The 136,788-nt window shown below is 41.9% G+C and overlaps 1 protein-coding gene across 5 annotated transcripts; it reads left to right on the forward strand.

Annotated features, from left to right (window-relative positions):
- The first annotated feature begins 8,692 nt into the window (after positions 1–8,692).
- ARK2N (arkadia (RNF111) N-terminal like PKA signaling regulator 2N) lies at positions 8,693–85,325 on the forward strand. Of its 5 annotated transcripts, XM_005612875.4 has the most exons (6): positions 9,300–9,599; positions 40,810–41,594; positions 62,409–62,591; positions 73,783–73,909; positions 76,803–76,864; positions 81,352–85,325. In XM_005612875.4, the coding sequence occupies exons 2-5, from the start codon at positions 40,880–40,882 to the stop codon at positions 76,828–76,830; spliced, it is 1,053 nt and encodes a 350-aa protein (XP_005612932.1). In that variant the 5' UTR covers positions 9,300–9,599; positions 40,810–40,879; the 3' UTR covers positions 76,831–76,864; positions 81,352–85,325. The 5 variants fall into 5 exon arrangements, with proteins under 5 accessions (XP_070131737.1, XP_001498417.2, XP_005612931.1 ...); XM_005612874.4 differs by lacking the exons at positions 9,300–9,599; positions 76,803–76,864 and adding an exon at positions 8,852–8,988; XM_003365544.5 differs by lacking the exon at positions 76,803–76,864 and having other exon boundaries at positions 9,140–9,599.
- Positions 85,326–136,788: the final 51,463 nt, after the last annotated feature.

A 136,788-nucleotide genomic window follows, 5' to 3' on the forward strand; every position in this document is an offset into this window, starting at 1 on the left:
GTCCCTCTAGTTGTGGTATGTGGGATGCTGCCTCAGCGTGGTTTGATGAGCAGTGCCATGTCTGTGCCCAGGATTCGAACCAACGAAATGCTGGGCCGCCTGCAGCGGAGCGCATGAACTTAACCACTTGGCCACGGGGCCAGCCCTGCCCTCCTCTTTCTTGATGTGTAAATCAAAGCTCCTCAGGGCCAGTGTGGTGATGGAAGAGAGGACATGCCATCTGTCTCCCAGGTAGACTGGGGAGGGAATATGCATTGAGAGAAGAGCAGAGCAGCAAAGAGAAGAGGGGAAGCCCAGTGGGGACTTGGGGGAACAGGAGAGAGGGAGGGGCGCCGTGGATTTGGATCTCCGAAAGCAGAGTCAGAGACAAGAGCAGGCTTGCAGGTAGACGATTTTGGGAAGTTCTCCAGGAATAGGAGAGAGGGACCAGGATCAGCAGCTTGAGGAGGGAGAGCGAGCCATTTCCAGGGTGTGCTACCAAGTTGGCCTCTGTGGAGACCAACTGGGGCCTGGCCCTGCTGTTTGCCTCTGGGGAACCCAGGCTGCAGAAATGTTCACATGAGGAAAAGAAGATGGGACATTGATCCACCAGCTCCAGCCTCTGTTGGCCAAGGGTCACCCCTGGGATATTAATTCCTTCTCTCATCCAGGATCGTTCATGGCCTCTGAGTGTTCTAGGAGGAAGCCCTAAGGCAGGTGACATTGGCACACAGCTGGAGTGAAAATGTGGGCCAAGAAGACATGAGCCAGGGCACCATGCAAGACAGGAGGGTGAAGAAGAAGACGTAGCAAAAGAATGGAGGGAGGAAGGGAAAGACGGGGTGGTGATGGGGAGGGGAGGACAAGACAAACAGGAACAATCCCTGTTTCGGGAAGAGATGCAAGCAGGGCAGAGGCAGCCCTTTTGCAGCTGGGGATCCTCTGCAGAGCTCCTGGAACTGGCTGGGGTGAGCCCTCAGCGTAACAGTCTTTTCTGCCTTAGACTGTGGCAGGCCCGCTGGCAAGGACAGGGTAACCTTGGCAGTGACTGTACATCCCCACCCCCTTGTAGCCAGGGGCAATCTCTTTTGGGCGTCCTAGGAAGATAAGCTTTCTCCTTGATGGTCATAGCTCTTCCAGTTCAATATCGTCAACTTAGGGTTCCTGACTGAGAACACACCTCACCCAACGGGCAGGTTGAAGGCACATGATTTTACAGAATGATCATGTCTGCCAGAATGGAAGCAAGCTTCCTGCAGCCCTCGTGGCAATGGGAAATCCAGACTGGGTTATGGTTGCCACTCCCTCTCCAAGCCCTTAGTCTTGAGTAGACTTGAGGAGATAGGCTCTTGAAGCTTCCGAGGTTTAAAAAATCCTGGAACATTCCATATTTGTATTCTATCTACACTTTAGACCCAGTCTCATCCCACCATAGGGTGGGGCTCTTCCCACACAACACTGATCTCCTTCTCTGAATTATTATAGCACAATCAACAGCACAGCCTTAACGCTCAACTGTCTTCTTATCGTTTTTTCCCTTTGAGTTATTCTCATCTTCTTGGGCTGTAAATTCTAGAGCTTCTTGGTATTTCCCAGGTTCATGGTAGACTAGGACTGCAAAACAGTTGGGGTTGGTGCTCGGCAAGAATGCCCAGATAAATGTGTGTTAGACTGGCCCTCCCAGGCTGTCAGAATGTTGTGATTTGAGAATCCTGAAAAACCTGGCTAACCAAAAATATTTGCCTCTCCCTAGCTGACCGGACTTGCTGTCTGAAATTCCTACCTTGTATGTCACTCCTTGATGGCTTCTAACGAGTGTTTATTTCAGATGGACAAAGTATTCTGTCACCTGGGAGGGGTAATATATTAGTCAGCTATCACTCTAGTAAGAATTAGATTCCTTAATTAAATGTTGTTAAAATATGGAGACTAGAAACCTTAGAGATTGAGTCTGAGGCCAGGAAGGTTCAGTTGTCAGAAGAACAGGGAGAGAGGGAAACAGAGCTAAAGTCCTGGTGCCCTGAATGGTGAAAGGTGAAGGCAGTGACTGGGTCAAGGAGTGTCCTGGATATAGTGAGAAAAGACACACTAGAGACAAACTTCGATTTTACTATTTTGCCTTAGGTAAGGCCATGCCCATAGTGGAGTAACTCATTCAGGAGACAGTGTTCTGTATATTCCATTAACAAGGTCTTAGTTCTCTGAGGGCAAGAACTGGCTGGTATACAGGTGGCCCTCTGTGTCTGGGGGTTCCGCATCCGAAGATCCAACCCACCCGGGCTGGAAAGGCCTAGGTGGTTGTATCTGTAATGAACAAGAACAGACTTTGTTTCTTCTTCTCATTCCCTAAACAATACAGTATAACAACTATTTACACAGCATTTACATTGTATTAGGCATTATGAGTAATCTAGAGATTAAAGCATACAGGAAGATGTGCCAGATTATATGCAAATTTATTGCTAGTGCCATTGAGTCTATTCCGACTTCTAGTGACCCTGTGTGCAGTACAGCAAAACCCTGCTGGGTCTCTTTGCCTCTCCCTCTTACGTTCCAGCGCTATGTCAAAGGATGCTCCACTGCTATTCACAAGGTTTTCATGGCCAGTTTTTCTGGAAGTGGGTGACCAGGTCCTTCTTCCTAGTGTGTCTTGGTCTGGAAGCTCTGTGAAACCTGTCTACCATGGGGGACCCTACCAGTATTTGAAATACCGGTGGCATAGCTTTCAGCATCACACCAAGACGAAGCAGTCACAGTTATGATGACCAACAGATGGGTGCTGTGGGTCCCTGAGCAGCCACAGTGGTGACAGCACCGAATCTAAACCAATAGATCACCAGTATATGCAAATGATATGCCATTTTATTTTACTTTTATTTCTTTATTTTTATTCCCCTCCCCTCCACTATGCCATTTTGTATAAGGGAATTGAGCATCCATGGATTTGGGTACCTGCGAAGGAGGCAGGATCCTGGAACCCATACCCTGTGGCTATGGAGGGATGATTGTACGTCTCTTTCAGTCTGACCCACAGTGCATGGGTATGTGTTCTCTCGGGCGACGAGAATGGAGCCAGCTTTCCGCTCACCCTCCAGCTTCTCAGGCTTCCTGGACTTATGGTAGGCCTGGCTACACTCGTGAGGCCTCCCCATCACCCCAGGGAGGGATCTTGAGATGCATCCCTGCAGAGCTGGGCTTTTGCCCTTCTGGGGATTGCAAGGACTCAGGGCAGAAACCACAAGCAGAGTTAAGAAGCCAGAACAGCTTTACTAAGTGCTTTAAGGTCCACATTTCCCCCAAAAGGAAAATTATCATTTTTATCAAAAGTAAAAAAAAATCATTTTTCTGCAAAGTAAGAGGATAATCTCTGTGGTCCCCTTCTCAGGCTGGTGGTTACCAGTAAATGACAGTTACTCAAGAGGAGGGGAGGCCTTTGGAAGCCGGCTGGTGTCCTGTGGTCCTGGGGACTTGCCCCCTGTGCTGATGGGAGCCCTCCCAGCCTGCTGGCCCCACACAGGTTCTGTAAATCTCTGCTTGGTCTTTCTCCTAGGGGGCCCCATCCTGTTTCCCCACAGTCTGGTGCTTTTGCACTGACTCCTCAAGAGAGGAGTCACATGAGATACTCTGCTTCATTTAATTTTAGGTTATTGTTGCTGCTGTCAGTCTATTGAAGTACTTTAATGAATGCTTGTATTGTTTTCACGCTCAGAGCCTTTTTCAAATGATCAGCACATTATAAAACACAATAATGAGTCTAATTCTGCACCCTCAATACACACCCCCCCACACACAATGGCATTGCTAAGTCCCCCAGATATGCACCGGAGTGAAAAGAGTCTGGGATTTGGAGGCACAGAGCAAGGTTTGGTCCTGACTCTTCTATTTAGTGCTGGTGACCTTGGGCAAGTCAGGCATTCATTCTTTCAATAAGCACTTATTCAGAATCTCCTTGTTGTCAGTCATATCATCTCTGCAATATGGCAACAATTCCCGCCCTCACTACTTTTCAGGACTCTTTAGAGGAGCTAATGAAATCAAACTTATGAAGCGTTCAAGGGGCGTACTATGCAAGTGTACAGTGTTGTTATTAATCTGCGAAAAGATAAAAACCACACTTGGAAGGGTGGGGGGAGAGGGCCCAAACCACAGCTCTTGGAAGGTCGCTTGTAGGAGACACACTCCTCTTCTGGGCTGTCCGGCCGTGCCCCGCACTGTCCTGAGCCCGGTCTTTCCTCAAGCCCGACTTTGCTGGGGATTCCCTTCTCTTCGTCTCTGTCCTTGGAAGCCCTGCTCTTTCTCCAAGGCTCTTGTCAAAAGCTTCTGCTTCCACGAAGTCCTTCTTGCTCTTGGGAATTAATTTCTCCCTCCCACGGGCTCCTCCTCTGCTTCAGTGACGGCCGTGTTCCACTTGTGAACTACTGCAATTTGTTGCTAGATCAAGGCCTGTTACCAGACAGACAGTAGTGTTCTCGAGGGAGGTGGCCACGCTCTCTTCAAGGAATCCTGGCTCTGCCCCTTTAGTTCATATGACCTTGGTCAGGGGCACTGTCATCTCTGAACCTCGGTTTCCTCCTCTGTAAAACCTACCTACCCTTGTCGACTATTGTGAAGTTAATGAAATGTCACATGTCAATGGCCTAACAAAGCGCACCTTGTATTAGGGGACAGGCATTCTATGATGTCTTTTGAATAAAACTGAACGGCACGCATACTTTGTTGAGCTCCTAATAGACACAGAGAGGAGGTGGCCACTTAATATGTGCAAATGAGGAATGCTGGGACCATCCCCACCCAGTAATATTTTCCCCACCCAGGATTTGATACCTGAAGTCTCACCAGGAAATATTAATTCCTCCTCAGAGGCACTCCTTTATGTTTCAATACCATGGGGAGAGGTGAAGCATTCAACTGTTCCACCTTCGGGATTCCTGGGTGATGGTGGGCAGGGTCACAGGGGAGGGAAGTGGGGAGTCTGAAGAGTCTTGGCAGGACTGGTCTTGCTTAGTGCCACATGTTTATTTTAAACCAAATGTAACATATTTATTTAAAGTTGAAGTTTTAGGATCTTGTCTGTTTTTTTTCCGACACCCATCCTCCAACAACTGGGTGCCCAACAATTCAGTTCAATTCTGACACTAACTACCCAGTTAGCACAGACCCCACAGGGTTAGGGCTCAGTCTCACAAGTCTGCCGACTTCAGATGCCAGCCACAAGTGGCGTCCCCAGTTTACCCACACTTATGTTCTGGGGGTTCCCCTGACTCCCCCTTAAGTTCAATAATGTGCTGGAATGACTCACAGAACTCAGGAAAGCACTTTACTCAGTATTGCTGGCTTATTATAAAGGATACAACTTGGTAACAGCCCCATGGAAGAGAAACACGGTTGCGGGGAGCACAGAGCCTCCACGCCCTCTCTAAGCATGCTACCCTCCCAGCATCTCAATGAGTTCACTAACCTGGAAGCTCTCTAAACCCTAACATTTAGGGGTTTTCACTGAGATTTTATTATGTAGGCATGATTAATGAAATCATTGGCCAACAGTGATAGAACTCAAGCTCCAGCCCATCTCCCCATCCTGGAGTCGGGGGTGGGGCTGAAAGTTCCAACCCTCTCACCGTGAGGCTGTTTCCTCTGCCAAACCGGCCCCTATCCGGAAGCCACCTAGGGGCCCACCAAGAGCCATCTCATTAGCATATACTCAAGTGTGGCTGAAAGGGGTCTTTATGAATAACAAAAGACACTCCTATCTCTGGGGAAATTCCAAGAGTTTTGCGTGCTCTGTGCCAGGGACTGATGACAAAGACTAAATGTGTATTATTAATTATACCACAGAACCCCTGATGTTCTTACTTAAATACTGTCATTTTCAGAGCTGTAGAGGCAAAGGTGGGGGACTGGAGACATTCTTCCTAAAGCTAGTGTTTCAGTTGCTCTGAAGTCCTTTCTTCCAAATCAGTGCGTCTTTGGGACGTGTCCCATCCACCACCCACAAGGAAGGTCCTTCTTTCCTAATGCCTTCCTTTCTTTCTTCTCTTTCAGCAGTCCTCAGTTTTAGCCTCCCCCCTCCACAATCCTCCCCCAAACTCCACCTGCCCCTTGGCATGGTCAGCTCGGGGTCACACACTCTCCTTCCTCTCCAAGATGTCAGTGGGCCCGGGAGGATTTGCTTTCTGCTGGTCTTGACCATAACACTCAGTAGAAGTCCTGGTGAGGACGTCATACCCTGCTTCCCCCTTAGTGTTTAAAACATGAAGCCCAGACTCCTTACACTCACATTCAGCCCACAACCTCCCTCCCGCCTTTCTCTCTCCTCACTTCTCTGCTGTCCAGCCACAGGCAGCCTGGCCCTTGAGTTTTCATCCTTCAAACATCCCAGGGCTTTTCCATGTCTCGCCCCTTTCTCCCCAAAGGTCAGCTTCTCTACACACTTGCTCCTTTGCTCACAAACATTTATTGAATGTGTCCTATCTGCCAGGCCCTGTGCTGGACATCAAGGGGGCTATAAGGAAGGATGGCGTGGGCGCTGCCCTCAAGGAGCTGACTCTCTTTCTCCTTTTTAACAGCTGTCAGGCAGGCTCCAGGTCCTCCCTGAGGTGTTCCCCGATTACCCTCAACTGCACGTCTCCTGCCCTCCTCCTGGCCTCCTCCTAGCCTCTCATCCACTTGGCATCTGGCACCACTTCCTTGTTTGGACATCCTTTCAGGTTTCTCTGTCTCCCCAGCTAGATGCTGAGAAGGACTTCCTCCATGCACACCGTGTACTCAGACTGTCTGCCACCAAGCAGGACAACGCACTCTGGCCACTGCTCTACTCTCTGGAGCATCAGATGGATGAGAAAGAAGAATATGTACAAGTACACAGGAGGGCAAATGTTATGAAGGGAGCAAACAGGTGCTGAGATGGGCAGTGGGGTGCTGGTTTAGTTGTGTCAGAGGAGTCCCCACCTCTCCCACCCCGGAGGTCCCACAAGGCCTGGCGCTGTGCCACACGGAGCTGCTCTTTTCATCAAAAGAGAGACCAATACATACTGTTGAAAAATTTAAAACTGTCCTTTGCATTTATTTCCACTTTTTACTAGAAGTTACAGACTTTCCATACAGAATGGGTGTCAGAGGAATCACCTGATTGCAAAGAGGCAGTGGGAGCCCAAGACAGAGGAGCCCCAGTCATTCACCCACGGGGGCAAATGGCGGCAGTAACACTGTATGATTCAGCAGTAACACTGCAGATCACCCTAGGCGTGGACATGTTTGTAGGACAGCGTGACCAAAGGAGTCTTGGCAGACATTTCGGTAGAGGCAACAGGATGGAGGGGTAGTAAGGGTGGTGGTGATGTAGTTGGTGTCTGGGCTGGTTTTATGGAGATGGGATTTCAGGAACTTGGAGAGCTGAGTTCGTGATGCATAGGAGATTCTAGGAGACAATTCCAGGGCAGAAGCGGGATCAACGGCCCAGCCCTTCGTGCTCCTCCAGAAAGGGAACAAAGCACTTGCTCTACGTAGCAATCTGACTATGGTGGTAACAGGGATATTAGTAATTAGGATATCAAATGCCCCAGCCTCCAAAAATATGCACAGTCCATTCACTGTAGGGAACTGACGTGTTGGTATCAAACAGGAAAAGGAGCCCAAAGGGTACCTCAGTAGTCAGGGTCCTCCTCCAGGATCTCTACAGCATTGATGAGATAAGACTGTCAAGGAGTTATTTTAAAACGGAATGTATTAGTCCACATTCACTCATTCCAAGACTGACAGCTGTGATGTTAGTAGCTGCTTATTTTTTTTCCTCTTTTTCTCCTGAATGAGCCTGGGTTCTTGTGACGCCCCGCAATCTCTCAAATTCCTTGACGACTAAGGTAGCAGAGAAATAAATGAATAAATGAAAGAATGAACAGGCAAAATAACATACATAGATGAAACGGTTATCTGGCACACCACGATCTCAGGGAATCTCGAGGAGGCGGTTGGTGGTAGCGGTTGGAGAAGGCAGGCTCTGTCTGTGCTGGAGTCCAGTCTTGCCACTTACTGGTGTGTTACCATGGGCATGTCACTTTACCATTCTGTGTCTCAGTTTCCACCTTTGTCACCTGGGGCTAATAATACTACCAAACTCATAGGTTTGTTCTAAGGATTAAACGAATGAACCCATTTAAATGCATAGTACAGTGCCTGGCACATTGTAGGCATTAAAATAACAGCTAGCTATTATTATAAAATTATTTTACCAATTTACTCATTTAGTCAGGGATGGAAAACTCCCGGGCCCGTAGGGAGGCAGCATAAATGAGTAAACTGGAGGAGCTGAAGGGCCTGACCTAAAGGGGACACCGACATTAATGGAAGTGTGGGACCAGCCCTGTGATTTTCAGAATGTCCTCTTGAGGAGCATCACCCCAGGTCCCAACATGGCGTGAAAAGGTAAAGACCTTTTATATTTTCTCCTCAAGCCCTTATTTATTCATTTATTTCTCCAAGTCCTACTTTTAGGGAGCGCAGGCCTTTGGCTAGATATTGAGTTGGCAAGTTTGTTCTCAGCACCTCTTCTTTCTCAGCCCTGCACCCGCCAGGTGGCCTGCGCCCACCTCACCTTTCTTTGGGTCCCACATCCAGCAAGTTTCTCCCGATCCCAGACCTCAAGGAAGGGCCTCGAAAATTCATAGAGTGCGCCGGTGCGTCACCCTTCCCAGGGTGAACCGAAAGTCAGAGGAGTGACTCTGCAGAGGTGGAATTTGGGGCGTCTGCAACGCGCGCAGGGGCGGAGCGGGGTCTCCCTGGAGGCCCCTGTCTCACCAGCAGGTGGCGGTCTATCTGCGAGGCCTGCAAGATTCCCGTCCAGAAACTTGAACGGGATGGTGATGCCACCCCAGGAGAAGAGCACAGTCGAGTCTCCCCGAGCCGAGCTGTCGGCGTCCGTGAAAAAGTGGAGAGAGAAGCGAGCGGACAAGCTGCTGGAGTGACTCAAGGATTCAGACACCACGAGCTTCATTTGGAAAGGCTTCAGGAGGGGTGAGTAGTGAGCAGCGCACGGCGAAGGGAGCGCTGTCCTTTTCTTAGGGCATTGCCCTTGGCTTGCATTGACTGCCTTTCCCAGCCGCTGGGAAAGACATTTCTGGAAGGGAGCTGCGTGATCAGATGGAGGGAGCGCGAGAAAGAAGCCGCGAAGCCGGTGCCGGCGCGCCAGGCGCTCTGCAGCGGGAGGAGCGCGTGTTTCCTTCCGCCAGATGGCGCTGTCTGGCTTCCCTCGGCTTCCCGCTCCAGTCCCTGGAGGCCCTCGCCGCAGCGGCCGCTCTAGCCGACGGACACGGGCTCTGTGGTTCCGGGCGGAAGTGAGGCGCCGAGCGGAACGGCCTCTGGTGACATTTTCTCCGGGCGGCGCGGACGAGTGAAGGCACTTGGTGGTGGAGGCTGCGGAGGCGGCGCGATTAGCTTTTGCCCCGGCGGGGCTCTGACCGCGACCCTCTGCTCGCCGCCGGGGCTTGTGCTGAGGAGGAGAAGGCGGTGGTGGCCGTCGCGTCCCGAGTCACCGAGGCCGGGAGAGTCCCGGCCGGGAGGTCGGTGCGTGCCCCGACGGGGCGTGCGGAGCGGGCGAGGAGGCGCGGAGCCGCCGCGGAGCGCAGGTGAGGCGGGAAGGGGCGCAGGGCCCCGGCCCGGCTGCCGGTCGAACCGTGGGACCGGGCGGCGTCCGGGGGAGGGGTCGCAGTGAGTCGGAGCGGTGCGGGCCGCGGGGAGGGCTCTGCGGCGTCCGGGCGCGGGGGTCGTGACGGGGGGGGCTGCCGGGCGCCGGGCGTTCGCGCTCGGACGTGGCGGGACGCTCAGCCCCGGTGGGGCTAACGAGGGGGGCGGACAGCCCTGACCCCTTGCTGCCCGCCCGCTGCTGACCCTCGCGTTCTCCCGGCCGAGTTGGCGGGCCGAGCCCCCCCTTCCCTGGGCCGTTGGGGCCCGGGCAGGCGGGTCCCTTTTCCCGGGGGCCGAGAAGAGGCTGGAGGGGCCGCGCAGGGCAGCGGCTTTGCGGCCCTGGAGTTGTCTTCACGCAACTTTGCGGCGCCGGGGGCCGCCGGGGAAGCGGTGGCGGCAGTTCTGCCAACTCCGCCAGCCCCGCGAGCCGGGGTCTGACGCCGACACCTGCCCCTACTCCTGGGAGCCCGGGCGGCCGCCGGGGCCTAGGAGAAGGGAAGAGAGGCTTTCTCAGCTTGGCGCCGCCTGCCTCTCGGCGCTTCCACTGCCTTCGGTCGGCAGACGCCTCTAGTCAACGGGAGGGATGTGTCAGTCGCCAATATTGACCTCTTCTAGCGAGTTTGTCAACTTTATTTGGAAAACCAGGGAGGATGTAAACTGTTAAAGATCATCGTCTTCTCTGACTCTTCCCAGAGAGAAGTCTCTTCTCTTCCCCAGTAGCACTTCGTGCTCTACTTTATTTCTTGTAGCGCCCATCTCAGCAGTCCCCCCAACAGCCCCGCCCGTCATACATTCTCCCTTTTAAATCGTCCTCTCCGCTGTCACAGGATAGATGCTCACAGGTTAAAGGAATGAACGTCTGTACTCGTTCTCCCAGATTGAAGCGCTGGAGCACTTGATGCTTGGATGAGCTTCTGCTTTCTGAATCCTTCCGCCCATTAGGATGAAAAATCCCACTGATGATGCTTGGTCAAGGTTGGGCCTCTAAATTACAAATACATCTGGCAGTTTTGCTCAGGCTGTTATTGTGTAGTGTCGTTGGGCCCTTGCTAACAGTTAGAATCACTCCCTTTCTTCTAGGATATTTTAAGGATGGAGTCTATTAACTTCCTAATGTTTTGCTGATCCTGGCAATCTGGATTCCTCCAGTAAGAGCATTGCCTTTTGGTTTAACAAGCATTTTTAGAGGCCTGCAATTGATAGTTATTACGTGATGTCCTGAGGAGTCACAGTGTTAAGTAGGAAGTGTAATGTTTTGGTTGAGTAATCTGGCTGATACGATGCCTAGTTGAGTGCTTTATGCACCGTAGGTGCTCAGTAAATATAAAATAATGGATTAAATTTGAATTCAGGAAACTAAGATGGAATTTACTGCCTTGACCAGTGCTACTTTAAAAAGAACCTTAGTGAAGTTTCACGCGGTTCTATTAAATGCGAAATATATTTTTAGACATTTCTAAATCAGATTCAGAGTGCTTCTCAGTACCACTGTAATCTTAAAACTTCAAACCATGTCTTTTTCGTAATGTTAACATAGATGTAAACTTCAAAATAGGTGTATAAAATGTGAAAGGGAAAAACTTCAAGGGTGGTTATACTTAGTGCATCAGCTAAATATGATTCCTTAGTGGAAAATTTTTTCTTCTGACATCTTTTTGTGAAAAATGGCATGGACTGGATTTTGGAGCTGGAAACTTGCCCTATTGTTAGCTTCATAAATGTAGTTGTTATATTACTAGTTCAAGTTTATATTACCTTTAAATGCGTTTATGAAAGAGTGTCATAATAATACTCTATTTTATAGTCTTCATGATTAATCCACGACTTGTATGTTAAAGGTAAATTGAGCTTTAATTTAATGCAGTTCTGTTAGAACTGAGTCTTCAATGTATGTCCTTCAAACCTTTCTGTTTCATAAGTGACATTGGTACCTTAAGTCTGTTTTATTACATGACTAGTAACTTCTGGGAGCTTGTGTTGTCACTTATTATTCCAGGGGTTGTTTTGCTGGGATCTTCAGTCTTACGGTTTTATTCTGATGTATGCATGAATAGACTTGACTGATGGGCGGTTAGAATGTTTTTGTTTTTTGTTTTTAAAATTTGGAACTGGTATATACTAGAGACTCAAACCCTACATTTATAACTTTGATAAATCATCTTAGACGTTCCTAATTTTCCTGCACTTAACTAGAGATATGAATACAATGTATATTTATGTTTACTAAATTGACAGTACTTGAAAAAACCTGTAAAAGGTGAAAAATAATTGTACTGTTAATGTGTATTGTTTTGAACCATAATGATTTCAGCATTCTCTGTTATTTTAGGAAAGCGTTTGGGCTCAAATAAAGTTCCTTGCGTAGCTGTAATTATGTAGTAAAAATGAAACAAACGTATTAATAACTAAATAAAAAGTTATGAGACTATAGAAAGGGAGACAAGCTATTGAGAAAACACAGAGGACAAAACATTTGGGTGGAACCTTTTTATTCTCATAACATGAATTTGTTGATTGCTTACTGTGCATAATAGTGCTCTGCTTGCTAATGCTATAGTGGTGAGAAAGACTGACAAGGTCCAGATGGTAAAGGACTTAAACACATTTAAACCTGAGGTGTCAGATGGATTTCCAAGTGGGCATTCCAGGCTAGGGAACAGCCTAAGTGAAGTCATGAGTATCACTGAGCTTAAATGGTTAAGTGTGACCAGTGCCGTGAATTTCCAGAGGGACACGTAGGGTAGATGAAGGGAGGGCCAGGTTGTGAAGGTACCTTAGTCTGCTGATGAGTTACTCATTTTCCTCTTTTAGGGGAAAAAACTCAGGTGGAATGTGAAGGACAAGATAGGCATTCCTTTTGAAAGATTTTTCTTTATCCTTCAGTGAGTAGAAATTTTCTTGGTTTTATTTCTTTATTTTGGGTTGATTATTGATCATCAGACTAAAGTAGTTATTTTTCTTGAGTTGTCAAATTCCAGTCTTAAATTTAGGTTTGACTCTTGTCATGAAACTTTTCTGAATCCTTTTAGCCTTTATCTTTAGTTGTACCTACTTTCCTTACTCTTTCAGGAGTCATGATTGAACTTAAGGGAAATAAACAGTGTTTTCTGCTTCTTTCTGGGCAGCTTCTCAGCAGAAGTGGGATTGATGGTCAGTCAGTTCTCACACTCTGCCTACAGGTCCTTGTGGTAAAAGGAAGGAGCAGGGTGAAACTAGAAGTGTCTTACTTGTTTTATTCTCTTCTGTGTTCCTGAACTAGCTTAGGAGAGGAAATGTGTGTTGTATATATTACACATATTTATTATAACATATTAGTAGCAGCCGATAATAGTAAACGTGATTTTAAAAAACTGTAAAATGACCAGTATGACTCAGATTTCATGATTTCCTTATTTAGGGTTTGTGGCTTTAATTTACACTGTTTAAATTTTGTTTCTATTCTCTTTCATGTGTTTATTCAAAATAGGGACCCCATTCCTCTTTGCTCAGATTCTGACACTTAATAGCCAACTGATAGAGGGTATAAATCCTGAGTATTAATTTGACTTTATTTAATTTTAAAACTACTCGGATGAGTTTTTCAAGTTAAAGGAAGATTAACCAGAAGTAGAAAGTTATCCACAGAACTTATTTATTTGTATATGGGAGTATTTATACCTGGTTAAATTAAAAATCCATTTATTGAGCACTTAGGTGCCAGATGGGGATGGGTACAAAGATCAAAGAAACCATTTCTGCCCAAGGAACTCAAATCTAGTGAACCAGATGATTTCTAAGTTTCTTTCCTGCTCTGAAATGTGGAGAAGAAAAGTAGGCTGTAGGAGAAAAAAGTATTGTCAAACAAAACAACTATAGTATGGAGTTAGTCTTTTTCTTTGTAAAATCCTTTAAAATAAGGTCATGGAGGGGGCTCGCCCGGTGTCCTAGTGGTTAAGTTCGCGCGCTTGGCTTCAGTGGCCCAGGGTTTCACCAGTTCGAATCCTGGGCACGGACATGGCACCACTCATCAGGCCATGCTGAGGTGGCATCCCACGTACCACAACTAGAAGGACCCACAACTAGAATATATACAACTATGTACTGGGGGGCTTTGGGGAGAAAAAGGAAAAATAAAATCTTTAAAAAAATAAAATAAGGTCATGGAAAATAGCATTTTTCTTTTCTTTTCCTTTTTTTTTTTTTTAAAGATTTTTTGTTTTTATTTTTTTATTTTTCCTTCTTCTCCCCAAAGCCCCCCAGGACATAGTTGCATATTTTAGTTGTGGGTCCTTCTAGTTGTGGCATGTGGGATGCTGCCTCAGCATGGCCTGGTGAGTGGTGCCATGTCTGCGCCCAGGATCAGAACTGGTGAAACCCAGGGCCACCGAAGCCAAGTGCATGAACTTAACCACTCGGCCATGGGGCTGGCCCCAGCATTTTTCTTAAGTAGGTCTCTAATTTTAAAAGAAAATGATCAGAGACATGAATGTTCCTTTTTTGTACTGCCAGTTCATTTACAAGATATTTTTTTCTTTGTGTAGAATTCAAGTCCATATATTAGTAAATTAGTTCTGATTGAGCAATAAAATTAAATCTGCTAAAACTTATTTATAGCCAGAGGCTGGCCCTGTGCTGTAGTGGTTAAATTCGGCGTGCTCTGCTTTGGCAGCTGGGCTTCGCAGATTTGGATCCTGGGTGCAGACCTACACCACTCTTCAAGCAATGCTGTGGCAGCAACTCACATACAAAATGGAGGAAGATTGGCACAGATGTTAGCTCAGGGCTAATCTTCTTCAAAAAAAGAGAGGAAGATTGGCAACAGATGTTAGCTCAGAGAGAATCTTCCTCACCAAAAAAAGAAACTTATAACCGCCATTCCCAAGAATGTGGATAAACTAGGATTGTACCTAGGTAACCTAGAAATTTAAGTTTTCATTAGTGTAGTTGACATTAGGGAAACAAGATACTGACCAAAGGGATCAGTAGAAGTTATTTTTCACTGACTTGTTTGTTTAAAAAAATAGCTTTTATGATGTCCAGAGTCAGCGTTTTGTCAGGTGCCTTGTAATTAGAGAAAGGTATTGTTGACGATAGGGATGTTGGGTGTGGACTAAAACTCTAGGAAAACAGGACTGTTTTCATTTCTGTATTAAGAACAAAAACCTCATGTGGTTAAGATTTTAAGCAGTATCCTGTCTGCCTTAGTTTTAACTTAGTGTAGAAGCATAGTTTATTCTTAAATCAACGTTTTTTCATCAAGGATTTCCCGTTATTTTTCTCCACCACAATCGCTTAAACAATTTGCTATGAGCCCGAGGGCATGTATAGAGAATAGGTTTTTGGCAACATTTATCTTGGGGACCTTAGGTCCCAGCACTTGGCGACCCATCTTTATGTGTACTGTCTTCTGAGGGAGATAGAAAATGGCCAGAGCAGAAAACTTGGAGGAAATCTAGAGCCTTTGTTTTCAGTTATTCTTGATTACACTCATGGTCCGTTTGAGTACTTAGAGGGTCTCTCATTAGCCACGGTCCATTCTTTGCGTTTGGTAACTTCCTTGGCTTCTTACTTGATGCTGGTTTATTCACAGCCCTGGTGCTGGGCCAGATAGATGTCGGTAGTGGTAGTATCTGCATCACGAAGTGATTTGAGCAGGCATTATCACTCTTGGTCTATTTATAGAGCTTATATCAGTGGCGAGAAGGTTGGCTGGCAAGCAGGCAAAGCTGCTCTCTTCCCATGTTGCAGTCTCACAATTTATATTTCAGTTCCGGGTAGGCCAAATCCATTCAGCTGCATTAATTTTTAGTGTTCCCTTTCTGTGTCTCCAACCTTTTAGCCCTCTAGTTTCTTGGTCAACTTCACTCTTGAAGAAAAAAAACCCAATTAACTATTATCACACTGAAAAATAATTAGCAGTAATTCCTTAATATCATATGATATTCAGATTTTCCCATTATCTCATAAATGTGTTTTTAAAGTTATTCAGATCGAGTCAAATAAGGTCTGTGCATTGTTTTGTAATCTATGGTTTCCCCCCTTCTTTTTCCTGGCAAATTATTTGTTGAAGCCACAGGAGTTTTCCCACAATTTGGATTTGCCAGTTACATTCCTGTGGTGGTGTTAAACATGTTCCTCTGTCCCCTGGGTTTCTTGTTAATTTGTATTAGGCTTAGAAGTTTGTTCAGATTCAGTTTCTGTAAAGTATATTCTCTCTCATTTTTCTTCCTTTAAGGGGGGGCAAAAATAATTAATTACTCATAAGTCTTCATTCTTAATGCCTTTCATCATTCCCATTCTCAATCTTTTATACTTTGTCTTGTTTTTGGCCTCTTCAGCCTCTTCCTTTCGAGAGCTAAGTGAAGGGAAGGGATGAGTTGCTGTGGAGAAAAGCAACTATTTCTACTATATTGTAATTCTGTTGGTGTTTTTATTTCAGTCCTCATCTTTGGTCCTGCCCTGTCCACATTATCCATGCTGCAACTTTTCAGTGGAAAAAGTAACCCAAATCCTGACAAATAATTGAAAGAAGTCCTTTGAAAGCAAAATTTGTTTTGAGATATTGGTGCTTATTTAAGATAAGAGAATTGTTGTCATTAAAGTAAGTTACTGTTTACTTACAAAAATTGGAAAAGTGGTTAGTTTTTCTATTTCAAAAGACTTGGGGGGCTGGCCCAGTGGTGCAGCGGTTAAGTGTGCACGTTCTGCTTCTCAGCAGCCCGGGGTTCGCTGGTTCGGATCCCGGGTGCGGACATGGCACTGTGTGGCAAGCCATGCTGTGGTAGGCATCCAACATATAAAGTACAGGAAGATGGGCATGGGTGTTAGCTCAGGACCAGTCTTCCTCAGCAGAAAGAGGAGGATTGGCAGATGTTAGCTCAGGGCTAATCTTCCTGCGGGGGGGAAGAGGGGGAAAGATGGGAATATCACTGTTGTATGAATCTTCTCCTAGAACTGAATGTCTGGGGAGAGGGGACTTCATTTTGATTTTTAGTGAGAAACTGCTCTTTATATCATATTTGTGTTGATGCGGCTTAAGATATTTAGTTTTGTAGTGTCTAATTTTTGCATCTTTATGCATAAATACACAATCACTTTATATACAGTATTCTAAATATAAGGAAACAGCTTCACTAAGCTATTAACAGTTGTGTCAGTTTTTGTCTTATGTTTTTATGTGGAAAGATAAAAGGAGAGTTACTCTATCAGAAATCATATTGATTCTCTGTAATGGAATATATGTGTGTGTGTGTATATATATTTTAAAGATTTTATTTCTCCTTTTTCTCCCCAAAGTCCCCTGGTACATAGTTGTATATTTTTAGTTGTGGGTCCTTCTAGTTGTGGCATGTGGGACGCCACCTCAGCATGGCCTGATGATCGGTGCCATGTCCACGCCCAGGATCCGAACCGGTGAAACCCTGGGCCATTGAAGCAAAGCGCACGAACTTAACCACTCAGCCACGGGGCTGGCCCCTGGAATATATTTTTATATACAAGTCAGTAGTACTATTAAGCAAACAAAGATTTCATTTGTGGTCTTGGTGAGCTTTAAAAATGATTTAGTTCATCAATTCAACAAGTATTAATTGTTACTTGTTAGGAACTATAACTGAAGTGAAGATAATTAACTTAATCCCTATTTTCAAAGGAGATTGTAATATAATGGGGCTGAGGAGCGAGAGTAAAAACATTTGCACAAATAACTTGTTTTTAATTGCTTTCCTCATAATGTGCTATTTTCCTCCTCCCCCATGTAAACTCTTAATTTCTTGGGCTTAAATTTTGTCAGTCATTGCTATATGTGTGTGTGTGTTTGCTTTAAAAACCACCTTCTTACAGCAGTATATTTGTGTACCACAGTCAGAAAAATAAGGTAACAATTGTTAGGTGCTATTTTTTTTTGCATGATTGCTATTATTGTGATTCTCCCCTACCATTAAATTGTCACAATAGCTATTCTGATATCCAGCTTCTCTAACACTTTATGATCTGTGACAGTTGCACACACCAGTAGGAAGTAGGCACACAGTATTGTTTGAAAGCCCTGCTTCATTCTAGTTTTATCTTCACGGGTTGTGATTTATCTCTTGGTCCCTGTCTCCTGTTCTGGTTTATTTAAAAAGCAAAACCAGGCAAAACTTCAAAACACCTGAATTTTGGCCTTTTTTTCTTTCTTTTTTTTTTTTTAAAGTTTCTAGGTGTAGAGTAGGCAGAGTTTGACAAAGAGCTAAGAGATTGGTTTCAGAGACCCACAACTGATTGTGAGGATTTTGTTTTTTTAACCTTGGTCCCAATTATTAGGGAAGTCACTTACTACTACTTTAAAAAGATGAGTTAGCAGTGGATGCAAGCTGTAATCTGTTTTATGTCATAACTGTCTTGGAGGCAGAAACTTCTGTTATCTTAGAGTTAGCTACATTGTTGGTGGTGGTCCCATGACTTTGGTTTTTTTTTAAGTCCCATCCATTTAAGAAGTAAGTATTTTTTACAAAGTATAGAAGCAGGCCAAATACTTTGATTTTTAGTGCTAGGAGAGTGCATCATTTTTGAGTCATAAATTCAGTAAGAGACATGTATAGTTGAATATTGTTAGCTAGCTAACAATTTGTGGATTTTGAAGCTAAGCCTATTAAAAAAATAGCTTTAAAAAATTTGTTTAGACTAGACTGCTGTGAGGCTATTTAGACTGCAACTCCCTTGCTTAATAACTCTTTCTTCCCTCCTTATGTGGCATAGTTTTTCTTTTATTGATTAACCATTTGGTTGCCTTTGGCATAATTTTAAGTGCAGTATGGAAAACTATACAGTTTTCTTCAAATATAAATATACCAAAGAAGTGGTGGTTGTGTGGTTTCTATAAAATGAATCAAAGCAATTGTTGTTTTGTTTTTAGGGAAAATTATCAAAGGAGCAGTCTTGTCTTCTTAAGTGTAAAATGAAGATATGCCTCGATTTACACAAAAGCTGTGTTCTTGTATATTTGTGGGCAAAACCAAATTATGAAATGACTTAGTATTTGTTATTTAAACATTAATAGCTTGTACTAATTGAGCCATAGATCTAAGCAAGAATATGGCATACCATTTGCATATCCTGTGGCTGCTGTTTTGAAAAAATAATTCATTTTTAAACCCTTTATCAATATTATGCATATCTGAATGGCACGTGTTATGCTAATGATACATTTGTAGATTAAATCAGAGCTGAAATAAATGTTAACTGCTCTCATAGCAGAGTTTGTCCTTAAAAATTTTAAATGGTTTGGAAATTGTTAACAAATGTATGGGATTTTAAAATGTCAATTTTGTAAAAATCAAAGCATTCTTAAGATTTTATTTTAATAAAACATTTTATTTTTAAATGGTATGGGACTTGTTAACCACAGGACCTAGTGAAATGTCTTTTTGCTTGATAAATACTAAGCATAAGTATTTGTTGTTCAACAAATATTGTGTCTGCTGTGTGTTGGGTTTTTTCTAGGTGCTGTGGGTATAGTATTCAATGAGACAAAGTTCCTGCCGTCTTCTATCTTATATTCTATGAAGCAGACAGACAGTAAATGAAACACATAAATAAGCAAGGTAATTTTAGACACTTTAAAAAAAAAGAGAGGGGGCTGGCCCGGTGGCCAAGTGGTTAAGTTTGCGTGCTCTGCTACGGCGGCCCAGGGTTTTGCTGGTTCGGATCCTGGGTGCGAACACAGCACCACTCATCAGGCCATGTTGAGGCGGCATCCCACATGCCACAGCTAGGAGGACCCACAACTAAAATATACAACTATGTACTTGGGGGGTTTGGGGAGAAAAAGCAGACAGAAATAAAAGATAAAGAAGATTGGCAACAGTTGTTAGCTCAGGTGCCAATCTTTAAAAAAAAAAGAAAAAGAAAAAAAATAGAGAATCATGAGGTATGGGCAACAGGAGGCATTCAGTGCATTTAGGGAAGGCCTTTTTAAGGTGAATTTGAATTGAGACCTGAAATATAAGAAAGAGCCAACCTCGCAAAGAGCTGGGAAGTGCTTTTCTGACAGTGGGAACAGAAAGTGCAAAATCCTGAGTCAGAAAAGATCTTGGTGTGCTGAAGACTTTGGAGCCTAATGAGGCAAAATGATGTTGAAATGAGATTTGAGCAATGTGTACCTTGTAGGCTTTAAAAAAAAATTCAGATCTTATTCTAATTGTAAGGAGATGTGTATAAAGAAACCGTGGTTCTAAGTAGGGACCAGTCTTTACCTTCTTCATTGTAAAATGTAGATGTGCCTTGATTTACACAGGAGATATATTCTTATATATTTGTGGGCAGAACCAAATTTTAAATATCAAATTTCAAATAGGTTAGGAAAACTTATTTTAAGTCTGCATTAAAATTTTGTCTATTAAATGTGTAACCTAATTTATCTTTTGTAAAGATCCAGATCTTCAGAACTTTGATTTTGGTTAAGGGCGGCTACTTGTGTAGCATGATCTAGTCTTAGGTTAAGAAGCAGGTTGGAAATTCAGAAACTGTTCTAAATATATCTATCTAAATCTATCTAAATATATCTTGGCCATTGACCTACATATTCTTTTCTTAGAAATGAGGATTATACATTTCAGGTTAATTATAAGCAATAATTAATAAAAATAATTAAAATGTTCTGAAAACCTAAATAGAATTGTTTAGATAGTTGTCAGTGTGAGTAGACCACTTATTCTGTGTATCTTTTTAAATTCAGCTTTTAAAAATGCCTCCAAGTAAGCAATAAAACATTCATTGATTTCTTTTTTTAAATCATTAGTGACTGAAGCGTTCTTTTAGTGGGTTTTTCAAATGAAATTGTCTATATCTTTTTTGCTTTTTAAAATATCCCTTGAAACTTGTTGAAAACATTGAGGTCGTGGCTAATTGATGGTTGAGTATTTATGCTGTGTCTAAAATTTACCAGCAGCACCAGTTTTTTGAGGCTGAGGAGCAAAGGCCAGGGTAATGCAGATTGCTTTCTTGTTACCTTTTCCACGAAGTCTACAAGTAAAGCCATTTAGCTGCAGTGGTTTTCTGTATGCTGTGACCCTAGCTCCTATGAAGATGTTTATGCAGAAGACGACTGTGACATATATAGTAGCATCACATACATTTTTCTAAAAGCAAAGATGAATTTTAATAGGTTCATTTAACTGTGATAAGTCCAGTGTACAACTGGCCTCTGGCCCTGTTGGATATCTGGGAGCATTTGATATCATCTGGGCACTATTTTTCTCTCTTTATGTACTGGCTCTCTACTGCTTTTCTTTGTGGGCTTTGTTTTCAGCCAGGCTTTCTTCTCTTGAGGGCAGAGTTGGTCCCCCAGCAACTCCAAGCTAACAGTTTTTTAAAAAAAAATTAATAGACTTCACTTTTTAGAGCACTTTTAGGTTTGCAGAAAAATTAGGCAGACAATGCAGAGTTCCTGCAATTCCCCCCCCATCAGTTTCCCCTATTATTAACATCTTGCATTAGTTTGGTTTATTTGTTACAATTGGCGGACTAATATTGATACACTGTTAAAGTCCAAGTTTACTTTAGGGCTCACTGTTTTTGTTGAAAAACAGAAATACTATGTTAAATAACATGGAATAACAGTTCTATGGGTTTTGACAAGTACCTAATGCCTATCCGTCATTACAGTATCTAACAGAATAATCATATTGCCCTAAGTATCTCCTTTGCTCCACTTATTCATTCTTTCCCCTTCTCCATGCTCCCCTGACAACCACTGATTTTTTTTTTTATTAATGTTATGATAGATTACAACCTTGTGAGATTTCAGTTGTACATTTTTGTTAGTCATGTTGTGGGTACACCACTTCCCACTTTGTGCCCTCCCCCACCCCCCTTTTCCCTGGTAACCACCGATCTGATCTCCTTATCAATATACTAACTTCCACCTATGAGTGGAGTCATATAGAGTTCATCTTTCTCTGACTGGCTTATTTCGCTTAACATAATACCCTCAAGGTCCATCCACGTTGTTGTCAATGGGCCAATTTTGTCTTTTTTTATGGCTGAGTAGTATTCCATTGTGTATATATACCACATCTTCTTTATCCAGTCATCAGTTTCTGGGCATGTAGGCTGGTTCCACATCTTGGCTATTGTAAATAATGCTGCGATGAACATAGGGGTGCAACGGACTCTTGAGATTTCTGATATCAGGTTCTTAGGATAGATACCCAGTAATGGGATGGCTGGGTCATAGGGTATTTCTATTTTTAACTTTTTGAGAAATCTCCATACTGTTTTCCATAGTGGCTGTACCAGTTTGCATTCCCACCAACAGTGTATGAGGGTTCCTTTTTCTCCACAACCTCTCCAACATTTGTCACTCTTGGTTTTGGATGTTTTTGCCAATCTAACGGGGGTAAGGTGATATCTTAGTGTAGTTTTGATTTGCATTTCCCTGATGATTAGCGATGATGAACATCTTTTCATGTGTCTATTGGCCATATTCATATCTTCTTTTGAGAAATGTCTGTTCATGTCCTCTGCCCATTTTTTGATCGGGTTGTTTTTTTGTTGTTAAGCAGTGTGAGTTCTTTGTATATTATGGAGATTAACCCTTTGTCGGATAAGTGGCTTGTAAATATTTTTTCCCAATTAGTGAGCTGTTTTTTTGTTTCAATCCTGTTTTCCCTTGCCTTGAAGAAGCTCTTTAGTCTGATGAAGTCCCATTTGTTTATCCTTTCTATTGTTTCCCTCAACTGAGGAGTTATAGTGTCCGAAAAGATTCTTTTGAAACTGATGTCAAAGAGTGTACTGCCTATATTCTCTTCCAAAAGACTTATTTTGAGTTTATTTTGGTGTGTGGTGAAAAAGAATGGTCAATTTTCAATCTTTTGCATGTGGCTGTCCAGTTTTCCCAGCACCATTTGTTGAAGAGACTTTCTTTTCTCCATTGTAGGCCCTCTGCTCCTTTGTCGAAGATTAGCTGTCCATAGATGTGTGGTTTTATCTCTGGGCTTTCAATTCTGTTCCATTGATCTGACAACCACTGATTTTTTTAACAGATTTTTTATTTATTTATTTTAATTGACTTAATTTTTATAGAGCAGTTTTAGGTTCACAGAAAAATTGAATCAAAGGTACAGAGATTTTCCACATACCCCTTGCCTCCACACATGCATAGTCTCCCCCATTATCAAGATCCCCCACCAGAGTGGTACATTTGTTACAACTGAGGAACCTACAGTGACATGTCATTATCACCCAGAGTCCATAGTTTAACGTTAGAGTTCACTGTTGGTATTGCACAGTTGATAGGTTTGGACAAATGTATAATAACATCTGTCTACCATTATAGTATCATACAGAGTAGTTGGACTGCCCTAAAAATCCTCTGTGCTCTGCCTATTCATGTCTCCTTCCCCTGAACCTCTGGCAACTGCTGATCTTTTTACTGTCTCCTTAGTTTTGCCTTTTCCAGAATGTCATATAGTTGGAATTATACAGTATGTAGCCTTTTCAGATTGGCTTCTTTCACTTAGCAATGTGCACTTAAGTTTTCTCCATGTCTTTTCGTGGCTTGATAGCTCATTTCTTTTTACCACTGAATAATATTCCATTGTGTGGATGTATCACAGTTTATTTATCGTTCACCTACTGAAGGACATCTTGATTGCTTCCAAGTGTTGGCAGTACATCCTTTAGCATTTTTGACTGAAAATCACAATATTAAAGAGTAGAATTATAGCAGAAGCAACCTTTTTATTGACCTTATTACTATCCTGAATAGCAAATATTTATTGAGCAGCTCATTATTTTAAGGTTTAGTGCTAGGTGAGATATACCATGGAGTGATAAATGGTGAAGAACTTGGACTTTGGAGTCATTTCTGTTAAAATCCTGACTCCAGCATTGGCTCTGTGTTTGCAAATTTCCTAACTTTGTACTTATCTGTAAAATGGGGTAATAATATTTACCTTGTAGAGTTGTTGAGGGTGGGTTATGCATTTAAATGCTTAGCTGATTTTCTGGAAATTAAACAGCTTGATTTTAATAATGTTATGGTTTTTGTATATATAAACACATGTATTGTTTCCTTGGGCATCAAACAGTCTGATCCAGTCAGGCCAGAGGCTGAATTCTTTGCAGTTTGTTTTACAAGAATATACGTTTAGTACTAAAATACTGCTAAAACAGCTGCTGCTCTTTCCTACATACATACAAGTATATATTAAGAAGTGTTCAAGTAGTTTGCTTGGCAGTACATTACATGTCTGTCATGCTTTAGACTTTTTGAAGCATCTTACGTTGTTTCTTGATAACAGGTCTTTTTCTCATAACAACCATTAGAGTCTGTATTCCCACTCCCTAGTCCTTTTTAAGTTTTACAGATTAGGAACTAAAGAACAAAGGTACACATCCTAGGCTATACAGTTAGTGGCCGAGCTGAGATTAGAACCCAAGTTTCTGACTCCTACCTACATTATTTTTTCTTCTCTACTTTGCTGCCTTTGTTTTTCATCTGTCATTACTTTTAGGTACAGTGAGAGTCAGCTGCAGAGAGATACAAGTAGAGACAATGGTACTGATTCTCAGTGATTTGAATTTTTTAATTCACTGTTTTATTTGGTGTCTTCTTAGAAATGCCAAGGATACTTTAATGTTATTGGCAGGAAAATCCATCCTCGACCTCTCCTGAGCTTTAGAGCTGAGTATTAAATATCTTAGTGCATCCTCAACATTTCTTTAGATGTTTCAAAGGCACTTTAAACTCCCTATGCCTGATATCAGACTCTTGATGTCCCTTTCCCCTCTCCATTCACTACACACGTCTTTCGTGTCCCCTTAGTGATTGGTTCTACCGTCAGTAGTTGCAGAATCTAGAAACCAAAGATTTGTCCTTGACACCTACCTGTCTCACTCCCTGTATTTGCTCTGTGGTCTACCAGGTCCGTCTACATCTGTCTGTTGCCACTACCATCAGTCCAGAGCTACTGTTAATTTTTGCCTTGCCTTTGAGTTGTTCTACTGACATTTATTTTTGTCTCCTGTTCTCCACTGTGCAGCCAGAGTGGTCTTTTTGAAGTACAAATCAGCTTAAATCTGTCTCCCTCCCCTATTTAAAACAGTGGGTTCCTATTTATTCCTCAAGGAAGCCTTCGTAGATCTCCTAGGCTGTGTTACATTCCTCCTCATTTTTCTCCTTTCATTGTGCCAACGTACCTTCTCTCTGCTGGACTTGCCACAGTAATAAATTTTATATTTATTTGTGTTATTCAATTGTGTGAACATTCAGTCATCTCTTCCTTAGACTCCAAGTTCTGTTAGAAAGGTGCTGTGTATTTCCCAGTGCCTGGCGTAGTAATTGACACTAGGTGCTCAAGAAATGTATATTGAATGCGTGAATGAATCCTTGGTTGTAGAGAAATGACTTGTTAGTTCTGTGATGGACTTGAACTGAAGAGGAGGAAGAGAGAATATAAAGATTAAAAAGTACTATTTCTTGAAATTCGACTTTGTGTTTGTATACTTCATACTTGGTGCTGTAAATGTGTTACTCATTTCATCCTACCAAGGACTGAACTTTTACAAACAAGGAAACTGAGGCTTAAAGAATAATAATTTGTCAGTAGAAACATAACACTTCAAATTCCCTTTCAAGACTTAAGACTGGTGTTTTTATGAACTTTTTATTTGTTTTTATTTTTTGAAAGATGTTAGATCACTGTATCTCATGGCTACCACCATATTGTATTAGTACTGAGAGTAACATCGATGAAAACTGACTGACAGCAGCTATCTTTCTGCAGGATTATTGTCTTTGCTGAAATAGACCTCTCATCTCATCTAAGTCTAATCAACTTGAAATCATCAAAATGAAACTGTGAAATCCCTTCTTGGGTTTGAAGTCCAATATCTCTGACCTTTCTTGTTTCTTTTGATTTTTCTCATGTCTCTCTTGTTATGGAGCCTAGGTTTAAGATTCTGTAATCGCTCTTTTTACTCTTGTTTTTATTTATTGAAATCCTTCTTACTTTTCTAAGACCAGTTAAATTATTATCCACTTCATAGACATTTTTTCTAGTTCTGATCTTGTGAATGTCTGGAGTTCTTTATATATAGACATTTGTGTCTGTAATCCATTTTGAGTTAATTTTTGTAAAAGGTATAAGATCTGTGTCTAGATTAATTAGTTTTTCATTGGATGTTCAGTTGTTCCAGTACTATTTGTTGAATAGACTGCTTTCTCCATTGAATTGCTTTTGCTCTTTGTCAAAGGTCAGTTTGTGTTTGTATGGATCTGTTTCTGGGCTCTCTGTGTTCTGTTCAGTTGATCTGTGTATCTTTTCTTTAGCTAGTACGGCACTGTCTTGATTACTGTAGCTTTATAGTAAGTCTTGAAGTTGGGTAGTGTCAGTGTCAGTCCTCCCTTCAGTATTGTGTTGACTGTTCTGGGTCTTTTGCCTTACCGTAGTTTATATGGTTTTTCTAATCCACGAACACAGAATATTCCCCATTTATTTATATCTTCTTGAAGGTTAAGAATAGGCACAACTGATCTGTGGTAATAAAGGTCAGAATAATGGTTACCTTTACGGGGTAGGTAATGACTTAGAGGCAGCATGAGGGAGGCTTCTGGGGTTTTGGGAATGTTTTGTATCTGTGAGGTCATTACATGGATATGTTCATTTTGTAAAAGTCCATCAAGTTGCACACTTATGTGTACACTTCTCTATGGTAATATTTCAATCAAATATTTCTTAAAAAAGAAAAATCTTAGAGGAGAGAATCTGACTTTTTTGATTTGAAGAGCAGAAAACTCAATACCCAAATTTGTTGTTTAGTGGTCTAACATCTACTTACTAGTTTTGAAAATTTGTGAGTATAACTTTTTTGGGGGGAGGGAAGTGGGTAGAGAATTTAAATATTCAAAGTAAGAGCAGACTTGGGGCTGGCCTGGTGGTGCAGCAGTTAAGTTCGCACGTTGCACTTTGGTGGCCTGGGGTTTGCTGGCTTGGACCCCCGGTGCGGACCTATGCACTGCTTGTCAGGCCGTGCTGTGGCAGGCATTCCAGATATAAAAGTAGAGGAAGGTAAGCATGGATGTTAGCTCAGGGCCAGTCTTCCTCAGCAAAAAAGAGGAAGATTGGCTGTAGATGTTAGCTCAGGGCTAATCTTCCTCAAAAAGACAAAACAAAACAAAATAAGAGCAGACTCACATGAAAGGTTGATTTTAGTGTGTTTCTTGTAGGCTGTTTTTATGTTGGATGGTTTTTGGTCACAGATGTAGACAGAATTTTTAGTATCAATTTTAAATAAAATGAGGAACTGCAGTAGACTAAATCTTGGGAAAAACTCTGTCATAAATTCTGTTTGAAACATAGTGTTCTCTCAAGGGAGGTGGCTATAAGCCCTATCACTTGGTATTTGAAGCTAGGTTAGATAAAATAGTAGAATGTGTCCTGTTTGGACCCCCATTGCAAGGAAATAGACAGGATCACTTGTAAGGCTTTTTTTCTTTAAACTTCAATTCTGTGATAAGGAAAATACAGCCTCTACTCTAGTGGGCAAAAGCATTCTTGTTTTGTCAGTCAAGCATTGACTCTCTTTAAAGTTGCTTTTTTGTCTAAATAGAAAGCCATATTTAGCTCAGATTATTGTTTTGTACCAGAGACCAAAGTTGGAATTCATGAATTATCTAATACTATGGCTTGTACATGTGGAGAAGCAGTGTAAGTTAACTGCTTCATATAGATCATGTTTGAGGCATTAGCTGCTTGTATTTCTTACAGTTCTTGGGTGGTGATATGAAATAAACAGATGCAGGAGTGCTCCAATTAGAATGCCCCATTTTACATGACTGTGGAGCAAAATCTTGCCTAGAAGCAGTTTCATTTAATGGGCTGTGCTTGTGTCAACTTGTGGTTTCAACGGAAAAGTGCCTGTAGCAACAGTAGACTTATAACAGCAAGTGACTTCAGTTTGCATTTGTCACATCAGGAAGGACAATACACTTTCAGTTTATTCATTCATTTTTGTGTCCTTATAGTGGTGGTAAAGGATGGTTAATGGTGGTTGTTGCTCACAAGGGGTAAAATTGAAAGGTGTAAAAGGCAAGCCTTTCTTAGGCTGAGTGCTTAAAGATTTTATCCATTGCTGCGTCAGAACCCTCAGGAGGGTTTTCTGTAGTGGTTACTCTTAGGTAAGACTCCTTTAATCATGGTCCTTTCTCACAATTCTAAGTCTATAGGAAGTTGTTAAACATCTAAGAATATTTTGCAAGAAAACATACTTTCTTCTCTGTGTGTATTTTATGGATATTTTTATATCTTCTTTTTTCTCTGAGGATAATTTTTTACCTACCAGTTTATACACTAAAGCAACTGGTTCACATTTATAAAAAGTCTGTTAAAGTCTATTCTCTGTTCACGCTATGCTTTCTTCCTGGATGGGCTGATATATTCAGCTTCCACCTCTACTTATATTGATAATGTCCAAATCTCTATTTCTATATTTCTTTTCTTGGGAACTTGTGTTCCTATGAGCATTATCTAGTTCAAATCAAAGTTGATTATTTCTCTTTTTGCTCTTCTTATAGTACACATCTTAATTGGGGTTGCCCTCTACCCGGTTGTATATATATGCCAGTAACCATCAAAGGAGTGGAGTGTTCTGTATATATCATATGGGTTGAGTTGGTTGATAATGTCCAAGTCTTCTATATTTTTGCTCATTTTCTGTCGAGTTTTATCCATTTAGAATGAGGAATTGAAATCTGCAACTATTAGTATTGAATTGTCTCCTTTCCATTCTGTTAGTTTTTGCTTCATGTATTTTGAGCCTTTGTTAAATGCATATATATTTATAAATATGTATACATTTATAATTTTTAGATTTTCCTGATATAGTAACTTTTGTATTATTATGAAATGTCCCTCTTTGTCTCTAGTAATATTTCTTGTCTTAAAGTCTATTTTTTCTGATTTTTTTTTTAAACATTGGCACCTGAGCTAACATCTGTTGCCAATCGTCCTTTTTCCTACTTCTTCTTCTCCCCAAAACCCCCCCAGTACATAGTGGTATATTCTGGTTGTAGGTCCTTCTGGCTCTGCTATGTGGGATGCTGCCTCAGCATGGCTTGATGAGCAGTGCTAGGTCCATGCCCAGGATCTGAACCAGCAAAACCCTGGGCCACTGAAGCAGAGCGTGTGAGCTTAACCATTCAGCCACTGGGCTGGCCCCTGTCTGATGTTGATAATAGACATTTCAGCTCTCCTGTGGTTGCTCTTTGCATATTATGTCTTTTTCCATTCTTTTCTTTCAACCTATTGTATCTTTTTCTGTTCTTTTCTTTCAACCTATTTTATCTTTGAATGTAAGGTATGTTTCTCATAGACTTCATACACTTGGATCTTTTTCATACAGTCTGACAATTTCTGCCTTTTGATGGGAGTGTTTAGGCTGTTCATATTTAATATGTTTATTAATATGGTTGGATTTATATTTGCCATTTTGTTATTTATTTTCTAATGTCTCATTTTTTGTTGTTCCTCTGTACCTCCTTTATTGCCTTTTTTGGGGGTTAGTTTTTGGGGTTTTTTGCTGAGGAAGATTCACCCTGAGCTAATATCTGTGCCAGTCTTCCTCTATTTTGTATGTGGGTCACTGCCATACCGTGACCACTGATGAGTGGAGTAGGTCCGTGCCTGGGAACTGAACCCGGGCCACCAAAGCAGCTTGTACTGGATTTAACCACTAGGCCACAGAGCTGGCCCTGGGGGTTAGTTTTTTAACTACATTTTTTGAATTATTTTCTTAGTGGTTGCTCTGGGGATTACCTCTGTGTCTTCATTTATCACAGTTTGTTTTTTTTTTAATTGATACTTACTTAATTCCAATAAAATATAGAAACATTGCTCCAGTATGAGAGAGCTCCATCTCCTCCCTCTCTTTTAGGCTATTATTTATGTATATATGGTATCTTTGTGTTTTATAAACCTAGCAAACAATGTTACAATTATTGCTTTGTACAACCTTAAGCTTTTTGAAAGGAGATTGAGAAGAAATAAAAATTATTTAGTCTTTTATGTTAATTTACATATTTATCACTTTTTGTTGTCTGCATTTCTTTTTATGGATTTGAGTCACAATATGGTATCATTTCCTTTCAGCCTAAATAGTTTCCTTTTTTATTTCTTATAAAGTAGGTCTGCTACCAGTGAAATCTTAGTCTTTGTTTACGTGGGAATTTTTTTTTTTTTTGAGGAAGGTTAGCCCTGAGCTAACATCTGCTTCCAATTCTCCTCTTTTTTGAGGAAGACTGGCCCTGAGCTAATATCCATACCCATCTTCCTTCACTTTATATGTGGGACGCCTACCACAGCATGGCTTGCCAAACAGTGCCATGTCTGCACCCGGGATCTGAACTGGCAAACCCCGGGCCGCCTAACTGGAATGTGCGAACTTAAGCACTGCACCACTGGGCTGTCCCCTATCTGGGGATTTTTCTTTTGCCCTCATTTTGAAAGAATAGTTTTGTTGGATATAGAATTCTTAGTTAATAGTTTTTGTTTCCCCCCAGCACTTTGAATGTCATTCCACTACCTTTTGACCTCTAGTGTTTCAGATTAGAGATCAACTGTTAAATCTTTGTGGTTTCCTTGTGTATGATGAATTATTTTTCTTTTACTGCTTTCTAGATTTTTCTCTGTCTTTTTCACTTGTTTGGCTATGATGTGTCTATGGATCTCTGTTTATCCTACTTGAGGTTTTTTGAGCTTCTTGGATGTATGGATTAATGTTTCTCATCGAATTCAGAGGAGATTTTGGGCTATTATTTTTTCAAATATTTTTTCTGCCTCTTTCTCACTCCCCTTCTTGGATTCCTATTATACATGTGTTGGTATTCTTGATGTTGTCCCATAAGTTTCTGAGGTTCTGTTTATTTTTCTTTAATTTTTTTTCTCTCTATTCTTTAGACCATGCAATTTCTATTGGCCTATCATTATGTTCACTGAGTATTTATTCTGCTATCTTGAACCTGTTGAACCCTTCTAGTGAATTTTTCCTTTCAATTTTTGTACTTTTCAGCTATAGAATGTCCATTTGGTCCTCTTTTAATACTTTTTATCTCCTTATTGAGATTCTCTATATGTCAGTTTATTGTTATCATACTTGAATTTTTAAAACATATTTTTCTTTAGTTCTTTGAGCATTTAAAATGCCTCTTTTGATGTCTTTGCTAAGTCTAACATCTGAGGACATTCATTTTTCTAGTGACTCCTTTTTTATCTCCTGTGTATAGGTTACATTTCCTGTTTCTTCAAAAGTCCTTGATTTTTTTATTGAAAACTGGACATTTTAGGTAATATATTTACTGTGGATTCTGATTATTTTTCCTTTTGAAAGTGTCATTCCTGTTTCTTTGTTTTGATAACTGGGATAAATCTGAGAAATCTGTTTTCCTGCAGTGTGTTGTTGCTTATGTCTCTGCTGTTTTTTTTTTTCTTCCTCTTTTAAATATTAAGCCTGGCTTTCTGGTGGTTGCTCTTGTCCTTTCTAGCATAGCTTACTGGTTAGCCAGTGCTTGGACAGAAGTACTCAAACACCTGCCAGTAAGGATTTTTGTTCTCTGCTTATGGGGAGCGCATTTTAAAGTTCAGGCCATTTTCAAGTCTGCCTGGGCTTTTACTTTCTGTTGGGCCTTTTGGCATCTCTGCATAATCATGCAGCCTCAGCCGAGAATATGCTTAACCCATTCGTGTCCACATCCACAGGCTAGTAGAACCCTTGACTATCCTGATGGCTTACTGCAGAGGTTGCCACTTGGTCTTACAATGCCCCTGGAGAAAGATGTGGCCAACCACTCCAAATTGAATGAGACCCCTTTGTAAGTGCAACTGGCAGATTCTCAGGGCCTGCCTCACCTCAATAGGCAGAACCTACTAAACTGGGAGGTGAGGGGAAATGGTTGCAGCCCCAGGCAAGAGCACCACAGACTCCCACTGTTCTTAATCAAAATTCTGCAGGTTTGCAAGTATTAACACTCAGGGTTGTGTAAACTTTTGACCTATTTCCAGAGCACTGGAAAATGGCTATTTTTGTCAATTTTGTCTTGCTTTGTAGTTACATTTTGGGGAGAAGATTTGCTGACCCTCTCACTTGCCCATAACCAGAAGTCTTGCTCTGCCAATACTTCAGAAACCCTACATACTCGTAATCTATCACATCTCCTCCATTCAGAGATAACCACTGTCCTGACAGTCTGGTAACTATTTCCTTGCTTTTTAAAGCAGTTTTACTGTACAACTAAGCTTTCATATATACTATGTCATTTCATTTTGTCTGATTTTGAATTTTCTATACAACTCATACTGTAAATTCTTTTGCAGTTTCTTTTTTTATTTTTTTGCTTACCATTGTTTTTGATATTCATCTGTGTTGAAGTACTTGTCCTTTATTTGTTTTCACTGCTGTATGCTCTTTCTTTGCAGGAGTTTACCACAATTTATTTTTCCATTCCACTGTCGGTTAGATGTTTTGTTTTTGTTTTGTCTATCACAAAATCAGTGCTGCTATGACACATGTGTTTCTGTAGACAGTGTTTTTCAAGCTTCAGGTTGCCACCTATTAGTTGTGTAATCAATTTACTGAGTCATGACAAGCACTAAAGTTTTCAAATATAGAGATGGAAAAGAAAATATATGAGTGCTTTACGTAAGTTTTTGTGTGTGAATGTCGTCACAAGAAGCTCCAAACTACTAAGTCACCTTTTATTTCCTGCACTCTAATCTCCAGAAAGCACTGCACATTCCCTGTTCTGTTCCCTCCACTCCATCTCCAGCACCCTTCCAGGTTGCTCTCTGGGTCATCATCAGCAAAATCATCAATATTCTCAACCTCCTCTCTGAATTTTTCCTTTACTTTCTTATACTAATAGCAACCTGGCTTTCCCGTGGGCACTGCTTCACCTTGCGAGAGGTGGTTGTGTTTTTTTTTTCTCCTGTAGTCCTTATCCTCTGGCCTGGAGAAGGAGGGGTAAATGATTTCCTTGTTCCTCATTAGTACTTTTCAGATAATTTTTCTCTTCCATTTATCCCCATATTGCTGTCATGTTTTGATCACTGACCCCTTTATATTGTGACAATTTTTGTTCCTTGCTTCTTGTCATTTTGTCCTTTGTTAGTCTTGTCTTAATTCTTGGTGTTTTCAGTATACACATAGATGATCCTCTGAGACTGCCCACTCAGTTCTGTGAACTCTTCCTTAATGATTTTGTTCTCTACCCTACCTCAGCCACTTGCTTTCATAGTCATATTCTAATTGTTACTTCTCACACTGTCTGTTGTGAAGGACCAGTATATTTTTATTTCCAATTCATCATTGGTGGATTCTTTTGGGCAAAATACAGTCAAAATCTATTACTAGGAAATTGAAGTGCTGTTTGGCTGTCACGACAATATGAAATTGCTGTAAGTTTCTAATCAGTTACTCTTAATTTCTATACTTCTCTCATTGCAGGCTGTCATTCAGGGGTAATACTTTGAGGAGCACTCTGTTAGATCTTGTCAGTTACTAATAGCTTAGTTTCAGTTTCATTCACAGCACTTTTGGATTACCACCGTCTGTCTTTCCAGCTCACTCTACAGTACCCTGACTCCACTGGTATGTCCATTTCATCGGTCCTACCACGTGTTCACTGCCTTGTACCTTCTTGATGTGATCATTAAAATCATTTTGTTGCACATTCTCTTGCTTCTTTCTTGCTTTGTTCTAATTGCTGGGCAAAACAATTCTGGTTAAATCCAATTTCTATGTCTTCTGCAGTTGGACTTAGACAGCCGAACTTGAAAGGAGAACAATACACCTGTGTGTACCAGTCACACTTTAAGTTCATGGCTGCAACCCTTAAAGTGTGCTCTTATTATTGTCTGGAAATCATATACTGTACTTCTGTAGTTTCTTCACTTTCTCACTGCTGTTTCACACCTGGTCCTCCGATCACCCTCACCACCACCTCATTCATAACTGATGACCTTGCTTTCTTCTTCCTAGAGAAATTTACATTCAGAAGAGAACTTCCACAGATTCCCATTACGTTTATCATTGGGCCATGCAAGATTAGAATGACACCTTTTGTTTTGATAATAATTTTTGCCTTACGGTCTGTTTTACCTGTTAATCATAGAGATAAATCAGCTAGAGGGGAGTTGGTTATATAATTTTCTGTTCTTTTCCTTTAAGCCTTTATATGTCCTTATGTATGGGAGATGGACTTTAAACAATAACACAGTTATTTAACTACAGTAATGTAAAGTATCATGAAGGAAAATAGGTGTGTAATCTGTATATAACAAGAATCTTATTAGCCTGTAAGATACCAAAGGCCACCCCAAGGAAATAATATTTATTCTGCTATCTGCAAAGAGTAGCCAACAAAAGAGCAGCACAAAATGAATGTGAAAGGTCAGAGATCTGAAAAAATTGTTTATATGACCTTTTTTTGTAGCTAGAGAGAGCTAGCATATGAGTGGTCTAAGATTGAAACTGGAGAAGTGGGCAGAGGTTTGAAGCAGGGGAGAGCAATCACATTTTCCTCCTGTTAAGTTTGTGTTAATAGCTTGGAAATTGAGATTGTGAGTTGGTATTTTTTGACTCCATGTAAATTATTGTACTTAGCAGTTTTATTCTCCTTCAGATTTTCGGTAGCAAATGGTATAACCCATTTCCATTTTTCACAAACCCCCAAACCTGCCTCCTTTTTCACCTTGCCTTAAGCTTTGCTGACCAAGGAAGTCTGACATGAAACACGCTCACTCCAGATTTTCACAGTAGCCTCATTCAGCCTTACACTTTCCACTTCCCTGTCTCTTCAGGTGGGGGTCAGTATACTGCTTCCTTCCAATGGTTTAACTCTTCTACCTGTCCTCATCTTCTGTCATCTTAGTTTCTTAATGAGTACAAGGACTAATAAAACAAATCCTGCATTTTCATTGTCCAGAATTGACAGCCTGTTTTTGTTTTTTTAATTGTTGCATATTACCCCCCCCTTTTCTTTGAGGGGGAGAGAAAAACATCATATAGAGCTCAATTTGCCTTTAACTACTCTCCTCTCAGTCATTCCCTCCATCTCAACCTTATAGGACATTTAAGAAATGCTCTGTATGTGGGATCTAAAAAAAAAACTTTCTCATATAACCATGTCATATTTGCCTTGTAAAAATATTGTTCTGCCTGCTGTATGGAGAACAGGTTGGTGGGTAGGAGCAAGACTGACTATGGAGAGACAGGAGATGATTGTCAATCATTCCATTTAAAAATAAATGATGGAGGTTGTGTTTAGAGTGGTTGACCGTGGAGCTGGAGAATAGTGGACAGGCTAGAAATCTAAGGAGGTAGGATTGATAGGAGTTAGTGAATGATGGGATGCAGTGAGTAAAGGAGGAGGCATTGTCAAGAATAACCCTCAGGTTTTTGACATGAGCAACTGAGATAATAGTGGTGCTATTTACTGAGCTAGGGAAAACTCAAGAAGGAGCAGAGTAGGATAGTTCAGAGATGACTAATTTGGTTTTGGGCATGAGGAGATTGTGGTGCCCTTAGGAAATCTAAATGGAGATGTCAGATGGCTATTTGGGTGGACTGGGATAGACCTCAGAGAAGGTCTGAGATGGAGAAACAAAATTACTAGTATAGGGATGGTATTGGAAACTGGGTGTAGAAGAGGTCACTGTTGTGGTTGGGAAAAAGACGTGGTCCTAGGACTAATGCCTGAGGTTTGGTGTAGAAGAATTAAGCCTATAAAGTAGGGTGAGAAGGAGCAGCCAGAAAAATAGGGAAACCTGGAATCCAAACAAAGACATTAGTTTAAGGAGGAGAGAGAGTGGTTAGGTAAAGAAAGCTGCTTAGGCAGTAGGTAAGATGAGGGCCAAACGATGTTGGATTTAGAGAGATGGGGATCATTAATGACCCTGGTAAGAACTGTTTTACTGGTTTAATAGAAGCAGATGTGATATGGGATTGGGGTTGAGAGGGAGTGTGAGAGGTAAGGAAATAGAGGCAGGGAGTTTAGACAACTCTCCTAATAAGATTGGCTGTGAAGGAAGATTCGGTACCTGCAAGAGGAGATGTGAGATTGAGATGATAGGTAGAAGGAGGATTTTTTTGAATGAATGAAGGAATGAGCAAACGAATGAACAGTTCAGTTGAGTGTGAGAGGTGGACGAGTGCCAAGGAATAATCAGTGTAAGGTTCTAGGGAGATGAGAGGGGGATGAGCTGTAATATTCATATAGAAGAGGATTGCCTTTAGGTGGGAGGGAAGAATAGCCTGGGGGAAAATGCTTTCCAATAGGATAAATGCCATGTGTGGTATGTGTAGTACTTTCATTGTAAATTCACTTTGAGCATTAAACCAGAGGGTTGAGAGCCTTTTATCCCATTTACAAAATGCAACTCCCATCTGATAATTTTATCATTTTCTACTGCCATGTACTTTTGACTACCTCTACCAGAAAAATCCATTTTTATTTTATTTTATTTTATTTTTTATTGAGTTATTGATAGGTTACAATCTTGTGAAATTTCACTTGTACATTAATGTTTGTCAGTCATGTTGTAGGTGCACCACTTCACCCTTTATGCCCACCCCCCACCCCACCTTTCCCCTGGTATCCACTAAACTGTTCTTGGTCCATAGTTTTAAATTCCTCATATGAGTGGAGTCATACACAGATTATCTTTCTCTTGCTGGCTTATTTCACTTAACATAATTCTCTCAAGGTCCATCCATGTTATTGCAAATGGAATGATTTTGTTCTGTTTTGCAGCTGAGTAGTATTCCATTGTATATATGTACCACATCTTCTTTATCCGTTCGTCTGTTGATGGGCACTTAGGTTGCTTCCACGTCTTGGCTATTGTAAACAGTGCTGCAATAAACATTGGGGTGCACAGGACTTTTGGGATTGCTGACTTCAGGCTCTTTGGATAAATACCCAGTAGTGGGATGGCTGGATCGTATGGTAGTTCTATTTTTAGTTTTTTGAGGAATCTCCATACTGTTTTCCATAGTGGCTGCACCAGTTTGCATTCCCACCAGCAGTGTATGAGGGTTCCTTTTTCTCCGCAACCTCTCCAACATTTGTTGCTGTTAGTTTTAGATATTTTTGTCATTCTAACGGGTGTAAGGTGATATCTTAGTGTAGTTTTGATTTGCGTTTCCCTGATGATCAGTGATGATAAGCATCTTTTCATGTGCCTATTGGCCATCAGTATATCTGCTTTGGAGAAATGTGTGTTCATGTCTCCAGCCCATTTTTTGATTGGGTTGTTTGATGTTTTGTGATTGAGTTGTGAGAGTTCTTTATATATTAAGGATATTAAGCCTTTGTCAGATATATGACTTGGAAATATTTTTTCCCAGTTAGTGGGTTGTTTTTTTGTTTCAATCCTGTTTTCATTTGCCTTGAAGAAGCTCTTTAATCTGATGAAGTCGCATTTGTTTATTCTTTCTATTGTTTCCCTTCTCTGAGAAGGCATGGTGTCCGAAAAGATCCTTTTAATACTGATGTCAAAGAGTGTACTGCCTACGTTTTCTTCCACAAGCCTTATGGTTTCAGGTCTCACCTTTAGGTCTTTAATCCATTTTGAGTTTATTTTGGTGAATGGTGAAAAAGAATGGTCAATTTTCATTCTTTTACATGTGGCTTTCCAGTTTTCCCAGCACCATTTGTTGAAAAGACTTTCTTTTCTCCATTGTATGCCCTCAGCTCCTTTGTCAAAGATAAGCTGTCCATAGATGTGTGGTTTTATTTCTGGGCTTTCAATTTTGTTCCATTGATCTGTGCACCTGTTTTTGTACCAGTACCATGCTGTTTTGATTACTGTAGCTTTGTAGTATGTTTTGAAGTCAGGGATTGTGATGCCTCCCGTTTTGTTCTTTTTTCTCAGGATTGCTTTAGCAATTCGGGGTCTTTTGTTGCCCCATATGAATTTTAGGATTCTTTGTTCTAATTCTGTAAAGAATGTCATTGGGATTCTGATTGGGATGGCGTTGAATCTGTAGATTGCTTTAGGTAGAATGGACATTTTAACTATGTTTATTCTTCCAATCCATGTACATGGAATGTCTTTCCATCTCCTTATGTCGTCATCCAGTTCTCTCAGAAAGGCCTTGTAATTCAGAAAAATCCACTTTTTATCCCCTGACCAAAACCAATATATGCAGTAAATAATCTGGTTGTTTGGGAAGATTGATCTGTACATACGACATCTTTTTCCCCTGTGTTTGGGGTACTTCATTTTTATTCCACTGCAGGGAGTTTTGTCAGAGCTTGTATTTCCAGTTCCTGTGACATTTTTTTCTCTTGTGTTTTATGAATTATAACAAAATTCCACTACAGAGGGGAAATTCTAATAGAATTCACTGACTAAATTTGACCTGAGTAGTTATTGGTGCCAAGAGCAGAAAATACACAGCTCCTTTTTCTCAGAAGACTTTTCAGTAGAGTTTTATGTTAGAATGGATTTTTAAATAGATAATACTTGTACGTGATGCAAAAATCAAGAGGTACAAAACTACATACAGTAGAAAGTCTTTGACTCCCCTTCCCTCATTCACTCTTTCCTTGCCAGGGCAGCTGGTATTACCATTTTCTTAACTATCCTCCTAGAGATTCTTTGCATCTACAGACAAACTCATATATAAATATAATTTTGTTTTTTATTTACACAAATGGCCTAATATAGCTTTTTTGTTCATTTAACATTATGTATTAAAATTGCTCCATATCAATATATAAAGAACTCTTTCATTCTTTATGGCTACATTGTATGGACTTAACCGTGAACTAACTGGTGTCCTATTTATGGTTGATACCAGTGTTTGTGATTAATCTGGGCCCATTTAAGTGATTTGACTACAATACTGTGCTTTTTTAGGCAGCAGTAATCATTGTAAATCTCAGTTAACACTTAGATGTAAGGAACTTGAAATGAAAGATGATTGATGTGTCATATGGAAGGCTATTGTTATTCTCATGCTTTCTTACAAGGAAAAACTGTCTAGATTCATTTATGCTACCCATACAATTTATTTACTGAAGAAACAAGAGTTTTATGGTCAATTTAACAAATTTACTTTTCAACCTGAAGTTATGTTATGTACTTTGAAAAGGTCCGGTACCTTCTGCTTTCAAAAATTGAGACTTTTTTTTTAAAGATTGGCACCTGAGCCGACATCTATTGCCAGTCTTTTTTCTTCTTCTTTTCCCCAAAGCCTCCCAGTATATAGTTGTATATTCCAGTTGCAGGTCCTTCTGGTTCTGCTCTGTGGGATGCCACCTCAGCATGGCTTGATGTGCAGTGCTAGGTCTGTGCCCGGAATCCAAACCTGTGAAACCCTGGGCCGCTGAAGCAGAGTGTGCGAACTTAACCACTTGGCCCTGGGACCGGCCCTAGTTTGAGACTTTTGATGCTTGTGCTTTGTAGCTGATATTAATTTCGTTTGAGCATATTTCTCAGATGTTTCAGCTTTAAGAAAAATCTTTATTCCAGAATATATAACATTTTCTACAGAAGAATCAACTCTCATTTTTATTCTCAGAAAATCTTGAGTTTGTTCCTCATATCTGGGGGTATTTCATATCTATAAATATTTTATTTCTTGTTTCTCTTGCCAGCATCCTTCATTTATGACACTGGCAGTTTGTTGGTTTAACTTTTACTCCCTCTGTTGGCTTTCAGAGGTGTTACATTCCTTTTGGAATGGTGTTACACTTATGCTTATTTTCATTTAACTAAAAAATTGGCAATGATGCAAATATACTTGTGAAATAGGCTACACCTAAGATTGTTTTAAATTAATAAATGTTTTCAGTGGCCATGAATATTCTGGTTTTCAGAACATTTTAAAGAAACTTCATCAGAATGCCTGTTTTATAATGCAGCTCAGAACAGGGCCATGAAAAACAAAACAGGTATATAGAATATTCATATTTATAGTAAGCAAAAAGTGGTCTTGGCATATCAGATCAATAAAAGGACTTTTCACATATCTTCTGGTTGCTGTCTACCATATATTGAACTATTAAGTAACTTGATGGAGTGAAATGATGGGGATGGCTTGTTGCACCTGACTAGCATACCATCTAGCTTAATGCTCGTGTCTGTCTGTGACCTATGAGACATCATGATAATTGCCTTCTTTAACATCGCATGCACAGGGTGAGGTATTTACTTGCCTTGCAGATTCTTAGCATCCTCTTAAAAGCTACCAGTTAATGAAGTTTGGACTGTATAGGTCACAACTCTTGTGGTTAAAGATTATGTCCTCTTTCTCCATTATTAAGTGGAGTTGTAGCATACACAGATGGGGAAGGATGTTAGGTTCTAAAGTTAGCATATAAGGTGGAAAATGTGTGTAGGGTGTTTTCTCTTAAACCCCTTAAGTCATTCATAGAATACAGTGTACTAGATTTTCTGGGTTCACAAAGCAGCTGATCAGTATTTAGTGGCTATTGTTTATGAAACAAAACACATATTTAAACCCTAGACTCACATTCATCATGATGAGAGGTATGTGGGAACTAAGGACTGAGGGAACAGCAGATTCAGGCCTTTCGTCTTAATGTCCCCTCTAGAGCAACTCCTAGTGAGAAGAATGGCAGAGAGGTTTAATGCATATAGTAACTTTGGTTGCTCATTTGTCAAATGCATGTAGTTGAAATTTTTTTTTTTTAACTAAGTGTGCATTTGATGTTACTCCATTGTAACTTCCCCTTTTGCCTCCTTTCTTTGAGGATTTGAGTGTAAAAGTGATCATTCCAGTTAACTTGTTTTCTGGACCAGTTTTTTTGAAGCATTCTTTTTCATTTATATTAAAGTCAAAACATACATATTAACTATATCAGAGTTTTGAGGATCCCTTTCTTGAACACTTAAAGTTTTAAAGTTGAAATCCATGTTTGGTTCCTTGCTGGCCTTGCTAGTTGAGTAATAGAGGATTAATATTGTGCCATTTTTAGTAGCTGTGTATAGTTTTTTGATAGTACTAAGTCCTTTGAATTTGATTATTGTTCAAGCAGATAATAGATAACATATTTTAAAGGCCTGCATCATGGTAACTTTTGCCACCCACTTAGAAAGGTAGGCATGTTGTATTGATTAAATAATCTGCCATTTCTGTTTATTGATTTTGTGTATTTTTGTACAGGTTGCTTTCCTGTTGCTTCTTTGACATAGTTTCCTAGACTCTGCTCTATGATTTAACTTGAAAGTCTGAAATGAAGATGGAGGAGGCAGTGGGAAAAGTTGAAGAACTCATTGAGTCTGAAGTCCCACCAAAAACATCTGAAAAAGAGACAGCTAAGGAGGAAGATGGATCTGTAGAACTGGAAGCTCAAGTTCAGAAAGATGCTGTAGTGGATTCTACAGTTCTTTCTTCAATGCCCTGCTTGTTGATGGAACTGAGAAGAGACTCTTCTGAGTCTCAGTTAGCATCCACAGAGAGTGATAAGCCGACAACTGGCCGAGTTTATGAGAGTGACTCCTCTAATCACTGCATGCTTTCCCCTTCCTCTAGTGGTCACCTGGCTGATTCAGATACGTTGTCTTCTGCAGAAGAGAATGAACCCTCCCAGGCAGAAACAGCAGTAGAAGGAGACCCTTCTGGAGTATCTGGTGCCACAGTTGGGCGCAAGTCTCGGCGGTCCCGATCTGAAAGTGAAACATCCACTATGGCTGCCAAGAAAAACCGGCAATCCAGTGATAAGCAGAATGGCCGAGTTGCCAAGGTTAAAGGTCATCGAAGCCAGAAGCACAAGGAGAGAATCAGGCTACTGAGGCAGAAACGGGAGGCTGCTGCACGGAAGAAATATAACCTGTTGCAGGACAGTAGTACCAGTGATAGTGACCTGACTTGTGACTCAAGCACGAGCTCATCCGATGATGATGAAGAGGTTTCAGGGAGCAGCAAGACAATCACGGCAGAGATACCAGGTAGAGGATGTTTTTTAAACTGACTGTAGAGTACCTGATGGCGTTTCTTGACTGTCAGGCCCAGTTAGATGAGTGACACTTGAAAAAGTCCAGGAGACCTGCAGCTCTGTGTAAATTTGAAGACTGCAGTGTATTAACAAGACATGGCCAATTTAAAAAACCTGTTCTGAGGTTTCCAGTGCACTTTAGCACATCGGCAAAAAAATATTTAAATGGTTAATGATAGGGACAAGATTATTTTTAAGTAATGGAATTCCTCATGAGTCTCTTTCTCTGTAACACGTTATCTGAACTCCGATCATTGCCTTTTTAGCGCTACTTAGATTTAATACTCACTGTTCAGCATTATTACTAAGTACTTTCTCCTCAGGAATAGGCACTTTGCTTTATTATATAGGCAGTGCACTTGAGCTTATGGTGTCTGAAATAACATGTTCTATCTTTTGTTCAAGTTTTCTAATAACTATCCTCCTAAAACAGTATGTTTTATGTTTTCCCCTCATTCATTGCATGATAAGCTAGTTATCCTTGTTGCACATTTTTCTATTCTAAGTTGTCACTCTCATTGAAAAAGACATTTTTTTGCAAAATTTCCCCCTTAGTCCCCCAAGCTTTAAAAAGTTTGATGGAAATCTGCTTGTTCCAGCTCTCATTGATATAAGGGTCTGTAATTTATTACATGTTTGACATATCTGCTTTCTCCATATTATCATGTCTGGTACTGTGTACTACAAAGGCAGTCTTGAGATTTCATAGTGGAAGAAAGATGAGTTCTGAATGGTTCTTAATTGATGAATCTCATTATTAAAGAAATTCTTACGATTAGGAACATTCTGTAAACTACATGGTATTTAATAGACCATGACAGCATTGTTTATTGCTACATTAAAGAGGGGGAAGTTTTGGTTTTCAGAGTTTTATGGGTGACTTTTTTCCTCCTAGTTTTCTGAAAGGTTTCTGTTTCTACACATGAAGACAGCATATTGCTGATATACAAAGACTATTTCAAGAAAAATCATATTGGTTAATTAAATTTATAGCTAACCAAACTTATATAAACTTAACAGAAAAACTGATTTTAAAGCACTTTATAGGTGTTCACAGTATAATAATGAAAGTCTCATGCACATAGTGTATTAAATATGTGTTTTTAACAGTCATTAGAAATGCTTACAGTTTTAATATCTGTTGAATTCCTTTGGTAGTTCCTTGTGTTGAAATTCCTGGGGAGGGGATTGAATTGAAGCTCATCAGTTGAATGCATGAGAAAAGCAGACTTTGGGGTTGTTGTAAGGCAGGTTCTAGGTATATTTCAGTTTTACATTTAATAATATTTTTAAGAAAGCTTTATTAATACCTGTAAAATTGTTTGTTCATGCATTTTATGTCCTCTTCTAATCTGTTAATCAAGATCATGATGGATCTCTTGATAGAGTGCTTAATTCCACTCACTAAATTTATGTAACCCCAGTACTTTGCCTTTTTATGGAAAGGGATAATAAGGTGGGTGAACAAAATGCTCTTTGAAGATAGACCCCATTGTAGAAGTGGCATGAGAAATGTCTTCATGGGCTCTCTCCCTGTATGGCTTACGTAAGTTAGGTGTGCCTTGTTCATATTTTCCAGACTTCTTTGCTAATTGATTACCTAGACTAGTGTTTAAAACTTCAAAAACACCAGTGGTCAGTTTCTTGTCTATTCTGAATTGTATACCAACTGAAGAACTGAAGTAAATTATCTGAATCTATAATTTAGTTTTTGTTGTTCATTTAGTAAGTTTGTGGCTTTTGAAAATATGTTGAGTTTTCTAAGGTAATCATGGAGAATTAAATGGTAGGTAAGGTGCAAGACCATTATTTATGACTACCTAGGTTGTGCACTACACAGTTTCAGGAAATGCTGTTCACATTAAGACAAGGGTGAGTGGTCTTCCCTGGAATTGTGCAAAGCAGGAAAGATGGAATAGCCTAAGTTTAAATATTAGCAAGTTCATTTCAACTGTCCATGTTGTTACCCCTGAAAAATTGTGACATTGTGCATTTTTAATGTAATAATTATGTGTACCTCACTTTTTCCTCAGTCACGTTATGATTGTGGGGAAGGGGGGGTATATTCACCCTTATAGCAAGGACAGTTGTTGAAAAGTTTTATAAATTGTAAAGACAGGATAAATTATGAACTGACTTGAGTGCAATGGCATGGATATTCAGGTGAACTTAAATGGGATGTGCCTAACAGAGAATCTCTTGGATGTTGAAATTTGAATCCAGCTGTTTACACAGAATGGAAACCAAGAGGAAAAGTTAAAACTAAGATTCTTGCTATACTCTTTCATCAAGGTACAACAAATTTAGTCATTCAGAAAATGCTTTATTTATAAGCTTTTGTTTGGCAGCAGCTTAAAATTTGAAGGAATTATGCTAAATGTTCTTTTATGCTGAGTAATTTAATAATTAATGCATTTTCTTTTAAAGAGTGAAAATAACTAATGATGCAGACTTACATAGTGCATGTTAATAGTTGAACTTGATATCTGGGCAACGGATGTTTGTGAAGTTTTTTTTTTTATAGTTAAGAGTTAACTGATGGGCAGGTTAGTATGCATACTAGATCATTCTTTCGAAGTTTTTGAAAAATATTACTGTTTTAAGAATCTGGAGGTATCATATCAAGATAATTCTGGCAGTTCTTTCATTTGGGGGACTTGCAGATGAGCAAAAATAGAGTATTTTGTAGTGAATATTAATGTAAAAATACTATATGGTGGTCTTGAGTATTCAAGGCTCTTAGCAAATGTCTCGTTTATCTTCGTAGATGATCTTTTGGCTATTAATCACTCTTTGCAGTTTTATGATTAGAGCATTATTTCTCCGGGGGTGGGGGCAGTTTCTCTATAAAATCACTTTGAGATTAGATCTGTAGAGTCTGCTCTTGCATGGAATTTTGTTTTTAGTGAATATGAATAATGGACATCAGACTTCATTCAGTTCGAGAAATTAATTCTGTGAAGAGACTCACGTGCACCAGTGTACATGGGCAATGGGGAAAAGTTTTTCGAGTAACTGTTGTTTTTCATAAATATTTAGCATAGAGTAAACCTCAGGGTCACTACACCTTGTCTTGGCTAAAATGACCTGCTTTTATGTGGTTTAATAGTCACCATATACAGTCATGCACTGCATAACGGCATTTTGGTCAACAATGGATGATTATATGACAGTGGTCCCATAAGATTAGTACCATAGAGCCCAGGTGTATAGTAGGCTATACCATCTGAGTTTGTGAAAGTCTATGATGTTTGTACGATGCACTTCTCAGAATGTATTCTGGTCGTTAAGGGATGCATGACTGTAAATGCCTACTCAGACTGAGGTTCCAAAAATAGTACTTACCTTGGTAGGTAAGAGTCAGTTGTCTTGGCTGTTTTTTTTTTTTTTTTTTTTTAAAGATTGGCACCTGAGCTAACAACTGTTGCCAATCTTCTTTTTTTTTTTCTGCTTTTTCTCCCCAAATGCCCCCCAGTACATAGTTGTATATTGTAGTTGTAGGTCCTTCTAGTTGTGGCATGTGGGATGCCGCCTCAACATGGCCTGATGAGTGGTACCATGTCCGCGCCCAAGATCTGAACTGGTGAAACTCTGGGCCGCCAAAGTGGAGCGGGCAAACTTAACCACTCGGCCACAGGGCTGGCCCCTGTTTTGGCTGTTTTGCATTTAGAAAATCTAATTGGTCTATTTTGGAGAATGTCAGGAAGGCTGTTGAGGATGGCTGTCTGAGATCACCTGAATTCTCAATCCATGTGACCAGGCCAGAACAGCTCAATCCCACTGAAGCTAGAATCTCAGCACCCATTACTCACCATACACGTTTATGCACTGAAATGCATCATGATAAACTATCATCTTACCTCACAGTTTTTCTGAGGTAGAGACTTATGCTTGATCAATTACCTCTTGCTTGGAAATTAAAAAAAAAAATTTTTTTAAGTACTAAATCCCTTTTTGAAAATAGGAAAAAGGGGAGGTAGACAATTAAAATCACCTGTAATCCTGCTTTTGTTACCATTTCAGTATGTTGCCTTGCACAATATATAGCAAAATTTATCATACTATGTATACTTCTATCTTCATTTCCCTCTTAACATTGCATTTTTAGCAATTAACCAAAACATAATATTCTCCTTAAAATATATGGATTTTGAATAATTTGGTTAACTATAAAATAACTTCCCTAATGTTGATCCTTTGGGCTGTTTTTCATTTTTGCTATTATGAGAAAGGGTATGAACACTTTAAGGCTGTTACACACACTGCCAAACTGCTTTTTAAGAATATTAAGTTTATTCCATCCAGGAACTTGAGTATTATATTCTTCCTATTGAGTATTTTTTTAAAAACCTTGCCGATTAGATGCAAGAATTGTTAGTGTTAATTTGCATTTCTTTGATCACTAGTGAAGTTGAAAAATCATATTTGGCCATTTGTGTTCTTTTGGTAAACAGTCTATTGATGTTCTTCTCATGTTTTCCTCCTGCCACATTTGTTTCTCTTATTGATTTGTAAGGATTCTTAACTTTGGGAACTGAATTACTTGGAAAAAATTTAGTATTAATTTAAGCAGTGGGGACTCATGGGAGAAGACCCCAAATCCACATTGGAAATCTTATGACCTTTTCCTAGATTGAATATGAAGTGACTAAAAGCCCCAAGTCCCCATTTTAAGCCTCTTGTAATCTGATTGTATTTTGGTAGCCATTTAGGAGACTTACTAAGTATATTGAAAACAAAATACTGAAATGGAATAAATAGGTGAGAACTGCCTATTTTCAGCTTAGTAAATGCAAACAAGGCAAGTAAGATCCATGCAGTTTTCAATCTCGCTGTGTATTAAAATCACTTGGGGAGTATTTAATATTTATGATGGGCCAGCCCTGGTGGCTTGGTGTTTTAAGTTCAGCGTCTCCTCTTCAGTGGCCTGAGTTCGGTTCCTGGGTGTGAGCCTATACCATTCTGTTAGCGGCCATGCTGTACTGGGGGCCCACATAGTAAAAATAGAGGAAGACTGGCATGGCTTTTAGCTCAGGGCAAAGCTTCCTCAGCAAGCAACAACAAAAACTTATGATGCCCAGGCCCCGCTCCAGACCAGTTAAATCAGAATCTCTGGGTCTGACCCAAACATCAGCATTTTTTCCCCAGCTTTTTCGAGATATAATTGACATATAGTGTTGTGTAAATTTAAGGTGTACAATGTGAATATTTCATTTATGTGTATATTATGAAATGATTGCCACAATAATATTAGTCAACACATCTGTCACTTAACATAGTTATAATTTGTGTGTTGAGAACTTTTAAGATCTGCTCTCTTAGCAACTTTCAGATATGCAATACAGTATTGTTAACTACAATCACCATGCTGTACGTGGCATCCCCCAAACTTATTCACCCTATCACTAGAAGTTTGCACCCTTTGATCACCTTCACCCATCCCATCCTTAGCCTCAGCGCCCGACCACCAACGTACTGTTTCTGAGTTGTTTTTTTTGAGGAAGATTAGCCCTGAACTAACATCTGCTGCCAATCCTCCTCTTTTTGCTGAGGAATACTGGCCCTGAGCTAACATCCATGCCCATCTTCCTCTACTTTATATGTGGGACGCCTGCCACAGCATGGGGTGCCAAGCGGTGCCATGTCTGCACCCGGAATCTGAACCGGCAAACCCCGGGCTGCTGAAGCAGAACATGTGCACTTAACCGCTACACCACCAGGCCGGCCCCGAGTTTTGTTTTTTTAGATTGCACATATAAGTGAAATCATACAGTGTTTTGTCTTTCTCTGTCTGACTTATTTCACTTAGCATAATAGAGGCATCAGCATTTTTAAAGATCCCTAGGTGATGACAGTGACCAGCCAGGGCTGAGAACTATTCAGCTGAGCAGTGATATGTTAAGTCTCCTATAGCTAAAATCATTCTGAAACTGGTAGTCTGGTTCAAATAAGTTCTGTTACTGCCAATGAGTATCAAGTTCTGAACTGTGGAGTTGAGTTTTTAAAACTCTTATTAGTTGTAAAAGCCACAGTACAGTTCTATATTAATTAACAAGAATTAGTACTTTTGTCTTCTCCTCCATTTAAGTGATTATTTTAAAAGTATGCATTGTTTAAATGTGGTTTTCTCTGTGCTACAATGTCTGGATAATGTTACCTTAGATTTAGAAGCTTTCAAATCTTACTGGGGTAACCTTTGGCAATCTCTAATATTAAAGCGCCAAGGAATTATTTTTGGCCTGCTTTTCCTAACTTATTTCTTAAAGTGAGTGCCTGTATTCTTTGTATGAGCAAAAGCATAAGCTTTACTTTTGATATTTTTTTCCTCAAAGTAGGTTATATCTTAGTATTAATAAAAGGACATATGTGTGTTTAAGGTGAGAATATGGTTCCTGTTTGTTTTTGTTTTTTCTTTTAATAGACTTTATTTTTTAGAGAAGTTTTAGGTTCACACAAAATTGAGCAGACGGTATAGAGATTTCCCATATACTCCCTTCCCCCACATATACTCAGCTTCTCCACTGTCAACATCCTCCGCCAGAGTGGTGCATTTGTTACAGTCAGTGAACCTACATGGAAACATCATCACTCAGAGTTCATAGTTTATATTAGGGTTCACTCTTAGTGTTGTACATTTTATGAGTTTTGACAAATGTATGTTTGGTCCCTGTTTTTAAGCCCTCCAAATGTCTTGTCAGTCTTTATCAGTGGTAGTCATCTTTATGATGCTGCAACTTATCTCGCTGTCTCCAGCATAAGTATTTTCACACCATTTTCTGAATTTAGCTTTTAAATACCCATTTTTCAATGCCTGTTGAAAAATAAGCAATTCCAGAATCTGAAACAGGTCAAAGTAGCTGTCTGATTTCCTGTTCTATGTATGTTAAGTTTACCCAGCAGTTAAAATGGGGATAAACTGCTTAAAGAACGTGTAATATTCTTTAAATTCCGTTTAATCTTTCCATAAGCTAAATATACTAGACTTTGGGGAAGCATATGTCCCTTTTGAGGAAGTTTACATATAAACAAGATTTTTTTGAAACATGAAGAAGGGGATAAGTAATCAGGGGAAAAGGAATAAGATGAAGTTAGAGGGAAAGTTGTTAACAATAAACTTTGTAAAGTTTTTATTTGCTGGGTAGAATTGGGCTAAAAATTTGTTCCATATCCTTTTAGGCATTGAAAAGAGGTGGTATGACTGATTAAACAGTTCTCATTGTCCAGGAGAAACATTGCTGTTCTTGATACTGAGACCTGGTAAATTTTTCTTTTGCATCTTCATAAAAAGCCACTATGAGATAAAGTGAACCACATTTTCAGAAATACCCTGCGATAAATACAACAGAGTATTGCATAGGACTGTTCTTTATAAGACTTCTTAATGTAGGTAGATGGTATAAGGCCAAGATTGATTGATTCCATCAATCATTGATTTATTCAGCAAATATTTGAGCACCTACTATGCAACATTGAGAACGCAACAGTGAATGAAAAGTCCCTGCCCTCATGGAACTTAATCTTTTTTGAGGAGACAGACAATAAATGAGTTCATCATATGCTATCAGGTAGGAATATGCACTATAAATGTTAATAAAGCAGGATATAAGTGATAAAGATTGACTAGGAATAAGGTAGAAAAGCCATTTTAGATAGTGTAGTCGAGTGGTCTGAGGAGGTAACATTTTTAATAGCTTCCTGAAGAAATGAGGAGTTCAGTAGAATTAGTTTTATTAGAGACCCAAACTATATGGGACCAAACTAAAGATGATCTGGCCTAGTTCAAGGATAAAATAGTGTATGTAGAGGAGCACATCCTAAACTGGAATCCTATGAAACTCCTGTTCTGCTGGATATTAATAGCTGTACACTATCACACATTTGGAAAGTGCTGGATCGTGTGGAAACAGGTTTTTTTTTAACTGCAGGACAACTTGGAGCCATTAATGTACTCTCCAGAGGGGGAGGATATGACTTGTAGTGTATCCCAGACTAAACCACAAACTTTTTTTGGTTTTGTTTTTGAGGCATACCTTTTAAAAACCATGTATAGGCCAGGGTTTCTAAAAAGCTGACCCAGAGAGACACGTGGATTGTGTATATCCTTTATGTGGTTTTCCATAAGAAATGTTTTTTTTAACTTAAAACAAGAGGATTTGATAAGAATCAATCAGTTGAAAATTATTTTATACTAATTTATTATGAGTTAGGTGCCAGAATGACTTTGAAAATTTTAAAGTTAAAGCAGTGAAAATATTCAAGGATGCAGTGGTTCTCAACCAAGGCTGTCCATTAAAATCATGTGGGAGCTTAAAACAAAACAAAACAGACCTCCCGTGCCTTGGAGCCTGCCTAGGGTTTGGTATTTGTTAAACCACTCTAGGTTTTTATGTTCAGCAAAGGCTGAAAACCACTGTTACAGATAAATAGTTAGTTGTATAGTAACAATACATATTCCCAGGCAGATATATTGAAACTATGAAAAATGGTGGTGGTATGTTATTTTATTTTTCTTGGAATTACTTTTGTTTGGCTAATTAATTTAAATGCTGCTTATCAATGCTATATTTATATGGCTGTTCTTAGTAATGCTTATACCATTTTCCTGAATAAGCATGTCTTAATAAAAATACAATTTTCTTAATTAATGATGTTTTATCAAATGGCCTCAATGTCTTTAAAGCTGACTTCAGTCGTGCTGGGGGATCTGAAGGAGCGCCCAGGGAAATTCCAGGATTACTTGACAGGGGTGCTGTATGTGATAGGAACTGCATAGGCAGTGTCCTAGAAGAGGCCATGAGCTGTTTTTCCGAGATGCAGAGGCAGACAGAGGAGAAGTTCTGCGTGTGGATGGAAAAGCTAACTCACCTTGACACTGGCGAAGAGAACAAGCAGCTACTGGAACCCAGGGAACTTAAATGCAACTAGTTGGCCAAAGAATTTCCCCTATCACCCAATCATGTGCTTACATGCAGATGCCTGATTCCCAAGAACTGCCACAGCAGCCCTTTGGTTTTTATGTGACTTGTTGAAATGTTGACAGTATGTTAGAATTCCCAAGGATTCATAACAGTTTTCCAATTAACTTTGCTGAAAATGGGAATATTACAGAACAACCTTTGAATCTATCACAAAATTGTGTTAACTGTCTGCTTTTTGAATTGTATAAGAGGGAATATGCTTTTGCCCATTGTAAGTTTCTTTTGATGATGTTTTAAAAATTACGATAGTAAACAGTTTCTTTTTAAAAAATTAGATATTCAAAACAAAGCAGCAGAGTTTGACAAATTTTAGTTTGAGTTTTGTTGCATATTTTGGGAACATAGAACCATATTTATACGATAATAGGAATGACCCTCATCTTTATGCTTTTTATTCCTGCCAAAAATATAAATAACATATAAAATAGGGAATCTTAAGAGAATCCAAATAGGTAAGTAGTTAATTCCTTGGGTTAAGCATTTATTCCCTACAAAAACTGTTGACTCTTTTCTGATTCCAGTGGGGGGAATCATGTAATTAACCCCACTCTGAAGATCATGAATAAATGTACTGCGTGAATATTTTTATATCATCATTCTTCCATATGTCATTTAATGAACTAGTTTGTTGCTCGTCTTAGTGAATTATAATATTAAATAGGATTTATATGCAGGAAGAATAAATAAATTTTTGAGCAAATATATACTCTGATGTACTATCCAAGATGCTGTAGGGAGAGCAGGATTAGACTGGAGTTTGATATCATGCATGAGAAAAATACTATTTTTCATTGCTACAAAAGTGAATTTTTACCTTGAGCTTTAACTTAAAGCTGAGTGCCTGAGGTAATAACCTGGCAGACACCATCTAGTGAAATTGTCCAGTACCCTGATATAAGGGGTAACTCTAGAGGATACAGATGAAATGGTCACTCTGTTAAGGGTGTATATTGAATGGATTTTTAAGTTACTAGTGGCTAAGTGTGTTAGCCAATGTACTACTAATTTAACTTTGTTTTCCATTCCTGGACTGAAAAGAAATGGCCATTCAGCATGCTAAAGGACCGGTGGAGTGTGTCAAGGGGAAGAAATATCACAGGATTGAAAGTCTTGCAGTGTGATATCTGTTTTTATGTGCTGCCTAGGACTGGGAAATACTAGTTTTTTGTTTTTTATTTTTAAGATTGGCACCTGTGGTAACAACATTGCCAATCTTTTTGTTGTTGTTGTTTTTCTGCTTTTTCTCCTCAAATCCCCAAATATATAGTTGTATATTTTATTTAGTTGTGAGTCCTTCTAGTTGTGGCATGTGGGACGCTGCCTCAACATGGCCTGATGAGCGGTGCCATGTCCGCACCCAGGATCCGAACTGGTGAAACCCTGGGCCGCCGAAGTAGAGCGTGAGAACTTAACCACTCGGCCACGGGGCCAGCCCCTGAAATACTGGTGTTTTATCTTTTATGCTTTGGTAGGAATATTGTGAGAAACAGCTAAATTAGCATGAAATTTTTCAATAGGAATATGTAGCTTTGCTAACACTAACCAGTTTTTAAAAAATTGTGCTTTCTTTTGGATTTCCTTACAATAAAAATTTATTAATTTTACCAACTTTATAACTTAATTTCTCAGTATGAAAAAAGTTAATTATTTTAATATTTAATGAAGTTGCAGTTTTGGAAAAAACCTAATTCTGTGTTTTGTGAGAGGAGGGATAGATGGCGTATTTGGAGTTACATATATAAACAATCAAGACCTTTATTTTAATAGTTTTTCAGTAACTTTACTCAGAAAAACTCACCGTTTTTTCTCTTTAGTTCTATATCCAAATAGTTGCAACTTGTAAATTAGCTGTAATAGCCTGAGCTCATTTTTTTTCCTTTCCTAGTTTTGAACTGAAAAATATCTGTGATTTGGTTTTTTCTTTTTAGAACTTGATGTATGAGAATTTGGAGTTAACTTTGGGAAAACCTTGTTAGTGTGCTCGGTTCTCATTTATGAAAAAGATTAGTAGTATCTTTATTGTGTAATGACTGTCAGATTTCCTGAACTTAGTGTTTGACAAATGGGGTAAAGTTTGAACACTGTGCAACTTGTAATAAATTTCTTAACATATGCTAAGCATTTCTTAACATTAACATACATAATATTAGTATGAATTTTCACCATAAAATATATAGGAATTTATTGTAACTGATGGGTTTTTCTCTGAAATGATAGTACCACACTTGTAAACTACTTCAGCTAATATTTTTTTTAAATTAAGTTTTATATCAACGGGAAGAGCATAGTGGTTTTGGATGACTGACTGGATTTTGACTAATCTATAATTTTTACTTGAAGATGAGATGTTTCCAGGGAAGTTTCTTCTGTCTTCAACTTCTTCCTGGGATCAGAGATTTTACTAGACATGAGAAAATATTAATTTAATTTCAACGTGTTAACATGACTACTTTTCTATGCATGTATGAACTACTTCAGGCACTTACCAGCTTTCTTTTTTGTTTCATGATTTAATATTTGATGTATTAAGCATGTACTGAAATACTTTTTATTTTTAAAATAGAAAGTATGAATTTATCTTTTAAGAATAAGATATAGAGACATATTCCTAGTATTGACTGGATATACTTTAGTTTTTGTTATTATTATATAATTGAGTAAGAGGTCTACAGATAGAGAAAAATGAAAAAATTTCAAGGCAATGGAATTATCAAACATAGGTTTTAATGATTGTTATTCAAGGTAAGAATAACATTTTGAGAATAACATTTCAGATGTTGAACGATAATAATTTTGGGAAACCTTTTCTACATAATTTTGGATAAAGATGTGGAAAGAAAGGTTTTGTTGGAAATAAAGGTTTTGGTAGAAAGAAAAGGAACACTAGAATACATTGATTTAATTCATAGAATATATGCCAAAATGTTATAACTTATTCTAAAGTAAAATTCGATATTTTGTGATTTGGAGATTTTAACCTTAAGAATAATTTTTAGCAGAAACATATATACAAATTTTATCCTGATTTTCAGTTTCTCACAGTGCCTTGAAAATGTGTTACTGTCTTAAGGAGTATTGTTTTGGAAAACAATAGGTTTTATAATGAGTTGTGCTTTAAAATGATTATACTTTTTCCAGGTCACACAATTTAAAAGTTACTCTTTCAAAAAAAAGAGTTTTCTTTTGTATAGTGGACATTTAAAGAAGTAAGTATTTGAAGTAGTTTTAATACTTTATTTTACGTGACTGCTGTTGTGAATTACTGAATTCGCTTTCCCTGAGGCAAAGTCTGTATTCCTAAGATTATAAGTACTTATAAGTATAAATACTAAGAAGTGGAGATTACTTTTTGATTATGTGGTGGCATTTTTATGTAGGTATAGTTTTAGAAGTGCCTAGTGTGGTTTTCCCTTAATTTCCCTAGAAGTTTAAGAAGGATAGGGAATGTGTCCTGTCTGGACTTTTTTGTAGTCTATGAAGGGCTAATGCTGGGAAGAAACTTCTTTCATCCTATATATGACATTAATCTAGATGTGGTTGAAATGCTTTTTATTTAAGAATAAAATCCCATATTTGGATTATTTCATTTCTCTAATATGTGCATATAGAATTCAGTTGCTAGTATTTAAAAGGGGGCATTATCCCCTCACTAAAGGTAAATGTGTTGTCTGAATCTGTCTACAGACTGCTTTCTGCCTAGTTTGTACTAGTTCAGTGTTCTAGGACATTAGCTACCTAATCATTTTAAGAGAGTTTAACCAGCAGATTAGAATTATCTGGTTGTTTGAGCAACTTATTAGATAATAGTAACTCTTAATTATATTGATGTGTACTTGGTGTGCAGTATTAAAATTGAGTGTAATAAAAGCCCAAATAAAATTTTAATGTAGAACACAACACAGTAAAATTAAAATCTTAAGATTTAATATTTTGCATGAAGTTTTATGCTGTCATTTTGGGGTTCCAAGAGAAAAATCTGTTTTTTAGTTACCAAGTCAGAGGAATGAACCTAGTCTCAAGTGTGTGTGTGTGTATGTATGTGTATTCACCTTCAAAATTCTGAGTTAATTAGTAAATTCTGTATTTTTATTGTTATATTTGACAAGTTGCTGGAGACAGATAACTATGCAATAGTCTACAGGGATTTTAATGGATTCAGGTCATTAATATACTGTCTATTCATTCCTTCCTAAATGTATGGAGGAAAAAAAAGAGTTGCCCATACATAAACCTAGTTAGGGTGATTAACTCTGAGAAAAAAGTTGATCTATTTTTTTTTAATTGTCAAGTAAGGATTTTGACCTCTTGTTTGTTTCACTAGCAGACAGAGTAAAAGATTATACAAGAACTGATTGATTTTGCTTCATTGCTTTTGTCATTCCCTAGTGTTATGTAGATTTAACAGCAAAGGTCTGTGCGTCTAGGTTTGTCTCAATTTACATAAGAGTTTTTACTTAAAGTTTATATGCAAGTCAGAATATTAGGAATGAAATCATTTAAAATGTATTCAGTTTGCTTGTTAATGAAAGAAATGCTGTAGTGAATCCTTTTGTTGAGCAAACAAAGCACCCCAAATTAATATTACTGATAATTTTCACTTTTAATATACAGCTGAATTTATCTAATGGTACAGTTACATGGAAGTAATAGAAAAGATGGTAAATAGGCTTTGTGCTGTCATCGTTTGTTCAGAATAACAAATTATAGGCAAGTTATATTACAGAAGGTAACGTTTTAAAAATAATTGTACCTGTTATATTTTGTTTAGCTTGTATTGATTTCCCTCTCTCGTGTTTGTGTTATTTAAATAGTACAGTGAGGGTACAATGAAAAAGGTTTTGTGGAATACCGCATATCAGAAAATAAAGTATCAAAACAGTTTCAGCAAATTTATTAAACTTAAAATTTATTAAATTATTATTAAGTTCCTTCTCTAAAAATTGTTCTGAAAGAAATATTCTTCTCAAAATCTTCTCCAAAAAATGGTGTTTATGCACTCAACCATTGTACAGATAAGAAACTTCTCTTTTTAATTTGTCTATAACAGTTGTAGGAGTAAATGAATTGTAAACAACATGAATTACTTCCAAATTTGTTCACTTTTTGTTTTTTTCTTGATTTCTGTGTTTAATTCTTCTAAGTTTAGGAAAGTTAGTGGGGATTGAAACCAAACTGTTAGTTTACTAATATTGAGTACATCTTTTCATATTACATTAAATTACTACAACATAAAATAGAAGACATCCTAAAAGGTGAAGGAATAATCATCCACGAGGAAGTGTATTCTTTGGTAATGAAGTCTTATTCATATTATAACTTTAAGATTTGGGAAGAATGTTATCAAATTACTGTTATTTTATTTATACCTTTTACCTAACTCTGCATTTGAAGTGTAACGGCTAACCTAGATAAATAAAAATGTTAAAAGAGAAATGTTTCTTGTTGCTCTGTTGAGGACAGCATTGTTACATTAGTGATTCCCTACCAGTTAATCTACATTAGGTGTGCCTGAGTCAAGAAAACTGCCTTTCCACAATGAAATGAATAGTATTAGTTTGTAGTCAGTATAACTAATGATAGATTTTTACATGATGTTTTGGGGATAATTTCAAGTTTTTGTAATTGGTATGTTGAAAAAGGAAATAACAAAATACCAGTGTTAACATAAAAGGTTGAGATTCTTTTCCTTTATGTGTCCTACTAAGTTATTCTGTTGAAAATTGAGGAATATTTGGAAAATAGCAAAATTTAGACTAATTGAGGAATAATCAAAAAACTGGAATGGATCTATCTTTAGCAGGGTACGCAGACATGGGCATGTGGCTAAAGTTGTATCTAATTTTTGTATTCTTCCTTTGTGTATGTAGTGCAGATATTTTAGTTTTGTTCTCTATAGATCTAAATCCTCAAAGCAGTAGGTCATGGATTTGTCCCTGAAATAGAAAGATAAATTGAGCCCTGTTTTCTGTATTTTTAGGTTCCTTTGAATATCCAGATAAATTACCTAAGTTGTCTTTTGAATAAGCTCTCTTGATTCAGTCTTCCCAACTCTAGTTAGTGGTGAAGGGTTAAAATTAAATCTTTCTTATGGTCAACTTTTTAACTACTCTGATAATCGTGAGTATTTGCTTTTGCCTCTTCTTTGATCCTTTCATTAGTATCATAGGTAACTTTTCTGGGCAGACAATGATCTGTCATTTACCAGTTTGATATAAGAACAGGCATAATCCTTAAAACTTTATTCCCACCTTGGAAACTTTATAACATCTAAATTTTTAATAACTGAGATGAGTATAATGGGAAACGTACAAAATTAACATTGATTCAATTTTACTTTAAAAATGACTTAACTTCTAAATGTAAAATTTCAGTGCATATTGCTGGATTTCATTTTCATTTAGCTCTATCTCAGGCATTTTTCTTTTCTATTAAAATAGCTTTATGATATTATTCTTAAAATATACACTTGTAGTTTTTGGTATTTAAAGCTGTTTTTCTAGAGATGGCATTTTTCTATATAGATTTTTGTCTTTTCTAGTTGATGTAATCATCTTTTCTAAGATGCTTTGAAAATGCTATTTATTCAAATTGTTCTAGGTATATATATTTTATTTTTGATTGGTAGTACTAAAATACAGCATAGGTATTCTCAAATATTCTTTTTAATTTGCAAATATAAATTTTCATCTTGGTAAATATTTTGGTGTGTAGTGAAAAAGCGTTTTTTCTTGGGTAGGTTCTAGTAAAATGCAAATTCCCTTCTGCAACTCTTGAGGTGGTTGCTCTTTTCCCTCAATCCATCTTGACCACACCTCGTTCCCCCACACCTCTTTTCTTCGCCTGACCACCACACACACACTTCCCTTTCTTAGATCCCTTGGCTAGGTAATTACTAAGAACTCTTCTTTCGGGTGTAATTTTTTTTAATCTTGCTATCTGGATTGAAGCTGACTGTGATTTCCGCCCTCTCCCCCTTTCTCTTGATGTTGTAGATAATGGCACTGTATGGCATCCTTCGTCAGCAACAAGATAGATTTTTCCTCTTCTAGTGAGGGGTTTTGGGAGATTGGCTGTAGTAGGGAGAAGAGAAGGAATTTTTTCTGAGCTTTATTGTATATTACTATAACCATAGAACTGGGAGTTGAAGGGGCAGACCATGTATTGGTCCATTGCCCCACCTTTACTTGGGCCTAAGACTTAGCAATAGAGAGAGAAGGAGGAGTGACATTTCCAGGTGTTTCTGGGATACAAGAGGAATTCCTGTTTCCTAGATCTGTTTAGATTTCATACTAGGAGACTGACAACACTTTGTTAGTGGAAGGCCTCTGTAGGCAAGGATGATGCTAAATATGAAATAATCCAAAATGATGTCTGTTTGGCTTTGAAACACTTTTATATGAATACATCCAAGCTGACATTTCACTTCATACAAAAATAAAAATACAAAAGCCACATTAGTGATGATCTCTAATCTCAGCAAAGCATTTACTTAACAATTCGCATTAATCTAGGATCAGTATAAGTTGCAGTCTGTGTACAGCAGAGTTTACACGTGAAGATAAGCATATAAATAATGAAGTAGAGCAGGTGCTAATTATAGTAGATGGGGCATTGGACCAATATTTGAACTGCTTTGTGTTCTGCATTATATCTTCTTTAACCCCAACCGTAACCCTGTGAAGAAACTGAGTTATACAGCTAAGTAATAGTAGGCAGGACCTTAACCTATGTGTTTGCTACCAAAAATCTGTATGTACTTCGTATGCTGCTCCCAGTCTCATCCTGTATATTCCCTGTTCCCTCAACAGTGAGAACAACTGTAGTCTGTTCCGGTTCCACCTAACTAGGACTCCAATTTCTCGTCTATAAGACAAAGAGTGGTAAATTATGTATTACCTTATATAGTTTTAAAATTCTGAGCTTTTGTTTGTCAGATTTGAAAAGAGGGATTTGTCAGGGATAAACACAATAAAGGATGTTAGGTTTTGTTTTGCCTCGTTTTTTGTTTTCTTGATTCAAATTATTTCCATGAGACTTAGAACATATTTGACTGAAAGAAAACTAATTTATAAAATTAAACATTTGATGACAATAATACAGAAGGTTTAAGGTTAAGGTCATAAAAGGGCAAACCTCACTGTATGAGGGATGTGTGATGACACAGATACATCTGTATTTTGGTATTTGAAAAGTTAGAACCTGTTTATCGTCTAGGAGGTCAGTGAGAGTGTACAAACCTGTTTCTAGCATAAAATGGATGAGGTGATGTTCTTAAACAAAAAGTAGTTGGTGGATTGCCCAACTTTAATTTTTCTTGCCTTGTGACGAGCAGCAAAAATTTCAGTCAGGAGAAACAGCACTTGGATTAACCTAGACCAAATAGTTATTAACTAATTGTGTTAAATTTACGTTTACTGAGAGATGCTTTTAATGGTTGTAGAAAAACTAGGAAGTTCATTATTATAAATTTATGTTTTAAGATTGTGACACATCAGAGTTAGCAGATAGGAGAATGTGCAGGTTGGATAACCTTAAATGTTGTAAACATGGAATGTGCTTACATTAGTGACTAAATTCTATTATTATTTTTTAAATTTTTTCCTTTTGCTCCCCAAATCCCCCCCGGTACATAGTTGTCTATATTTTTAGTTGTTGGTCCTTCTAGTTGTGGCATGTGGGATGCTGCCTCAACGTGGCCCAACGAGCGGCCCCGTGTCCACACCCACCATCCGAACCGGTGAAAACCTTGGCCTCCAAAGCAGAGTGTGCAAACTTAACCACTGGGCCAGGGGGCCGGCCCCAGTGACTAAATTTTAAAGATTTTTATTTTTTCCTTTTTCTCCCCAAAGCCCCCCGGTACATAGTTGTGTATTCTTCGTTGTGGGTTCTTCTAGTTGTGGCATGTGGGATGCTGCCTCAGCGTGGTCTGATGAGCAGTGCCATGTCCGCGCCCAGGATTCGAACTAACGAAACACTGGGCCGCCTGCAGCGGAGCGCGCGAACTTAACCACTCGGCCACGGGGCCAGCCCCTAGTGACTAAATTTTAAATGGGAAATGTTTCCATGTGTAACTTGAAGTGACTATTTTGATGTTTTTGAAAGTCAGATAATCTTAGTAGCAGTGTAATTGTTTTAACTGCAGAGAGGAGTAGTCAAGTGAGAGGAAGGACAATGCCTCCATGTTTATTCCATCCTGTAATGAATTGATGAGAGTCAAATTGGAACCATAAATAGCTGCCTCTGTTATTAATGTGCTGAGTTTTCCTAGCTCCTCCTTAGTGGTTTGATTTTTTTTTTTTTCCCCAAGAGATGCTTCTTTTAAAAGGCAGATGAAATCATTACAGGATCTTACCTGTCTCTTAATTCTGCTGTGTAGCAGGAATCACGTTTTAAAAGAATATCACAAATTGTCACCATCAGTTAACTAATATTCACTTAGTGATTAAAAGTCCAGGACCCCCTGCTAAGTGCGTTAAACACATCTTATGTAATCTTGGTTTGCCAACGAGAAGTGTAAGATGACCTTGGAACACAAGATCCTTAATTGTGATTTCTTGTTGGAAGACAAGGTTGGAAAGGCAACCATTGTTTTGTTAAAGTTGTATGGTATTGACTTGTCATCGTTTGAATATACTGAAAATTAAGTGACAGTGATAATTTATTTTAACTTTTAAGTGTAATTAAAATATGAAAATATTACTGTCTTTGTTTATGATGAATACTAAATTTAAGCTAAGCTATAAGGTGTGCTGTTTGGAAATATGGAAGATACAAGAATGAAGCCAGATAACAAGTTTATGCTTGTATTTCCTACTGATGAAGACTTTCAGACAAGTTATTTCCATGGGTAGGTGATGTTACTCTGCATGTACATATATACTTATACTATTTGCATGATTATACATATAGGAGTGGTACAATTTTGACTTGACTGTTGACCTATTGCCTCAATTTGGTGGTTGTGGGAGGGATGTGAGGGCAAGAGTCTGTGAATGGTATTAGTGATATAAATTTCTAATTATTTTGCAAACACAAAACACTTAATAAAGCCCTTTTAAACTAGAACATTTGGTCAAATAGTCAATATTGTACTTGACCCTCTTATCTTCTGCACTCAAGTATTTGGACATCACACGGTATCTTGATTCCATAATAGTCATTTTGAACTCTGACGAGAACTCCATAAATGATACAGCTTTCTTTTCTTTTTTTAGAAAAGAAAAACCTCAAACATGAACCAATTTTTTGCTATTTGAACTAAAATCCATTACCAACTAAAATCCATTACCAACTGATCCCAAGGCTACACTGTTGAATTTTATGAACTTGATTTACCCTTTTGGGGGAATTGGAAATTATTTCTAAGTAGTCAACTGAAATTGTCATGATCGTCAGAATTTCATATTGTGACATGTCTGTCCTTTACACGGTGGCACTTAACCCATTTGCTTTATGTTTGGTCATTTTTTATTTTAAAAATGTTGCTACATAAACCTGTGGTTTAGGAACTTAGTTATAAGGGATAAATACCCCAAGTGTGTTCCATGTTTTGTTCAGTAACAGTTTACACAATGGATGTTTGTATTAAAACAGTAATCCTTCATTGTGTTCTATTTTAATAATTCATTGGCGTATGTATTCCTTCATAGTCAAGAGTTTCATAAAATAGAGGTGTTTAATGTTAATTTGTTGGATGATACTAAAAAATCTTTATGGAAATAAATGATCTGCCTGCACTTCATAAATAGCTGTTGGGGGGAGAAACAGCATTCCTTTATTTCTGCTTTATTCTGAAATGGAGGTAGTAAGGGATGTATTTCATACTTGAATGAAAACTTGGTTTTTGCTTTTTGCTGTTACATTAGAAAAAGGGTAGCATTAGCGTTTTAAAGCATGGATCTATTCTACAAGCATGAATATTGAGTTATTTTAGCATGAATCACTGCGGTGTAATTACTTTGGAACTCAGCTGCCTTTTTCAGCTAGTTAGGGTGATTCGGAGGTGGAAAGGATCTCTTATTTTTCCAGTAAGAACTCTTAATATCTTCCACTAAAATAACCCATAAGATTGCATATCATTTCCGTGGAGTGTCAGCTGGTTGTCTTTCTCATGGAAAAGAAACTATAAATATTCCTCATAAGGGACCCCTCTAAGACATCCAAAGCAAAATCCTGAAGATGGATTTTGCGAATATTTTCTTTTTGTGGAATGTCGTAAAATGCATAACATCCCTGATTTTATAAAAGGGCTTTACTGGAAGTAGATCAGTCAGTCAAGTAGAGCTCTTAGTGTTAATCTTTTTTCTTTAGAAAGATGAAAATATGTATTTGATTTTCTTCTCTGAATCTACTAGGGACTTTTAGTATTAGCTACTAAGAGAAAGAGCTAGATTCATTCTCTTAAAAAGTCTAAATTGAATTTTAATAGTTTGCATCAGTTTTTTCCTTTAAACAGTCTGTTTTACTTGCTCTGTGGAGTCTTCCCCCTTAATCTTTTGCTCTTTAAAGAAGTATGACAGGGATTCAGTGTAACATTGTTCAGTATAGTCCTGTCTTCTGTTCTTCATAATAACACTCCTTTTCCTCCTTCCCAAATGTGTCCTTCATCTTTGTAAACTCGGGTTATCTTTTCCACTTTCACGTCATATGCAAAATAGATGTATAAAGTGCAGCTTTTCTGATGAGAGAATAATAAGATAAAGGCCACTGGCATTTTTAGGGCTCTTAGTTTCGGAAGTATTTTTCACCCCACAAGTTAGATACAAGTATACATTTTTTTTCCTCCCTAGATGGACCTCCAGTTGTAGCTCATTATGATATGTCTGACACCAGCTCTGACCCAGAAGTGGTAAATGTGGACAATTTATTGGCGGCTGCAGTAGTTCAAGAGCACAGTAATTCTGTAGGAGGCCAGGACACAGGAGCTACCTGGAGGACCAGCGGGCTTCTAGAGGAGCTGAATGCGGAGGCAGGTTGGTCTCCCTCCCCTCCCCCTTCTCTAATGGTGTAATGTGCATGTGTCCTGGCATCTGTTTTCCTTGTAGTGGACCCTGCTGAGGAGAGCAGGCCAACCAGAGACATCTGGCATTAGATGATTGTGACTATCCAGGGTGCCAGTTATAACTGAAAAGGAGATTTGGGTAGCACGTCATGCATCTTTCCTCATCAGAAGGAGGCAAAATGAGAATACATAAGACATTAATTGTAGGCATAGGTAGATTTCAGTAGACATATTTCTTGAGTTAAAAATGCCTAATGTGAAAAATACCTAGATGACTTACCTCCCTCCCTCCCCCATCCCTTCCCCATTTCTCCGTGATTTCCCTCACTTAACTCTGCACGGTGACCTGACAGCTCGGGGAAGGAACTGTTTAAACCTGCCCTGTGGGGCTGTTCCTGTGCACTGCTGTGCTGCTGCTTCTGCCACTCAGTGCGGTGTCCCTGTTAATTCCCCTACGGTAGTTCTCATATTTGTCTTTTCTAACCCTTTTCTTTCAGTTTCTGCCTCTGTTATCTCAGGAAAATCTATCTCCCTGTTTTGCATTATTTATCTTGGTTCTGTGGTGATTCTTAAGAGTGATATTTATTCATCAAAAAACCCATTCCTATCACCTTTGAAAACCTTGCACAGTGCCTCCAACACTCCTTCAATATGTTCTTCAAAAGTCTTTCTTTCAATATTCTTTCTAATTTAAACCTTTTTTATAAAAGTACTAGTGCTTAAGTTTGAGAAAAGAGGGGGAGAGGAGTGAGAGACAGACTGCTTATGTCATGTGTATTTTCTTTAGTGTTATGGAAGGACTGTAGGTTTCTAGTTAAATTATAAATTACACCGGCTTTTGTGAGCTCATCTAGTAACTTAATTACTACCTAAAATACTGTGTTTATGGGAAATGAGTTTTGTATTATAAAAATAACAATGGGTTATAGTTTAGAACTTTTTATATTCAGATTGTTAGGAAACAAAAAAGACAGAACCCCACAGATTGTTGTCCTTAATGTTTCCTTTCATAATCTTTGATTGGAACTAATAAAAATTTCATTTGTTGAGCTTCTGATTAATTTATTGTGGCTAATTTTGGAACAGGACCTGGGTTTAGTTTTAACTATGTTTTGACTGCTAACTGCCTATTTGACCTTGGACAAAGCATTTCTCCCCTGGACTTCAATTTTTATATGCATAAATACTTGCTTTGGCCAATAATGATCTTTTAAGGCTTTATTAATATGTATAAGCACTTTGAAAAGAATTAAGTAGTAATACTTTATATCAAAGGAGAGCAGTTTGACCACATTTTGTGGAATCTGTTTTTTTAAGTTATATAATTTGTTCTGTGTACTGGATAGTTTATCTTCATTTTTCATCCGTTGAAAATTAAGCGGTCCATTCTACTTCAGTTTTATTTCCCTGTTTCCTTATGCTTCCCATTAGATATAGACCACCTTATAGTAAATTCTTGGGAAAAACATGAACAATTACTCTCTTTTTTTGCTTTTCATATAGAGGTTGGTTTTTTGTTTTTGTTTTTGCTGAGGAAGATTCGTCCTGAGGTGACATCTGCGCCAGTCTTCCTCTGCTTTTTGTATGTGGGATGCCTCCACGGCGTGGCTGACAAGTGGAGTAGGTCTGCACCTGGGATCTGAACCCACAAACCCACACCACTGAAGCAGATTGCGTGGAACTTTAACCACTCGGCCACAGGGCCAGCCCCAAGAATTTTAATGTTAGCTTGAACCATATGGAATTGTTAATACTTGGCTTTTTGACCTACAACAAACCCAGCAGTTTCATCTTATTTAACTTAATAGTGCAAGGTTTGGGGTCTTAAAATATCATTAAAGTCACCAGTGTTGGCGATGGCATCACATTTTCAGGTTCAAGTAATTGTTACCTTGATTATCTAAATCATCACTAGCCTTTGTGTGCTTACCTCTAAGCTCTAAGCTAGTCTAAGAAATAGAACATAGCAAAAATATGTGAGGAGGGAAATACCATGGCTTCGACTGTCTGTTCTCCTTCCTTTTCCCCTATTCACTCCAAAGCTGTCCTGAATTTGGTATTCCTGTGTATTTCTTTATATTTTTACTGCATTTGTTATGTATCTGTAAACAAGCATGTTTTAATACTAATTGGTATTACATTGAAGGTAATCATGTGCAACTTGCTTTTTTTAGTTCAATGTTTTGTGAGGTTCTTGTTGATAAGTGTGGCTCTAGTTCATTCAGTTTTCGCTGCTATTTAGTATTCTACTGGATGAATATATCACAGTTGACTTACCCATTCTCTTATTGGACGTTTAGTGTACTATTCCAAATTATGCTGCCATTAACATTTCTTGTACGTGTCTCTTGGTACCTGTGTGTGGTAATTTCTCTAGGATGTAAGGGAGCATATGTGTGTACTGGGCCATAAATTATGTGTAAATTTTTGTATATCATGGGATGTGGTCATCATTCTTCAACAGATCCTCATGACATTTTCTTGTGAAGCCATTTATTGGCTCATTCAGAGTCTTTTTTTTTTTTCTAGATCTGACTGTGCAGGTATGTGAGTAATAAATAAAACAATAACACACTCTAGTCTTGATGTAACTGTCATAGTGGATACCCACCTTGCAAATTTGAATCCACTTACAGTGTCACTTTATATCAAAGGAGAGCAATTGGACCACATTTTGTGGAATCTGTTTTTGTAAGTTATATAATTTGTTCTGTATACTGGATAGTTTATCTTCATTTTTCATCCGTGAAAATTAAGTGGTCCATTCTACTTCAGTTTTGTTTCCCTGTTTCCTTATGCTTCTCATTAAATATAGACCACTTTATAGTAAATTCTTGGGAAAAACATGAGCAATTACTTTTTTGTTTTTGCTTTTCATATAGAGGGTTTTTTGTTTTTGTTTTTTTTTTTTGGTGAGGAAGATTCACCCTGAGCTGACATCTGTGCCAGTCTTCCTCTGCTTTTTGTATGTGGGATGTGTCACTACAGAATGTCAATAGAACTTATGCTCGATTGCCAGTTTATAGTTTTGAGACTTGGACTATTAGTATTAGTTAGATGGTCGTTCTTGTGGTTTGAGTTTAAGATAAATGTTCTAATGGTTAATCTGAGCCCTCCTTCTGTCCCTCCCAATAAAATAAAAACCCAGTCGTTAAACAGACTATTCAGGGGTTAATCAACAGCAACTTCTCAGACCAGGTCTGCAGCCCCACTCCATTTGGGATCACATGGAGATAGAATAGCTTGTCTCTTTTTCCAAGCAATTAGATGATATTCTTGTATGCAAAACAGTTTTTATGGTTTAGTTTTAGTTTTGACCAAGGCAAAAGAGTTGAAATTAGGAAAGCCACTGGTGTGAACAAAAGACCTAAACTTTCCTTTTCAGCTCTTGCCACATGTTTACTTTTCTCACTTGATGCTAGAATTGAACAGTGTAGTGGATGGCAGCTGCTGCCAACAAACAGCCTGGTTTTGAACCAGCAGCTACTTAGAAATGCTGTGACCTCAGGTAAATTATGTAATGCCTCAGTTTTCCCTAGCTACAAAACTAAAAAACTGGGATAAAACTAGTATCCACCCCAAAAGGCTACTGTTAGCATTAAGTGAAATAACATATATAGTGTGCATAGTACAGGATACAGCACACAGTAGGCCCTCAGGTGTGCTAACCAGCATTGTGTTAATATATTTATGCTGAAGTAGACTTGAGTAAGAAAGTGATTAATGGACCCAATCAGTGGATATCTGATTTACTGTCCTGCCCTGGAATTAATTGTTCTTGCTACAGTATTTCCTAAACTTTGCCTGAGCATGGAAATTACCTGGGGTGTTTATAAATATTCAGACGCCTAGATTTCTCCCTGAGTGTTCTTGTAAGTAGATCTGAAATGGGCTTTGGGAATGTGTTTGTAATAATCACCCCCAGATAACTCTTGCGTCGGACATGTTTAGGAAACTACCAGGATTTCTGAAAAAGGCTTAATTTTTTTATTGCTGGTAATAGCTCACTATAAGCATAGATGTAAATGAAGCTAAGAGAAACAGAATTCTGAAGTACTCTTGGTGTGAAAGGCTTATAATTATGGTAAACTAAATTTATTTAGAGCTTTTTTCCCCCTGGGAAATTAAAAATTCTAAACAAATGATCTCATTTTTCCATCAGCCTTCTCGTCAAGAAGGTAGGCTATGAGTATTTCCCTCATCCTTAAAATAGGGATTGTAATCTTGATTTGTCCATAACACAGGCTTAGTTGTGGTACAGAGAAGTAAATCTTGGGTTTCCTGTTCTTAGTGTAGAGCTTTGTATTTTTTATAATCAGATGAGAATGGCCATGTATTCTTAGCACTTCAGTCTTGTGAAGGAGATCAAATTTGGTCAGGTTCCTCTTGTTTACATGCTTCATATGGACTGTAAGATTTTAGTTTCTGACCTCCTCTTCCCCTGCTTTTAAAAGTTGTTTTTAACATTCTTGTTGAAAAAACTAAACACAAGGTAATAATTTGCTTATTTTAAAGCTAAATGAGCAGTGACTTAAGATATTAACCTTCATTATACCTAACATGCCACTGTCATCCAGTATGTAATAATTTCCTTTAATGTGTTGCAAAAAGCTCAAGACTAATTCTTACCCAGTAGATTTATGATTTAAAAAGTAGCTAAATTATTTCTTTTGAAGACAAAAAGAAAATGTTTGCCATAATAATTTAGGTACTACTTTTTCTATGCTGCTTCTTTCTGACTTATTTATTTGTTGAAAGGTCCGTAGTGGGAGGACAAAAATTTAGAATTTTCCCAGAGTGAAAGAAGTTATCTTTCGAAAGAGCTACATAGGCAAAGACCTACACAGAGACAGCCAGCTGCCACAATAGCTAAATATAAGTCCTCCACTTTATTTTCAGTTTAATATATGGTAATTGTGGTATTTACACTTTTTCTGCAGGGCTTATTCTTATCCTAGACCAGGAATAGATTACTACCACTGACAGTATTTGAAGAACCTCATAGCATCTTTGACTCACTTTTATGTGTGCTTTAGGCACTGCACTGCTATTAGATTCCTGTGAGGTCATGGGTGGGGTGGAACTAGGGGATGGCCCAAAGGCCAGAGAACATCAGGCTCTGCACAGGAGCTCCCAAAGGAATGTCTGACCTGCTGAAGAGGGTTACATCGAGAGAAAAGGACTAATTGTGCTGGTTCTGAAATAGACAGAAGAGAGGAGGCATTCTGGGCTATTGGATAATGTCTTAGTGTCTCTTCTAGAGCATGGCATCCTGCAGACTTAGTGTGTATCCCAGGTGACTTGTTATGTGGGTGGCACATTTTATCTAATGGCTCTGACGTGAAATGTGGCAAAACTCTCACACTATTATTCTAGAGTTATGAGCATTCACCAGGGAACTTGTATTTAGGCCCCCATCACTTACTTCATATCCCTTATTTTATCTTCTACTCATTTTTAAACTAATAATAAAGATATTGACTGTAAGAGCAGACCCTGATTTTTCAGTGATCAATTTTAAAGCATTGTACAGGTCTTGTAACAATACTGAACGCCAGCAGGATTGGATTATAATTTTTATGGCCAAAATTGCACTGCCAGAATGGTTTAGATTGATGTAATAATGTGAAAGCAGTATATAAATTATTAGTTTCTGGATCCATAATGGATGAATAAAGTCAGAAGAATCTTAAATATTGGTGATAGTTACCTTATTTTTCTTAAGATATTATAAAATTAGGAGCAAAAGCAGCATAGTAATTTTTTATTTCTTCCTCTTCCTTTAAAAAGAAAGTGTTGATATTTCCAAATCTGAAATGAGGCTGTGTAGGTGGTAGGATCAGGATGATGGACCTAATCAGTGAAAATTGGTTGTTCAGAAATATTGATGACTGAGACATTTCACAGAACATTCCTCAAGTTAGAATTATAAATTAGAACTATGGAGATACAACTGGGCACAGAGATACTAAGAATTAACTAATTAAGTCGTGTTCTGGTGTTTCCTTAATTACTGTTTTTTAAAAGCATTGAGTAATCAAGGAGAAAGAGTTTGGTTATAGCAACTATGACTCCTACGATCTGCCTTTTTTTTTTTTTTTTTTTTGCTTTAATTCAATTAGCTTGTCTTTTAGGATGGTAAGGGCTGAGCCCCTTGCTGTGAGTCTACCACAGGGGGCTTTAAGTGGCTCTGTGGCTCAGCTCCTTGCTTCTTAGTGAGTAGGCATGGAAAGTTTTGGGGTGGTTGTTCATATGAATGAGTATACATATAGTACTGGATAATAATAATAGGATTTTAAGTGGAGACAGAGAAACTAAGCCAGGTGCCAATCATGTTTCATGAATGGGTGAAACTGTCCTGGACTCAATCTATGGCAGTGAAAGGGAAGCATCCTGGAAGATAAGAGCTGTTGGTGTCCGTACATAAGGATGCAGGACCCAAAACTGAGGAGGACTGCAGGGGGGCAGCATTTTCAGAATAGTCAGGTTTCCACAAGGAGCTGAAGAGAAAGTTCAGTGCCGTTTTCCATAGAGCTGGCATTCCAGAGGGCAGTGGTAAAGTTGTAGGAAGATGAGTAGTGGGTAGCTGGAGCAAAGGGCAGCAACAACAGAGTGAGGGATAAGATGGGAGAAAAATGGATGGTCCCAGAAGCTTTATTTTGTAGGTGGCTGAGAGGGTGGCAGTACAGCGTTTTACTTCTCATAACCATTGGTTTTCTTCCTAATGCTTTCTCCTTTTCCACTGGGGGCTTTTCTGTATTCTCATACTGTTACTTCACTACACTACTCTTCTACCTCATTGAACCCATCCAGTAGTCCTTTGTCAGTCCCCTCCTAGCTTCTCTTCTTTCCCTATCTAGCATATATACCCAACTCTCCTTTGCCAATATGCTCAGCTCGTTGTATAGATGGCTTTCCTGTTGTATGCAGCTGGCAAAGTCTGACCCCTGGACGCACACTTGGAGCCTTTGTCCACACTGCTAAGCCTAGCTGGAGAAAATCACGTAGTTGCAGAGTTAAGGGTCATGTTAACTTTCTAATCTGCAACCTCATCCTGGCTGTCAGTGCTGCCCAGCACACCCCGCTTTCCTTAGGCAGCATTCTTCATAGTGGCTACTCGCTTTTCTAAACCCATACCCTGCCTCCCTGCCCACACCTGTGCTCTGCAGATGGCCTGGCTGCATTCTTCACAGATCAAAATTACCTCAGCTTTCTGCCACGAAACCTGTTTGTTCTCTGCCTTTTTTCTAAATATGGCCAGATCTCTCCCATCTTTAAAAACTATACATACATACACATCACGCTCCCTCAAACCCATCTTCCTCTCGGTACCATCCTATTGCCTTTTCCTCCATAACCAAACTTCTTCAAATGTGTCTGCTCTTCCTTTCCTTCTGTTCTTCTTCAGCTTGCTTTGCTACATTGGCTTCTGCCTCATCACTCCTCTGAGGCTCCCCTTGCCAAGGTCATGTATGGTCATCTTACCACAGATTCTGGTAGACTCTACTTACTTCCTCCTCCTATCAGACCTTTCTGTTGAACATTATTAAGCACTTCTTCCTAGAAATGCTCTTTCCATGGTGTCTTGGCTTCATATCTCTCTCTTGCTTACTTTCACAAGCTCCCTTTCCTCTGCCCATCCCTTAATTATTATATATATATATATATTTTTTTTTTTTTTTTAAGGTTCTATTTTTCCATTTTCTCCCCAAAGCCCCTCGGTACATAGTTGCATATTTTTAGTTGTGGGTCCTTCTAGTTGTGGCATGTGGGGTGCCGCCTCAGCATGGCCTGATGAGCGGTGCCATGTCCACGCCCAGGATTCAAACTGGCGAAGCCCTGGGCCACCGAAGCAGAGCGTGCAAACTTAACCACTCGGCCACAGGGCTGGCCCCTCCCTTAATTATTGATGTTCGTCAGGATTCTGTTCCAGGCCTCCTTCACTCCTCTAGATGACCTTTATCTTCCCACCTGTTGCTGAGGATTTTTCACATTTTTATTTCCTCTCTAGACCTCTGACCTGAGCTCTAGAACAAACAGTACCTCCAGCTGCCTATTGGACATCTCAGAGGCACGTCATCATCATGACCTAAGCAACCTCAGCTGTTCATTGGTGCACTGAATGACACTGTGACTCTATCCAGTTCTTAAATCAGAAACTTAGGCATCATTTTTTGCTTCTTGTATTCTTTTATTTGCCTGATTCCCAACATTACTAACCCTCCGTATGTACATGAACACAAAGTATTCTCCCTTTTGTTTGTTTCCTAGTACAGCTGTAATCATTTCTTACCCAGGAAACTATCAGTCTAACTGGTTTCCTTGCCTCTGGTATTCCCTGCTTGCTGTTAGTTCTGTTTCTACACTCCAAAAGGAAATTTTTTAAAATGAAAAATCAGATCATGTCACTCTTCTGCTTAAATCCTTCAGTGGCTTCCTACTTCTTAAGGTCAAGGTCAGACTCTTTACCACATCTGACCTCTGTTGACTTTGCCAGCCTGGTTTCTCATTATTCTTTTTACTGCCATTACCCCAAATCTCACCCAACTTGTATACCCTAAAGGGCAACACAATGTTCCTTATGCTGCTTCTCCTCACCTGTGGCTACTCTTCCCTGAGAGGTCAGCGTCCTTGATTATCCTCAAGTCTGGGAAATGTTCCTTTTCTGTGTGCTTCCAGGGCACTCTTTACCTCCCTGTCAGAGCAGTTTCAAGCTGTAATGCAATGGACTGCTTTTTATTATCCCTGAATATATTGAAGCTCATTTAAGGTAGAGACTATACCTGCCTTATTTGTTCCCCATAGTATTCCTAGCATCTAGCACAGTAAGTAGTATGTCATAAACAAGTATTTACTATAGGAACAAATGGATGAAGTAAACTGTGATAGTATCTCAAAGCAAAGCTGCTCAAAATAGTGACTATGGACAAGTTGAAGGTTTGAAAAAAGAAAAGACTCAATTTGTGTTCCTTCCTGTGGTACAGTAGGAACAGTGTGCTTGACAAAAGTTGAAGTAGAAATTGGATAAAAGACTTAGCCATAGGCACGGTATATTGGGGCCAGAGTAAGAATCTAGGTTTACCAAATCCAGACTTAACCAAACTCCATTTAAGTGACCACCCTAGTTTTAACAAAACAATTTTGTCTGGTGAACGCCACCTTTTGTATGCTTTTAGGGTTTGAAGATAGGTGCGTACTGCCAATGCCATATAGAATCTTATCTAGATTATTCTTTAATACAAAAGGTTAACAACCTCTTGCAGACTGTAATACAATCTCAATCACCAGTTTTATATAAAAGTCTTTTTAATCTTCTGTTTTCTCATATGTGCATCATTTTCAATAGAAGAAAAAAAGTAAAAGTAATCACACTCGTATTCAAACTTGATTACTTTTCACAGCTTTTACCCATTACTACATATTTTTATAGTGTTATATGTGACACTGTACGTGACACATACACTTTTACCAAGTTTCTGCATAGCTCTTGTAGTGACTATCTTTGGACATCATAACATTTTGCTTATTTAAAACTTTCTCCCTTAGACTAGATTCTCAGAGATGGGATGACAGGGTCAGAGAGTATAAAAGTTGTAAGGTTTTTGCTTTGGGACTGTCTGTAATTTTCTAAAAGGATTACACTAAAAGTTGGCAGGAGTATGAAAATACCAGGTTTCCCAGTGACCTTGAAGCATTGGAATGAGTGAAGTGAGGGGGTGAGGGAGAGGAAAGCGAGAGTTCTATGTGTAAAATCTTACTGACATTGGTTTCGTTTATATGAGGTGTCACAAAGAGGATTTTTTTTTAATATGGAGGAATAATTTTATATCAGATGACTGTATGCAAATAAAAATATCTTTTAAAGAGTAAATGAAAATTTGTACCTGTTGCAACTCTGTTTATTCTATGTTAACTTCTAGATATTCTAAAATATATTCTTTTAAGTCAGAGCATTCAAGAGCTGGGTACATAGGCCGAATTATTTTAACTCTTGCTAAGATTGTTAATAGAGCTGTGTATTTTGATGCTGTGCCGTTAGCCTTTATTCAAAGAGGCTTCTGTGAAGCTCATGTTTTCTGTGATGTTGGAGAATGTGTTTTATTGCACCATGTAATAGATGCTTTATGAAGACCCTCGTGAAAAAGTCCTTACATGCCCCAGTGCCCCAAACTGTTGTGCTTTCCCCAGAGCATGTGATTTGTTTCTGTCTAATGAGGACTGTTTGCAACATACAGGTTATGTTTCAGTTGCTCAGAGCAAAAATTGTGATCTGCCTCTAGTCTTCCCTTTTAGATCAGATTTTGTCAAATTTTCATTCCTTTAGGGAAAATTGTTAAAATAATTGAGAGGAAGTTGTTAAATCTTTCATAAAGCATCCCAGTATAAATTTGATATTAATGATTACTTCTATTGCTTATTCCATATATGCCTTTGAGCTTTTCTGGTTTAGAATTTTGTTCTATTAAAATAATAAGCAGTAGAGAACCTCATTGCCCTCTAGGTGGTGACAAACCTGTTATGCGGGTCATTTAATAGCAGACTGGAGTTGAATGCAAAAAGCATTATGAAATAAAATAGTATTATCACAGTTTGTGTATATACCTATATGTACATATACATGTTTATTAAAGTACTCGAAGTTTTTTTTCTCTTAAGGAATGGGAGTTAGAGAGTGAGAGATTTCGAGTTCTTACTTTTATCTACTTCCATGTTTGAACATTCTTTTAGCCATGAGTGTGTATATTCTGTTTAATTTTTTTTTAACTTTTGTGTGTGTGTGTGTGAGGAAGATTGTCACTGAGCTAACATCTGTGCCAATCTTCCTCTATTTTATTTGGGATGCCGCCACAGTGTGGCTTGACAAGCCATGCTAGGTCTGTGCCTTTGATCTGAACCTGTGAACCCTGGGCTGCTGAAGCGGAGCACACCAACTTAACCACTACACCACTATGCTGCCCCAAAACCTTTTTTCTTTCCTTTTTTTTTTTTTTTTTTTTTTTAACAGAACACTGCCCCAGCTCATTTGACTTGGTAGCAGTTTCACCATGGCAAGCTCTCATAAGGCCATTCTGTTTCTATGATTAAACAATGAGTCAATGAGTTGTTTCTGCTGCTTGTGAGAAGTCAAAATGTAGTGTTTATTTTTTCCCCTTCTCTCGCAGGTCATTTGGATCCAGGATTCCTAGCAAGTGACAAAACCTCTGCTGGCAATGCACCACTCAATGAAGAAATTAACATTGCCTCTTCAGATAGTGAAGTGGAGATCGTGGGAGTTCAGGAACATGCAAGGTAAGGTATTAATTGGAGTATTCTGATATTTTAAATTCTGAATTTTATTTTAACCAGAAAACAAGTGAGAAGAAAAGGCTAGGCCTCACGGCATGGCTGGTGTGAATGGTGGGAACTCTCTCTCAGCTTCTTGTGGTTTAAGAAACACTTTTTGATTAGACATGGTGTGAGTTTCAGAATGTTTTGCATGTTGTCTCATATCAAAAACCTCTGAACCATACGTATATGTGAATTAGAACTGATGTTTTTCTCTTATTTTTAGCAAATGTCTAGATGGCTTGACAGATTTTTCTCTTATGGCATATCTATCACCATTCTTTTCCCCCTTTCATTCATATTTTCTTGCCTTTCACTTTATCTTGAAATATATTGGGAGCAAACAATTGGGAAATATGCATATGACATCATACCTCTTTTGCTTGTTTCCTAGAGTGCCTCTCCTTGTCTTTCATGAAAACTTGCATGTTACTTTGATCTGTTCCTAACAGAGTGTATTTCTAGTGATGTTCATGTGACTCAGGGCATCTTGTTTCTTGGGATTAAAAAAAAGCCACAAGACATCAAATTAGTGTGTAGTATTAAAAAATAATTTTATGAAGTTTGTCATTCTTTAAGGTAGGGGCCAGTGAACTATAACCCATGGGCCAAATCTGGCCTGCTGCCTTTTTTTGTATGGACCTTGATCTGAGAATGGTTTTTACATTTCTAAATGGTTGGGGGGAATAGTAAAAAGAAGAAGATGTTTGTGATGTGAAAATTATATGAAATTAAAGTAAAATTTATCCATAAATAAAGTTATTGAACAGAGCCTTGTGTGTTCATTTACTTAATGTCTGTGGCTGTTTTTGCACTCCATTGGCAGAATTGAGGAGTTTGAGCAGACAGCTTATAGTCCTCAAAGCCTAAGATATTTACTGTCTACCCTTTGCAGAATATTTTTACTGTCTACCCTTTGCAGAAAATATTTACTGACTTTTGCTTTAAGATGTGTTCCTAAGAATTGGTTGCAGCCTTCTCAGGAACACACACACACACACACACACACACACACGCCCCCAAAAATTCACACTTTGGGGAAGTCTGTATTTTCTATAGCAAACAACTTTTTTCCTATGCCACAAGAGTTAAGTCGTTATTTCTCCAATACCTATATATATAGGTATGTAAACCAGTATCTACATTACCTTGCTCTTAGAGCTGATTTTACTGTTTACTGTTTGGTTAGCAAGGTAATAAAACACTCGCCAGCATTTCCTCTGTTGCTTATATAAAAGAAGTAGAGAGGGGGGGAAAATACACAGGCACATAAATTGAAGAATACCATTTTCTAATGAGGACTACTTTCTGAGAGCAATTTTCAGTTAGACAATTGGGACTTTAATGATGTAGAGTTAGATTATAATTTAACATGCTGTCTCCCCAAAAGTGGCCAGTTCCCTTTATCAGAACTAGTATTGGGCTGGCACTTCATTCTCTATCCTATATTTATGCCATAAGTATCCTTGCATAGCTGCTTCCTTTTATTCTTTTCTTTTTCGATGGTCATTTCACCTGTTCTGGTGAGAAAGAATTTTCATTCGTTAGTCTTTCATCTCATTCTTTTTTCTCTTTTTTCTGCCTTAATCCAAAACTTTTGCCTGTTAAATTCTCTTCCATTTTTCCATCTATTCCCTTGAAGCTGACTTATCCATCTGATAAGGAAGATAGAACTCCTGATTTCTTCCTTTACTTCAGCATGTATTTGTCATTAATTTATTTCACCTTTGTTCTTTATAACATAGACGGCATTATTATCCTTTTAAGCTTCATGTCAGGATATTTCTAGAATATTATAGTATTTTTATTTCAGACTATCTACTATAAAACTTACCCTGCCTGTAGACAGATCGATGTAAATAAATTATCTTGAATTGTGCCAAGAGCACATTATGCATTCATCAGCTTTCTCTGGAGTTACATTTCAAATTTTAATTCAGTGTTGCTCATGTGTTCCTACTTAAGTCGGAAAGGGTAGGTAATAACCTGTGTTGTTTACGTAATCTCTTACTCTGTGCTGAGACATCACTAGGTCCAGTTCTCTGTTAGCTCCCACCAGCTCTTCCTTCTTTACTGTTTCCTTGTGCTTCGAAATATATAGAGTGAGCCACCCTTCTTTTTCAGCGCCTTTGTTCAATTTTTCTTCCATCATGAAATCTTTAGCTTCTTTTTCTCCCCATATTTTTGGTATCTGGAGTTAAAATTATCATTATATGTCTATTAAAGCTTGGAAATTTAAATTCTAAGTTCCTCCTCACCTCCAACATACACAAGACATACACACAAGTTATCTCTAGTTTACCCTTCTCTGAATTTGTTGGGTCTTTTATCCAGATTGTTATTTTACTCTATAAACATGTTTGTTCTACTCTTGAACTGAGTCAAGTGACTTTGGCTGCATTTTATATAATATGCTGTAATATTACTTTCAAGGACTTTTTCTTCCATGCTTTAAAGTATAAAGATGTGTATTATTCTGATCCTTTGGTTTGAACCCTGGGGAAATCATATCTTGGAGGTGACAGATCCATTCTGAAATCTCAGTGGTGGTTAATACTATCCATGCAATGGAATGTAGAGTTGGCAGATTCTGTTGGAGTACTGTGAATTGACTCCTGTATCATTTTGAGGGGATCTTTTATTTTGGTCATTGGTTCTAGGACTGATTAGAGCCTCACTGACTTTTCTCTGTCTTTCTGAAAATTTTTTCTGCAGTTTCTTTGGAAGAAGCCTGATAATCTTTTAGACATTGAGATTAAAAAGCTGAGAATCAGGTGGGGAAGAGGCTTGCTTGTTGGTTGCTTCAGAATTGCCCCTTGGCTACCTGTATCTCATCTGGAATTTATTTCTTTTACAGGTCTAGGGTTGCAGTTATGAAGTATTGATGGGCTTCTGGCAGGGTTATCGCTTGGAAAAAAGGTTTTAGGTTTTGATCCACATCTTTTCTAATTTGATTTGCATGCATAGATGTTTTGTTTGGGTTTAATTATCCTGTCCTTATTTTTTCTTTCAATATTCTGCCTTGTTGTGGGCTTTCTGAGAGTTTAAAAACTCAGAGTTGGTCCTTGAGTTGTTCTCCTTGGCATTGTGGTTGCTCTGATTTGCACTGGGTACCATTTTTCTGTATTTGGAAGCATTTTGTTTGACCGTTGCACTCAGTAATTCTAGTTGTGATGTGCCTTTTTTTTTTTTATAGTTTTTCTTTTCTTGCATGTTAATTTCTTTCCCTACTCTTACTTTAGATTTTGATGCTTTCACTTAGCATTTGTATTTGCTCTAGTCATAGACTAGAAAGCATGCTTTCTGAACTAATGGTTGAATGCATCTTTTATGGCTGCCTTGTATTGCTGTGATGAACTCTTGTTACCTAAACATTACCATTTTCAAGTGTTAATTTTGGGGCAGTCTTGTTTCACAAGATGTTCTTTGCCAATGAGAGAGAGATTTTTCCAGCATCTCTGGTTCTTCTCTGCCCACTTAATTTTGCCAGAAGTTTTAATTTAGGACCTTCATGCCAGTGTTTTTCTTCGTCCTTGGTCCTTTTTCCTTCTCTTCTATCAGCCTCTTTGGTAATTGCTGTAGGAACGGGAATCCATATAGTGCAGATCTTTCTGTGATGGAACTATGTTGAAACAGCTCCTTCAGTACTTGTTATCTGAAGCTTTTGTGACTAATCAGACCCTTACTTCATTTCACTGTAGTCTTTGATCCTGTGGTCATTGGTGTTAATGTTGGTTCATCTCTCAGCAGAAGGATTGATGCAGGAAGTCTTTTGCATTTAAGACTGATTGCTTCCTAGAACCAATTACTAACGTTAACTCTAAAAAAGCCAGGGAGGCTGAGAAGCATTTCCCTAAAGCGGCAAGGATTCATTTGATCCTTAGGAAAAATAAGTAGGAATATTATCTAAGAGATCACCTTCAGGCTTTGTAAATGAGAGCAAAAATAATTAATTTTTAATGTTTTCTTAGAATAGTTAAGTGTATCAAAAGCTGACTATCAGAGCCTGCCCTCTTTCTGTGCTTTTTCTTCTTTTCCACTGTGAAGTCTCTCCTGTTTTGGTTTTAGTGTATGAAGAGCAGGAATTATTCCATCAAAACTTATTGTTTATAAAGTGCTTTTTTGGGAAGCGAGGCGCAAGCATTTTCTTGGTTATAAGACTCAAAATATGACTCTCGGTTGTGTTTTGTACCTATTACCAGTCATATACAGATTAAATGCTTTGTGAGAACAAAGCTGGTATCTGCACTGCAATTGGATTGGGCCAATTAAAATATAGCTGAATATCCTCTCACCCCGTATCTTTCATAATCTACAAAAAGGATATGTGATAATATATGAAAATCTGTGCTTTATGTTAGTTGCCTTACAAAATTTTGAGCCTCTCACATCCTTCTTTATGGAACATCTTCATAAGCTTATAACAGTTGTTGTGGTTCCATTTTCTCCTGAAATTTTTTTCTGTCTGATAAGTTATTTTGTAAGGTACACTGTCTTACAAAATAGTTGAAGTGTTTCTCCAGCACTCTTTTGTTTGCTGGCTTGACCTTTTTTTAGTTTTTAAAGAAAAAATTTTCTTAAAAGCCATTTTCTTTGCTCCTCCATCTCCTAGCTACCATTTATTTAAGACCGTTGAAGTCACTAAATCATAAAAAATTGTTTGAATGTTTATTGGCTTATACCACACACAGAAAAGTCATGTGTGCACTTTAACTTTTGCAAAGAGGGGCCAGGCAGTGCCCTTCACAATCAAACATAGTATAGTACTTTAGGTCTAGTCTGAGGAAGGTATATTTATTTAGTGGAAAATAAACTCCGCAGTGGACACCTGATTTTGTTCTGGTTCTGTGCTTAATTTGCTTACGACCCAGGGTGATTGTCTTTTGGTCTTGGTTTTCTCTTCTGTAAAATGAGCAGTTTGGATCAGATGCCTTTTAAAGATTTTATTTATTTCCTTTTTCTCCCCACAGCCCCCCGGTACATAGTTGTACATTCTTAGTTGTGGGTCCTTCTAGTTGTGGCATGTGGGACGCCGCCTCAGCATGGCTTGATGAGCAGTGCCATGTCCGCGCCCAGGATTTGAACCGGCAAAACCCTGGGCCGCCAAAGTGGAGCACGCAAACTTAACCACTCGGCCACAGAGCCGGCCCCATGGATCAGATCCCTTTTAAAACCACTACCTGGTGTTACATTGTATGATCACTTAGGGAGCAGCACAGATTAACAGTTGGGACTACATACCTCTTTAATGCAGAAATATTTCTAGGAATTCTGCCAGAGATTGCATTGACTCTCTTTGTAGCCATTTATTCCCTGAATTCCTACTAAGTTTCTAGTCATCTTTACTCCATTAGTACATGTACAGATGAGCTTTTCAACTGTTGAAGAACTTTATATTTTTAAATTGTTAGTCTTGGCCTATCTTTGTGCTCTGCCGACTCTTGCTGTTTGCCTTACCTAATTTAGTATACAGATTTGTAAAGTGACAGCATGATGTTGTGAAAAGCATTAGATCCAAAATCAGACCTGGCTTTGAAGATCCTTAGCCTACCACTTTCAAGCAGTGTGACCCTGGGCAAATCATGTAACCTCTTTAAACTTCAGTTTCCCTGTCTGTAGAGTATGGATAATAACTTCCACATCTACTTCAGAGGTCTGTTGGGATTGTCAAATGAGGTGAAACTACTTAATTAACTTAGTATTCTATTACCATCAGTCATCAAAACCATTTCTATAAATGCTGAATGGATTCCTTTGGCTGACATTCTTCCACGACTACATGAACACTTAATCAGAGTGTACTTAATGGGTTGGACAGATTTGGATTAGACTTTGGACTCTTATGTCCCGTATGTTAATGCTCTTCACTAGCTAATCTTTGAAAATGTGGTAGCCTCTGGGTTAGGAGCTACTTAGCCCATTTCTGAACAGATGATGGGCCTCTGGGACTGTAAAAAATCTACATTCTCCCCCTGCTGTGGCCTCAAGGGATCTGCTTTTCAGCACCTCTCTTGGTAAGGGAGTCATTTTCAGGCTAGCCTTTGTAGGAGCAGGGCCCTTTCCAGTAGCTTAAGGATCTTTGTGGCAGTTTTGCCACTGAGCCTTGACCATTGTTACCCTAATGTTCTTTTGAACGTGGTGGTGTGGGTAGCATTGAATCTCAAAGCTGGCATTCTCAAGTGACCTAGCATCACTCATTGTACACAGGTTGTCAGGACAGCTGCTCAAGATCTGTTATAGTAGTTTATGTGACTAGAGTCATGCCACTTGTCTCTTCTCACATATGCCACATAGGGACTGGTCAGTAATTTAGATAGGAGGACATAAGTAACAATGATAGCTTGAGCTGCCCACCTTCTCATTTGAAACAGAACTTACTCAGTGGTTCATCCTGGAGGCTCACAGTTCTGTCATTTGACTGGAATGTGAAACTCAACATGTCACTGTTTCTGAAACAATTTTCTTCCAGTGAACTCCTGGTGAGATTTGTCTGTCAGCAAGGCAGTACTTTGTCTCTTTCTAGAACACATTTAGAGAATTTAACTGAGTACTTCAGTAGTGTTACTATCACTGAATCTAAAGCATAAGCAGCCAAGTGTTTTTGTTGTGACCTTCATGATGAGGGAAATTGATCCATTATGAGTGACCTAGTACCCACAGACTTTTAGAAATTTAATCTGTAAAGGCATATTACTATTACTGTCTTTGAAGGTATTATTACCAAATATGGCACCGAACTTATTTTAAGAACAAATTTCTCCTATGTTTCCTTACTCTTTCATTTGTTCAGACTAACATTGTTTGGGCATCTTAATTTTGCTCTGGATTTATTTGCTGACTGTCCTGAAGATTCCAGAGGTTTAAATGAATTCAGAGAAACATCCATTGTCCCTTGTCAGCAACAAATCTAGACATAACTCGGGGGTTTTTTTGTGTGTGAGGAAGATTGGCCCTGAACTAACATCTGTTGCCAGTCTTCCTTTTTTTGCTTGAGGAAGATTGTCACTGAGTTAACATCTGTGCTGATCTTCCTCTGTTTGATGTGGGATGCCACCACAGCGTGGCTTGACGAGCAGTGCTAGCCCAGGACCCAAACCTTTGAACCTTGGGCCGCTGAAGTGGAGCGCATGAACTTAACCACTATGCCACTGGGCTGGCCCGTAACTCAGGAGTTTCTGACAAGACCCTTGGCCTTCTGTTAGGCTAAACAGAGAGGGTGAAGGGAAACAGACAGAAAGACATGGAGAGAGGAAGGAAAAAGGGAAGGATACTGGCTGTGGGTTTCATGAACTTGCATAGTAGGCTTATCTTACTGAAAGTGTTGCTCAGTGCTGCTGAAGCTGTATTGCTTTCTGTTTTTCCTGTTGTGGGATTAACCATGCTTTTGTTCCTCATCTCAATCGCAGATGTGTTCATCCTCGAGGAGGTGTGATTCAGAGTGTTTCTTCGTGGAAGCATGGCTCGGGCACGCAGTATGTTAGCAGCCGGCAAACACAGTCATGGACTGCTGTGACTCCCCAGCAGACTTGGGCTTCACCTGCAGAAGTTGTTGACCTTACCTTGGATGAGGATAGCAGACGTAAATACCTACTGTAATACAATGTCACTGTGTTTCCTCTGCACTGTTCCCTTCCACTTCTTCCTCCTCCTCTTTGTGACATGGAAGTTCATTGTCATAGCTTCAGCCTCAGAAGCTGTTTGTGGCATTTGTATAATCAAAACTCATGGAAAATTGCTCCCCTCCCTTTTTTTTTTGGTAATTAAAAGAAGTCACGTAGGAAAATAACTTATCACAGAGAAAAGAATTTCTTCTTTCCCTCAGTAGGAATATGAGAATGATGAATTTTATTAGACAACTTCATTTTACTTGGTGACTTTTAATCTTAGGAAACTCTGCCTTCCTTTTAGAATAATATTTCAATTACCAGGTGAAATGGATTTCAGTTTTTGAATCTTGTATTTATTTTTCTGTGGAATAAAATTAATGTCTAGACTTGACCACTGTCAGCCCACCCATTGGCACTCCCACCTTAGGGCATTTGCACACATATTAGTAGGTCCTTGTGGGCACCTAGTAGGGCATGTGCATTTGAAAACCTGTCCTTGAAAATAGAAGACAAAAGTATTTTCTTCCAGCTTAAGTCTTCTGCCTTCTTTCCTGACTTTGCTCCTGGCTGACTTCCCACAACACAAGTAATTGACATGCCCCTTTGTGTTTATAAATACTGCTAAGGTGACTTAGCTGGTCTCCTTGTTGCAATAATTCATAACTCTTTGGCACATGTCTCCTTTTGGGGCAGAGGCATTTCAGATGGATACCCACCACGAGGTTTTCTGGGCATCTGAAGAGAGTATTGAGAGATCAGTAGGAAAATCTCTCTCCCTCAACTTTTTTTCCTGGTTTATTCAAATAACGGGAGAACATAGAAACCTATTACTTAGGAAGAATATAAAAAGTTGTGTGGTTTCTAAGGCTGTGGGCACTTGCAAATCTAAGAGGACAGTGCCGCCTTTCATAGCTAGTATTCCCATAAAGGGTCTTCAAAAAGTTTTTAACACTTGAGCTGAAGGTGACCTGATGCTATATTTGGGTATTTGTCTCCTCTACCTTCTAAAAGTGGAAAAATCAAAATACACCATAAGAAACCATATGCAAAGCACATTGTTGGCACTGTAGGTTTTATAGTATCTAAAAGGAATAGCAAAGGGTAGTAGGAGCTTTAGGGAATTCAGGAAATGCCAGTGTTGGAGTTTTGTGGCATTAGTTTCTACCTTTTTTCCTATAACATGTTATAGTTACTAGTGAATTATTTTACAAGCAATACCTAAAGTCAGAACACTATATACTGTGCACAGGAAGGAGTGAAGTAACATTGGCTTAGAAGACCTCACCTTTTGTTTGTCCACAGTCTTTATTTGCTGTTTTTCTTTCCATTTTTACCACATAATGTTGCTATAGCCCTTTGCCTCCCTCCCCAAATGCCTTGGTGGCTCTTTCTTATCATAAGAACTACCACTTTCAGTCTTCATTCAGCGGACACATTTACCAAGTGCCTGTTCTGCATAAGGCACTGTGCGGGGTGGGTGCTGTGGGGCCGCTGAGATGAATGAGACGCCCCTTCGTGCGCATGCATCAGTCTGCCTGGCTCCACCTGCCTGGCCTTTTCTTCTCTTTTTTGTAAAGACTTGTTTATCTCTTTACCCTGCTTCCTGCTGCTGTAGTTCTTCTTTTTACCTCTTCCATAGGCGTGTATTTAAGCATGTGTTCTTTGATCTTCTCTGATAGCATCTCATTGGATCTGGCCTCTGTTCTTCATCAACTTTTTATTTTTCTGTCAATCTACTTTTAATAGATCAGGCTTTTAAAAGATCATGAACTTCCAGTTTTAGACCTCATATATCAAGTCTCACATTGCCACAATTCTAGACAAAACCAAAGACCCAGAGGGCAGAGCGAAGTAGGACCTTCTGCAGATTCACTACTGGTGTAACTTGGACCTTCACATTTTACTCTAGAATTAACTTATTGAATTTTACTGTTACATATTGTTTTTGACTTGAATTAAAATGCTAGACAAAGCAGAAATGTACCATTTCTGGTCTGTGTTTTCTAGGAAAATCATTGGGAAAAGAACAGAGTGGATCATATGACTTGAAGTTTTTACAGCTTATTTATTCCCCAGTATCAGGGCAGAGCCCCATTATAAAGTTTTTGTATTACCTATTCTTATGTTAACAGTATGTTTTGTCCAGTTCTATACAGCACATGATTTCCCATGGCATATTTTCTTTAGCCCCTAAAAATCATCCTCTAAAGAGAATTCTTTTGGTGTGCTGTCTGCACTGTGGATTGGGATCAGAGTGAACTTGTAACCAAGCTCTTTCTGGCCTTTTGCTTTTACATCAGGTTGAACTTTGCCCTCGTCTGTCCCTATCCCAGCACCCTGACTACCTGACTTCATGCACCAGAACAGAGATTTAGAAATTAAGATGAAAAAAGGGGAGGGGAAGGGATGGTAGAGACCATCAGCTTTTTCTCCTGTGAGGTTGGGACTTTTCCACCTACTAACTCTGGAGAGATTATGTTTCAACTCTTCTTTCACTGCCAGAACCCATAGAATGGGGATGTTGTTTCTGGTAAGGTATTAATGATAAAATTCTGTGGTAAACAACTCCTGTGACATTTGAATTTTTTTTTAAAGAGATCTTTTTTCACCAAAGTTTTGCATTTGGTAGCATAAATACTTCTTTATGCTTCACAGGACATCGTCTGTTCAAAGTAATATCTCTGCTGAAGAGGTACACTTGATCACAGATCGGTTTATGGCACTAATTTGGTTGTCCCCCCGATTCCCCAATTTGAAACCACAGAGCTGTAACCTAGCTGTTGAATCATCATCACTGCCCTGTAACATGTAATTGCTGCTCACCAGTAGTTGTCTTTTCATTTTGATGGAAGGGGCCAGACTGAATGAACTCCATTATTCTTTACGATTGAGCATCCCATAAACTCTGCTTTTATTATTATCAATTGTGAATATGAACCGTCTGATTTGCTAATTTAGTCAATTGTTCGTTGTTACTTTTAGCAGATTAGCACCATAGGTAACTTAAAAATGAATGTGTTGCCTGCTTTTTTATACTGTGTCACAAGGTTTTTCAAAAAGCTGGGGACACAATTTTGACTTTCAGTTTAAACTTTTTTTAAAGGTAAAGAGCCCCTAATCCCTATTTTCCAGTATGTGTATGATGTGACTTCCATGTATATATAAAAATAATTGCGCCCTAACCAGACTTCCTCAGATTGTGCACTGTTTGTTTAAAATAATCACGTATTTTAGTCTGATGCTGTTGTATTTTTTCATTTTATTTAAAACACTACGTACTTCTTATTCTTTTAACGAATTTTAAAGGGTAGTGATCTTAAAAAAAAAATCACTGGATAACTAGGAAATATTTTTGTTGTTGTTTTGTTTTGTTTTTTAAAGAGTACAAAGGTCATTGAAGCCTTTTGCTCCTCTTACCATGAAAATGAAATGTTAGCCATTGTATGGCTAGGAACCAATGCACTTGGTGGTTAACAGATCTGCTGTTGCTGGAGTGTGAGCGTGGACTTGATGCAGTGACGACAAATCATTGCTTAGAATTGTTTTAAAATGTGCAACTCTAGTTTTTAAAACGAAATTTGGTTCTTTACATTCATTATTTAGTTTTTGTTTCCATTTAGTATTTAATGGTCTTTGGAGAAAAAAATAATAAAACAGAGTGTTATATATATATTTTTTGGTGCAAGATAAGATTTTCTGTTTTTTGAAATAAGTCTGTAGCATAAAGGTTAAACTATTTTAAGACAAAATAAAATAGAGTGTATTTAAACAACGATAATTTCTGAGGATTTTTTTTTTCTATCTGCTTCAGTTAATTAGATGTGCCTGGAGCAGCTCCCAAGTTAGCTTTTGGATGTGAAAGTGAATTATATTTTGTTATCAGATCTTATTGTTATAAGATGTCTGATTTTTCCAAGCAATAGCTGTATCCTACTCCCAAAATGTTTTGCAAGTGGTCTTTGGATGTTAGCTTTCCTGTAGCCCCCACTTCCTTTGCCAGCTAGGACCAGTGGATTTCAAAGAGGGCTGAAGGCTGCCTTGTGCTAGGAACCTTTGCTCCTGAGAACAAAATTCAGCTGACATTATTTCCCAGAGCCCAGTGCACCAGGGTAGAACGCGGTAACTGCATGCACTTTGCATGCAGTTGAACTTGGGAGCAAATATAGGATGTTTCAAAAATAGCTTAAAGAACTTTTCCCCTAATTTGGTTCTGTTTTCCTATTTTTTATTTGGTTATCAAAATGATAGGAACTACCATATTAACATTGTCTCATGACTTTTGTAACTATCTTCACATAAAGGAGAATGAGGAACCAGGGAGAGTGAGGCCTATATTTATTAAAACACTAATTCCTGGATCTCTTAGTGTTCCTCAAGAATTTTTTTAGTTCCACTTGCACTGGAAAGAGATCTGTTAATAATTAGGAAATGTTCTCAGGTTTTTGCAATAGTTCTTCTATACTATATTTTACTGAGACCTAGACATATTAGCATATTAGTGCTTGTGAAAAACTTCTTTTCTTGGGCTCTAGAAGAAAATTGTTTACCTAGGGCCTTGCTTTTGAATCCTTTTGTCCTTGGATGCTGCTTCTGAAGACAAGTTGTGAGTAAGTGAAAAAATCTGTATGTAGTGCTTACTCTCATTCTGGCGTCCTCCTCCTGCTCTTTGCCGGCTTTTGGCTTTGCCATCCCTTTTTTGTATGAAAGTAGATGACAGCTATTTATAATTTTAGTCCAAACAGAGGAAAATTATAGATAAATCTTTACTGAATGTGTAAATATCTCTTTAGGTCCAATTTTGCAACCAAAGTGAATTTCTCCTAGGTCTTGTTTTAACCATATTACTGATCTCTGAAGGAGTGATCCTCCTGGGTCCTTGGTAGGTATGATTTCCTTTCCTTCCTTAACTCCATGTGTTAGAACACTGACTCACAGAATTAGGGAAGTTCCTGAGCTAAGGTGAAACTTTGGCTGAGAGAGTCTGCCTAGAGCAAAAGAAGTCAATAGTAGTGGCCAGCCCCACAGCCAAGTGGTTAAGTTGGTGTTTTTTGCTTCAGCGGCCCGGGGTTCGCCAGTTCCGATCCTGCGTGCGTACCTACACACCACTCATCAAGCTGTGCTGTGGCGGCATCCCACATAGAGAACTAGAATGACCTACAACTAGGATATACAACTGTGTACTGGGGCTTTAGGGAGAAAAAAAAAAAAACGAGGAAGATTGGCAATAGATGTTAACTCAGGGCCAATCTCCCTCACCAAAAAGCCTACTTTAAAAAAAAAAAGTCAATAGCAAATACTGGAAGCAGCAGTGAGCTCAGAAAAAGATGCAAGTGCTGATCATGAACATCATAGAGATGCGGGAAGAGCACCCACTAGCCCACCAGCATTGTAACACTTGGCTCAATTCAGCTGCCTTTGTACTGCTCTGCAGGTGGCATGTCTTCTAGCTGGAGATGGCTTTAGGCAGTTTCCCTTTGTATGATAAGGTTCAGGGATAATTTTTTCCTGCCAAGTCTTCGCACCCCATTTGGTGGGGTTGATGTGAGTAAAGGATGACAGTGAGTGCTGGCAGTGAGGTCAAAACCTCAGAAAGGAGGTGTGGAAGCAGCAGCTGGTATGATCCTGGCCTGCTGGTTGGGAACACCCCTTGGTTATAAATTATATCGATCTACCTTCTTATTCTTTGGTAAAGAAAGCTATTTGGTACCAGCTTTTTCCTTTGTGCTTTGATAATTGATACCTCAGAGGAGTCATTTCTGTTTCCTTTCTGTGATTGCTTCATCCTAAGAATGGGATGGAAGAGCTGTGGACTACAGAGCCCTCACTCTTGTGATTGACTCTAACACAAGCAAGTCTGACATTAGGGTGGATCTGCATCTGCAGCCTGAAGGGGATCAGACCAAAAGGTGCGGTGACTGACCTGAACCAGAGAACAAGAGACCCCAGAAAGGCCATCTGACCACTAAGGGATTTGGTTTCTATGCCTGAACATGAAGAGTTTCTTAGATTTCTTTTCTGAGACTGAAAGGTAGGGCTGTGTTATTTTAGGGGATAATTTATTGTTCTGCAGTGCCATCAGGCCTTTCAGGCAGGAATTCAGGAGAGCTGCTCACTCTGAAAAGCTGTTCAAAGGTCTACAGTTCTCTCGTCTCACTTAAGCTTTTGGAAGGCGTTGGATGACTAACACCCACAGAACCTCGGATTTCTACAAACTCTTTATCTTCTAAGTTTTAAAAGAATTTTTATTTCCAAATTCCCACATGAGGGTAAGAAGTGGTACAGATTGCTATCCTAATTTTACAGATTGGAAGACTGAGAACAGAAGAATAACAACTTATCCAGATTTACATAGCTAGACTTTTCAAGAGCAGATTTTTTCTGTGGCCCAAGTTAGGACTTTTTAGCTTTACGAAAAACAAAACCTCTTTTCTCCACCTGGTTTTTCTTTATTCTTTTTGCTGCTGATTCTACTTTGCTCTGGCCTGAGAAGAATTGGAAGTCTTCCTGAGAAGGTAATGTTTGACTGCTTCCCTTTTCTCTTGGGCAGGTTGGTCACACATCAGAGCCACACACTGGAGTATGTGTCCTAACTCAGGCTCTGAAATGGCCATGGAAACTTTTCCTGTGTAGATAGATTCCCTGTCTCATAGTTTATGGAACAGGAAAATACAGATGGCCAATAAACATAGGAAGGATGCTCAGGCTCACTACTAATTATGGGAATTTATACTTAGATTACAGGATGCCATTTCACATAGGCAGAATCAGATAGGATTATATTTAAATCCAGTGAGGAGGCACAACAGTGGCAACTTGCTTGTCTTCTTGTGCAAGCATAATTTGCTATAACTCTTTTGGAAAACAGTGGCATTGTCTAGCAAAGCTGAATATGCGTGTACCTCAAGCTGTGGACTGAATGTGTCCCCCCCAAAATTCATATGCTGAAACCCTACTCCCCAATGTGATAGTATTTGGAGATGGGGCCTTGGGAGGTAATTAAGTTTAGATGAGATCATAAGAGGGGAGCCCCCATAATGGGATTAGTGCTCTTAGAGGAGAAGACCTGAGCCTTACATGTGAGGACACAGTAAGAAGGCAGCTGTCGTAAGCCAGGAAAAGGGATCTCGCCCAAATCCGACCATGCTGGCACCCTGATCTTGAACTTCCAGCCTCCAGAACTGTGAGAAAAAAATGTCTGTTGTTTAAGCCACCTACTCTATAGTATTTTGTTATGACAGTCCGAGCTAAGACAGGCCATGACCCAGCAATTCCACTGCTTGGGATAATACCCTTGAGCAGTTTTTGAACTGTGGTGGTAGCCTATATAGGGAAGTCATGAAGTCAATTTATTGTCTGTAAACCGTCTTTTGTTTATGTATTTAAGGAAATAGAACAACATAGAAGATAACAGGAGACAAATGTTACATGAAACTTTTGTTACGTGGTGATATACATACATACAAATATATGTATGTGCACATAGGGTCAAGATATAAAATGCATTCTTTGCTGTGGGTTGTAAGGAAAGCAAAGCCATAGTTCTACAGAAACTAGTTTATGTGCTCAAAAATGTTTAGTGTCATTTTTCCCAGTTTTTGGCTATTTCAACTTGGATGTCTGTCTATAGGATGGATAAACAATGTATTTATACAATGTTTAGCCACTGTGGAAATTAATGGACTAGAGCTATATTTCTACACTTGTATCAGTCATATCAACATGGATAAATCTCAACAATGTGGAGTAGAGAAAAAGCAGGTTGCAGAATATATACTACATGATGCTGTTTATATGAAGTTTAAAAAGACTAAACAATACTACATGTTGATAAAGGATACATACACATATAGTAAGAATATAGAGAAAAGCATGAGAATAATAAACACCAGACTCAGGGTAATGATTACCTTCAGAAGGGGAGGTAGAAAGGGGTCACAAGGACTTGAACTTTATTGGTAAAATTTCTTGAGTAGTAGGGACACAGATGTATGTTATTCTTTGTACCTGTATGTATATCTTAAGTATTTCATAAATTAAAATTTTTTGTCTGTCTCAAGTAGAAGGAATAAAGTTCTTTATGACCTTCCAGATGATATTAGTGGGAATGACTAAGATCTGAAGCTGATTCCTTTTAGATGCCCTCAACACTTTTTGGATATGTTACCAAAAGTGTAAGCAACAACAGAATATAAATTTGAAAAATTGGACTTTATCAAAATTAATTTTGTGCTTCAAAGGACACTACCAGGAAAGTGCAAAGACAACCACAGAATGGGAGAAAATATTTGCAAATCTTATATCTGATAAGGGACTTGAATCTAGAATATATAAAGAACTCTTGCAACTCAATAATACAAAGACAGCTCAATTTTTAAAAGTGGAAAAAAGGTCTGAATAGTCATGTCCCCAAGGAAGATATACAGTTGGTTCATAACACATGAAAAAATGCTCACCATCATTAGTCATCAGGGAAATGCAAATCAAAACCACAGTCAGATATCACTTCACACCTGCTAGGACAGCTAGATTCAAAGTCAAATAACAATGTTGGTGAGGAAGTGGAGAAAACAAAACCCTCATACATTGTTGGTGGAAATGTGAAATGGTGCAGCCATTTTGGAAAATGGTTTGTTCCTCAAATGGATAAACATAGAGTTGCTGTAGGTATATGCCCAAAAGAAATGAAGACATATATCCACATAAAAACTTGTACACAGATGTTTATGGCACCATTATTCATAATAGCCAAAAGGTGGCAACAACCTAAATGTCCGTCAACTGAGGAATGGATAAGCAAAATGTGGTAGAACCATCCAATTGAGTATTATTCAGCCATAAACAGGAATAAAGTACTGACACATGCTGCAGCATGGATGAACATTGAAAACATGTTAAATAAACCAGTTACGCAAGACTGCATATTCTCTCATTTATAGGACATGTCTGGAATAGACAAATCTATAGAAACAAAGTAGATTTGTGGTTGCCATGGGCTAGGGGCAGGTGGAAATACAGGATGATTGCAGATAGGTAAAAGATTTATTTTCGGGGTGAAGGAAATATTCTAAAATGATGCACCACTCTGAATATACTAAAAACTGCTGAGTCAGACACTTTAACCAAAGGGTGAATTTTTTGGTATGTGAATTATGTCTCAAAAAGCTGTTATAAAAAGTACCAATTACTTTTGGAATTGAGGATACCATGATTTGAGCTGCTTTAAGCTGTTCATATCTTGGCATGAATGAGTGCCATAGACTCTGCAGAAAATGGGTGTAGTTAGTGGGGGGCATAAAGAGTAGGAAGTTGCAACACAGCTATGAAGGAGGACTCAGGAGACCAAGATGACAGTAGTTGAAGGCAAGCGTGACCAACTTCCTCACTGGATGCAGACTGCCCTGACCCTGAGATGCAGCTTTAGGAGGGGACCTACCTTCTGTGAAGAGAGATGTGACTTGGTGAGGTTTCCCTCCCATTCAAACCTGCCCCCCAAGGTAAAGATTATAGAAAGAGCCCAACCTTTCCCCACTGAAATGTGAGTGCTTGCCCTCAGGGCAAGGTCAGGACCGCAGCCTTTTAGCTCCTAGGACCCACCCTGGGCTTTTGCCTAGAATGTTTGCAGCCACTGACAGCTGACATCCTGCCGGAGTGGCCGTAGGAGTGGCCCTAGCGGCATCCTTTGGGCAGTGAGTCACACTGGGGTGGGAGTTGAGGCACTTTCTCATTATACACACCCCTGTCTCCTGTGAAATTCTGCTGCAGTGACCCCCGCCCCCTTTCTTGGTTGTGAGCTGCTGAAGATGGGTGCTGAAAGTTACTGCTGAGAGTCTGTGGTGTCCCTCAGAGGTGCTGAGGCAGAAAACGTGTTGGGACCTGGACTTTAGGCAGTGCTGGCTAGTACCTCTTTTTCATCCATTTAGTGAATTTCCACATCCCAAAGTAGACGGCTAAATTCTACTGTTTAGCTCTTGGGCTCTTGGTACACTTGTACACTTGTAAACAAGTACACTTGTTTGTTGTGACATTAAAAATGTACACCATTAAAAATACAAACCTTTCATTCAGCAGTGATATATTCAGAATTCTTTGAGCACAAGCACCAGCCAGTCAGACTAGCACTGGAAGCATGGCTGGCACAGGCCCCTGTGGTGGGTATGGGGTTAACACCTTCATTGCTGGACTGCGGACCTGGGGGAGCCACCAGGGTGGTGGGGAATGCACTCAAGCGGCTCAGGGCACGGGCTGTCTGCCAGCTGCAATTGAAATATGTCATTATTTTAACAACTGATAGAACCAAACTAGCGTATACTGTCAGAATATCAGTCTTGCATTTGCCTAACCTCTCTGTGCCTCAGGTTCCTTACCCGTAAAATAGAATAATACGGGATTGTCATAAGGAGTAAATGAATGGAGATTAAGTCCATGCCACCAGTCTTGCCAGCCCCACACCAGTCCTCATTGTTTGGCTAGCTCATCTAAGAAGCATGTAGACCAAATAAAACTCGTCTGTAGGCTGCTAACAATTTCACAAAGTTAATTCTTTACAACATTCTTGGAACAGAAGTGAAGTGCTTTAAAGAAAGCAAGCAACAGTTTGGGTATGTGATAACTGGCATGGGCTGGAGAAAAATAAGACGTCCGAAGATCTGGGTTTGAGTCCCGCCTTCACTGCTAACAAGCCGTGTGACCTGCCAAAGTCAGCTGCCTGTCTGGATCTCAACTTCTTCATCTATGAGGGGAGGATACTTGCAGCCCTACCGCCAGGGTGGGGAGTCGGGGATCACCTAAGGTAAGAGACTAGCATAGGATGATTGAAAGCACTCTAGAAGTTGTAGATTCAGATGGCTACGGAAGCAAGACTGGTAATGGAAGTGATGCCTTGAGCCAGACAAGTGAGGAGTGTGGCACACTGGAGAGAGTTTATGTTTTGTCCTAAGGGGAAAGCTGCATCTCTTGTCATGAGAGTACAAGTTTGATGTTGCCACATCTATCGATTTTTCAAGAGAAAATGGAAATCTAGATTTTAAAAGTGTAAATGTGAAATTTCTGATTTGTGGACATTCTTGTGTGGCCATGGTCAAACAGGCCTGACAGGAAGAAATACAAATAGGATGGACCTGTGCCACCCCACCCTAACCCCACCCCACTCCCCATCCCCTGAATCCTTCTGGCATGGGATAAAAAGCAGTGGTCCTGGGGCAATCTGGTGCTCCAACCCTTATTCTATACAGGCTGCCAAGACTTTTGAGCTGCAAGTGAATCTGTGCTGTAAGGGACAGGGCACCCCAGGGAGCTGTGGTCACTTGCATCCTTGGTCTGGTGTATTGCCTGAGTACATCTCTGGTTGGCTAGAGAGTCAACCAAAGAGAATAGAACCCAATTCCGTGTCATCAGTCTCACCAGCTCTGTAACCTGAATCAATCCTGTTTGGCCTAGCTCAGCCAGGAGCTGTGTGAGCCAAGCAAAACTTTGCAGGTCTGATTTAGCCTGCAGGCTGCCAGTTTGCTACATCTGTACCATGCAGATTTCATGGGTTCAGCAAACACTTAGTAAATGCTTGCTGTGTGCGAGGCACTGAGCCAGACCCCAGGGACATGAAGGTGACTAGAAGCCAGTCCTCACCCTCAAGTAACTTGCTCTGTCTGGTCTAACAAACCATTGTCACAAAGCCTGACGAGCTAAGACAGAGCTCAGTGCAGTGGGAACCAAAGGCTTTCTAAGCCAACGTTGGGTTGGAATGAACAAATGGGGAAAGAGCTCCTGCAGAAGATGACAGTTGAGCTTAGTTTGCAGGATGGGTAGGAACTCTGGGGTCAGGAGGAGTAGAGAGTGGAGGGTGTGGGTGAGTGTCATTCCAGGCGCAAAGCTCAGGCAAAGCATGGAGGTGAGAAGGACTGCATGGCTCCATAGAGGAGCTGCTAGTTGGGAGAGGGAGAGTGGTGGGGAGTAAGCTGGAAATGTAGCTGGGAGCCATGCGTCAAAGGGCCTTGAATGCCTCACTAACGTCCCACAGACACTCTAATTATTGGTCTCCACCAATGGAACATGCATATCACCCTCAAAAAGCCTACATTTAGAGGCAGAAAATAAACATCTAAATGCGGTAAAGGTGTACCTCTGAAATGATGGGGGCACTAAGGTATTGTGTGAAGGGGAGGAATAAGAGCACCTGTCCCTGGCAGTAAAATGGGTGGGAGAGCTGGTGGTAATCAGAGAATTGAGGTTGGAAGTGAGGAATTTGATTAGGAAGTTTCTGCAGGAATTGAACAGATAAGTGAAGAAGGCTGAATCAAGGTGGTGGGAAGAAGAACAGGGAGGAGAGGTCAGAATAAAGAAATTTAAGAGGTTGATGAATCTTCAGGACTTGGTGACAGTGTTGGGGGTTGAAGGGTGCAGTGCATGTGAGTGAGGAAGAGTCAGGAAGAGAGGCTTCCAGGTTATTGCATTCCCTGAGTAAGAAATGCAGAAAAAGATCAGGCTTGGAGAATGTCACGGAGGCTTTTTGGTGTCCTGTATCACACCCCTCTAAGATGAGGACAAGTTATTGCCCTTTGTACCCTGTGCCATTAAGGAGACAGTGCTTGGTGGACCTCTTTGGCTTTGGGACACAATACAGACCAAATTTGGAAATCCTGCTTCCGCCCTTTCGTTGAGTGACTTGGAGCAAGGAAGGGCTCTGCAGCAAGCCCAGGCTACACTGCAGGCTGACCTGCTGCTTGGACCATATGACCTAGCAAATCCAGGAGTGCTAGAGGTATTCACGTGGCTAGGATGCAGTGTGGAGTCTCTGGCAAGCCCCAGTAGGAGAGGGGTATAATGGACCCCACAGGTTTTGGAGCAAGGCTATGCCATCTTCAGCAGAGAACTAGTCACCATTTGAAAAGCAGCTTCCAGTATGCTCTTGGGCCCTGACTATGGGATGTTAATTGACAGAGGCATCAGAACTGCCCATCATGAGCTGGGTTTTGTACCATTCACGGTATAAATCTAGGTAGGCCCAACAGCAGTCATTCTAAGATGGAAGTGGTACATCTAGGATTGGGTGTGAGCAGGGCCAGAGGGCACAAGCAAGCTGCACAAATAGACTAGCTGCACATGCCTCTTCCCCACATCTCCAAGGCACACCCCCCTGTTCTATCTGTGATTTTCTCTCAGTTCACACCGAACATGTTCTTGTGATCAGCTGATGGAGGAAGAAAGATCCTAGGCCTGCTTTAATGTGTTGGTATTAGCCAAAAACAGGCTGCTAGTTTCACTAAAGCCCCAGTCATGGTAGCCCTGAAAGACAGTGGTTAGTGGACCCCTCTCTCAGTGGGCAGAACCTCAAGCAGATACCTGTTCATCAGTGTAGTCTATAAGAGGAAATGTATGTATTCCATAAGGATACAAAACTTAGGCAGCAGCAAAGGACTTGATTGGTTGGTCAGGGGCCTGAAAGGAAAACAATGAGAAGAGAAACAAGGAAGTCTGGGGAAGGGGCATGTGGATGATCCTATGGGAGTGGGCACAAAGTATATAGGTCTTTATGTTCATGCTAATGCTTCTCAGAGATCACCCACCACAGAGGAGGTGCTGAACAACCAGGTGGACAACATGACGCCCTGTGGAGGTCACCCTTGTCCTCAGCCATCCCAGGGCTTGCACAATGAGCCCATGAATGGGGTAGCTATGGTGAGAGATGGAGGCCAGGGATGGGCCCAACAGCACAGCTCCCTCTCAAGGCGGATCTGGTCACTGCCTCTGCTGACTGATCTGTCAGCACAGAGGCAGGCCCCAAGTCATTGATCAGCCAGCTACTTGAGGGCAGTTGATTACATCAGGCCCCTTCCACCTTGGAAAGAGCAGCGAATCCTTCCTGGGATTGATACCTACTCTAGCATTAATGTGAGGGTTTACAGAGTGCCTGATTTATCTACATACGATGCCTCATAACATCACCTCAGAGTAAGAGGCCCATTTTATGGCAAAGGAGGTGCAAGAATGGGTGTGTGACCACGGGATCCGATGGTGTGGTATATACCAAATCACTGGACGCGGTGGACCTAACAACATGATGGAATGGTTTATAAAAAACTCAGCTGAGGTCCCAGCTCAAGGATGACACTCAGGTTGCGTGCTATCATCTAACACATAGCTGATCTATGGTGCTGTGTCCCAATTGCTATAATACCCGGGTCCAGGAATCAAGGGTGGGTGTAGGATTGGCCCCTCTCATCATCACTCTCAATGGTCCACTTGCACCAAGTAAGAGGATGTCTAGACTCAAGAGATTCCCTCAGGAATCGCTCTGAGATTCCTCTAGAATTTGGGGCTTCCATGCCTGGTGATATCAGAAACTGGGTCCTTGCAGCAGTCATGGCTTGAGGAGGCCAAGTCAGCAGAGGGCTCAGACTCCTCAGGGATGTAGGTCTGAGTCACTCCATCAGGCAAACAACCTAGACCAGCTGACAATGAGGAAAATGTAGAACAGGTGGTGGGGAAGAAAGATAACGATCAGCAGTTTCAGCCTGTGGACTTGCTGCAGCAGTGAGTGGGGTTGTGGCTTGTCTCAGTAAGTCTCCTATACAGAGTATTTTCACTAGTTTATGGCTGGCCACTGAAGACTCAAGCGACTGAATAGACTTAATGTGGGGCATAAATGGATCAGAGCTGTGCAAGGGGCAGACTGGATAGACACTTTGGGTGCTCTGCATCATGTCGCCTTCATCGACCTCTGCTTTCAGCTACAGCCATGGTAGACAGTTCTTTGTAGGCCTGGACTCATGCTGACAGCCCACCCAGTTGAAGCACATGGAGTGTATCAGTCTGATGTCTATTCTGGGGCCTTCGTCAAAGCCACAGGTGTCTCTGGCTTGCGTGGCTCAAACACAGCCCAGAAGTTAGGGCAGTTAGTGGCCCTGGGACAACCCTCAACAATGGAGAATGGGAGCTAGTGGATGGATGTCCCCAGCTCACATGCTCTAGCCAGGGGATAAGTGCCTGGCTTTACATCTTTTGGTTGGACAATTCTGGGAGGCATTCTGCATGCTTCTCAGGAGATCCCAGTGGAATTGAGCCTCCAGTGCTCACAGCAGTGACTTTGATGATGGACCTTATGTTGGCTTTTCCTCCTTTGCTCTCTTACTCTCATTCCTCACTCCTATTTCCTCCCAATTAAACCTCCTCCACCTGAGTCCTTCTCTCAGGCTCTGCTTCTGGAGAATCCAAACTAAGGGAGGAAGAGGGTAGTTCACTCTGAGCTTGACATGCTGAAGAGACATCCAGTGGAAATGGGCGGCAGCCAGTGGCCACATGACTTTTGGAGATGTAGACTTATATATTAGCATAAGGTGGCAGGTAAAACCGCAGGCCCAGGGAAAACGTATTTAAGAGGCCAGTGGAAGAGAAGCACCCTTCTAAGGCAGTAGTTCTCACCCAGGGGCCACTTGATAATGCCCGAGGACATCTTTAGTTATCACAACATGGCGGAAGGAGTGGGGAGAGATGGATGCTGCTACTGGCATCTAGTAGGTAGAGGTCAGAGATGCTGCTAAACATCCTAGACTGCACATTTCAGATCCCCATAACAAAGAATTATCAACCCCAAATGTCAGTAGTGCTGAGGTTGAGAAACTCTATTCTAAGAAGATTGCAAACGAGCAGCCTAGAGTGGTGCTGTGAAATCCAGAGTTTCCCAGAGCCAGAAGAACCAGCAGGTCAATGCTGCAGAGGGGTTAGGGGTGGTAGGAACTAATAATTGTTCATTTAGTTTAGCAACAAGGACCTTTGCTAAAGTAGTTTAATCAGCAATGTGGGGTAGACGTCAGTTTGGAGGAGCAGATGGCATGACTGGAAGGCAGTTAGTGAAGACAAGTACAGACTCCTTCCAGGATCTTTGAACGGAAGGAAAGGAAGGGGTGTTGGGATTGGCTAGGAGGAGCTATAGAGTGGAGGGAGAGTTTAAAAAGATACTGAAAAGACAGATGTCCTGTATATGCTGATGATAAAGAACCAGTAGGGTTACAGGAAAGGGGATGATTGATAGAAGAGAGAGCCCAGGGACATCTGTAGTACTGCAAACCAGAGCACAGGTGCACTCACTTGGATCAGGTAAGGAAAACTTCCTTCTGAAGCTGAAAGGAGGCAAGGATGGGTGTAGTTATACATATATTGTGGGGAAGGGGGTGCAGACTGTTGAGGGGTTAACCTGGGGCCTTTGTGTTCTTTGCATGTCCAGGAGACAGCTGTCTGCATGGTAAGGGGATAGTGGTGGGGTAAGAGGCTTGTGATTAAGAACTACTTGTTGATTGATTGTATATGGTTGTTTATTGTGATTTGTATGCTCTGCTCTCCCTAAAGAGTCTCCTTGGGAAGTTTGTCCTTTTTCTTGCTAGTATGCTCCAGGGGTGAGCACAAGGCTATTGTGGAAACTCGGGCTTCCCCTGAGACGTCAGCTGAAACACCCCTTCTCTGTGGAATGCCTATGGACATCCCAAGTTCTCTCCAAGATGTTTGTGGACTTGGGGTTTAGATTTTTGGGGTCCCCTCTGCCTCCTGGTTCTGAGGTCTCTGTGCTCTCCCTGTTCTGCTGTGGATTTAAACTCGGACATGAAACCCTTCTCTTGTTCTCCAAAACCACTCGCACCAAGCATTTAGGTGTGTAGCTGGTTCTAGGGTTTTATGGTGCCCACCCTTGTGCCATTTTGTGAGTACCTTTCTCTTCCTCTTCCCTTCACTGCTCCACATCTATTTCCCACAAATTGCCCTCATCTCTAAATCCTCCCTCTATTTACTCAGCCCTCCTGAGCTCCCCACCCCAAACAGGCTTAGGCTAAATTGTCATGGTGCACAGTAGACAAGAAAGCTTCCTGTTAGACAGACTCATCCTCCAATAGAAAGCGGTTATGGTTAAAAATTCTGAAAATGTGCTGGGGCTGGCCCCGTGGCCAAGTGGTTAAGTTCGCGCGCTCCGCTGCAGGCGGCCCAGTGTTTCGTCGGTTCGAATCCTGGGCGCGGACATGGCACTGATCGTCAGACCACGCTGAGGCAGCGTCCCACATGCCACAACTAGAGGAACCCACAACGAAGAATGCACAACTATGTACCGGGGGGCTTTGGGGAGAAAAAGGAAAAAATAAAAAATCTTTAAAAAAAAAAAAATTCTGAAAATGTGCTTTCTAAAAGACAAGAGATCCAGCAGTTAGGGTTTGGGGACCTCTAAGATTTATGTCCAAACCCAGCACAACTACTCATTTTAAACCAGGAAGGCCTCACCCTTCAAGACATCATCTCACCTTGTAAAGTATTAGCTCTTCCAGAGACAGGGCAAGGAGAAGTTGAAAGGCAGAGCAAAGCTAGAGGCAAATAAGAGGCCCAGCAGGGAAAAGGGTCCCGATCACCCTACCTTCTCCTCTTGTCTCCAGAGGGCTGGCCTACAAGTCAGAAGGCTGGGCTTCTGGAACTTGCTCCTCATCAACCTTATGATCTTAGGCCTGGGTGTTCTCATCCGCAGAGTGAGGATAATAAGGGAGGGACAAAGGCTTAATGGAACGGGATACATGAGTACCTGCTTCATAGTAGCTGCTTAACATGTTCTAGATGCCACATTCGCCTCTGCTTTTGCAACAAGAAAAAGACGTGAGCCTTAACATTTCTTGTGTGGGTGCTGAGACTATTAGCTAAATGTTTGGTGATCCTCCACAGCTTCTTCAGTGCTCATCAATCAGTCAGCAAGTGAGGGTCGAACACCCACACCATACCTCACCACAGTGGTCTCAGGTGGAGATGTAAGAACCCAAGGGGCCCCTACGAACTTCAGCTCTCCCTGAGGAGATGAGATGATTAGACAAAGCCATGAGACCACAGTGAAGACAGCGTGAGACTGGTGATCAGGGCGGTACTTATTTTGGAAGCTAAAGTGAGCTAACGTTTTGTTTTAAAATTTGTTTGTATTTTGATATTCTCCCATGAGGAAACTGGCGCTGCCTCCCCACCCACCACCAAGTCAGGGCGCCCCCCCACCCCCCTCCACCCCTGTGCCGCCATGTGGTGCTCCTGGTGCAGTGCTGGCAGCGCCCAGCAGGGGCCGGCCTCGCTCTTCCCTGGCCGGCCCTGGCTCACCGGCGAGCAGCAGGCTGCGCGGGGATGTGGGGGAGGCTCTTTCTCTCAGCTGAGGTTTGAAGACCTTTTCACCATGAGCCACAGGAAGACATGCATTTTACATCACAACCCAGTGTAGGTTTATGCACATGTGTGTTTTGCTAAGCAACACTTACTGCATGGGTGCACTCTGATCTATTTCTAGTTTGTTCAGTTCTGTCCGAGATTTGGTCATTTAAAAAATGCTGCTCACACCCCCCAGTAGATGGAGACCCATACTCTGAAACCCACTGGGAGTCTGAGCCTGGGAGTGGGGACATGGGTGGGGGAGATTTGGGATCACCTGAAAAGGACCTCTCAGTACAGAGATTAAAAAGTGTGGGCTAGGGAGCCAGGCTGCCGCATGGAATCCCAGCTCTGCCCTTTTCTCCATTTGTAGCCTGGACGACCTTCTCTACCCTTCTATGCTCAGTAAAAGACAGCACTGGTGATAATAGCCACGCCTTTTCCACTCAGAAGCAGGCACTGCTGCAGCGTGCCATCACCGCAAAGCCTGCCTGGATTCACTGACCCGACATATGTTGACACCTATGTTGACACCTCCTACGGAAGATAGCTGAGCAGAAAGCTCCCAGCCTGGCTGATGTGGCTGAATAGCATGCAGACAATTACAACAAAAGTGATACGGTGATGATGGGCGCTGGGTGCCCTGGGGACACGTGGATGCCTGGAAGACTCCTTAGCTCAGCGGTTCTCAAAGCGTGGTCCCCCAGACCAGCAGCAGCAGCAGCAGCAGAACCTGAGAACTTGTTAGAAATGCAACTTCTTGGGCCTTCATCCATGTGTGCAGTCAGAAAACTGGGAGTGGGCCCGGCTAGCTGTTTTAATAAGTCTTCCCAGTGATGCTGATACACACTCCAATCTGAGAACGACTGCCAGTGGTTACCAGAGTCATCTGGGGGCACCCAGTATCAATTTAATCACATCTGGGAGTGGGAGTCAGGCATCAGTAGTTTTTTAAAAGATTCCCAGATGATTTTTTTCTCCTTCTTCTTCCCAAAGCCCCCCAGTACGTAGTTGTATATTCTAGTTGTAGGTCCTTCTAATTCTGCGATGTGGGGCACCACCTCAGCATGGCTTGAAGAGCAGTGCTAGGTCCCCGCTCAGGATCCGAACTAGTGAAACCCTGGGCCGCTGAAGCAGAGCGCGTGAACTCAACCACTTGGCCATGAGGCCAGCCCCTCACAAAAGTAGGGCAACCGCTGTCCCAACCCAAACCCAGGGAGTGGGGCATCTGAGAAAGCTTACTGGAGGGGGTGTCATGTAGGCAGAAACCTTAAATGCAGTCGGGGCTTGTGAGTTAGCATGGGTTGGAGGGAAATGTGGAGGAGCGAGGGTATGGCTGGTGCCCATAGAAGGTTCCACAGGGACTGTAATCTAATGTTGAAGAAGGTGGGATCTGGAGATGACCATCTGGGTGCGAATCCTGCTGCACCCTCCTAGCTAGTGTGACCACAGGCCAATTACTTAACCTCTCTTTCTCATCCACATGGGGTTCCCATGAGGATTAAGCACATAATAGAAATTTTGCTTATTACTCTTGGTATGGGATTATGATTATAAGTTGAGCTAAAGGCCCAGACATGAGCCAGAATATCTGGGGAGCTTAGTGTGACAAGAGCTGACACTGGAGAGATGGGAGGACAAAGCCACAAAAGGCTTTATCCCCACGCTCTGTACCTAAACGCTCTGGGAAGCCACTGGATAGCCTCAGGTACGAGGGGACCATGTGTAGAGCAACAGGGCTGGAGGAGAGTGATCAGGGAGGCACGAGGCAGGTCAGACATGATGGTCGCCCGCCTGGCAGGGGTAGGGGGGTTGGTTATAGAAGAGCTGTTAAGCTGGTGAAATACGCAGGACTTGGAGATGAGAAAATGTCCCATTTCTGGGCTGGACGAACTGGGTGGTCCATGTACTGAGTTGGGCCACAACCCCTCTACACCCAGCCCCAGCCCAAGTTTCTCTTCCTTCTGTAGACTGGCCACTGACAGGCATGGTTGGAGGGGACCTTTGACACACTCTTCCCCTCCCCTCCCCCCTATCACGCACACACACCTCCTGGGAACTGTTGGAGCATTTTGGAGTCATTCCTCGGGTGAAGGCAGTGAAGGCCCATCCAGACAGGTTCACTTTTGTCACTTGAATGTGTCGTGCATGTTCCTGTCTCCAGGGCTTTGCCCATGTCCCTGCCATTCCTCCCGTCCATCAGAATCCTGCCTCCAATGCATCCCCCTCCTGCACAGACGTATTCCAGGGCTCACCTCCTGAAGCCCTCCTGACCATAGGGACTGTCCTGGAAAGGACAGCAATCACGGATGTGCCACTCAGTCCTATGGTCAGTCCTGTACCTGTGGTAACTGAAGTCTAAGTGCCTGGAGGCTGAGGAGGGTCTCCACGCTTCTGCCTCTCCCAAGATGCCCAGCCGGGTGTTAAGTTGAGCAGACGTGGGGGTGCGGCCCCCTGATTGGGTTGGGAGGAAAACACAGAATTCAATTACCAGCCAGGAAGGCCTTGTTGAGAATTAGATTATCAGAATTGTCAGCTGGGGCCTCGGCCCCTAGAGGCTCAGTGGGAGAGAACAGAAGGTGGAAACTTCTCACAATGTTATCCTCTCCGGGTCTCAGGGGGTTGGGTACATCCCCCTGGTTTCTGTGATATGGTCCCTCTTTCATCCTCCAGTGAGGGGTGTAGATAGTTGGGCCCTCTCTGAACCCATGCCCAGCCCCCTTCAAGACAGCTTCTCCCAGTGCCTGGCGGTGGAGGTGACAGATGCTACCGGCACCCAGCAAGGGTCAGGACCAGAGGCAGTGGCTCAAGAAAAACTACTTAGCCACTAAGGACCCACTGACTATGTTCCTATGGCCATGTTCGGTGCTGCTTAAGACGTGCCAGGAATATTAAGACTAAAGCCCCAGAAAAAATAGGAGAATGGTACAAAATGAAGGGCTGATTTGTGTAACACAGATGCTAATGCCTGGGTGGTAGGGAAGTGAGAGCTCGGACTTTGGACCCAGACAAACCATAGTTTGTTGACCAGCTGAGGGACGGTGAGCAATGCAGGAACCTGAACCTCCCTGAATCTCAGTTTCCTCAGCTGCTAAAAGGGGATGATAATAGCCCTGTTATTCAAATGACTGAAATGTTAATTATATATTCAAAAGTACAATACAATGATTAAATGATACATGTGATAAAGTATGTAAAGTCCTTCAGCAAAGTGTCTGGCACAGAGCAAGCTCTAATAAGTGGTAGCTGTTACTATTGCTGCTGTTTCCCTTTGTTTGTGAATGATTACAGGAGTTCAGGAAAGGGTGACTCCACTGAATGATCCCAAATGGCCTGAGGAGACAGGACTTATAGGATGGGTTAGAGAAGAAAGGCAGGACTAACCAGCCATAGGAAGCAAAATGTCCTGATTTTCAAAGAGAGAATATGGTTCCTGGGGTGTAAGCTTAATGCCACTCAACAGCATTCTAGAATTATTACACACATGGTCTGGGAGCACTTTACAGAGAACCAGGCTCGTTCCAGAATTAAGTCATTAAAGCGTGTCAAACAAAACTCCCATTACCAAAGGATTTTTTTTTCATTCACTCAGAATGTTTATTGTCGGCATCTTAGGGAAGGCAGAGGGTATCTTGGGAAGGCACTGAACGAAGCTGCCCCGCTATCCGTGTGGACACGAGAGAATGTGAGCAGCTGATGCACAGGTAGGTGAGGTCTGCAACAATATCAACAATGCAGCTTTCTCTGGAGGAGCTGGATGAGTCAATCAACAGCAACCTGCAGAGGTGTCCCTGCTGGCAGGCCACAGGGCCCTAGTCCAGTCACTGAAGAGCCAGAGGAAGCACACGGCAGGGAGGGATGGCACCACTGAGTGTATTGTTGGCACTTAAAGATTCAGCTAATTATGAGCAAAAAATAATAGCAGAACAGCAGAGAAGTAAAATGCCTTAAATTATTTTTTTCTAGTAATGGGAGTAATATAAGCTTATGGTTGAAAATTTGGAAAATAAAGATCATACAGAAGTAACTAAGAGACACCTGCAGTTCTCCCTGAATGGCGTGGTTTAATAGTGTGGCGAGAAGAATGATGGTGAGAATGGGAATGCGGGTGATATTTAAGATGGTGAGGAGTTCAGGACCGTTGAACCTGGAGAAGGGTCCATGTGTATCTCTTTGGAGAGTTGACAGGCTGTCAGGAAGAGTGTGTAGGCTATCCTGTGCTGTTCAAGAGGGCGGGACAACAACACAGAGGCTCCAGGAGGCCACTCTCAGCTCCCTGAGAAGGAAAGAGCCTCCCAGGAAGTCTTCCCGCCCGCCGTGAGACAGGCTGCCCTGGGAGCAGGGGTTCCCGTTCACTGGGAATATTGCAGCCCAAGCCGGTTCTTAGCTACGTTCTCTGAATGGTACCGAAGATTCCTTGCCCTGCCCTGGTTCCTTTCGACTCTAAGATTTGTGTGTCTAGAGGTGAAGACACGAAGGCACAAAGGAATGTGTTCAGTTATCACAAACGGAAACAAGCATGCTGCAAAACAGTGTTCTCTCGATTTTGTTAGAAGCATAGATATAATTAAGTACACGTTCATTGAACAGAGAAGGCAAGAAAATGAATACTACCACATGGACTGTGCGAGATGCTTTCTTTTTTTTAAGCTTGACCCTGAGCTAGCATCTGTTGCCAACCTGTTTTTTTTCTTTTCCTCAAAGCCCCCCAGAATATAGTTGTATATTCTAGTTTTAGGTCCTTCTGGTTGTGCTGTGTGGGATGCCACCTCAGCATGGCCTGATGAGCAGTGCCATGTCTGCGCCCAGGGTCCCAACCAGTGGAGTGGGCGAACTTAACCACTCAACCATGAGGCCCCGCTGTGAGATGCTTCTTACCTTTGGGCTATTTTGATTTTCCCAACTTTTCTACAGTTGACTTATTTTAAAATCCAATAAATATCATGTTAAAGTAAAGTAAAATGTATGTCCTTCATGTGTAAGGATATGCTCTTTACTGAAACAATAGACTAACGAGGGGGTAAGAGAGCATATTCTAGATAGATGCATAGGGTGGGGTTGATTGTAAAAGGCCTTGAAAGATAGGCAGAACTGTTTGGGTTTGATGGTCACTACAATGGCAAAGATAAGGTCAGCAAATGACCTTATTGTTGAGCCAAACTCGACTGATAATCTTAACGATAACGACATATTATGGGGATGAGAGAACAGCATACACTAACTGAAACTCCCAGAAAATTGGTATTACAGTAGGAAGCCTTGTAGGCTTCTTAAGGGAGTGACATTCATTTGCTTATTCATTCATTCAGTTCAGTAACATTTATTAAGCCCTAGCTGTATGCCAGACACAGTGCTATGCACCCAATGCAATCAGGTCTTTCAGGAGCTGAGTGCAAGACACGCTGAAAGATGAAGGTAAAATGGCCGATTATAGGTCCCTGCAAATCCAGGCGAGAGGTTCTAAGTCTCAGGACTAGGGGTGGTGAGAATAGAAATCCTGGTGATATTTAAAGATAGTCTTTGCTTGCTTCACAGTTGCACTAAGGGTCCTTTGAGGCCCCTGAACAGTAGGCACTCAACAGACATTTGGCAGGTGACAGGAAGTTACTGCAGTGGAGGAAGGGCTGGCAGTCACTTCCAGGCACAGTTAGATGCTTGCCAGTTGTCCCAGTGTAGAAATGGCTTCCTATGGCTCACTGTGAGCACCATGACACAAAGGTGCAGGGCAGAGGTTGTATCACAGTATGAGTTGTCCCCTGAGGCTGGTCTATGGAACATGTGGGTCATGTAGGAGAAACAAAGTTTGAAATGGTGGAGCCAGAAGCTAGTCTGGGGAATATTCTTCTGATCATCTGCATAAGATCAGAAACTTTGGTTCTTGTCAATCCCTATTCAAAATGGAAGTGCAATCCTATAATTGACAAAGATTCTCTCCTTGACCAAACTCTAGTCAGGCTCCTCGGAATTCTCTGCCCAGTTGGGCCCTGACTTTTGGGCTTCCACCTTTGTCTCTGCATTGTCCAATTTTAGCAAGAATCCTGCTAAATTGGTTTAGCCAGAATCCCCCACCCTCCATATCCGATCACCCCCATCCTCCCCCTCCCCAAGTGATGTGTGATCACCCTGGCCTGCCCTCAGCAGGAACCCTGCTGGTCAATTTAGCCAGAATCCTTACTCCTGAAATTTTCTCTTAGTAATTTTCCATCCACTGACCCCCAACCCTGCTCCTTGGCTATAAATTTTCCTTGTTGTAATCAGAGCTGAGCCTGTTCTCTGTCCCCTACCACAAAACCCCATTGTAGTAGCTCCCTTTGAGTAAAGTCTTCCTCACCGTCTTCAACAAGTATCATGAGTAATTTTTTTTTTTTAAAGATTGGCACCTGAGCTAACAACTTCTTTTTTTTTTTCCTGCTTTTCTCTCCCCAAATCCCCCCAGTACATAGTTGTATATTTTAGTTGTGGGTCCTTCTAGTTGTGGCATGTGGGACGCTGCCTCAACGTGGCCTATTGAACGGGGTGCCATGTCCGCGCCCAGGATCCGAACCCTGGGCCGCTGAAGCGGAGTGCACGAACTTAACCACTCAGCCACGGGGCTGGCTCCTATTTTTTTTTTTATTAAGGTTATGAAAGTTAACATCCTTGTGAAATTACAGTTGTACATCATTATTAGTCATGTTGTAGGTACACCACTTTACCCCTAGTGCCCTCCCCCCACCCCCCTTTCCCCTGGCAAACACTGATCGGTTCTCTTTGTCCATATGTTAACTACCACCTATGGGTAGAGTCATACAGAGTTCGTCTTTCTCTGTCTGGCTTATTTCACTCAACATAATACCCTCAAGGTCTATCCATGTTGTTGTGAATGGGATGACTTTGTCCGTTTTTTATGGCTGAGTAGTATTCCATTGTATATATATATACCACATCTTCTTTATTCAATCATCAGTTGCTGGGCACTTAGGTTGGTTCCATGACTTGATTATTGTGAATAATGCTGTGATGAACATAGGGGTGCATGGAACTTTTGGAATTGCTGATTTCAGGTTCTTAGAATAGATACCCAGTAGTGGGATGGCTGGGTCATAAGGTATTTCTATTCTTAACTTTTTGAGGAATCTCCATACTGTTTTCCATAGTGGCTGCACCAGTTTGCATTCCCACCAACAGTGTATGAGGGTTCCCTTTTCTCCACAGCCTCTCCAACATTTGTCACTCTTGGTTTTGGATATTTTTGCCATTCTAACAGGTGTAAGGTGATATCTTAGTGTAGTTTTGATTTGCATTTCCCTGATGATTACTGATGATAGCATCTTTTCACGTGTCTATTGGCCATCCGTATACCTTCTTTGGAGAAATGTCTGTTCATGTCCCCTGCCCATTTTGTAATTGGGTTGTTTGATTTTTTATTGTTGAGTTGTGTGAGTTCTTTGTATATTATGGAGATTAACCCTTTGTCGGATAAATATCTTGTGAATATTTTTTCCCAATTAGTGGGTTGTTTTTTTGTTTCAATCCTGTTTTCCCTTGCCTTGAAGAAGCTCTTTAGTCTGATGAAGTCCCATTTGTTTATTCTTTCTATTGTTTCCCTCATGTGAGGGGTTATGGTGTCCGAAAAGATTCTTTTGAAGCTGATGTCAAAGCGTGTACTGCCGATATTCTCTTCTAGAGCCCCTAATTTTTTTTAACAAAATGCACACCACACTTTTTTTTAAGTGAGATCACGTGAAATAAAATTTGTCAGATTTTTTGTGTTTAAATTTCGGGCTGATTTGAAGATGAAAACTTGAAATGCCCTGAATTCTTATGGCTCACATACAAAAAAACCTGATAGAGGTTTGCCCAAGTTTAGCAACAATCCTAAACATTTACATGACAATACCAATAATAACTTGTGAACGTGAACATTTTCTAAACTATCCATAAAAAAAAAATTGGATCAACCATGTTAGAGGAAAGACTAGAATATCTTTCCATTTTCTCTAGTGAAAAAAATTACAGGATTGTTCCAAGAAGAGGTAATCAAAGAATATGTCGCCGAAAAAATAGAAAAAAAGTACAATAGAAGTGGATTGGGCTGTAAGTTAATAAAAATATTATATTATTCTTCTGGATTTTGTGATGTTTGCAGTATTTCTTATCTATTTAACATTTGTGATTTGCTATGCTTTCTTTTCCCATTCTAGATAAATTTTCAGGTTTGTGCTAATTTTGTATTTGTCATTTTTGTATTCTTTTTCTTATAGAGCCCCTCCCCCCACCACCGCCAAAAAAAAAAAAAATACGTTGTATAAGCTTCAGGCCCCTGTGTCCCTGCCCTGCAGATCTGTGACTGTGTTTGTGGCCTGTGTCTCTCCCCCATCAGGATTAGTGCCCTGACCTTCCACCAGACCTTCTGCTAGAGAGAATTAAAGAGATGTGTCACGGCGTAATCCTGCCATCATCCCTCACGCCTGCGGAGGCAAAGCACATGGCATCCACTATTTCACTTGATCCTCACTGCAAACCATTGAGGAAAAAAATCCCACTTTTTTATTATGGAAATGTTCAAATTTATGCCAATGTAGGTGGAATAACCAACCACAGCCCATGCCACAGCCTGGGCTTGGGGAGGTCCCGAGGCACTGGGCCAGGCAGTAGAGGAGCCTGAAGTTACACCTCTATGCCCCGAAACCTCTCTCCATGCTGTCCCCACACTTCATGGTGCTTGACATATGTGATTATGTGGTCATGTCTGCACTCCTCTGTCCGACTTGGAAATGAGCAGAGCTTTGAATCCATGGGGTGGGGCAGGAAGCCGGCAGCAGCCTTGGGGCTCCTTCAGAACATGAAATGAGTCTGAGGCCGCTTCTCCCACGGCCCTGATGGGTACAGGTCCCTGGACAGCAGGCGAGGCAGCACCGGAATCATTTGGGGGAGCTTTGCCATGTATGCGCTGTGCACCTCACCCCAGCCTATTCTGGTACAGCCTGGAGTGGGGAGAGGACAGGTACATTTTGGAAAGTTTCCTAAGCAAATCTGATACCCGCTCACTTTCAGGATGAGAACCACGGCCTGGGGGGCTCATGGGAATCACCGAGAGTCAGAGAACCGAGGGCCAAGCCGGTGGAGCCCAGATCTGCTCCCTGCTGCAGGGAGCCTTCTGCTCCGAGACAAGCCTGGAGCGGAGGCTGTGTATTGCTGGTGCTTGGAGCCAGATTGCCTGGGGCGAATTCCTGACCTACCTCCTCCCTAACCATTCCCCTGGCAAGTCACTTGACCCTGGAATTTGCCTGCTTATCTGTAGGCTTCCCTCAAATGTGATAATGCATGGAAGGCACTTAGCACAGATTCCGACACCTACACTCAAAAACGCTAGCCACTCGCTGTCATTTCCTACCTTCACGTGGGCCAAGGGGGAAGAGAAGGGTATCCTCCCTCCTCTGAGGCCCAGGCTAGTGGCAGGCTCCTCTCCCTCCTTCACACAGAGGAGGCAGGACGTGAGATGCCAAAGGCCAGAGGCTCATCCTGAAATCCAGTCCAGCTCAGCCAGTATCTCCTTTCAGCTCAGCCGGGACCACCGTCCTTTGTCTGGGGCTGGGGAGACTGGGTTGGGGAACCAGAGTCTCTGGTGTCACCCATCTGGGTCCCTTCTGCAGGCAGCTGGGGGCTGTCCCTGGCACAGGGGAGAGCCTGCAGACAGTCTTTCCTTTTCAGCAGGAACAGGTGGGGAGCCTGGAACCAGAGAAGGAGGCTGGGGGAGCAGGGTCGGGGGTGGCGCCGGCTGGGCGTCTTTGGCAGTTTTTCTCAGGCTCCCCAGCCTCCCCTTTCCCTCCTCCCTGGCAGCCCTGATCCCCCAGGTTCTCAGGCCCTCACACTACCACAGTGCCTGTTCAGGAGAGAAGGGGTTTAATAAATTCATTTCATGAAGGTGCTGAGGACCGAATGCATTTCATTTAAGACAGGGCAATGCCTTGTAGTGACGTTCAAATGGCAGCATTGCCCTTTCTTCAAAGGCTCTCACCCAAGTGCTCAGACTGGGGAGAGACCGGGGGCTTGGCACCCTCCTCGAGGTGCCTCTGTGGGCCCCACAGGGCTGGGGAAGGGAATTTCGAGAGGCGCGGCCATTCTACGAGAGAGAGTCTCCTCAGCCGTAACCCCCTTCCCCTCCTGAAGCCAGCCAGGGCAGAGTCAGCACTGATATGAACTCGGAACTCGGTCCCCCAACTCCTGCGGGGACCTTGGCAAGTGGGCAGTGGGGACTGAGGAGGGGCCTTCTTTGCCGCCCACCCTGCCAGGCCGGCTCCTGGCCTGCCGGGCTCTCCTCAATGCTTGGGTATGGACCCTGTGCCAGGCTCTCTCTGCCCCATACCCTGGGGTGCACAGCCCTCGTCTGGAAGTTTCTATTCCCTGGTCCTGGGAGCTGGGGCGAAGGGGACAAAGACGAAGATCTAACCCCAAGACCCCCACCTCCCCTGCCCGGCGATCAGGGACAGACAGGAAGCGCTTCAGAAGCAGCTCCCCAGAGCCCAGCTGAACTGATGAGATGGGCTGCCACCCCAGAATATCCCGCCTGTCCCTACCTTCGCTCACTCCTGTCCCCTGAAATGCCTGCTGGGTGTCCCAGATCCCTGCTGTCCCCCACCCCCAACAAAGGCCAACACCTCGGAAATTAATCCAAGCTTAATTGGATGGACATGGACACACGGCAGCCACAGCAGCCTTTTGGCAGTGTGACTAAGGAGCTGGGCCCTGCTGGAGATTCGATTAGACAAATCTAATTTTTGAGGGCCTTGGGGCTGTGCCCTTTCAGATAACCCCCTGGACTCTCACAAGTCCTGTCTGCTGGCTGCCAGCCTCCCTGTTCTCTCCTCAGATCTGTCTGATGCCTCCCCACATGCAGGAGTCAGAAGTAACAGATTTGATGTACAGACGGCCAAATGGAGGAGCTTAAAAACAGCGGAGAGAAAAAGTCAGAGAGCGAGATCCATAACACAACCCACTTACCTTAATTAAAATGATATGTGGCACAAACAAGAATGTGCATGTGTAAAAAATATGAAACCTGTTAGAAAGGTACCCTATGGAGGAGAGGGAGGGAGAAAGGGAGAGGAAGGGAGGGAGGGAGGGAGGAGGAAGAGGGGGGAGAGAGAGAGAGAGAGGGAAGGAGAGAGAGGGAGGGAGGCAAAGAGAGAGGGAGGAAGGAAAACTCTTTAAAAACCATCTCTGAATGTATCTTCTGGGAATATAGTTTGGATTTATTTAACATGTATTTTTTATATAAAAACATAAAGCCTATACAATTTTCAAAAATGGGAATGTATTGATTAACTATTTCTTAAGGGCATACTTCTTTTTCTTTTATCCAGAAGCCATTTCAAGGCTTGCAGGATAAAGGACAAAGGACAAAGGACAGATGCAACGTTCTCTTTAAAACACAGTTAAAAACAGAAAAAGAAATCTCTTTCTGTGTATAGGTAGGGAAAGGATCACCATGGAGCAGATCGCAGATGAGTGGCCATTGGCGGCACTGTCCCCATGTCGATGCCGTTTGAAAGTGCTATTAGTGAGATTCAGACTTTCAATGTGTGAAGGTACAGAACAGTTCCACGGTGGCACCTAAACCAGTGGAAAAAAGAAGAAACGAGAATGGATAGGTGTGTACACTCTGCTCTAGAGGGGTATACTATAATGAGGGAAAGGATTCCTGTAGCCTAAATGACTCTGGAACTTTCCATAGATCACATGTGAACCAAATGTACCAGCCCTCACTGAGGCTTTGCATGGTAGGTTGTGGTCAGGCGGTATTAATCTAGGAGGCTCCCTGGAGGAGGTGAGTGTTAGAAGCCAGAGGCTGACCAGGCTGGGCAGGAGATATTGTCCCTGGAAGAAGAGGTAGCTGATTTGGGCCCCTTGATCTGCAGAGGAACAGGTGGGCCCATCCTCACGGGCACATTCCCTTAGTTAGCTATTATCAGTATCTTTGAAAGGGTGTGAGCCCAAGGCCTGGGGCTGGACCCGGAGCTGGGCATCATTCTTCATGCTCTGTAGGGATTGGATCCCCTTTGGAGGCTTCTCTAGAGGCAAGTGTTGAGGGCAGGCGGGGGTCTGCTGTCAAGGGGGCAGCCTTCATGTGCGTGTGCGCATGTAGGGGGTGTCAGGGTCCAAAGTCATCCAGCGAAGAGAGCCCAAGTTTGCAGTTTAGGTCACCAGGAAATGTGGAGATGCAGGCCAGCAAACCCTAGAACAGGGACGCAAGAGAGCAGGCTCAGGTTTGCAGAGGCCGTGGTCAGCAGGTGAGGACCTGGGGTCTATGCCTCCAGCAGGGCCCGTTAAAGGAAAAGGGCTCCCCTGACTACCTCCCAAATACCTGGAAGGGTGGCCACTACCTGCTAGAGTGTGGGTGGAAACGATGTGTGTCACTGCTGGACAGGGACTGTTAAGGAGTGGGCGTGCCTCCGCCAAGTTCTTTCCCTCAGGTGGTTGCACACAACAGGGCCTTGGGTCAGGGATGGTGGAACCGTGAAATGAAATGAGCCTGGGTGCCTGAATCACCTCCTGGAGGAGAGCTGTCCCCAGACTAGGTTTGGACCGTGCCCTGGACAGGGACATGAGAAATGGATTTCTGTTATGTTCAAGCCTTTCTGCATCCAGCGTCTGTTTATCACAGCAGTATACCTGCCCTAACTGATCCTCCCAGCATTCCCAGGCTTGCACCTGCAGGCATCTTTACCCCTGTTAGGTCTGTCTGAACTTATGTCTCCATAGCTGCTACGGACCTTCCTCAATGTGCACACTGTGCTGGGTGCACACTGTGCTGGGGGCTGGATCCATATCTTTTCTTGTGTTGCTCACACTCCCCACTGCCTCTCCAGTTTCTCTGGATCCCTCTCAACTTTCACAGTAGTTCAGAGCCCACATCTGCCCGGAAGCCCTCCCTGACCACTTTGGGCCAAGCCTCTCATAGCTCTGTGCCTCCCTGCCCAGCCAGTTCCCGAGTCCCCTCCGTTTCCTGGGTGGACAGGTGGGGGAGACAGGACCGTGAATCTTCCCCAGCCTGGGATGGCAGGAGTCTCAGGTGGCAGAGGGAAGGCGAGAGCTAATTTTAACTACAAACCTGCAGGTTGCAGGCATAGGGAGGAAACACGACCTCTCAGTGTAGATTACATTTCTCTTGGGTGTTCCTGGGCATGTGCCCCATTCTCTCTCTCTCTCTCTCTGTCACACACACACACACACACCGACACACACACACACACACACAGATGTCTTCAGGCCCACAAACAAGACTGCAAGGCCTGTTGGACCTGAAACAGCTGAGTAGTTGGGTCTAAAGGAGGAAAGAACCAAATCCACTGCCCCCAACTAGTCTAACCAACTTGGGTAAGTAAGAGTAGCTGTGGCAGCTGACAGGCCTTGGCTGATCACAGGCCAGGCAGAACAAGGGCTCCAGGGAAAGACACTGGGATGGCCCAGGAAGAGGGCTGAGTGGGAGGGGTCTGAGCTCAGCCTCCAAGCCTAGGGGTCAGAAGGTACTGGAAAGGCCCCTGGAACCTGGGCCATGCCCTCCTCTCCGCTAGCCTTTCCCCACCTGCATCTGTCTTTCTGTTTTGTAGTTTTGATAGTCAGCTTTCTAAAGGTCACCTCCTCTGTGAAGCCTTCCTGGATTCCATCAGACAGTGAGGTCCTTCCCACCTTTTTCATGTCTCTATAATAACTCTTAGTATATTCTTCTCTTCTTCCAAACTTGACCACCTCAGGCACAGCATCCCTACGCGCCAGAATGGTGCCTGGCACAGAGGAGGTCAACACTACACACTAATAATAAAATGAGATATCCTTAGTATATAAAGAATATTTAAAAACTGAAGGAAAAGAAGAGTTAAAATTCTATAGAAAAATAGGCAAAAGATATGAACAGACAATTCACACATACATAAAGATATAAAGATAGCCCTTAAAAATATGGAAATATTAAGGGAAATGCTAATTAAAACTACACTGAGATACCATTTCTCACTCATCAGATTGGCAAAAATTCAATGGCTTGATAATCACTCTGTTGGTGAGGCTGTGGGGAAATAGGCTGTTTTAGACATTGCTGGTGGAGATGCAAGACAGCACAGCCCCGCAGAGGAGAACTTGTCAACACCTAAGAGGATTACGTCTACATTTACCCTTCAACCCAGTAACCCCATTGCAGGAACTTACCCTGAGCATACACCTCAACAATATGGAAATACATAAGTACACACGGTTCGTAGCAGCATGATTTGTGATTGCAAAACATAGGGAACTCTCCAAATGTCAAAGCACAAGAGATTGGATGAATAAGCCAGGGAATGCCCAAACAGTGGAATACTACGCAGCTGTGAAATGAATGAGAAAGATCTAATGAGCTGATCTGGAGTGATTTTCAGGATACACTGTTAAGCAAAAAAAGCAAAAATGCAAAAAGGAACAAGTAGTATACTATCTTTTATGTAAGAAAGAAGAGAAAATAAGAAACCATGCATATATCTGCTTATATTTTTTTTCAAAAGAAGCATAGGAAGGATAAACCTAATGAAATTGGTTATCTTCAAGGCGTAGGTGGGAGAGGGAGGCAGAGGGGAGTTTATGAGAGCGATATTTCTCTGAATGTATCTTTTTATGTGGTTTTGACTTTTGGAATTATGTTAATACTCTCTATGTTAAAACATGACAATAAAATCAACTAGGATGGGAGACCCCTAAAACTGCATTCAAATGGAAATAAATGAATTCAACTGTATTTCAAATGAATAAAATAACCACATCGAAAGAAAAAAAAAGGTAATTCAAGTAATTTTTGAACACAGTACTTTGTCCCTCAATCTGAAGACAAAAAGAACCAGAAATAAGTCTTGATTTCTTAGTAAGTTTGCTTTTCATAGTGATGTAAAGAAAATTATTGGGGTGATTGACAAAATTGGAATGTAGATTTTAGATTTTAAGACAGGGGCCGGCTCCGTGGCCCAGTGGTTAAGTTCATGCGCTCCGCTGCGGCGGCCCAGGGTTCGGATCCTGGACGCGGACATGGCACTGCTCGTCAGGCCACATTGAGGCAGCGTCCCACATCCCACAACTAGAAGGACATGCAACTAAGATATACAACTGTGTCCGGGGCGGGGTTTGGGGAGATAAAGCAGGAAAAAAAAAAAGATTGGTAACAGTTGTTAGCCCAGGTGCCAATCTTTAAAAAAACAAAAAAAAGATTTTAAGACAGAATTGCATCAATGTTACAAATGTAAGTAATGTTTCCAATGTATCAAATCCCCCTAATTTAATGGCAGTAGAATATTTAAATAACAGCCAGAGATGGGAATAGGCTTAGACATGGACCCGGAGGTTGCACAGGAAGCTGAGACTGCTGGCAGCTGGGAGGGGGCAGGCAAGGCTTCACCAATGAGGTGGGCTTGAGAGTTGACACAGCAGACGCTGAAAATTGCCTGGCCAATATCCACCCCACCCTTCTTCCCCGGTAACACAGCCCTGAGCAGCGTGCCTGTTGAAAAGACTACATTTCCCAACCTCCCTTGCAATTCAATGTGGCCAGTAGCCTAGCTTCTATCAATGAGATGCAACAGAGGTGGCATGTGGGATTTCTGGGAAGGCTCCTTAGAAAGAAGTGACTCAGGGCAGAGGTGTCCTTACTGCTCTTCCTGCCTTCCTTCTTTCTGCTTCCTGGTAGAGGTCTCGGTCCCTGAGGCAACCTTGGGTATGAACTGTGCACACTAAGGATGGCAGAGCAAAAAGGGTGGAAGACACCTGGTTCCTGACAACTTGATGGAGTTACCATACGAGCCCTGTATCACTCACCTCTAGACGTGCTTTACCCAGATAGAGTGTTCCCTTGGGTGTTTGAGCTAGTCTTATGGCATATCACTTATGTGCAACTGAAGCCAGTCTTGATACTGATGAAGAGGATTTGGAAGGTAAAGAGGAGGAGAAAGAGCATGAACAGAGGGGTGGAGACCAATGGCTGGAGGAAAGCCTGGAGAAGGCCCAGTGTGTTGAGTAGAGGCCAATTTGTCTGTAGGGGAGTAGTGGGAGGTGAAGCTGGAAGGTTGGTGGGAGCCAGAATATAGAAGCCTTAAAGGAACCGGAAGGCCGCTAGCCTCCTGATGACCTTTAGTAAGTTGCTTTCTCTCTCCTGGCCTGCTTCCTCATCTCTGAAACCTGGGGATTTGCTTGAATCAGAAGCCTTTAACCTGAAGTTCATGGACGGACTTCACGGAGTCCAAGAACCTCCTGCCGAATCGCATGGTTTGCATCCATGTGAATTTTTCCAGAGAGGGCCCCACAATTTCGATCAGACTCTCTAAGAGGTCTGTGGTTCCCAAAAGAGGTAAAAACCACTGCCCCATTCAGATGCTTCCAGCATGAAGGCTCTCTCACCGACGTCATCATGTGGGCTGAAAAGAACCTTTGGTGCTGTGAGGGCAGGGGAGTGAACACAGTAAAATCAAGGTTTTGGGTACCTGGAAAAAAATTTTAATCTGATAACAAATACTTGTAGAAAATGTTTTAAAAAGCTGAAAAGCAAAAAAAAGAAAATTAAAACTTCCCCATAATTATTCTACCCTATAAGCATAATGGTAGCTTTTTATTTTTAGACATACATACACACACACACACACACACACATATGTATATTTAAATAAAATTTGGATCACATGAACCACTGCTTTGTAACCTGCCATTTTCACTCAGCAGTGGACAGTGAACACTTCTCCACGACATGAAGTGTTTTTCTATGACGTTCGTTTTCATGGCTGCAGAATATCACACACAGGAATTTGGGGGTGCTTTTTCGCTACAGAGGCAAATTGTTTTAAGGGAAGGGGCAGTGCAGACACCGGGTTAGTAACAATCCAATACCATGCAAAGTCCCAGGAGGCTTTGACCGGGGGCGGTAAGGCCATTTAATGGATGAGAAAACTGAGACCGCAAATGGTGATGTGCATTCTAAGCTATTTTCTAGTCATTGGCACAGGAGTTTGGACCCAAGTGTTCCGAGCCTTCTTCACCATCCCCTGTATGAGGAGGAGTCTCTGGGAGGGGCTTCCCTGGGAGTCTCCATCTCTGATCCTCAGGCTGTGGCTTGGACCACCTCCCATCCTGGGGATGGTGGGACCCACACCCCTCTGGCCTCCTACTCCAGCCTTGGGCTCTCAGCCACTGGGGCTGCAAGTGGAGTGAGGATCCTTGTGGGCAGAGTCGGAGCTGGTTTGGTTCAGGCCGCCAGGGTTGGGGTGTGTAGGGGGCAGGGGAGAAGGACCTCTCCCTCCTGGGAACTTGGGCTAGGGATTTGCTGCAAGCCCCAGCAGAAAATCCCACTAGGAGTCTCAGGCCCAGGTCAGCCTCCCCTCCTCCGCCTCGGGGCCTCCTCGCTCTAAGGGGCCAGAGGGGGCCTCCAGACACTGCAGCTGCTCTGCAATGCTCTGGCAACAGGTGGCCAACTGGGGCATGCTCAGGCAGGTGGGAGGGGCGGGTATGGGATGGGGAGGGCCCAGAGCTCCGGAGGAGGGGTGCGTGATGAGGAACTCATCCTAGCCTCCTGTCTTCAGTCTTCGTGCTTCCTCCCCTCTCTGCCTTCCCTTGAATGGGAGGGAGCTGGGATGGCTTTGCAGAGGAGTGCAAAAGACTGAGGGCCTCCTGGTGTCCAACAAGGTAGTATGGTCCAAAGGTTCAACTTCCAGCTCTGCAGCCAATGTGGGATTGTAGCCCAGCTCCTCCATGTCCTGGTTCTGTGATGTTGGGCAGGTGACTCAACCTCAGTGCCTCAATGTCCCTATCTGTAATATACAGCCTAATAATACAAGTCAGTCATAGGGTGAAAGAGGGTTAACTGAGTCAACAGTGTCAGGTTCTGAGAACAATGCTGGCACATAGTAAGTGCCGGGTGAATATGAGAGCTGATTGCTGCTGGCCCATTATCCACGTACAGTACGGGCCTCAGCTGCCTGCTCTAATGGTGGAATTGCTGGCATGCACCAATAGGGAACATTTGGGGACAGGGAGTTCTCAGGGCCTCTCTCAAGCTTGTGCATTTGTAGGTAGATCCAGTCCTCATCAGAAATGCTTCTGTTCCCATTGTGTCTCCAGCTAAAGGAAGGGTTTCCTGGAGCATTCTTCCCCCCCCCCCCAACCCCCCGCTGGTATCCTGTGACCCCAGGACACAAGGATTGGTTTAGGGCAGGGGGACTGGTCTGATCTTTCGCCTCAATGAGCCTGAGCTCTGTGTGTGTCTTAATACATGCATACTGGCTGAGAATCGTGCATCTGCTGAGAGCACGCTTGGAGTGCATGCGTGCATGCGTGCGTATGTGTGTTTGTGCGTGTGTGTCAAAGACAACTTGAAGTCCATCAAAACTTTGTGCTTCTGCTTCCTTGTTCCATAGTTGTCATCAGAAACACCTGTCTGGGCCCAGCCCCGTGGCTGAGTGGTTAAGTTCGCCACTCTGCTTCGGTGCCCTAGGGTTTCGCCAGTTCAAATCCTGGGCGCAGACATGGCACCGCACATCAAGCCATGCTGAGGCGGCATCCCACATACCACAACTAGATGGACCCACAACTAAAAAATACACAACTATGTACTGGGGGGCTTTGGGAGAAAAAGGAAAAGTAAAAAATCTTTTAAAAAAAAAGAAAGAAACACCTGTGTAGCTATGGGTGACATTTCCATGCCTCTCTTCTGTCTTCATCTGGGTGGAGCCATGTGATGAGTTCTTGCCAATGGCACTAAGTAGAAGTGGTGGCTCACCTCCAAGACAAGAAGTGTTGACCGTTAAGAAGCAGGTATGCCTTCTCCCTGCTCTCCTACCCACCCTTGAGGCGGGGTTGGCAGGTTGGCAGGAGCCAGAACCCTAAATTAGCAGATGGGAAGTGCTGCCTGCCTGCCAGCCAGGAGCACCCACTGTTGTGGACTGAATGTTTGTGTGTCCCCCCAAATTTATATGTTGAACTCATAATGTTCAGTGTGTTGGTATTTGGAGATGGGGCCTTTGGGAGGTAGTTAGGTCATGAGGGTGGAGCCCTCATGAATGGGATTAGTGCCCTTATAAGAAGAGACACGAAAGAGATGATCTCTGCTTGCCATGTGGGCACACAGTGAGAAGACGCGCGTCATGAGCAGGAAGAAGGTCCTTACCAGACACCGTATCTGCCAGCATGAGATCGTGGGACCTCCCAGCCTCCAGAACGCTGAGAAATAAATGTTGGTTGTTTAAGCTGCCCAGTCTATGGTATTTTGTCATGGCAGCCTGAGCTGACTAAGACACCCACTATTTGGTAAGTGGAGATATATTCTGAAATGTTTGAGGTATTTATTACAGCAGCTAGTGTTACTCTAACTGATGTGGGGGAAGATGGGGCTGAGGGAAGGCGCCACAGGGAAGTTAAAGCTCAAGAAATTTTGAAGGACGAGTAGAAATTGCAGGTGTGGCACTGGGATGGGAGAAAGAGGAGGACAAATTTCAATTCAATAGAGGAAAGAATTGTTGAACAGTGACACTTAGCCCTATAAAATCTCTTTTTTGAAGCAGTGAGCGCCTTTGTCTTGGGAGCATACAAGCAGAGACTGTCAGGAACATTACCCTGGGTAGCATGTGGATCTACATGCGCTTTGGTGCCCCCATCAGCTCCAAGGCCCCTTAAGCTTCCAGGAGGAAGGGATGGGGTGCTCCACAAGGTTGCCCCAAGTATCCTACAGGTTTCTTCAGGGCTCTCTGAGCCTGGAGCAAGAGCCCACTATTAACTACCCACAGTGACCATGTTCACTAGGTATACTGAGAAGCCACCTACAGTTCCCAACATTGTGACCAGGCTGTGTTCCAGAAATCTCTATGTGAGCCAGTTATGTGGAACTCAGAATGCATTTTCCCATAGAAACCAAGTTATAAATGGTGGTTGGTTTTTCAGGCCAGTCCACAAATTTCTATTTAACTCATAATGTTCCTGAAGTTTATCATTAACAGTGCGATGTTAACTATACTTGGTCACCATTTATAATGTGGTTTATGTGGGAAAATGGATTTCAGCTTCCAATTTGGAGTGCAGGCATGCATCTCACTTCTAAGTGGCATCAGGGAGCGGGGGGCTCCTGGTGGAGGCTGGGGGATGGGGCAAGTATTTTGAGTACCAAGAACTCCTAACTTCTCCCCCACAGTGGACAGAGGGCTCCACACCCCAGAGGTTCTGAATTGAGGAACAATGGGCCAAGTCCCCACGGTGAGATAAGGCCGGGGCAGGAATTCAGACACAAATGCCTCTCCCCACCTCGTGGGAGCAGATCAGTCACGGTGCCTGCACACACTCAATGGCCCTGCTCAGGGAAGTAACTGAACCTTGACTGGTCCAGGCAGGTCCCTGATTGCAAGCAGCCCACGTGCAGGCCACTTGGTGGCCATCTGGCTGGAAGAGCTCTGCCCGTCAGGGCCAGTGGAGGTGTGCAGAGCCCATCCAGTTGGCTGCCTCCAGAATTTGGTCTGTGGAATAGAGAGGGACCAGGTCAGCTGGTAGCCAGGAAGGACTGGAAAGAGGCACGTGTTCATCAGTCAGGGTTCCAGGCTGCAAGCAACAGTCACTGACTCTAGCTGATTAAACAGGGAAGAAGTTTCCGAAAAGCACACTAGGTTACACACTGTAGCAGGCTCTGTCAGTGCCCTGCCTGGACCCCCTTGTGTTCACTGCCACATGCCCAAGTCCGCTTGCTGTGACAATGTACAGATCTCTGGCCACAGGGAGCACACTTGGCCTGTGTGCTGGGCAAACCAGAAGTGCTGGAGAGTTCATGCCCCAGGAAGCAGCTCTGGACAAAGACGGATGGGGAGTTGGTGAATAAACTCCGCAGCTCCCCCCTCCCTCGACTGAGATAACTCTGAGGCACGTTCCACACTGTCTCCCAGAGCTCCCCAGCAGGATCGACTCCAGGTACCTTGAGTGGTAAACAGCTTGATATAACAGTTACCTATTGCCAGGTAACAAGCCACCCTAAAATTGTGTTGTGTCAAACAATAATGATTAATCTTTTCTCTCGGTTCTGTGGGTTGGCTGGTAGCTCTTCTGCTGGTTTCACCTAAGCTGCCCCGTGCAGGGGCATTCCACTGGAGTCTGGTCAGGATAGAAGGTCCAAGACAGCCTCACTCATGTGTCTGGCAGTCGGCTGGGTACCTCAGTCCCTCTCCACGTGACCTCTCATCCTCCCATAGGCTAGACCAGCTTTCTTACGAGGCAGTCTCAGAGCAGCATTCCAAGAGGACACAAGCAGAAACTGCAGAGCTTCTTTAGGCCACAGCTCCAGAACCCACTCAATGTCACTTCTACCATGTTCTAATGGTCAAAACAAGTCCCAAGGCTGGCCAGATCCACTGGGTGGAGGGATACACTCCACCCCTGGATGGGAAGAGTGGTGATGTCATGTGACCAAGGAGCATGGATACTGGAATAGGAGGAAAAGGGACCATAAATAAGCAACCCACCACACTTGATAAGACATACTCGATTAGCTTCCTTCCCTCTTCTGTCTCTCCTCCTCTCTTCCATCATTGTCTTTCTGGGATCCCTCTCAAATATAGACTTACACCTGAATATTTGAGTCAGTATCTACTCTGGGGTAACCTAAACCAAGATCCACATGGAATCATTTGGAGAGCTGGGAAGGCTTGAGACTTAACTCCCAGGAAGGAAGGCCCATGCCACACCATAGAGAAAGCCAATGCCACTGTCCCCAAGCTGGATGCCTCTGCCCCATGGTACTTTCTTCTTCAGGTGCTCATGTCTGGTCAAAGCCTGTGGGTGAGACTAACTGGTAGAATCTGGGTCACCTATCTGAGCCTTTATTGCCAAGGAGGCTGCATGCAAGGTCTGGTTTCAGTAGCGAGGAGGATGGAGATTCCCCCAAACCTAGCAAGGATGTTCGACAATGTCCACTTCCCAGAGAGAAGCAGCGGTGCCAAGAGAGAAGAACATGCAGGGAGGAGGAACAGGTCCAGAGAACTGCCTCTGGTGGCTTTCCCAGGCTTTCTGTCCCGTTCCACTTTCAGTCCTCACATTTCCTGACCATCGTGCCCACCTTTCTTAAGGTGGTCTAGGTGAGTCTTGGTTTCTTTCTACCAAAGGAGACCAATGAACAAAGCCCAAGTCCCCGTGGACACAGGCACCCATGCCTTGGGGCTAGTTGTCCAGTGTAGGTCTGGAATGGGGACCACAAGACCTCCTACAGAGAGGAGGAGTTTCCTGGGTCCCAACTATCCCTCACAGAGAGCCTGCCTGCTCTCGTGCAGCTGTCTCTGCCTTGGCGTCTAACAGACAGCTTCCGTGCACACAACACCAGCGTCCACTGGGTTCTTACGAGTATGCTTTACTTCTGGTGGCTATCTGGCTTGTTGGTTCGTTTGTCGGTTCATTCGTCCACTCCACAAGTGCTTATTGTGTGTGTTGGAAATAGTCACCCTCCTGGAGGAAACCATAGACCTAAAGCTATTAAGAACAAATCTGTTAGTCTTTGTACAGTGTTTACAAGTCAGTCAGTCAAATCAGACATTGGAACAATTTCCAAGTCATAGCCTTCCAATATTGCTATACTTTTATTTAATTAATTTTAAAAATCAGGATGATACATACACACATTTTGACAAGTCAAGTAGTACTAAAAGACTGATGACATAAGGAAGGCTGAGTTCCCCGCTCTGCCCTTCCCCACTTTCCCAGTTCTCCTCCTTAAAGGCAACCACCAGACTCTATTACCTGTTTCTTCTGGAATTTACCCATTCCTGTATGTCTAGAAATATACCTACGCTGCTCTGTCTTTTGATTACTTAATTATAGGCATTATCAATTGATTCCTTATTATGATAGATGAGGTTTAACACTCTCACACTAACTATCCTCTCTCCTTCCCCGCTCTCATCTTTCCAATACGTTTATTTTACAATTTTTGCTTAAGTCAACATTCAGAGTCTACATTATTATGCCCATGTAAAAATTATTTACAGCTAAACTTTGTAGTGCACGGTATTGTTTTCTTTCTTTTTTTATTTTGCTTTTGTTTTTCCTGAAGTTAATAATTGCTTTGTTGTTTTCATTTGCTTAACTTTCTTTATACCCTCTGCATATTCTTCCCACAGGACACTTTTCCATAAGGTCAATCATTGGAGGTAATCTATCATTTCCAATTTTTGTTCCTGGAGTTGTTCCTTCTGGAGACCTTCATTTCCTCCAATCTGGACTTACTGTTTTCTAGGCCCGTCATTCAGTTGTTAACCTGGGACTTCCTTTTGCTATCATCCTTAAAATTCCCTTTTCCTTTCTCTTGACTCGGGAGTCTGTGTGTCCTGGATCATGGCTTTCTCTTCCTTGGTTTACTCCCTTGCTTTGGTAAAGCATATCGTCAGGCGAGCAACGTGGTATAGCACCAGAGAGCCAGATAATGACTGCTCCAGTCTGGACTGGCTGCCCTCTGGGGTCTCCCTCCATCTTCCTCCAGTAAATTCCTTTAGTTTATCTTTTAGTTGGATCTTCTGTTTTCTGCATCTCTATTTCTTGGTTTTAGTGGTGAACAACTTCTAGTAGCTTCTTAAGAAAAGATTTGGCTTGGTGATTTTTGGACACTTTGCATGCCTGGAAAATACCACTCTCCCACCTGATTAATAATTATTCTGGATATAGAATCTGGTGTGGAAATCATGTTCCTTTAGAAAGTTGAGGGCCTTGCTTCATCATCTTCTCTGCCAGTATGGATGCTGAGAAGTTCAGAGCCATTAGGATCACTGACCCCTCATGTGTGACCTTTTCTCCCTGGACATTTACAGGATTTTCTTCTGTCCTCAGTGGTCTGAAAATTCCTAGTGATGTGCATTGGAATGGGGCTGTTTTCCACCACTATACCGGAAGCTCAGTGAGCTCGTCAGTCTTCACGGTGCAGAATTATTAAAAAGACCCTGGGAGCCTACTCTGGCTTGCCTAGACATAAGCCACATGGGCCTCAGGGTCCACATCTGCTGGTAGGAGGAACTACACCTAAGCTTAGCTTCTTACAGGACCAACAGCTTCCTTTCTCTCGTCCTTCCCCAGTGAGGGACTGGGGGTACACCTGCAAATGCCCACAGACTCCAAGGTCACCAGATGCTGGGCAGCTGGCCTTATCCTACAGCTGCAAACATCAAGTGCCCTGAATCCAGTCTGCCTGGTGCTCAGTAGCCTATTATTACCCCCTTGAAAAGGCTGCTTTCCGACAGCTGCCTGTGAAAGAGAGACTCGCAGTGAGGGTGGGGTCCCTCCACTGGAACCAGACCCACACTGTGTCCCAGCAGCACCCTGGCCCCAACACGCCTCTCTGTGGAATGATGGGAGAGTCAGGGGTTCCCACTCCTTGTCTTCATGTCTCTTCTTACAGATCCGGCCTTCTGCAGTAAAGACTATTCCTTACCACTTACTGGGAGATGTGAAGTCCTCCTTGAACCCTGGTACACGTCATAGGTGAAGGCCCAGGACCCATCCTTACAGCAGCTCTGTAACTCATGTTCTCCCAGTGGAGAAACAGTCTTAAATTATTTTGAGAATGATTTCATCATCTCCACTTTCCCTGTGTTCCCTCTCTCTCTCTGTTCTGTTATTCTGATGCTGGAGCTCCTGGGTTTTCCAAGTCTTTGTCTTTTTGTTCTACTTTCTGGGAGATTTCCTCAGGTTGATCTTCCAACCCTTCTATTGAGATTCATATGTCTGTTCTCATGTTTTTTGATTTTCAAGAACTCTTTTTGTGTTCTCTTAAAAATAATGTTCTGTTCTTGCTATGCCACATCTTCTCTTATTTCCCTGGGGATATTAATGATCTTTAAAAAAATTTTTTTTTCTTCCTGCATAGTCTCTGCTGCCTCCAGGTCGTTTGGTCTCTATATTCCTTATTAGAGGTTTTACTAGGAAGTCTGGTAACCTTCGAGCGTCTGCTTATAATTAAGTGTAGTGGTGAGTGGGGAGGAACCAAAATGCTGATCGGAAACTCTGAGTAGTGAGTGGGGTGTCTTGACTTTGAGCTTCACTGTAGGGTGATCTTGGTGGGTCCTTTGTTGGGGAACCTCCGGGTCCCTGTCTTTATTTAGATTTTTCCTTTCAGATGGCCAAATGCCCGGAGAGTTCTCTTCTGATCTGTCTGGAGGGAAAAGTCCTGGAGCCAGTGTTGTGGAGGCTGAGTTGGAAGGAGAAATCACAGGTGGTGTTGGGGGCACTAGGTAATTCCTTGCCCTAAGACTCTCTGCTTTATCTTCTGCGGAGAACAAACTTCCAGACCCCCTGCCCTCAGGGAGAAGGGGGCAGATGCCCAGCGCCATGGAGTGCTTCTCAAATTCCCTAATTTTCAGCAGCCTCCTTACTCGCAATCCCAAGGGTACCATAGAGGTCAGCTCTTGAGCCCTTTGAGAGTTCTGCAGTGAAATCACATCCTTTCTCAGTTTTTCTCCCACTGGCTTAGGCTCTGGCTCCCTTGGGCCTGCCCATTTCCAGTTACCACTTGTCCATTTGCCTTTCAGACCCTCAAATTTGTTGCTGCAATCTCCTCTCCTGTCTTCCCTGTCTTTATAGGTTTATGTCTTTTAAAAATCTTTTTCTTGGCTTCAGTGAATTTTGGAAGGGAACAAACTTAGGCGTGTTGTTCCATCTGCCATTGCTGCCTGCCCTCTCACTGTGCTCTAATTGTGCTACCAAGTGATCAGAGCCTTTTAGAGACCTCAGTCCTGCTGACTTCATCTCTCTGTCACCTGGCAGTTAGGCCAGGCCCCCACGGGCTGCTTCTCAAATTGCTGCAGCTGGGAGGCGGAGACAGGTTCCCTAGGAACAGAGCCCCAGCCTCTCCAGGCCTCTCAGAGCCCGGAAGACCTGAAGCCTCTACATAGGGAGCCAGGAGGGTAGGAGGTACGGGCCAGTGGGGACTCCTTTGGTGACAGGGCATGGAGTCCAGCCAGGCACGGCCAAGGGCAACCCAACCCAGCAGCCTGGGTGGGCAGTGCAGTTGCCTTCACATCCACGTGGCTGGGCACTGTGGATGGCAAGCAGCAAGGACCACACACTGGAAAGACGCTGACATTGTTCCTCCTGGTCTTCATTCAAATGCTTGCCTTCTGAAGCCTGATCATTTTGGGGCCCAGGCTCCTTTTCAGAACCAGACTGACTCTTGTTAATCAGGTTAACTCCTTCCTGGTGATGATATCCTCCCATATGTTGGCAGCTGTTGCTCAGGAGTCTGCAGCCTATGTCTCTCCCTGAGGGACAGTGTAATTCATGGGTACCCACTCTACAGCCATGGCCTCTCTTCCTGCGTAACAATATTGATTGGTGCAACTGGTGTCAGGCCCAACCCAGGGTGAGTCATAAGTGGTCAAAGCCAGTCATAGCAATCCCATTCCCATGTGTCATGACTGGTCCAGGGATGGATATGCCAACCAGTTCTGGTCAAGGAGACATGTGTCTGGGCTGAGGAGTGGTTACTGTGTGGTGGAACTTCTGGGAAAGATTTTTCCTTTCTGATAAAAGAGAAAGCTGCACAGAGAAGAAGACTTTCTCTCTTTCCTTTCCTTCCTGTTTTGGACTGTATCATGTGAAGATATGATGCCTGAGCTAGGCAGCCATCTTGTGACCACGAGGCAATAAACCAGAAAAACAAAGTCCATACACTGTGGTTAGTGGAATCAAAAAGTACAAAGAGTATGGGGCTTGATTACATTGTTGAGCCCGTGAACCCATCCTGATACCACATTTACTCTTACTGTGGGCCTTGTCAAGTCAACAGTAAGTGAACTTGTGGTTTAAGCCTCCATTAACAAGGTTTCCTGTTCATTATAGTTAAAAGCAGCCTGACTAATCACACTCACAGACCATGTTTCTGGTCTCAGATTCTTCTGGTAGCTGGGAAAAAACTGTCTCAGTCAGTTTGGGCTGCTATAACACAGTACCATAGACTGGGTGGCTTATAAACAAGAGAAATTTATTTCTCACTGTTCTGGAGCCTGGAAGTCTGAGGTCAGGGTGCCAACACGGTCAAGTTCTGGTGAGGACCTTATTCAGGGTTGCAGACTGCCAACTTCTCATTTTATCCTCCCATGGCAGAGAGTGGAGAAGAAACAAGCTCTCTCATGACTTTTCCAAGGGCATGAATCCCATTCATGGGGGATCCACCCTCATGACCACATCTGATCCTAATCACCTCCCAAAGGCTCACCTCCTCAAACCGTCACAAGAGGGGATAAGGTTTCAACAAATACGAATTTTGGGAGACACAAGCATTCAGTCCATAGCAAAAGCTATGCCTTCCTGGGGTTGAAGATGAACTAGTAATTCATTCTTTCGATATTTATTGAGTGCCTACTCTGTGCCCATCCTGATTTAGGTACTGGATTTGAAGTCCAAAACCAAACCAAGAAGATGCAGGAGGCATCAACCTAAAAGAGACTAAGCAGGATCACCCCTGGTGCTGCTCCATCAGGACACAGACAGGGCGTTGTGGTGGCCGGCACACTGCTAAGCATTTTACATGCAGTCTGCACACCAGCTGCTTGTGGTGTGTAATGGTATTACCTCCATCATACAGATGAAGAAACTGAGGCTCAGAAAGCTTCAGAAACTTTTCCATGGTCATGCAGCTAGTAAGCATCGGATCCCTGAGCCCACACTTCATCACTTCACAGGTAGACAGGTAATGAACATCCCAGTGCCAGCCAAGAATAACAGGATATGATTTGGCAGAGAGAACAGGGAGAGAGCTGTGTTTGTCAGTCAGTCAACCAGGCAGCTTGTCAGCAAGTGAGCAGCTGATCACCCACCAGTCAAACAAACGTGGATTCATTTCATCACTGGCTCACCTCACGCCAGGAGCACATGAGGCTCTGGGGTCATGAGACCAGAGAAGACCTTGTCCCTGCCCTCAGGGCACTTAGAGCCTAGACATCAGCAAACAGATGACCAGAGGCCAATGCGACAAGGGCAGCATGTGTCATATGCACAGGTGACTCTGAGCGCAGAGGAGGACCTGGTTGATTTTGATTTGGGACACTGGGAGAGAGCTGGGGACTGAAGCTTCACAGCGGAGGGGATATTCTGTGGATCTAAAAGGAAGGCTCGGGAAAACAGTTTGGTGGTTCCTCAAAAAGTTAAACATAGAATTACCATATTCTAGATAGATACCCCAAAGAACTGAAAAGAGGGACTCAAAGAGATACTTGTACACCAGTGTTCATTGCAGTATTATTCACAATCATCAAAAAGGTGGAAACAACCCAAATGTCCATCCACAGATGATTAGATAAGCCAAATGTGGCCTATCCGTACAGTGGAATGATATTCTGCCCTAAAAAGGAGTGACGTTCTGACACATGCTACAACATGGATGAACCCTGACAACACTAAGCTAAGTGAAATGAGCACAAAGATCAAATATTGTGCGATTCCACTTGTACAAGGTATCTAGAATAGGCAAGTGCATAGACACAGAAAGTAGAGTAGAGGGGCTAGGGGCTGTGAGGAGGGGAGAACGAGGTGCTTAATGGGTACAAAGTTTCTCTTTGGGGTGATGAAAAAGTTCTGGAAAGGCAGTGATGGTTGCACAACGTTGTGAATGTACCTAATGTGAATGTACACTAAAAATGGTCAAAATGGTAAATTTTATGTTATGTATATTTTACTACAATAAAATGAACAAAACAAAACAAAAAAGCGAGGCTCAGATTTTGCCCAGGTTGAAAATATTTGCACCTTCCATCGGCAACGTAGAGAAAGAAAAATGATGCAGAAAATGTCTGGGCCTTGAGGAAGCAGGGCAGATGAAGGTAGTTAAGAACACGTGCAAAATAATAACCCAGGGCCAGTTTAGCTTCATGCTGGGGGTGAAGGGAGGGCCAGCCCAGGAAGAGCAGGGGTCAGAGGCGTTAATCTGGGAGGGCTTCCTGGCAGAGGGATGAACCAGGAATGGCAAATTCAGACACCTTCAGGGGCAGGCAGGAAACGAAATGAGACATGTGAGCCTGAATAGGAAGGAAGACCATAGGGAGTGGGGCTATGTGGTGGAGTGAGGAGCTTTGGAACAAAAATCAAACACAACCAGGGCTCTGCTGGCTAAACAGCCACACACGCAGACTCCCCACCTCTGCTGCCTTGTGTGTCCTGGGGCTGCCAGATTGTGGTCTGCCAGGAAATGGCTGCAGGTCCCCTGTGCTCCTGTAACCACAGGCCCTCCAGGACTGGTTCAACTGACCCCATCTCTTGTCAACAGAGTGGTTAAGAATTGTCTTTTGGGCCTGCCTGGTGGTGTAGTGGTTACAGGCTGCACGCTCCACTTCAGCAGCTGGGATTTATGGGTTTGGATCCCAGGTGTGGACCTACACCACTCATCAAGCCATGCTGTGGTGGTGACCCACGTATGAAATAGAGGAAAGACTGGCACAGATGTTGGCTCAGGGATAATCTTCCTCAAGCAAAAAGAGGAGGACTGGCAACAGATGTTAGTTCAGGGCCAATCTCCCTCACCAAAAAAAAAAAGAAGAAGAAGAAATTGTGACCTGAAACAACCTCAGAACTAAAGATTCTCCTCCCCATGGAACCCAAGGACAGAGACATGATCAGAACTTGAAAGCTGGATTCTTATCAGAAACGTGGAGTCCGTCACCCAGGAAGATTCAGTGTTAAAATTCCTTCCCCATCTCATCAAAAATGTTTAGGACCCCATTGGAAATATTTAGAACCCTGTCATAAACGTTTAAAACCCTGTCATAAAGGTTTAAAACCTTGCCATAAATGTTTGAAGCCCACCAACCAAAACCTGTGCCACCAGCGTTTCTGTGTGCCAGCCTGTTCTCCATAACCTCTTAAATTTTGCCCCAAATTCTGAGTCGGGGAGACAGAGGGCAAATGCCCCTTGTCTCCCTGCAGGTCAATCTCGCAGAATAAAGTTGATTTCTGCCCCCACAGGCTGATGTCATAATTAATTGTCTTGTTTGTGTGCATTGGGCAGACAACCTTAATTTTGTGCAGTAACATTTTCACCTCAGGTGGTTTCCGGGTGTCTTGTGGTCGCCTGGCCCCCTGGGCTGTGCAGGGACCTGGGACCCACTCTCACAGGCTTGTCTGGAAGCACCTAGGATGAATACACTGCAGACCCTTGGTTAGACATGTCAGATGCTCCCTTCAGCCATTACTGCTGTAACCTCATTTAAGGACAAGTCATCTGGCTCAGATGTCCCAAAGGGTTTAAGAACCCAAGGGTCAGAGAGTGTTGGAGCAGGCAGGGACTCTGGACAGAATCTGGGTAAACCCCTCAATGTACAGACGAGTACATGGGGCCCAGAAGGACAGACATAGGAAGGTAGCAGCCCCTTGTCGCTGGAAGTATTCTTGCAAAGGGATGAGTGACCACTCGTGGGTGATGCTACAACGAAGATTCCCGTCCGGACCCGGAGTCGGGAGATGGACTGGATTCTGTAAACTGTCCCTTCTACTTCTGAGAGTCCCTGAGCCAAGGCCCCCCGCAAAGCCATTCTCCCTGTGGATGGTAGCTCATTTCCTTCTCCATTTAATTTGAACACTCCCCATCTGGCTTTGCTTTGGAGCCGTTATTATTGGTAATCAACCATCAATTCAGCCCTAATGATGCAACCTGAATACACTGTGGGGTGAAGCCTGGACCACATCTGCCTGCAGGGGGACGTGCCCAGGAGGTCCGGCTGGCCTCTGACCTCTTCCCACCTCCCTCCCAGGCCAGCCATTTAGTGGGTAGGGGCTGGGCCTCTGCCCTAAGCCTTCCCCTCCCCCTTCCCCATTCTGAGGACTAACCTCTGAAGGCCTTGAATCCACCCCCCTGCCTGGCCAAACCTGAGACTCCATCCACCGAGACTACCCAGAGAAGTGGAGACAGGAGACCCAGGAGAGTGGAAAGGAGACAAAAGGCTCTGGAGGTCAATTCAGCTGACCCGTTAAATACGCTAAGGAGGGCTGAGCATGCGCTTCCTGAGCTGTGGGAAGACTCAGCTTCTAGAGGGTTGACAGGTCAGAGGGGGGCTCTTGCATAAATTTACTTGAACATTTACTGCTTTTTCCAAAGCCTCGTTTTTAACCAGCGAACAGAATGGCTCACTGGTTAAACCGTTGAACCTAAAGGAGTAAGGGATGGTGGCGTTTGAAGGCACAGTGCCTGATTTGGGGAGAAATGTTGAGGGGATGGGGTGGGAATCCCAGGCCCCTCAAGTTCCACTGTGAAGTGAGGCCAATGCCTCCAACGAGGTGTGGGGTCAGCCTGGCTTCTGGGAGCTGGGACAGAGAGTGACACAATGCCAACACTGAGCAGTGTCCCGTGGTGGAGTGACCAGGGCCAGGCAGCTCACCTGGGTGTGAATCTTGTGCCCTCGACTTGGATCAAGTGACCTAACCTCTCAGAGCATTAGTTTCCTCACCCATGAAATGAGGACAAGCAGAGCCACCATGCCCATTGTAGGGAGGGACGAGGAGCACCAGGTGAGAAGGTGGGAGGACACCAGTAGGAGGCTCTGCAAATGTGAGGCCTCGGGCCCCAAACTCCTCCTCGCCTCCACACCTTGTCTCTTCCCTCAGCATCTTCTCAGGCCCCGTCTCCAGAAGATGAGTCACCTCGAACCAACACAGAGTTCACTGCAGGCCAATCAGATGTTGGCTGCAAAGTCAGAAAGTAGGTTGAGGATCAAAATGCTGGCCTGAGAATCTGATTTTTTTAAAAAAGAAATTCCTCAGTTCCTGTTGGATTAGAAATGTCTTTTGTTCTCCCTCAGCAGGCTGAGAGCAGCAGAGCCAGCAGAAGTGGAAGTGTTTTGAAAGTCACTCTCTTGCTCAAGATCGCACAGTGGCCCCCCACTGCCAACCGACAGGCACTGAGCAGCCACTGCTGCCGGTGGTGTGCTGGGTGCTGGGCATACGGTGGAGAGCAAAGCAGACACGGTGCGGGCTGCCTGCGGGGCCCACAGTCTAGATCTCACGGCTGGTTTTCCCAGATGGCCCCTCACCATCTGCATGAGATTCACCTGGGAGGAGGCAGGGCTTGCTAAAGTTCCTGGGCCCTGCCCTGGGGTCTCCTGAGTCAGAATTTCAGGGGCTGGGACCTGGGGATCTACCTTTTAAGCAAGTTGTCCATATGATTCTTCTGCACTGAAGTGTGAGAACCAGCCCCCAAGGATGGTGAACCTAGGGACTGCCCTCTGCCCCCTGCATGGATTTCCACGCCTCACCCGCCCCCACCAACCACGGAGGATACTGCCGAGGGAGAATGAGGGAACTAAGGAACTGAGATAAAGTCATACTGCCCCCACTGGCTGCAAGGACAGGCCATGCCATTCATCCTGTCACACCCAATTTGTTCGATCCGCCCTTAACATTCGTTGACTACATTCAGGCACCTTCCCCCCTGCTTTTCCCTTCCTGATTGCCTCTTGATGTGCATGAAAGTTGTGCCTCTACTTAGGAACTGACAACTTGCACATTTCCATAAACCTGAACTAAGCTTAGCATCACAGCCAAAACGGGTCACCTCTGTCTGCAGGAATCAGTGGTCACATGGTGATTTTACGCGTGGCTGCATGTGGAGAAAGTGAGAGAAAGTTGCAAAATAACATGGATTCAATGAGAAAGGAATGCAATTCTCTTCTGTTTTAAAGAAGTCATGGAGGGGCTGTCCAGGGCTTATAGAATGGCTTTATGAAATCATTTATAGTCCAGGCTCTTTCAAACCTGCTTCTCTACCTTGTGCATGAGATTCACCATGTTCTTTCCATTTTATGGTCCTATATTGTTGCTCCAGCTCCAGCCTTTACATCCGTCTTCTAGTCAATACAAATTATGAAGAGGAGAAGAAAGGCATTATCTCCTAGCCTTAAAGAATACTTGCTGGGAGTCATGCATGAAATTCTGCTTTATCCCATTGGTCAGAATTTAGTCACACAGCCACACCTGGCAGCAAAGGAATATGGGAAATGTAGTCTTTATTCCCCATGGCTATATGTCCACTTAAAAGTCAGAGGTTGTATTATCAAGGAAGAAGGAGAGAACAGATAATGGGGGCTGCTAGCATTCTGTGGACCCACTGCCGTCTTCCTCCATTGTTGGCATGTTTGCTGTGGTCCTTATGTTTGATTCATGAATATCTATGGCTGCCTTGTGTCTAAAAAAGAGTGAAATCAGAGGAAATATGGAAAAGTTAGCAAGAGTTGAATCAGATAATTACAAAGGAAATGAGAGCAAAGTGTAACTTTTCAGAGATGAGTATATATAACACTTTGGATTTAGGTTTGGGTACGGCCTTTGGACTCTCACATCCTCATAAGGGGAGGAGTGCCTGCAGAACCTCCTTTTCCCTGGTTAAAAATGTCAGATATGTCTTCTGGTTCTCCTTCACACTCCTGCACTCGGGGTCAATATGCCATCCCTAAGTCTGACTTTCCACCTCATCCCATGATTTATCCCTCTGATTTCCCAGCCTCTAGATTCTACCCCCAACCCTGTTCATTTTGTGCATAGATAGAGTACTCTTCCTGACCAGTTTACTTCTCTGCTCAGAAACCTCCAAGGCTTCTCTCTGTCTACCAAATACATTCTAATTTCTTCACCAGGCACACACACACACACACACACACACACACACACACTCCATTCCCATCAAATAAAACTGCTTGCTGTTTCCTTAACTCACTCCATGCCTTAGCTTCTCTGGGTCTCTGCGTAAGCTGCTATCCCCACTGACATCCCTTAACAGGCTTTGCAAGTTTGCACTCACCACTGCTGGAGAGGCACATGTCCTGGCTAGCTGAAAGAGGATGAGAAACACGTGGAGCAGAGCCACCTAGCAACCCAGAGACCTGGGTAAGAAGCAGAACTGCTGCGGCTGCCTCAGAGCAGAGACAGAGCTGGCTATGCAGCTGATCCCCAGCTAGCCTGCAGATCTGTGAGAATAAATGCCAACTGTTGTGTGCCACTGTGAGTTTATAACTATTTATTATGAGATTTTTTTTTTAAAGATTGGCACCTGAGCTGACATCTGTTGCCAATCTTTTTTTTTTTGTCCTTTTCTCCAAAACCCTCCAGTACCTAGTTGTATATTGTAGTTGTAGGTCCTTCTGGTTGTGCTATGTGGGACACTGCCTCAGCATAGCCTGATGAGCGGTGCTCTGTCCGCGCCCAGGATCTGAACCAGCGAAACCCTGGGCTGCTGAAGCAGAGCATGCGAACTTAACCACTGGGCCATGGGGCCAGCCCCAATTATGTGATATTTTTATAATGATAGCTAACCCATCCATTTGACTGGATATGCTCTTTCTGTACCTGAACCCCCATGGTATTTTCAGTACCTCTTTTAGGGTACGAATCACTTCCATTTTCAATTAGGATTAGGTTTTGCTGTGAACACAGAAACCCAAAGAAACAGTGCTTTAAATGAGATAGGAGTTTATTTCTCCCTCATACGAAGGTTGTGAAGTAGATAAACTGCCCAGAGCAGCCGTGGGTGGTGAGCTGGAGGGGTCTGTGATCCTCAGCAGGTCATGCAGCGGAGCAGAGACCATCCGAGGGTGTGAGTGGGAGCTGACATTCAGCCTGAGCCCCTGGCCTAGGGCTGTGAGGAATATGAGGAAGAGGCTCCGTTTTCTAACTTGCCCAACCAGAGGAAACATTTTTTGTATGCCTGCAGAGTGCAAGGACATGTGCCAGCTGTCTCTCTGTGTTTTATTTTTTGAAAAATTTCAAATATAAACTATATTAATCATGGTTCTCCAGAGAAACAGAACCAATGTGATGTATATGCAGATAGATATATAGAAGGAGATTTATTAAGAGGAATTGGTTCACATGATTATGAAGACTGAGAAGTCTCTCTATTGGCTGTCTGCAAGCTGAAGAGCCAGCAAAGTTGGAGGTGGAGTTCCAGTCTAAACCTGAAAGGCTGAGAACCAGGGAGCCAAGTGTAAGTCCCAGTCTGAGTCCAAAGGCCTGAGAACCAGGAGCATCAGTGTCTGAGGCCAGGAGAAGATGGATGTCCCACCTCAAGCAAGGTGAGCAAATTTGCCCTTCCTCCACCTTTTTGTTCTCTTCAGGCCCTCAACAGATTGGATGATGCCCACCTACACTAGAAAGTGCAATCTTCTTTACTCAGTCTACTGATTAAATGCTAATCTCTTCCAGAAACACCCCCACAGACACACCTGGAAGTGTTATACCAGCTCTCTGGGCATCCCTTAGCCCACTCATGTTGACACATGAAATTAACCACCACATAAACAAAAGTAGAGAGAATAATATAATGAATCCTCATGTATCCATCATTCAATTTCAACAATCATCAATTCAACATCAGCCTAGTTTCGCCTATACTCCTCCCTCCTGGGAGAGGTAAGAACCTTCCAGACATCATTTAACACCATCTGTAAAATATCTGTAAATATAAGGATGCTTTGTGTAAACATAACCACCATACCATTATCCCATCTAAAAAAACCCAATTCCTTAATATAATCAATATCCAGTCTCTGTTTGCATTTCCTCAATTATTTTTATAGCTCATTTGTTCTAATCACGTTTAACAGAGGTCTAAATGTTGCACTTGATATATTCCCTACATCTCTATAGGTTCCTCCTCATCTCCTTTTTTCCCCTTATAATTTATTTTTTGAAGAAAACAGTTGGTTTGTCCTGTAGATTTCTCTACCCTATAGGGTCATGTTTCTCCAGTTTGGATCAGGAATTATCAATTGACTTTCACTCTTCCTTTTCGTTTTTTTGAGGAAGATTAGCCTTGAGCTAACATCTGCTGCCAATCCTCCTGTTTTTGCTGAGGAAGACTGGCCCTGAGCTAACATCCGTGCCCATCTTCTGCTATGTTATATGTGGGACGCCTGCCACAGCATGGCTTGACAAGAGGTGCATAGGTCCGCACCCGGGATCAGAACCAGTGAACCCCGGGCTGCCAAAGTGAAATGTGTGAACTTAACTGCTGCACCGCTAGTCAGGCCCCCTAACCCTTCATTTTGTATATTTCTTCCAGAGTCTTACATTCTAAGCCTGCAAACATGCTCTAGGTATTGGAGATTTTGGCGGGGAGCGGGAAGACCATATAAAGAAATAACTCCAATGAATGGCCTATTTCTACGAACCTTTCTATTCTCAGAAATCTGCTTTATTGTACTTCTGTGAACTTTAACTAGTGGCAGGAAGAATGGAAAACAGTCTTCCCAGAATGCTGGAAAAAAGTGGGAAGAAGAAGCAATACTAGATTGTGTGCTGGGAAATAATGGATTCTAGTTCTAACTCAGCCAGGAATGGCTGTGACCTTGCTCCTAACCCCATTTCTGGGCCTCGGTCTCCTTATCTGTAAAACAAGGAGATGGGCAAGACAATAATCAAGTTTCAGTCTTGGAGACACTTCTGTATTTATGCTTCTAGAATTCTCTATATTATATACAGACTTCATAGCAATCTTCTCATTTGATCCTCACAATAAACCTTTAAGGCAGGTCTGGCAGGGGTTATTAATACACCCATTAGACAGATGGGTGCATTGAGGCTGGGGAATGGTAGGTTTTTCCCAAAATTTCATTCAAAATGAAACTTCTCCTCCTAATCCACAATAATTCCATTTTAGCAGGAGGCGTGTGCCTGTGTGTGAATGTTGGTATACTGGTGAATATGTCTGCTCCGTTTCTCCGATGTGTGAATACGAAGAGTGCACTTAGTAGCGGGCTCGTGATTTCTCTAGGTTCACAGCGCTGCTCTGTTCCTTGGTGATTGCTTTTGTCTGACGCATGTTTCATGTTATGGCATAATTTACACTAAATGCATGAACTAGGCACTCATGAATAGTAACCAGAGGGCAAGAGTTAGTGGGCAAGGAGAGATGGACAACAAAAGGGGAAAGAACGAAGAGCTGAATGGCCAGGCGCTGTTCTATGTACTCTACCAGCATTAACTTACTTGGTCCTCGCATTAATCCGAGAAAGGTTGCTGTAATCATGCTCATTTTACAAATATGGAAACCAAGCCCTAGAAAAGTTAAATAACCTGTCCAAGCTGTTAAGCAGCAGAGCCAGACTGTGAAGCCAGGCAATC

This window comes from Equus caballus, chromosome 8, assembly GCF_041296265.1.
Source record: "Equus caballus isolate H_3958 breed thoroughbred chromosome 8, TB-T2T, whole genome shotgun sequence".
In the NCBI taxonomy this organism is placed as follows: Eukaryota; Metazoa; Chordata; class Mammalia; order Perissodactyla; family Equidae; genus Equus; species Equus caballus.

Coding starts and splice junctions, on each gene's coding strand:
- ARK2N (XM_005612874.4), top strand. CDS start 40,880: ATGAAGATGGAGGAGGCAGTGGGAAAAGTTGAAGAACTCATTGAGTCT. Junction 62,592..73,782: donor GGAGCTGAATGCGGAGGCAG/GTTGGTCTCCCT, acceptor CTTCTCTCGCAG/GTCATTTGGATCCAGGATTC. Junction 73,910..81,351: donor GGAGTTCAGGAACATGCAAG/GTAAGGTATTAA, acceptor TCTCAATCGCAG/ATGTGTTCATCCTCGAGGAG.